This window comes from Castor canadensis, chromosome 1, assembly GCF_047511655.1.
Source record: "Castor canadensis chromosome 1, mCasCan1.hap1v2, whole genome shotgun sequence".
NCBI lineage: Eukaryota > Metazoa > Chordata > Mammalia > Rodentia > Castoridae > Castor > Castor canadensis.
Window position 1 is genome coordinate 141,268,348 of NC_133386.1, and position 104,831 is coordinate 141,373,178.

Below are 104,831 nucleotides of genomic sequence, written 5' to 3' on the forward strand. Positions count from 1 at the left end.
TTCCTAACATTCAGTGTACATTGGATTTTCTTCATTTATTTATCACTCAAGATTTGTGGATCTTAGAAAAATTCTGCAATATTTAAGCTAATTTTAAATTTTTATTAAAAATCTTAGAGTACTTTTATTAGTTACTTATTTAAGCAATAGACTATAAAAATGGCAGTTAAAATAATCTTTGCTTAATAAATTTGTTTACTATTTAAAAAAAGTTTTCCCTTAAATATGTATTTAGAGGTCCCTATACAGCTATCTAAGTGCTAGGTTTTTGGTATACAGATATAAATAAGAGTATTTCTTCACTTTCAAGGGCTCACTGAATAGAACTTAGATTAAAACAGCAGATTGTTAACAATTTCCTCTAATTTTATATAAATTCTCCTCTAAAGAAAACAAATATGTAGGAGAAACATTTCCCATTTCTTCTTGCCTCTCCACATTTTCAAAGTAGTTACTTCCTGACTTTTTCAGTATGCCTGAGGCAATATCTGAGTCTACTTATTTTACTTCCCTTTCAGTTCTTTTAAAATCATTGTTAGTCCCTCTGCAGTATGTGAGAAAAGAAATACCCATTACTTCTGTCTTTTTTTCAATTCTTAAACTAATTGAGGTTCTCCTGGAAAAGTAAAAAAGAAAAAAAATCCATAGCAATCATTACTTGTATTTTTTTTTTTAACCAATTGCCAAAGTTAAGCAAACTATCACAACTTTTATATATCAACTGGAAAATAGGAATGATCTCATTGCTACAACATCTATAACTTCTCCCTAAATCTTCACTGAGTTGAAAATGTAGCATTTGAGATTACATGGCAGAGTTATTTGATGAGACGTTCGGCTAACAGTTTTGTAACCTTTTGTTGTCCACAGTGAACTCTCCTTTTAATATTCAATTCTTTCTTCTTATTCCTCCATTTTTCTTGACTAAATGCACATGTTTTGAAGTCATTTTTAACACTCAATGAAGAGGTTTCACTAAAGACTTTTTTTTTTTTTTTGGTGGGACTGGTGGTTGAGTTCAGGGCTTTTAATTTGCAAAGCAGGTGCTCTACCAGTTGAGCCACACCTCTAGTTCTAAAGTCATTCTTAATGTTGCATTAGCGTACTACTTTCTATCCCTACCTCCCAATTTCAGCATCTCACTCTCTCCCCAACACCTCTCCCTCTGGATTAAAATATTTCTAAAAACCCAGCACATGTGAATCTAAAGAAAATCTCTCTGTTAACACGGACACTCTTTGGGCTTTTTGGACGTATTTTCCTGGTTTTAAATTCTAGACCAATTTTAACCTATTCCAATAAATTCTCCCATATCAGTCTTGCCTTAAAAGATTCAAATTTCAAAATACCAAATACTGATGTGAAAATATTTGCTTTGTCTGGTTTTCCAGGTAAAAATAGCAGGAGTGCTATAAGGATTTCTTTAAGATGGCATACTTCAGTAGTTCAAGAAGTCTCTTTACGAGACTTAAAATGTTCCTCATAGTGTAATGTCTTATGTGCCTTCTTCACTTTTTTCTCCCTTTAAACACCTTGACTAATTGATAAGTATGGGTCATTGGTCACTTCCATGCATCAATAAGGAAAATAAAATAGTAACATACTTATATACACCTGAGTTGCTTGTAACACAATTTTGAGATAAGTACATTTAAACCTCAGAAGCTTATCATTCAGAAATGATGACTTTAGATTAGGCATGATGGAGTGTGCCTGGGGCAGAAGGATCTCTGTAACCTGGTATTTCAAGAGCAGTCTAAGCAACACAATGAAAGCCCAACCCAAAAATAAAATCAAAGATGATTCCCCTCTTAGATGTGATTTTTAATAATCTGTTAAACTCATTTAGCAATTTAAAATAATATCACAAGGACAAAAAATAATGAAGCTGTATGTTATTGTGTTATGTAAGTTTCTGGTTAGGATTTTTAATCCAGCAATAGGCATTACTTATAATTAGAATTGTGGAGGAAGCACAAAGGAATCATGTTTCTGAGTTTCAATCTCCGTTATGTGGAAAACAGCACATTTAGGCTGATGAAGAGTGTAATGAGGAACCAACACGCTCACATGCGTGTACAAAACAGCAACAAAAACAACAGACAGATACAATATGTAACTAAATAGCAGATTTTAATACATAACAGTAGACATGTAAAAAGAAGATATGTACATAAATGCACAAAGTAAAACAACCCCTGCATGGAAAAAGTGAAATATGTGATTAAATTAGAATTTTGAGTAATAAAATTATCTTTTTTCTGAAAGTAAATTCTAGTTATAAAAGCTTTATTAAGATAAATTTCAATTATTTCAGAAAAAAGGATTTGATAACATTTCAGGTAATGATGGTAGAAGCAAAGAATGATGAATAATGTCATTTCCTCAGCCTGTTTTTCCTTACACTAAATCTCACTATCCTCCTCTCTTGAGATGTTTCCCATAATAGAAAGTTGTGCTTATATTTCAACTTCTATATATAAAAATCAAAATTAGTATATTCATATACTTATCCATAAGCACAGATGTTCAATATTTGGTAAATGCTTGTTGTGGTCAAAGAAACTTTTGATTCTTTGTTACTTTTTAAAGTAAATCTTTTTAGGTCAGAACAGGACCTGCCTGGAACTGAGAGGGGAGGGGGGAAGGGTGGGGGAGAGGGGTAGGGTGGAGAAATGACTCAAACAATGTATGCACATGTGAATAAGTGAAAAATAAATAAATAAATAAGTAATAAAAAATAAACTACAAAAATAAAGTAGACCTTTTTAGACACACTGAAATTTGTGAAGGTAATACAGAGGTTTTGCTTATGCCTAACACTCAATTTCCTCCATTGTAAACATCTTATAATCCTAACATTTTAGAATGGTTTATTTCACAAAATGAATACTGCACTTTTGATATATTAATAATAACTAAAGCCCAAATTTATTTGCATTTTCTTAGTCTGTAGCAAACCTCCTCTTTATCTTCCACCAACCCATGTAGTCTGAGTGCCATTTGCTTCACTGACACTCAATAATCTTGTCTCCTAAGGCAGCCCTAGACTTATGAGAGTTTCTTTTATTTTATATCATCCTAACAATTTTGAGGAGTATTGTAACTTACTAAAATGTTTCTTTTTTTATGTTTTTATCATGGTTCTGATGTTTTCCCTGGGGTAGTACTAGGGCCATGGGGTTTCTGATGGAAGACTACCAAGACAAAGAACATTTTATCATGTTAGGCTGATCAGGTATTAGCAAAATTTGCTTTGTTGATCTTACCCCTTCCTGATAAGCAGGATGAGATTGATTTTTTAGTATCTTTTTGTCTCTTTAAAATGTACAATTAAGTGCCATGTAACTTACCAGGAAATTGCCATTTCTGTTTTGATAATGGCACAAATGGGTAAAATGTATTTGTTTGTTTGGGTTTTTTTCCAGTACTATTATACATCACAGCAACAGAGTGAAAGCTTCCAGTATGGGTCAGCATGCACATGCAAGGAACACATTCATATCTAACCACCAGCACAAGGTTCCATTACAATGACACCCATCCTACCCATCCACTTGCCTGCTGCTGGGAATCCCAGGACTGGAAAGCATACACATCTGGATTGCATTTCCCTTTTGTGCTGTGTATTTGAGTGCACTAATAGGATGCTGCACTATCAAGTCTGTGATCCACAGTGACCATACTCTTCACCAGCCATGTTCTATTTCCTGGCTATGCTGGCTACCATTGACCTGGGATTATCCACAACTACCATTCTTAAGATGCTGGGCATATTCTGGTTCAACCTCGATGAGATCATTTTTGATGACTGGGTCACTCAGATGTTCTTCATTTACATCTTCACTGGCATGGAGTCAGTAGTCCTTCTTGCTATGGCTTATGATTGCTATGTAGTTATTTGTAACCCTCTCCATTATAGCACAATACTTACTAATAGGACAGTATTGCTACTTGGCTTAGGGGTGATTGGGGGGTCTTTTCTGTGTGCTTCCTCTTGTATTTCTCATCTTGCAACTGCTGTTCACTGCTGGGGAACAGCTATGTCATCCCCACACCCACTGTGAGCACATGCGTCTTACTTGTCTTGCCTGTGCAAGCATCAGTGTCAACACCACCTATGGCCTGGGGAACATTTCTATACTGGAGTTTGACATCATGGCTGCAACAAGCCAGTGATGTGAGTTCTTGTCTTTGCTGGACTGAGGAATAAGCTCACAAGACACGACTGTGCACCCACACATAGTTGGAGATGATGTACGACACTTTGCACCTCTGATTATCTGTGTACTAATCAGTCTGTCTCTAATTTTCTTTCTTGAATCTTATGAATTTCTTTTCTTTTCATTTGTTGCAAAGGACATTGCTTTTTTTTCATTTTTAGAATTCAAACAATTTTGTTTTAGCTGATGATTTCTATTTAGAAAGAGATTTCTCTATTTTTATATAAATTTGTAAATATTTATAATGTTAATATTCCAGAACCAAGTTGAATATTGGGCAGAAAAATTTCAATGATGACATTTTATTTTTAACTAGTATAAACAAAGAAGGAACCAAACCAGTAGGATATTTACAACCTCTACTAGTCACATTAACAATGAATTCTCTCCTGCTCGTTAAACAAGACAGGACTCCTGGTGGCTTCTTTTCTTATCCATTTACTTACCATTTGATTTTCTTATAGTCTGACATAAGTTTTTCCATTAAATGTATATTTTTGGTTGATATTTTAAACACAATCTTGGATTCCCTCAATTGTACTAGATTTTTCAATTTTTCACAAAGATTTACTTTTCCCTTCTTCCAACACAATGCACAGTGCATACCTTCCCCTAAGAGTTTATTTTCATTTATTGTTGAATGCTTAGGATGTACTAATGACTATGTCACTCTCCCTGATGAAAGAATTTATTGTGTTTTTACTTATTTTTGCAAAAGTGCCACATAGTAATGTAATAATGGATTTTGATTTAAGAAATTGCAAAGATTATTATATGAAATGTAATTTAGTTGTGCCAAATAAGTTGGAACTTTGATATGGATTAGGAAAGATGTCTAGGTAAAATAACATTCCATGAATAGGACAAAAAGATTCTGGAGTGTTAGTAAGTTTGATAAAGTTCATATATTAATGACATCTTTAGAAAAGGTTTCTTTTTTGTTAATTCATTTATTCACATGTGCATACATTGTTTGGGTCATTTCTCCACACTGTCCCCCTCCCCCACCCTCTCCCCCCCTCCCACTTCCCCCTCCCCACCTCAGTACCAGGCAGGTTCTGTTCTGCCCTTATCTCTAATTTTGTTGAAGAAAAGGCATAAGCATAATAAGGAAGACAAAGCATTTTTGCTAGCTGGGTATAGGACAGCTATACAGAGAGAGTCCTAACATTGCTTTTGTGTACCCATGTGTTACAACCCATGTTGATTCAACTCTAACTGATCTTTACACTGGTTCTTGATCCCCTGCTCATGATAACCTATTGTTTTAAGGTTTCTGTACTAGTTCCTCTGGAGTGGGGACATCAAATGCTTTCACGTTTTGGGTTTTCTCCCTATTCCTATATCTCCTGTATGTGCTCTCCCCTTGTCATGTGATCCAAGTCCAGCCACATTGCTGCATTTTCCCTAGATCTAAAGTCTACATATGAAGGAGAACATACAATTTTTGGTCTTCTGAATAAAGATAAGGAAATGGAGACAAACAGCTGTGTCACAGAAAAAAATTTTCACTTCAAATTGTGAAATAAAGTTGTAGTACATTATGGACAATCAAGCTATTTCATTTATTTAGATTTGAAATTTTCATTTCATATATGATATCAACAACAAATTCAAGCAATTGGTTTTTTAAAAATAAAATTATTACAAAACTCATTTCGTGGTACATAAGTATTTTCATTGATTGATCAAAATTCTGAGAATAGTATGCATTTTAGTGAGACATCCCTTTCTGAGCACTGCTATGTACTTCTTTAGTGTGTGTTGCAGAAGAATAATTATGAGAGGAAGTTTTATATGCATATATATGTACATGTTTCCTCATATATGCAAAAGGATTGCCTGCTTCTTTTTAGTAATATATGTTTGTATATTTAAAAATCAAAGTAAATTACTTCCTATTTCATTTGGTAAAAATTTAAAAGACAAACAAATACCCAATATTTTCTCTTGTTATACAAATTACTCTGATTTTTTAAATGTTTTAATAAAATAATAACCAGAATAATGACTCAAAACAAGTATCTTTCCTTAAGTTAAAGACTTGAATGTATGGCTTGGAAAAAATTTACAAAGCCAATGTATTACTCTGCTATCTAACTTCAAAATAAATTAGTGGAACTAGACTTTGTCTAAAGCCTTTCCTGCCCTCTTCATTAATCATACTTACCTTCCTATGCTGTCTTTCCCATTATAGTTCTTATGTGGCTTTTGAATAATTTCTCCCTCTAAAAATCCTCTCAGCAAACTCAGTTTGCCGGTTCTAGTTCAGGGGTTATTTGAAGATCTCTGGGACTGTCTCCTCTTACTTCAAGTGATCACATGTTTAGTCAGCTCTCCACACTAATTTCAACAAACTATGTCGTTCCTATCTTCACATGCATTTTCAGTCATACAGAATTTCTGTGGAAGGTAAGAAAGAAATTAATTCTTATACTGATTAACTCCTGGTACTACTGCCATATGATTAATAAGAGGTAAATTCATGTTGCTATAGGAATCTTTGATGCATCAGGCTCAGTCATACTTTGTAAGTTCAACCTGTAGGACTACTAAGTATGTATAGATAGTTATGATGTGGAGTCTGTATCTTAAGTGGAATTTACTAGTGGTAAATTAGGAAATTGGAATCTATTTTCCCACTAAAGTGAACTAGAAACCCTGAAAAAAATTGTCTTATTTGAACAAAAATATGAAGAATTTCTGGGTCATGCTATAAGAGGTTAGTCTAGAATGTGGGTCTTCTCTAGGTGAAAATCATTTATGGAAGAATTTGATGACTGAAAGGCTGAGAAAAAGTTGGACATATTTATTAGCCAGTGAAGATTAACATTCAAAATCTTCTAGCTAAGGAGATTCTGAGAAGCTGTCTAGGTGTTTCTCCTGAGCCTTAATACAATAAACCAAGGAATGAGAATGAATGAGAAATAAGCCAGGCCTTAAAGCAACTGAAGTTATTCAAGAACACTAAATCCTCTAATCTTCCATTGGAAAGCCACATTCTGAAGGAAAAAAACATTCTTCTAGGCTCAAGTGATTCTCTCTCTTTCTCTTTTTGGCAGGGGGTGTAGGGGGAAATTTGTGCTGGTGTTTGAACTCAGAGCTTTGTGCTTGCTAGGCAGTTGCTCTACCACTTGTGCCATGCCACCAAGCTTCTTTCTTTCTCTTTCTCTTTCTTTCTTTCTGATTTCTTTTTCTCTTTCTTACTTTCTTTCCTAACTTTAGTTATTTTTTTGGATAACATATGGCACTTTTTTTTTTTTTTTACCAAGGCTGGCCTTCCTCTGTGACCTTTATACTTACACCTCCTGCCCAGCTGGTTTAATAGGAATGTGCTACCATACATGGCTTGTTGATTGAGATGCTGCTTTGTTAACTTTTTATCCTGGATAACTTTGAACTTAGATCCTTCTGATCTTTGCCTTCTAATTAGCTGAAATTACAGTTGTACACTACCATGTGCAGTCATTATTTTTCATATACAATCTGCACAATTATTTATAAAACAACTGGCCAAACCAGAAGACAAAACAATTGTGATGATGGTGGTGGTGTAGGTGGTGGTGGTGGTGAAACAAACCACAAAGAGAATTTTATCCACAGGTCATATTACAAATCAAAACACAAACAGACTTTTAAACTCATATACCTAAATACATAAAGTAAGAGACAAAATTGTTGGCAGTATTGTAATACTAAAGAAAAAAGGGAACACTAGAACTTAAAGTGAACATGTCGTATAAAACACAGAAAAAAGTGTCAGTAAAGCAAAAGTAACTCAAGACAAATCTCTAAAACAGCAGTAAGAAAAGTAGGATGGGAATTTTAAAATATTGACAAGTAATAGAGATTGTAAAAGATCTACACATGAAATTGGAAATTAAACAGGAAAGAACATAATATCAAAGCAGGTACAATGTCTGATGAATAAATGAGAAATACTCATGCAAAATTACTGCATCAAGGCAAAGATTCCAAAGCAATAAACACTTAAGGAAAACACAAATACAGTTATTTCAAAGAGAAAACATTGTTGTAAACAAAGGGCATAGATCCATCACATTTAAAACACCTACAGTAAGATTCACAGTCAACATTCCAGTCAATATTTGGAAGGTAGAATGGAATAAAATAACATTTCCAATGGTCAGAAAGAAAATAAGAGCTAATTTAGAATTATATCGCTTCAAAATTACACTAAAATGAAGACGAAATGAAATTATTTTAGGCAAACAACACACAGGAAATTCATCACCAAGAAAATTACAGCAAAGGAAGTATGTAAGTTTATTATTCACATAAGTCATTATTGATGGAATTTTGGTGATGAAAGATGTGATGAATATAAAAGAAATAGGAAGCATTTGGAGAGTGTTGAATTATATTAACTGTGTAGACCAGTAACTATATGCACACAAAGTTCAAAACATATGAGAAAAAGTATATTCAGATAGTGTATAAATCAGAATATGGATAAATAGACTAAAATTCTTCTAAGATCTTTTATTAATAGAAGAGGAAACACTGCTAATTCATATTAGACTTTACTAATATGAACACCTCTATGGCAATGGCTAATGTTGCTGTAAACATAATAAAAATCAAAGCAGATGAAACATGCAGTAATAGTAATGCAATCAAAAGTAGAAAATTACTGTTGTGAAAGACCTTCAACTCAGGTTGAACTAAAAGATAATATATATAAAATAAAAGACTGAATAGAAACAATAAAATATTGTGTTGAATGTTTATGAATTTAGTGGTATACTTATACTAAAATTGATTATAAGAACAAATTTTTTTGCTATTTCAAAAGGGTAAAATGGAAATTTTAATAATATAAAAAGATTAAGAGAAAAATAATGCTATTTTCTAAGTTGAGTTTTCTGACTAATTTTAAACTGTAGATTTCACAAGGTCTGGGAAAGTGGTGCAGTCACCACAAGCATCCTGCATTTATGAAAGTGGGCACTTAGAAAATAAATGCAGTTATATTGAGAGACAAAAGAAAATCCAGAAAACACCAACTCTGTAACAACAAGGCATACATTCAAATATGATATAAAAATGACAGAAAAATGTTATTATCTATTAAAATAAAATTATAAGGAAATTGAAGAGATGGAACAAGAAATCAGTTATAGACAGTGGAAATGGTATGAAAAACAGATGGAAATTAAATTGTTTAAAATACTTGGCCATGGTAGCATCATATTGAAACATAATTTTTATGACAAGGCATTTCTCTGACTGAATTTTCATAATTGCATGTGAAACCTCATATATTAGCTTCTATTGCTTTTTCTTTCCTTGTATCTGCAATAACATTTTCTTCACACGCTCATAGATTTGCTTGGTCCTGATGCCATATATGACAGGATTGAGCATTGGTGGCACTACAACATAAAGATTGGCCAGGAGTATGTGGATATAGCGGGGCACATTGCTACCAAACCGATGTGTCATGAAGGAAAAGAATGCTGGTGTATAGAAGGCAAGGATGACACAAACGTGAGAACCACAGGTGCTGAGGGACTTCAGTCTGGCTTCCTGAGATGGGAGATGGAATACAACACGTAGTATCTGTATGTAAGACAGGGCAATAGCTATGATGTCAAACACCATATTACATATGGCACATAGGCCATAAACAATATTGATTTTGATATTGGCACAGGACAGTCGAGCAAGACCCATGTGCTCACAGTAGGTGTGGGGAATGACATGATTCCCACAGAAGGGCAATCGCAAAATTAGAAATACAAATGGAATGACAAAAATAATTGCTCTCACTAATACACCAAGACCAATCACAGAAACAATCTTGTTCGTGAGGACGGTGCTATATCGGAGTGGATTACAGATGGCAATATAGCGATCGTAAGCCATTGCCAAGAGGACTGCTGACTCCATGAGTGTGAATTTGTGAATGAAAAACATTTGGGTGAGGCAGTCTTCAAATATGATCTCTCTGAGATTAATCCAGAAGATTCCAAGCATCTTAGGGATGGTTGCTGTTGAGAGGCCCAAATCAATGGTAGCCAACATAGCCAGGAAGTAGAACATGGGCTGGTGTAGACTACTCTCAGCCTTGATTACTAACAGGATAGTGAAGTTCCCTATGAGTGCAATCATGTACACAGCACAGAAGGGAAAACCAATCCAGATGTGAAGAGTTTCTAGTCCTGGGATCCCCAGCAACAAGAAGGAAGAGGGGTGAAACTGGGTGCCATTGGAAAGGGGCATCCTGCTTGGGAGTGCATCAGTCCAGTCTTCAGAAGTATATTCTCATCCAATTTACAGGTCACCAGACAGTTTGCTGTATCTGTGGAAACCTGAAGATAATACAAGGAATATTACATTCTTGTGCACATGTTCTTCTGAAAATAATTCTATCAGTTTGAAATGCAGTGTACAGAGCACCTTAGGTAAGTGATATCTCAAATAGAAATCTCTGGAGTAAGTTTTACAGTAAGCAAAAATAAAATGTTCTGCGGGGGACTTTCAACATTACTGGCATCTTCCTCTTCGATAGATTATCAATAGCCTTATCACTAATATTATTTACCTTAATATTCTCTTCATTAGCTATCTTCTTTTATTATCACCATCATTAATAACATAACCCCCTTAAATTTTGACCAACTTGAGTTTCTGGTAGCCCCTAAGTGTAGTGCTGGAAATTTATTATGGGTGACTAAAGAACAACATTTAAGGTAACACACAGAGATTGGGTAACACCACAAACACTCAGATTTATCAAAATTTTTACAAAATATTAGTCACTTTACAAGATTAAAACTGGACTGTTTGTGGTTAGCACCATAGTTTAAACTCAGATTGGGTACAATAGTGAACTAGTAACAAAAACTATCAGTTATTGAGGTAGTGCTTCATGTTTACAAGACTTCACAGTAAACTCTGTGCAACAATCATCTCTAATTAAAAAAATTTCAAAAACATTAATTTTACATTTTTCAATGATTGATTTAAGAATCAAAGACCTTAAGAGACTTGCAGAATTTTAGGATGATTTTAATTGAAAATCTGGGAAATTAAGCTAGATAGGAAAATAGTAAATGGAATTTGAAGAACAATGGAAAGAAATAAAAAGAGCTTTTGCTTTCTATGTAACACTCATCTATCTTCATGTACCTTGCTTAACATTTTATGGGGGAGTGTGATCAAAGAATTTTTTGCAGCATTATGAATAATAACCTTATAGTAAAAATCCTCTCTAATGATCATTGCTGAATCCAAAGAGCAAAGCTATGACTTCAGTTTTGGAAAGAAAAGCCAGGGTATTGTATAGGTATTGGTATAAAGGAAACAATTCCACAAGTGTCTGTGGTAGTTTGTGTGAGGAACTGTGTGACATAGACGGTCAGCATGTGAAGGGAAGCAAAGCCAAGAGCAGGAGGCACTGTTGGCAGGAGGAGCTCTGAGAAAGCTCCAGTTGGAACTGAGGTTATTTCCATGAGGTTATGCCATTGCAATGGAAGTTGGAGTACCTTTAAAAGGTAGGCTAGTGCACAACTGTAAAAGTGGATTGACTGGAGGAAGAATTTTCTGTGAATCCTCTGAGTGCAAAGCAGCAAAAGTTTTTGTTTTTTTCCCCGAGCATACTCATATGTAGCAGTTTCTCAGCTAGTAAGGTATTTACTCTTAGTAATAGATACAGAGCTGATAAATGATCGGTAAATAAGAGACCCTTGAAATCAAGGATGGCTACGATCTTGGGTTTGTAATCACTGTGCTCTTTTCACTTCTCAGAGGCATTCTGTTCATTTGATGTTACTATAGGAACACCCTGATATTGTCTCCTTGAGCTCATACAGACTTGATCCCTTCCTTTTCTATGTTCCTATAAGTCTTATATACATACCATCTGTACTGAAGAATTATTAAAATTGTCACTCACGTTTATGTTTCTGTATCAAACTTATAGTAAGAACACTTACCAAGTGCTTATTGGCAATATAAAAATAAATAAAATATATTGACATCGTAAAAACTACATGTGAAGAGTCTACAACTGTATGCAACAACATGAAAGAATCATACAAAATAACCATAAGAGAAAAAGTCATTTAAATTAAGTTTGAAAATGAGAAAAATGAATATATGGCCTAAGAGGTGAAGACAATTGTCTTGGGTTTGACACTCAGCATTAGTAGGAATTCTGGGGTGCTTTTAGTGTCTTTTTTCTAATTTATATGCTGCATAAATGGGTGTGATCAATTTTGTAAAATTAATTGAGCTGCACATTTATGATGAGCAATTTAAGGATGGAAAATGCAATAAAATGTGCACAATATATGAGTCCTTTAGTGACAGGTGGGATATATTTATTTTTTATCCTCATTAATTAATCTATAATCAATTATTAGAACTCATTGTGTCAATTCATTAGCTAACATAAAAATTATGAATGGCTATGAAAACTTCCTAAGGCTGATATAACTTAAACTCTAATATTATTAGCAAATGTGTTCCATTTTCATCAACTACTTTCCTATTGTTAGTAACAATAGCAACTTTAAAATTGAAGCCTATATTATCATGATGATAAAATTTATATAGACCTTTATACAGTGTTTACAAACAAGGATATTCATGAGAAAAATAAAAATAAATTTATTAAATAAGCTCAGCACCAATATTTTAATTTAAACATACAATCTACTCTTAAAACTAATGAAGGGGAATTTCTCAGAATTTTGAGACACTCTGATTGATACATACAATGAAACTTCCCAATCACATGATTAAATGCCTTCCATAAATATTGACATTGTCTCATTTGCTGATACCTGTAACTACAGAGTTAGATAATTTCATTTTTTTATAGGTTTTAGAATGAATATTAGAGTATTATACTTTTCTGATTTTCTCCCTTGCTCTTTAGTTTCAGCTTTACAGTCTTCTTTAAATACATGTATTCTGCTGACCATTCATTAAAAATTGGTGATTCTCACCATTTGACTTTAGCTCCCATTTTCTTTTCCTTCTGACTTCCCCTCTCTGTCCCTTTGCAAAAAGACAATAGTATACTTTTATTGTTCAAAAGAAAACTGCCATACACAAGATTTGAGAAACTTGGGAATATGGATGAAACTTGTGAATATGGATGAAAACCCATGTGGATTTCAGGGTTATTATTCAACTTGAGGATAGTGATAAGAGTGTAAGTAATGTTATCAGCAATTACTCAATTTTTAACATTTAGCATGCTCATTGGGTACAATACATGGGCTCCTAGAAAAAATTATCTGACCATCAAATATTATTTTCAGAAAAAAATGTAATTGAGCAGACCAATTCTAAGTATCATTTTCTGAATATATGAAACCACATAAAATATTGCTAACAATTACCAGAAGACATTAAAAATGAAATTATCAGATACTCACTTCATCCGTACAAATTCTAAAATTGGACTCTGTGCAGGGATAGCATGGAAATTTATGAAATATTCCATACTTTTAAAATATGTTATGTATATAAAAACTTTCAGCCATAAAGAATGAAATCCTGTTATTTGCAGAAAAAATAACGGAACTGGACAACATAAATGCCAAATTAAATAATCCAAACAAGACAAGTATTTCATGTCTTCCTCACACATGGAAACAAGCAAACAAAAAAGACCTGAAAGTGGAATGGAAAATATTAAAAACTGAGAGTGGCCCAGGGGACTGAGGAAGATAGGGAAGTAGGAAGAGAATAAATGAGGAGTGCATGGACATGATCAATAAACAAAATATACATGTATGGAAATAAAATATCACAGTGGATCCTATTAATTGGTATAATTAATATGTGTTAATAATTATAATAAAAAGTAAGAAAATCCAGCATTATATTTTTTCTGAAAAAAAAGTGTTACCCATTTTACATGCTCTATGAAACATTCTTCATATATGAAAATCTACTCTGAATAAAATTACACTCTTAAAATCATTAAGCTAAATTCTCAGTAAAAACTACTATTTTTCTACTTTTAGGGAAAAGCTTTCCTTTCAGAATTGCCCTTGAGAAACTTATGTATATGACTTCTTCAAGCTGTGCAGGATTAGTTTCTTCTGAGTTGCTTTATTTTGAACATCAAGTTACTATCCAAAAAACCCATACTTCAACAATCAGTGCTAATTGGGCATAATTAAGGAGGTCTTCAGACAGAAATGGTTTTACATAGGAAAACTAAGAAGTGAAACATATTTACTCACTATCTTACCACATACTGTATTACGTAGTACACATTTGTGTATTATTAAACTATACACTATATTATATATACTACATATATACACACACTAGAGATAATATGTTATGTGTATATAAAATATACATATACACTAACAATTGAAAAACTTGTAATAAGATAGTATTTTTGCCAAATGGCTTTTATAGCACTGGCACTTAAACATATATGTTAGGTATTTTATAGAAGCACCATATATCAACCCATTGAAAAACTCATTTATCTATCTATATCTTTCTATCTATCTATCATCTACCTATCTATCAATCATTTATCTATCACTTACTGGTTTAACCCATCTACCTGTCTGTCTTCATTTTGCTTGTTAATAATAATTAGATATCTTGAGATTATTTCTTTTTTAACACTTTAAACCTTCATAAAGCCACAGCAAACAGTTAATAATTTATCAATTATGATGGCTTTCACTGAAGAGAATTTCTATTAAATATCCAGGAAGTAGATATCCCCAGTATTACCTTATCTTCATTATAAAATGAATTGGCTAATTATTGCAATGAGAAAACATCCATTACATGTCTTTGGTTGAGTTAGCAATACACTTTATTTTTTCTTCTATTTTCCATTTTATTTGTAGTGATTTTGCATGGCTTCTGACCCTTCCTATATTCATATAGGTCTACCATATATAAGCATATGTAAACTAGCTCTAATTTTTCTAGAAAATAGCCATTGAAAGTTTTATTTGTTACTAGTTGAATAAAAACCCTTTGGGATATAGGTTGAATAGTCAAATATCTACTTGCAAAATTCAATATATAAAATTGGTGAGTGCTGATTTCAAATATGTATAACAAAGTATATATTAATTTATAAAGCTGTCTTGTTGCATTTCTGGATTTTATGAATAAGTTTATGTAAACTCTTTATAAGCCAGCATTTACAAATATTCACTTACTTTTAGGTCTGTGGACATTTTACTTCATGTCACAGGCCCATAATTGCACCACAACAGTGCAGTCTGAATATTTCCTTATGCAGGCTCATGTTTATATTCAACATAAAATAACCACCTACTTTATTGCTTTTAGTGTAGGAAGTCTGTCTACAAAACACCACGCTTGCTGTTGTGAGTTTATTCTTTGCTTTTTCATGCAATTTAATCAACATGGACAACGATATTCACATTCACAGCATTGATAGCTATCTTTGTAACAAAATCTAAACAAATGTCTCCTTCCTCATCGTGGTAACTGAACTTCAGATTCATAGTAAAACTCCTCTTGGGTAATTACTTTCATTTTCCAAAATACTACAAATTAATTTTTAAAATTGAATTCCTAACACTGCTTCTACTATGTATCAATTCTAACTTAATCTTTCTTTTGCTGTTTTCTGCCTCTGAAACTCTGTATCTTTCTGTGATTTGGTCATGTAAAATATGAGGAAAATATTTCTGCTTTCTCTACACATTTAGAAAAATACTTTTGTTTGTTCTTTTTAAAAAATCATGTTGTTCTGGTTGTGTAGCTCAGTGGTAGAACAATTTCCCAGCATGCCCAAGACTTCTAGGTTTGCTCCTGAGTATCACACACACACACACACATGAATATGTCTCTATCTTTCCACAGGGTTATTTTGAATCATTATTTCTTGAGATGATTGTAGATAGCACTATGATTTCAAATGAATATGAGATTTGCATTGGACTGACTGTGTTAGAACTCATCTTCATGAAGGATTCACTCTGGATTTGAAGGAAGTAAATATCAACTATTATGTATCACCTGAGTGACATACTACAAATAATTTAACATTGCTATAGTCAGTTTCTTAATAGAAAACAGGGATGACAAAGGTAAACAGCCCTTAAATCTGTTACTAGTTTTAGGCAGGTAATTCTTTCAAAATATATTGAACTATTTTCCAATGACAACAAGTATCCATCATTCATTGGATATCAGGAAGACTAATATTTGTAAAAGTTATGCCAACTAGATTCAAATCCAAATGTTTTCACTAATACTATATGACCTTTATTAGCAGCAATCTTTTTTTCCTGAATTCTTTGCTCTTATTCTTCTTCCCCAAAACACATCTCCTATCTCCTCTTCTATGCTTTCTTTTTTCCTTAGTACACATGTAAGCTGGGAGACAGAGGATACTTACCAGCTGAGCACCAGGAAGAATTCTGTCTGTCTGTTTCAACAGCCTCAGTTGTTATGATGGCACAGCTGTTGACTGGGAGGAACTTTCATTAGAATATTCCCTAGAGTGTTTAAAAAACATACACTAGGCAGGTTCTAGTTCTTGATCTGGGCCTGAGTCCTGAAGAGAGCAATGCTTATTAAAAATGAATGTAGAAGAAAGTGAAGTGTCTTGATTACCTTGCCAGTATCTGTGAGCCTTCTATTAACCATGTGTATAGGAGTAGCAATAGTTGATGGGTCTAATACTGTACACATCCTGGATTATCATTTAGGGAGAAAGTGAAATTTTGTGTTCAAGAGCTGGGCTCTGTTGCCAATACTTCTGTTCAAATTATAGTCCTATAAACCTACTAAGTAAAATGATATTGGGCAGGCTATTTGACCTCTTCATTCTCTCTTTTTTTTTCTTCAGTTGCTCTATTACCTACCCCAATTTATTTCTCTTTCATAGGTAAACTCAAGGGAAAACATATACTCTTCCAATTTTTTTATTGATATTTAATGTTATAATTAAATATTCAGTAGATAAAATGATTTAATGGAAGCCTATATGTTTACGGATAAGTTTAAGTAGGTGCTAGCATTTCATCTTAATTGTTTTAAGTAAATGTATCTTATTTGGTATAAGAATTTTACTAGTACTGGTATGTTCCTACCTAGCCCTTCCCTACTTTTTTACTCCAGAAATAATAATAACCAATATATCCCAAAAGTTCAACTCAGAGAGGCTTAGTTAATGCCAAGGAATACTTTATGAATGTTTAAGTGGTCCAGTGCACAGGATCTTGCTTCCAAAGCTTGAGTTTAATTCCTAATCCTACTTTCCTGCATTTAAATAATTTTGCTTTTGAATTTGTGTTCTATAGTTGGAGTCTCAAATGAAAATGGAGCAGGTGCCAGGGATATGCAGCCTGACTAACATAATTAATACTTCTTACACATGTCACACATCCCCAGGATGATTTCTTGGCCAGTGACTTCCCTATATCTGCTCAGACACAGCTGTTGCCCTTGGCCTCACGCATGTTTCTAGTGATTCTGTTCACACCTGTGTCCATAGCACTTGTGCTCCTGGGCTTGTTTGCACACTGCAGGGTTTCCTGAGCTAAGAGTCCTTTTCTCACTGTTCTCTTATTTTACCCATAGTTCAACAGCTGGCTCTGGATATGCTCCATATCCCAGCTGCAAACTAAGGACAGCATGTCATATATATGCTGAGTACCCTTTGCCTCACCCATCATGGTTTCCCTGTTGACAGCACATTGGGACTACGTCACTGCTTAAGCAAGGGCAACAGGAATTCTGGATACAGGTGATGCTTGTGGGGCTAAGCTATGATTAACTGGAGACAGGTATATCTCATTGAATGACCACCATTTTTACCACTCTTCTCTTGTGTGATACTTAGAACAACTTTCAGAGTACTGTCCCAGGAATCAAGAAATCATTTGTACTTGTTGCAGCCATATATGTAAAGTCTCACTGTCTTATGGATAAGAAACTTTCTTCATTTCTGTAATTTAATAAAATAAAAATCACAAACAAAATTAGAAGTCCTTTACTGAGGAGACATTTTTATTTCAGTGTTAAGATATAAATTTTTTGTATATTTTTATACTGAAAAGTCATCCTTTTTTTCAGTGCTTTGTGAAATAAAGAACACAGGCTGATTCTATCTATTTAGACATGTTAAATCTTCTCTCTAAGGCCTTAACAAATTGACAACAGGGATTAGTGAATTTGAATCCTTTCTTATGGTTGGCCAGTTTCAGTTTAGAGTTGAGGAAAACAGGTAGGGGCCTCTGAAGTATTTAGGTACAAACAAGAGTCTTTGATCTATTGTACTTACTTACGTTGTGGTTCTTATTTTTGTTTGTCTTTGTATTATTAGAATCTGTAAGTAAGATGGCAAACTTAAAGTGAAGTGAAGATCTCTTCTCTTAATGCAAATACATTTGAAATTTGGACCAAGATGGAAAGTCCAGTGAGAGTCCACAAGAACTTGGTATTTAGGTCACTATGTGAAGAAATGTATAATGTGCCTAAGAAAGAGAAAAATAATCCAGATAGCGTGTACTAGTGATTAGGAAGACACTTGCCAATATGATGCCTTTAAATAAGTGTGACTTTTGGAATATGATAACTATTATAATTTCTGGGATGAAGGTAGGGAATAAGGACTGTAAAGTGTTTTGTTTTTATGTAGCAGAAAAGTGAAACAAATATAAAAACTGTTACATGCACTTAAAATTAATGTTAAGAGTGTAGGAGTTTAACTTATATTTTATCCTATCTTTGCCTGTACGATATTCCTTAAAATACAATCACATTAAAATAAATTACAAACTTGGAATAAGAAGTGACTACATTGATATGACACATGAGTGAGAAGTGGGAAACTGAGTGGGATAGGAAAACAGAGGGAGCAACTTGAGAAGAAGGTAAGAAAAAGCAAAGATGTTTTTAAGGAATTTATATAATCGGGCTTTACTGAGTTGATTGAAATACCTAAAACAGAGATATGCTGACTCAAAAATGCTTATTCTTGAATGCGAAATTGCATTTTCTTATAAATTACAGTCTGAAGTCATGAGAAAATGAATGTAACCAGTCATGGATTACTCCAATACAGTGTTTACAAAAGGTTTATGTCTATTCACAAAGTAATCAATAAACCTCATCCTTTTCCTATTTTTAGTTATATATTTTATTCTAAAACTTCATAATAATAATAACAATCATATCTGCTTCTGCAATCTCTGTCTTCCTAACTGCTACGTTGAGGTACAAAAGCTGTGCATGTTTAACGAATATAGTTTGGTGAATTTGGAGATAAGTATACAACTTGAGACTCTCACCACATTAACTGTCCATTACCTTTGAATGTTTCCTCTTAATTAATTTAGCATTTTTGTTATTTTTTTCTGATAAGAACACAACATGATGTATACACTCTTAGCAAATTTTAAGGGTATAATTTTATCTAGAGGCACTACACTGTACAGTAGCTCTTTAGGGTTTAAGCACTTCATGTAACTAAGACATTGTATATTTTTACCAGTGCCTATTTTTAACTCCTCTAACTCCTGGGAACCACAATCCTACTCTCTTTTATAGTGAGTTAGTTTCCTCAGATGAGTGGTATGTATTAAATATTCTCTGTCTGTCTCATTTCAGTTAGCAAAATGTCCTTCAGCTTTATCCATGCTGTTGCAAATAGCAGGATTTCCTTCTTTTTACGGATAAGTAATCTCTTTCTATGTATAGTCTAAGTTTTTTCTTTCTTTATTTTTCAGTCAATGGAGATCCCAGTTGATTCTATGTGTTTCCTACTGCGAATAATGCTGTTAAAGTCTAGATTTCAGAATATCTCTTTGAAATCCTGGTTTAAATACCTTTGGATATATACATAAATGTGGAATTGAGGGATCATATCAGTTTTACTATTAATGTTTTGAGGAAACATAATGTTTTCCATAGTGACTATACCAATTTCCATTCTCACTGGCAGTGTAGAAAGCATTAATTTTCCTTTGTCCTCAACAATACATAAAAGCTTGCGTGTGTGCTTGCGTGTGTGTGTGTGTGTGAATGTTAAGTTTCTCTAACTTGCTTGAATGGATATGTCATTTTTATTTTGGTTTACATTTCCCTGATGATAAGAGATATTGAGAAACTTTCACATAAAATCCTCCCTTGGCATCCATGGTGTATTAATTTCAGGACCCCTGAGGATAACAAATCCACATATATGGAAGTCATTATAAAACGCATAGCATTTGCATATAATTTACACATATTTTCCTACATACTTTAAATCATTTCTGTATTACTTATATTGTCTAATAAAACATAAATGCTGTGTACTATCTCATTTAAGGTATAATGACAAGGGAAAATGTCTTTACATGTTCAGTACAAATGTAATCTTTTCTCAATATTTTTAACTCCCAATTTGTTAAATTTGCAGGTACAGAAGCTAGAGACACTGGGATACTATTCTGTTTGTCATTTTTGTCTTTTTTGGATAAATGACTATTCAAGGTCTTTACATAGTTTTTAATCTACTCTTATAGAGTTTATTTCACCATATATTTTGATATTAACCTTTTATCAGATATATAGCTTACAGGTATCTTCTTCCATTTCATAAGTTACCTTTTTATTTTGTTGCTTGTTTCCTTTCTTTGCAGAAGATTTATAGTTTGATGTAGCTTCACCTATATTTTTACTTTTATTAGTTTTCCCATTTCTATTTGGATATCATTTATTTCCTTTTGGTGCCAAATCACTTAGCTAGGATTACCAGTTACATGTTAAAGCAAAGTGGTGAAAATAGGCATCCTCTATTTATTTCAGATGATAGAAAAAAAGCTCTATGGTTTTCACCATTGAGTATGACCTTTACGTGTATGACCTCTGTTAAGTTGTGATTAATTCCTTCTATACATAGTTTGTTGAGAACTGTTATTTTAAAGAATTCTGAATTTTGTGAAATGTACCTTCTCTGCATCAATAAAGATAATTATAGGATTTTTATCTTTCATTATGTTAATGTGGTGCTCATGGATTTTTATTTGGATATGTGAAACTAACCTTATACTCCAGGAATAAATCCTAGTTGGTCAGGGTGTATGATACATTTAATGTACTGTTGAATTATATTTGCTAATATTTTATTGAGGATTTTGTGGAACATTGACTTTCAGTTTTCTTGTATTTATGACCTTATAAAATCAGTTTGGAAGTATCCTCTATATTGTGTGAGATTTCTTGAAAGATTGGTAATAATTTTTCTTTAAATGCTTAATAGATCTTACCTATAAAGTCATCTGGTCCTGAATGTCCCTATGTTGTGAAGATTTTCATTGTGGCTTCAATTTCCTGAAGTTTTATTATCTCAATTCTTGTATCTTCTTTGATTTAGTCTTGTTAGGTAATATTTCTAATAATTTATATATGTCTTTGAGGTTTTCCAGGTTTTTGGTGCATAATTTTTCATAATAGACACCTGTGGTCCTTTTAATTTTGTGGCATTAGCTACACTGTCTCTTCTTTCATATCTAGTTTTGAGTCTTCTCAGTTTTTATTGGTTTGTCAATATACAAGTTTGTCAATTTTCTTTATCTTTTCTGAGAACTAGTTCTTTCATACATTTATTTGTATTATTTTTTCTATTTTATTTATTAATGTAATAAATTTTATTGTTCCTTCTTTCCATATCTTTAGGCTTGGTTTATTCTTTTTCAGTTCCTTGTATTGTAAAGCTAGATTATTTATTTGAGACCTTTTTTCTTTTTCAGTGTGTTTATCACTATGTGCTTCCATCTGACTGCTTTTGCTGCTTCCTGTGTTTTGTTATTTTGTGTTTAATACTCACTTTTCTCAAAATATTTTCTCATTTCTCACTTGAATGCTTTTTCACCAGATGATTGTTTTCTATGTAATGGTTGAGTGTGTTAATTGTCATGTATTTGCAACTTTCCCAAATTTCCGTTTTTGTTGACCTTTATTTTTATTCCATTATGTTTGGAAAGGGCACTTGATGTGATTTAAATCTTTTTAAATTTGTGAAGACTTGCTTGTGACCTGCCCTGTGAATCTCTGCTAAGAATGTTACACATGTGCTTGAGGACCTGGTGAATTCTACTGCAATGCTTGTGTGATCTGTGGTAATCTGCTTAGGTCTCTTTTGTCTATAGCGATGTTCATGCCCACTGTTTCCCTAGTAAATTTTCTCTGGATGAATTGTTGATTATTAAAGGCGAGGAAATTAAGACTTCTATTATCACTAGTTCCCCTCTGTTATGTCAATGTTTGCATTATATATTCATATGCTCTGCTGTTGTTTGGGTAAATATTTATAGTAGATTTATCTTCATTTTATATTAATCTTTCTGTCACTACCAAATGTCCTTCTTTGTCTCTTATAATAACTTTTTGTGTATAATTCTTCTTTCCTTATATATGTATATCTACCCTTACTCACTTTTGGTATGGAATAATTATTCTTTATCTTTCAAGTCACTGTGTCCTTCAATCTGAAGCGAGACCTTTATAAACAGAATCTAGTTGGATATATTTTATTCCAGTCTTTTACTGTATATATTTTAATTGGTTATTACATTATATTTAATGTTTTTAATGATAAATAAATACTTATAATTGCCATTTTAATTGTATATTTTCTGTTCCATAGTTATCCTCTCTTTTATATCTCTTTTTTGCTTTAAATGCTGTCTTTTGAGTTTTAGATTAGTTTGGCTTGAGGAAATAATATTTTAAAAAGCAATTCTACTTGATGATACACCTGTCTGAAGGTAATGATTGTTATGACTTTTATGTACCTTAGATAAGCTGGTTGCTAAGTTGAAATGAACATCCTTGTGAACATCATAAAGGATAAGAAAGATTCTAGGTAACATATCAAAATATTCTTTACTGTATATAATCTTTGATTTGCTGTACCTAAAATACTGAGTATATTTAAAAAAATTTGTAGATGTAAAAATAAAAAAATGAAGAGATAAGATGTATAGAGTCATGTAATTCAAATGGCCTAATTCCAATGAACTTATAAGCTCAAAAATCATTATTCTGTAATGAATAAAAAGCACATGATCAAAATCTTGTCAAAATTTCAAATTTTTACAGATACACTGGAATTCTATTATCTCTTTAAAAATTAGGACATTTTTCCTTGACATGTGAAAGATAAATAGGAAAAATTTAATTGGTCTCCACTTCCTATACCAGGGAGATTGGATGACAAAGTAAGACTGTCTCATTAAAGGAGAAGAGGGAAATAATGTAGGAATAATAATAAACTAAAAAAAAACACCAGCATCCAAAAAGATAGTGATGAAAAATTACTGAGGAAAAGTCAGTTCAAAGGGAGTTTTTTCCTCGCAACTTCCCTTTTTTCTGTTCATTTGATTTTCAAATATTATCAGACTCATGTTTTCTATAAGGACAATATTTTGGCACTTATAATAATTGTAACATTTCAATACATTGAATAAAAATCAGAGTGTTTAGATTCAAATGACTATATTTGAGGAGAATAATGACATTCTAATTTTAGAGCAATCCCACTAGTTAATTGAAAAACATTTAAGAAATGCACATGTAATCCACAGTTACATCAATTTAAAAATGCAATTATCTTTGCATAGGTTACTTCCCAAGGAAAAATTCCTAGCCATCTGCTCATTGAAATAACTCAACAAAGAAGCCACACATTCTAAGATAGATAATAGGAGCTTTTGTTCAGCTATCACTCACCAACAAAAATAAGTCAATTAAGAGATTTTGAAGACCTGAACAACTTAAGGAACCTATCTCGCATCTTCTTGGTCCTTACACCATAAATAATGGGGTTCACCATGGGAGGGATAAGAAGATAAATATTGGCCACAAATATGTGCACGTGGGGAGCCACTTGGTGCCCAAACCTGTGTGTGAGAAAAGAGAAAAAGGCTGGAGTGTAGGACACTAAAATGACACACACATGGGAACCACAGGTACCCAAGGTCTTGAGTCTGGCATCTTTGGATGGGAGGTGGAAGACAGTATGGAGTATGAGGACATAAGAACAAATGATCAATATAAAATCCACTCCTCCAGTAAGGAAGGCAACCATGAGGCTGTAGGCTCTGCGGATTCTCGTCTCAGCACAGGCAATCTTGATGAGGGCCATGAACTCACAGTAGGTGTGGGAAATTATGTTTGTTCTGCAGTAGGGAAGCCAACGTAGCAAGAAAGGGTGAGGAATGAGAAGTGCTGTGCCCCTAAGTACAACAGTTAGGCCCATTCCCCCAGTTACAGTGTGTGTCAGAATCGCTGGGTGTCTTAGTGGATTACAAATGGCTACATAACGGTCAAAAGCCAAGGCCAGGAAGAAGCCAGACTCCATGGTGGAGCAAGAGTGAATCAGGAACACTTGAGTGAGGCAGGCTTCAAAGCGAATCTCTCTGTCCTGGAACCAGAAGAGGCTGAGAAGTTTGGGAACAGCTGTAGTACACACCACAAGGTCAACCACAGCCAACATGCAGAGGAAGAGGTACATTGGCTGATGGAGGCTGGGATCTGTTTTGATGGTAAACAGAAGTGAAAAGTTCCCCAAGATGGCTAAAAAGTAGACCATTGAAAAAGGGATGGAAATCCAGACATGAGCCTCCTCCAACCCTGGAATGCCAATGAGAATGAAGGCTGATGGATGTGCATGGGTCCTGTTGTATGCTGACATAACAATGGTCACAAGTTTTAGCTTCCTCTTCATGGATGTTTCCTGCGTAGCAAATAAAACAGTTTATAAATTTTGAAATTTCTAATGAGTTAAGGAAACCAATTGAGGGAACTGTACTTCATGGAGCTATTGCAATGCCTTTTATGTGGAGATAGAAATTATTTCATTATCTAACAGAGTTTGGTATAATTACAGAGTCACTCTGCCATGAAAGGGGCTCCATCTAAATATTGATACAGATATAGCTGCTCTGAGAGGTGCAAGAAACATTTTGTTCTCCTGATTTGAGTTACATCCAAACCTGTGTATCTCCTTAACAGTGCATAGAATAACTTTATAACTTTTACTGCTATGTTTACATTGATATTTTCACTGACATGTGAATTTGAAATTTGCCATATGACTGGGGTATAGATTATAAATGAGGGAGATATTTAAGGATGCAAAACCTGATTTAAACTATGAAAATTCAGGTTCTATTGAGAAGAAAGAGAAAACTGTTTGAAATTCAAAAATAAGTGAGTCATAGGTTTGGATGAGTAATAAATAATATAGTTAAAAGCTAAGAGTGAAACAGGAGAGGTGATAGGATATTTTGAATAGAGAATTGGTGGGGGGGAATATGGAAAATGACAAAGTGTGTGTGGCTTTGAAGTATAAAAAGCAGTGCATGGGAGAATGTGTCAATTTGTGTAGAATGACGATATATTCAAAGCTTAATGAGACTCATCAAAGATCAGAAATACATTGTGCTGAGGGTAGTGTGTTAGCAAATGAACAGGCATGGCATAACCCTTTACTGGACACAAAGTTTATTTGTGTTTACTTTTTACCTGAGCAGACAGTTGTTGCAATAATTTGATTATTGAGTTGAGCTCCTATCGCTTCCTTTTAGTTATCTAGTCAAGCAACTCACTCTTGGTTAAGTTCAAGCCACATGAATTCAGCTCCATCCAAGTTTCTATTTTCATATTTTACTTATCTAAATATTTTTCTCCTGAATTGTTCGATTCCCACCCAACTTTATAGTGCACAATTTTGCATTTGTTTTATTTTTAAATACTATCCTCACTATTTTGGAAGTCATACAGGTATCCTAATAGGTAGTTTCTTCTGGTTATTCTTTTCTTTCTTTAGAAACACAATTGGCACTGTACCTGGACCACTTTCTTCACTACTATAGAAATTCAAATATTATGTAGTCCTTGTGATAATAAATATAACCCATAATCAGTGTCCAATAAAGTCAGGATTATAATATGTGTAATGGAATGGACTTTGATATTGAATGGCAATGATCTACAATATTTTAGCCTCTTTACCTGTCATATAAGTTTCACACCCAAAGATTCTGCCTACTTTCAGTATTTGACTTTCAGGGTCCCTGGGGATAGATATTTTCTTTGGAATATGGAAACAGTGGGATACATGTGTCATGAGAGTTTTTTTCAAATTAACTTGTTTAAGGTTTAACAGCTTGCCAGTGATAGACATGATTTTTAGCCAAGATATTGATCCTGAACTCTCCTGCTTAATTATATTGATAAATTACCCAAATTAGGTGACAGAGTACTGTTATTGGTATAAATAGAAAGGATGGATATTATTCTATATATGGCATTAAAAATACTTTTACCATTAATTTGATTAAGAGTGATGGTTAAAAGCTCCATTTCAAATTGCATGACTTAGCTGCTTCTAATCTGCACCTTACTCTTTCTGATTAATCCTTACCAAAAGCACTTACCTGTCTTCTACCCTTTGTCATTTTATTTTTTAAATCTCTTCACATCTTTCTCCTTAATGATATTGAATATTCTTACAGGGTAGAAATAAATAGACAAAAAAGAAAAGAAAATGAAGGTATACTTTTGGGAAATAAATTTTAATGTATATTAAATTAACCTAGTCTTAAATATCTATAAATCTTTCAGCATGAAAATATAATAATATGTAAGGAATCTCTAAGCACTATATTGCATAGTTTCCTTATTGTAATATTAAATGTTAACACATATCCATTCTCCAAAAAAACCTGAATTTTTCAGCTTTTATTTCTTCTCTGACCACATAAAGGAGAAGCTGTGGGGAAACCAAGAAAAAGAAATTATATATGCTTTGGAGGAAAAAATTAATGATTTATAATGTCTTAGGGTAAATCTTGCATCATTTCTTCATGTTGAAAATATAAAATAATATAAACTCCATGAATTTAACATCTGTTATTATACAAAGTTAGTTGCATTGCTGGCATTATGACATTTTGCTCAAGGGGAGTTTTGGGGTTGGTTATCCATTTATAACAGAGATTTTTAAAAAAAGTGAACATTTGCAACTACTTTGTCCAAAACTACTCTATGAAGTTATAAATTGCTTGGATTTGAATCCAAACTATTCCGAAATTAGTTCCTGCATTACACCTTGAAAGGTATCTACACCATTGGGTCTTGCAAATGTAAAATGACATAATGCATGTCAGACTGCTTGGGGCAGGATGAGGCGTTGCCATAGATTTCTATGGTTTGTGTCCACACCGACACATCTCACTCCCATCCTTTACTTCATGAGTCTTCCTGTGACACAGTGAAGTGCTCAGAAAAACCCATGCACAAATTGATTCTAAGAAAAGTTATGGCCTAATTCCAGCCCGTAACAGAGTAGAAATGCCATTGCTTGTAAGATAGATAACAGTCTGTGCAGGAGCCACATTACAAATGGGATCAGTTGATGGCTAAAATCTTACAGAAGTCTGATTTTCATTCCCTTGCTGTTCTGAGTGGAACCCTGAAGCCTTCCATGTGACTATTGCCCACCTAGCCCATGATACAGTGAGAGTTACCTTGCATCCCTTACCTCAATAGGGATTCTGTGTGGATCAAGATGAGCAGCCACCTGTCTTAAGCAAGACTTTTTTTCTCTTGTTTATACAACTTTTGCAAATGAACCCAATTACAGTTAACCTCCAGGCGCCTAAAACTCCCACAGGCAGGGAGTGGAGATGGCTTCCCTATAGGGTCAGGGAAAGATATGGAGAGATGGAGACTTGAAGTCAGAATTCCACTTCTACATCTTAACGACAGGAGAGTCCAGGATGCAAGGAGGATAGTGATTTCTCTTTACTATATCTGGAACTTGCTTCTCACCAGGATTGCTTGAGTCTCAAGATTGTTGGTTCTTAAAAATATCACACATATATATCAAAACAGGAAAGGTGGTGACTCTGCCCTTTGTTTTAAATAGTTTTGATATATTTTTGAATTGGCATTCATTAATAATACCAAGGGAGCTCATTGTGATAATTCCACACACACATACAATGTACTTTGAACAAGTTCACCCCCTCCATTATACTCATTACAATATACTGCAGTCCTCTTCACCTGTCAGTAGCCTTTCCTTTCTCCCTCTCCCTAAAGTTGATACCCTTCTAGACCATCCACCTTTTACATTTGTGTCCCATTATTATTATTAAATGTGTTTTTATATCTAACATAGAAAAATATATGGAAAACACTAACATCAGCAATACATTCCTACTAGGTTTGATTTCATTTTATAATTTTTATATTCATATAATTTTGAATATTTAAATCACATGAGATATTACAATTCTGTATCATAACCCAAGTTTTAGTTGTGATATATAAGTTATTCTGTTCATAATTCACCAATATATATTTCATAAAAATATATATTTAATTATATGACATAATAAAAATGAATTTTGGTGGAAGTCATGGTATATCTAAACATTATTGTGAAAACTTTGACAACTTTAATCAGGCAGTATCTCACCTTCTATGTCTGTTGCATGTTTCTGCAAGTATTTCAGAGTAATTTTAGATCTTTTTTTAAGTTTGCATAGCCTTTTAAAATTGTTTATTCATTTATTCATATGTGTATATATTGTTTGGGCCATTTCTTGCCCCTTCCCTCTGCCCCCTCCATCTCCTCCCACTCCTCTTGCTTTGAGGCAGAACCTGTTCTGCCCTCTTCTCCAATTTTGTTGAAGAGATAATAAGAAAGACATGGAATTTTTACTAGCTTGAGATAAAGATAGCTATACAGAGATTCCTAGCATTGCTTCCATGAGCATGTGTATTACAACCTGAATTAATTCATCTCTACCAGATCTCTTCACTACTTCCTGGCCACCTTCCTATAGTGGCCTCTGTCAGTTTATGATTACTTTATTAGGTCCTCTGCAGTGGGCACATCAAACACTTTCAAGTTTTAGGTTTCCTTCCCTTTCCCTATTCTTCCTGTATGCATTCTCCCCTTAGCATGTGACTCATGTCCAGTAATGTTACTGCAATTGCTTTAGGTCTAAAGTCCACATAGGAGGGGGAACAAATGATTTTTGGCCTTCTGAGCCTGGCTAACTTATCTTAAGAAGATGTTCTTCAGTTCCATCCATTTACTTGCAAATGATAAGATTTCATTATTCTTTGTAGATTAGTAAAATTCCATTGTGTATAAATACCACATTTTCTTAATCCATTCATCAGTAGTGGGGCATCTTGGTTGTTTCCATAACTTGGCTATTGTGAACAGCGCTGCAATAAACATGGGTGTGCAGGTGCCTCTGGAGTAACCTGAGTTGCATTCCTATGGGTATATCCCTAGGAGTAGGATTGCTGGATTATATGGCAGATCTATGTTTAGTTTTTTTTTCTTTTATTATTCATATGTGCATACAAGGGTCATTTCTCCCCCCTGCCTCCACCCCCCTCCCTTACCACCCACTCTGCCCCCTCCTTCTCCCCCCACCCCCTCAATACCCAGCAGAAACTATTTTGCCCTTATTTCTAATTTTGTTGTAGAGAGAGTATAAACCATAATAGGAAGGAACAAGGGTTTTTGCTGGTTGAGATAAAGATAGCTATACAGGAAGTTGACTCACATTAATTTCCTGTGCATGTGTGTTAGAAGCCTCCATTTTGTTTTCCAAAGTGGTTGTACTAGCTTACATTTGTACCAGCAATGTATGAGGGTTCCTTTTTCCTGCGTCTTTGCCAACATTTATTGTTGGGATGTTTTTGATGATAGCTATTCTAACAGGAGTGAGGTGGAATCTTAGTATGGTTTTGATTTGCATTTCTTTTATGGCCAGGGATGGTGAGCATTTTTTCATGTGTTTTTTGGCCATTTGAATTTCTTCCTTTGAAAAAGTTCTGTTTAGTTTAGTTGCCCACATCTTTATTGGTTCATTGATTTTGGGAGAGTTTAGCTTTTTAAGTTCCCTGTACATTCTGGTTATTAGTCCTTTGTCTGATGTACAGCTGGCAAAACTTTTCTCCCACCCTGTGGGTGGTCTCTTCAGTTTAGAGACCACTTTTAGTTGTGCAGAAGCTTTTAAATTTTATGTAGTTCCATTTGTCCATTTTTTTCTTTTAGTTGTTTGGCTGCTGGACTTCTACTGAGGAAGTCCTTGCCTATACCTGTAGCTTCCAGAGTATTCCCTGCTCTTTCCTGTACTAACTTCAGAGTTTTGGGTCTGATATTAAGGTCCTTGATCCATTTTGAGTTGGTCCTAGAACAGGGTGATAAACATGGATCTAGTTTCAGTTTCTTGCAAATGGATAACCACTTTTCCCAGCAACATTTGTTGAAGAGGTTGCCTTTTTCCAGAAGAAGTTTTTGCACCTCTGTCAAAAATAAGATGGACGTGGCTGTGTGGATTCATCTTTGGGTCCTCTATTCTGTTCCACTGGTTTTCATATCTGTTTTTGTGCCAGTACCATGCTGTTTTTATTGTTATGGCTCTGCAATGTAGTTTGAAGTCAGGTATTGTGATATGTCCAGCATTGCTCTTTTTGCTGAGTATTGCCTTGGCTATTTGCGGTCTCTTGTGCTTCCAAATGAACTTTAGGGTAGAGTTTTCAATCTCTGTGATGAATGTAATTGGGATTTTGATGGGAATTGTGTTGAACACATAGATTGCTTTTGGCAGTATAGCCATTTTCACTATGTTGATTCTACCAATCCATGAGCACTGGATATCTTGCCATCTTTTGTAGTCTTCCTCAATCTCTTTCTTCAAAGGTTTATTGTTCTCCTTGTAGAGGTCATTCACATCCTTTGTTAAGTTTACTCCTATGTATTTGGTTTTCTTTGAGGCTATTGTAAATGAAATTGTTTTCATATATTCTTCCTTAATTTTTTCATTGTGGGTTTATAGAAAAGCTACTGATTTTTGTAAGTTGATTTTGTATCCTGTTTCATTGCTGAAGCTGTTTATGGTGTCTAAAAGTTTTTGGGTGGAGTTTTTTGGATCTTTGAGGTATAAGATCATGTCGGCTGCAAATAAGGATATTTTGACTGTTTCTTTACCTATTTGTATTCCTTTTATTTCTTCTTCTTGCCTATTGCTCTGACTAGGAATTCCAGGACTATGTTGAATAGGAGTGGGGAGAGTGGGCACCCTTGTCTCATTCCTGATGTTAGGGGAAATGGTTTCAGTATTTCTCCATTAAGTATGATGTTAGTTATAAGTTTGTCATATATATAGTCTTTATAATGTTGAAGTACTTTCCTTCTATTCCTAGTTTTCTTAGAGCTTTTATCATGAAGTTGTGTTGAATCTTATCAAAGGCTTTTTCTGCATCTATTGAGATGATCAAGTGGTTTTTGTCTTTGCTTCTATTAATGTGTTGTATTACATTTGTAGATTTGTGTATGTTGAACCACTCCTGCATCCCTGGGATGAAACTGACTAGGTCATGGTGAATGATCTTTCTGATATGTTGTTGCCTCATGATTGCTTTGTCCTTTTGAGGTCTTGTGCTTCCACTATTAGTAACCACATGTGTTCAGTCTCTGTTAGAAGAGTTTTGAAACTTTACATTAATAGGTTATTAGTAATCACATGTGCATTCTGTTTAAAGGGTCCTGAACCTCAAGACTCTAACCAGCACTGTGACTGCAAGTTTCACAGGAAGGTATTATCTGTGCACAACTAAGCAATAATACTCTTTCTTTACTAGAGCTTTGGGCATGGGTTTCCATTAGAGCCATAGTAAAGTAGGTTAGAATACATGGGAACTACAAAGTCTCCTCCTTTGTAGACCTAAGGCACCTTTTAGTGTTGGGTCATCCTTGAAATCCTTCTGCTTAACAGCCACATAATGCTGGGAAAGTTGAAATTCAAGGAAAATCTGCAGTCTGAGATTGGGGTAAAGTAAGCTAAAAATGTTCAAGGAACAATATCTACATTTCCTCCTCATTTCAGAATACTGTTTTCAAAGCAATTAAGTCTCCATATATGTCTCCATATATGTCAAATGTGCTGATTTAGGTACTGCTAAATGTGGAAGGTTTAAAATATGTGCACGAATTCTTTTACATCCTCCTGTCAAGAAGTAGAGCTAAATTCCACTCTCTTTGAGTATGGTCTAGAGTGTGTGACTTGCTTCTAACAGTCACAATGTGTGGGAAAGACAGTGTGTTGCTTCTCAAGAAAAAGCATAGTGTCTTCCTTCTTGCTTTCACGTGGTGGAAGTCAGCTCCCACATCATGAGGAGAACCCAAGTGGCCTATGGCTGCTTCATGCAGCTAGGAGATAAGGCAGTCCTACTGTCAATCATCAGCAAAGAAATGAAGATTTTCCTGTGAACAGTCAAATGATCATGTTATGTGATCCTACAAACTCATATTCCAATCCCGGTCAGCTCTCTAGAGTTTTCAAACCTGGCTGCATGTCTTGACTAAGAAAAGAAACTAATAGAAAACGTTAAGCTGTACTTGCTCAGCTAAACTGCTCCCAAATTCCTGCCCCTCAGGAGCTCTGTGAAATAAAATGTTTCTTATTTTCTTTCTGAAAAAAACACCATAAACATTGTGTGTGTGTGTATGTGTTTGTGTGTGTGTGTGTGTGTGTGTGTGTGTGTGCAGTGTACAGACATATTTACTCATAGAAAATAATTTGAAAAGTACAGTTTGCTATGCATTGGCGACACAAAATGAACAAATAGAGGCCAATTCATCATCTTCAGTTTTTCTAACAAAAATTTCTCTTTCTCCTTTATGCCTACCAAGGCTAGGTTTTCATTTTGCTAAGAGTCTTTCTAAAACTTCATCTCTCCTAAATCTTATCTTGCTGTTATTTACACTCTTAGTTTATTTTTGTGTACTTAAACAAATTTCAGAAAATCAATTTAGTCAGTTAACATTTCACCTGATGAATTCCAAATTTTATAGATTTTAATCCCGTAAGAAACCAAGAGTCTTAACTCCCATTCTGGTTTTACTTATGGAAGTCTCAAAGTCCTTAGAAATAAAAATAACTTTAACTATTGATGTTGAAACAAGTAGGAACAATTTATAGATAATTCCACCTGCACACACACTATCTTGACTATAATCCCTCACTGTTCCATCTTTACTTGATTTCCATCCTAAATGCTTCTCCTCTCCCTAATTTCTCTCCTGACCTCATAAGCCATGCCATCCTAGCTCCCACAGCATACTCACAGTGAGTTCTATGGTGCTCTCATTACTATGTTGTCCCCATGATTCTCTCTAGGATTTTTTTCCCAGAATATCCATGGAAAGAACAACACTGGCTAATAGAAAAGGCCACTAGGACCCAGGAAGGCAAAGACACCCCAGCCTAAATCTGCCTCAAGCTCAGACACTCCATCTCATTCTACAGCTATACAGAACTTTCTCAAAATTTAAGTTGACTTTCCTAGTCTCAGGCTGAATATGAGCAAACTCACAAATATCTGCAGATAAGAATCCAGGAAAAGGGAAAAAGAAGGTAGGGGAAAGCTAGGAAATCTTGGGGAATAAATAGTCATATAGGAAAAAATACGAAAACCACTAAAGCTTGTATGGTCATGTAGGGTTATGCAATCTTTAGAATGATTAATGATATTCATTAGAAAATAACATTTCTAACATTTATTTCTGAACGCATGTTGTCTTTACTTATAGCTGATATTGATACATTTCTTAGGCATTTGCTCCAAAAAGCTAATTTGAAACCATGCCATGTTGTTTAAAATTCTTTACTACCACATGGAGAATTTTCATCTCTAGTATTCTTGAGAGGTGATTATTCAGCTTCTGCCTAAAAACTGCAACAGATACTGAGCTTTTAGTTCCACAAGGCTGTCTTTTCTGTATGAGAAAACGACTCTGTAATAGGATCCTCTCCTCTATGGAATAAAAATGTACATATTTAACTTTTTGTACTCTACATTTGCCCATATATCCAGCAACAGTTTCCCTTTAGCTCATAATGAGTCTATAAATATGGGAGAAAAAATTACCAGGATCATGAGACAGTCTCTTTATGTTGTCGGTTTAAGAATTTTCATTATCCTAGTCACAATTATTTCCAAATAAGAAATCAACAAGTCAAAGCTAACATTACATCAATCACGAATGACTGAAACTCTGTATTTAAAAGACAAGCAACAAAATTTGCATTTTAGAACACAAGATTTTTTAACCAATAATCACAGGAAAATATAGGTAGCATCCACTAATGTGATACAAAGGTGAACTTAATCCTCACTACAAGTTTTGCCTTATATACTTCATGAAAATTGTGGCCTGAGGAAATGAAATTCAAAACTATAAACAGCATTGTCAAGTCACACACAGTAAGGCGCAGATCTGAGATTTTGTCCAAGATTTGTGTGATCCCAAAGACTTCTTCATTTTCACCATGCCAAGCTCCTTTCCAGGAGACTCACCTTTAATGTAGCCAGTGTGCTTTTTATCAAATACAGATGAAATATGGAATTCTCATATCTGAATAGTACAATTTTTATGTATAAATATTGCAGTAGTATTTTAGGAGATATGAAAATATATTTTGTGCTCTCACATAGAGTGGATTAATTAGCAAAAAATTCATTCATACTTTATATAATTTAAGCTTAACTGTGTTTTTTTTGGTACTGGCATTGAACTCAGGGCCTCATGAATGCGAGGCAAACACTAAACCACTGAGCTATATTCCCCATGCTAAGCCTAATTTTGTTTTACTTCAATTTAATTTTATTTTAAAAGTTTGATTTATGGTTGAAATAAAAATGTTATATTTTGCCAGAAACCTAAAAACAACTCACTGACATTAGACATAATTTAAGAGAATAACAAATTAGGGTATGACAGTAAACTGATAAGACATAAGTAGAAAGGCTACCAATCCAAGTTAATAAAAAATAATATTAATGTTATTATCATTTTATACTTAATGTAGGTTTGTGACACATTTCTTGGCCCTTGGTATTAAGCTTTTACTAAAATTTCTCTTTCTTTGGTACCAATCCATATTGTATAGTTACAATGTTTTTACCAAGATCTGAGCCTTAAATCTAAATAGTGAAATTTAATTATAGTTATATTATTTTAAATAGTCTCACTTCTATATCCTTATATTTGTGTTATTATGTATTTGTGTGAGTTCCATTTAACCATATTATATATACTCTTTATGACGTACACTAAATGACTTATAATTTTATTTATATCTGTTCAAAATAGCTGTTTATTTAAAAATACACAACAAATACAATGAAGTCTTATTTCTATGGAAATATTTGTGACCATTGACACCCCCAACTATGTTGCCTTATTATAAAAATACAGCCAAACATTTAAACAGACAACCATTAATTATCTTTGTCTTTTACCTACTCCCAGCTAAACTTTTCTGAGTATTCTGGAAATTTAATTATAAATTATTACCTTTTTTGACATTTTTGAATCTCACATTTGTCACCCCAAACAAGTGTTATTCTGCAAGAGTAACCATCTGCTTTTCACAGAAAACACTAACATATTTGATAGATCCATTATCAAAATCAACAATTTATAGCTAAACATTACAGAGAAGAATTCAAAAGCCCAATTCCCATCCCAGAAATGAGGACCCAGATCTGATTAAACTCAGAATCTTTGTCTTGAGTGAACTCTTTGTTTTCTGCCATGTTTATACTTGTATATCTGCCTGTAATTTTGAAAGCTTTGTCCTGCCATGTCTATTTGTCTAGGAAATAATCCAGAAGTTTGAAAATGTTGAATATTAAACACAATCACAGGAACAGGATAATTATAAACTGTGAGTTCAGTAAGTCTTTATTGAAAATTTCTTGCTGAGAATGTTTCTCTCTGTTGTAGAAGTCATTGCCTTCATCCCCACCCCACGTAGCTGTAGTATTCATTTGGTCATTAATTTACACAGTAAAGTCAGGACTATCACCAAAAACCACTGTACTTAACAGCTTTTTTGTAGGTATGAAGGATGCAGCCACTATAAAATGTTCCTTTTTCTTTCTGTCTAGGAATCAGACCTTAGAGAGCTCAGATTAAGAATGTCCTCTTGCAACAACTTCATTCCTCCACCCTTGATATTCATTCTGGCTGGAATTCCTGGCATGGAGTCTTCGTATGGCTGGTTCTCTTTGCCTTTTTTCTTGATATTTGTGATTACAGTCTTAGGCAATATTACCATCTTAAGTACCATTCAGTTGGAAAAAGATTCTTCATGAGACCATGTTTCTCCTCCTGGCCATGCTGTCAGTTGTTGACCTGTGCCTGGTCAGTGTCACAGTTCCTCGCATGCTGGGAATCTTCTGGATAAATGCCAAAGAAATCAGTTTTGATGCCTGCCTCACACAGATGTTTTTCACCCCTTCCTTTTATGTCATGGAGTCTGGGATCCTGCTGTCCATGGCTTTGGACAGATTTGTGGCTATCTGGTTACCCTCTGAGGTATACAACCATCCTTAATAACAGCATGCTTGTGGGGATGGAACTTGCTATCCTGGGAAGGGCAGTGGCAGTGCTGATGCCAGCACAATTCTGGCAAAAAGACTGGGAAGCTTCAAAACCCATATCATTTCATATTCCTACTGTGCTTACATGGCTGTGTTGATGACAGCCTGTGGAGACATCTCTGGCCACATTGTCTATGGGCTCATGGTTATTGTGGCATCTGTGGGATTCTATTTATTTTTCATTACTCTCATATGGATTTATCCTTCAAAATGTCTCTCACACCATCTTGGGAAGCTCAGGGCAAGGCTCTCAGCACATGTGGCTCTCATCTTTGTGTCATTTGTCTGTTTTATTCTCCTGTTGTCTTTTCTATCCTGGCCCAGGTTTTAGGCTACCATATAGCTCCCCATCTACAGATCACCAATGACAGTCTGTACTTTCTGGTACCTCCCATGGTCAATCCCTTGATTTATGGGGCTCGGACCAAACAAATATGTGAGTGGGTTTTGCAAATTTTTCACTGTCAAAAAGACTGAGGCTGATACCTTTGATGGACAGGAAACCTAGGGATGTAGAACTCGGAAATTTGTTTAGTTAGAGATCTAGATAATTCCTGAAAGGTTTGGTGAGGAAAGGAATTATCAAAGCAAAAGATGAATTTAGTCCTGTGGGGTTGTAATCACAACCCTTTTTCTATCCTTTTTCTATGAGGATGCAGTTGTCATGGAATTCCTTTAACTAGAATCTTCCCTAAAGTAATTTGTGAGTAATAAAACAGGAGTATATTTATTATCAATTTTATTGTCAATCTAATCACACCTAATTTTGTCACAAGAATTGGAAACACTTTTCAGATGAGGTAAAAATATAATTTAGGCATATATTATGAAAGGATGGGGTAAAAATGAGTATCCAATATTTGTGCTTATTATTTTTTTCTCTTCCATATTTCTATTTTAGCTATTATGCAAACTCAAAATAACGTGTCATGGAAAATAATGTCAAAAGAAATCAATACACAAAAATATACACAAGCATATAAATAAGTTATAAGCTCACTTTCTTTGTTTATATTACTTTATGAGTTAAGCAATAATTATCATTAATACATAATAGATTTTACTTGAGAAGGAAACATCTTCCAATTGAAAACCAAGAACCTCAAAGAGCTATTTTTTTCTTCTAGCTTCATTTTGTTTCTATTCCACAAACCTGATTTCATGTATTTTTTACCAATTTAATGTACTCAAAATTTTAAATTAATAATAATGAAAATTAATATATCACAGTGCAACATTTGCATATATGCACATATCATGTCTTGAATTTGTTCAACACTTCCTTCAAGTGTGCATTTTAAACTTTGAGTTATTTCTATGCCTTAGAAAGTTAATGTAGAAGCCTTCTGAATCTCTTTTCTCATAAACCTTAAACTTAATGTTATGCTCTATCTTCAAGCTTTATTTTATCGTGGTAAAAATATTTAACATGAGATCTTCCATTTTGACTGATAGATCTGTTACATAACATTGTTCCTGGAGACAGAAATTTTGTATTTTATACAAACTAAACTCTATTTCCTTGCCAACTCTATTGGCTCTCTGCATTCCCTAATTTGTTCTTTTCACTTGAGGTAAAATTACTTAATTATTTTCAGTTCTCTCTCCTCACTCAACTGATCATCAAGATTTCTCTGCATATGTCCATTACCATGTATCTACTTCACACATTTTTCACTGTGTGTGCCTAAAAGATAAAATCCTTCTAACTCAACTTCCTACCTCTGATAGCTCTCACATTAAGGTTGTTAAAACATCACCTGGAGTTCTTTTTAAAATATTATCTCATTTTATCCACTTAAATTCATTAACACCTTGTTCCTCAAGGTCAAGACTTAACTCTATAGCATGACACACAAGTTATTGCATGACTGGAGTTTAGTCTGCCTCATCAGGTGTTCTATTCTAAATAAAAAAGAAATCACAGAATAGGAACCAATCCAACTAAAACTGATTGGTTTGTTTGTAAATACATGCACCTTCCTGACTATTTAACTATCCTTCCTGACATTTGGAAGGCATTTTCCTAACTCCTCTTCAGACTAAAGAGCCCTTTTGTTTATTGCAGGTTTTCTAAGATTCATTTGTTCATGGTATAATCTCTACCTCAGTGATTTGTCCTCAAGCTTTGCCATTGCTGTGTTCTTTCTTTGTTTCTTTTTTCTTTCCCTCTCTTTCTTCCTCCTCCCTCTCTCCTTTCTTTCTCTCCTTCCTTCCTTTCTTCTTTCCTTTCTTTCTTCTTTCCTTCCTCCCTTCCTTCCTTCTGTTAGAAACATCTTTAAGATATTGGGGTGTCATGAGAGACAGATGGCACAACTCAGAAGTCAACAGGCAAGGCAAAATTTATTTCTGCAGAAGGGTGCACCACAGACAAATAGCAAGCACACCTGGTGGCAAGTCCTCCCTGGTTTTATCTCTCACGTAATGCTGCCTCTACCCTGGATTGGGCAGATTTTGAGTTCATAGTATATACAGTTAGCTAATTGGAAAGGGGACATTGGCAAGGGGCTTTAAAGACAAAGAAGTTAAAAAGTTCAGGAAAGCAATAACTTTCAGGTTATCAGCTCCAGAATGAGGGCATCTAGCAGAATTTTGTCTGGCTGTGGATAATACCCCTCTGTTCTTATCAGAAACTTTTAAGCAGAGTTCATGCAGTAAGCATATGGGAAGCAAGTTAGTGAGACTAACTTTGTAATAGTGGTGGCTACTGATTAAATCCTTTGAGAGAAAAGACTCAACTCAGCTGACTCTCACACTTCCTTCCTTCCTTTCTTTTTTTTGGCAGTACTGAGTATTGTACTTAGGCCTCCCACTTGCTATGCAGGAGCTTTACCACTTAAGCCACTCCACCAGTCCCATTTGTGTGTGTGTGTGTGTTGGTTACTTCTGGGATAGAACCTCACTTTATACCCAGCTGCACCCTGATCTACATATTTGTGTTTCCCCATGCAGCTAGGATGATAGTATACATCACCACCTCCAGCCATTGGTTGAGATGGGGTCTCACAAGTATTTTTGCCTGACCTTGCCTTGAACAACCAACTCAAAAACCAAGGAATCTAGATTTGTAAAGTCATACCCAACCTTCCTTGTCTAATGTTTATAGTTTATATAACTTCTGGCTCACCTGAAACAAACACAGATGATATTTATCCACTCAAACTTGTAAAATATACACACTGTTCTTCACATACTTCCAATCATTTTATTCATATATGCAACTTATTTGCTCTGTTTCTCAGTCTCTCACATGCTTTTGTAGTTGTATTCATTGACATTCAGACACATGCTTGACATATACATACTTACACAAGAATATGTGTATTTACCTATATTGGACATATGTACTAAGTCACATCAATAGATCAATATATCCAGGGTTGGGAAACATATTCACTTTCCAATGGTTACATTGTAAAAGAAAATGCAGTTTGGAAGATGATTTTGACACGTTAAAATCTAATATACCATAGTCCCTCTTCTAGTTACATCAATTTATATATTTCTTATATGTTAAAATAAAATACTAAGTTAAAATGAAAGGAGATCCAAGATCTCCTTTCCTAAAATGAAAGGAGATCCTTGGATCTTGGAGATCCAAGATGGCAGTTATTGTAGGGAGTCAAAATTCCTGAGCTCCTTGACTCTAGAAATAACCCATAAGTGGAAGCTACACTTGGAAGATAGCACATCAACCAGAATCGAGCTCTGTGAATCCTGGACCCCTAACCTGTGGAAAGCCTCTTTATGCCCTGTTGCACTGAATTCAATCCCAGGAAGTGTCTTTCTTGAGAAGAGTGGCATAGCATTTCTTCCTATTGGCTGGTTTCAATATTGCCTTTGTAAACCTGCAGACATAACAGGTAAGCAACATGCACCACATGTGACTCTCCTACCCATCCTCTGGGAACATAATCCAGCACAGCCCCTTGGCAGATTGAACTCTCCTCCACAAAAAAAAAACTGAAAAGTATAAACAGTCAGTTGAAATCTAACACTTTTAGTGGGGGCTGGGTGGAATGCTGAACCTGCCCAAGAGAATGGGGCAAAGAACTGAACACTCAGTGAACTAAAGTTGGAAAAGTAAAAATGGCTGAAAGCAGGGGTGGGACTTCAAGCCAACCTACCCAAAGCAAGGTGTGGTGGATTGCTGAACTAGCCTTGTGGGACTGAAGGCAGTACTTAAAACTGAACTGTACCACTTTGCTGGGGGAGGAGCTCACCAGCCAGAGCTGCCCTGTAGGCAACACTGCTGCTGCCTGGTGATAACAACATCAGATCTAATCACCTTACATGAACTGGCAGTGAGTTACTTCAGGCCCCAATTGCAACCTGTTCCTTTGGTACAGAAGGAACCAAATACTGCTCACAAGCCAGTGGGGAGACCACTTCAGAGCTCCCACTTGCAATGGATAGCCATAAGATCAAGGAAAGCAGGAAAAAAAAGAAAAAATTCTCCAGCTATCTCCACTCCACACTGTCCAACAAGAGGGGCTCATCCTTCCCCACAAAGCCCAGTATACCAAACGCCAATACCAGGATTGAATACCAAAGGAATAAGTCCAGAACTCTTACCAGGCAGACTGAACTTTTTGTTGTTGTTGTACCTGTTTTTTTTTTCTTTTTCTGTATTATTAACTTTACCATCACTATTTTTTATCCTTGTTCTTACCCCCCCCTTCATTTTTCCTCCTTTTCTTGTGCTACAATTCATTGTTCTCCCTCCAAGTTACTCTTTCTTCTCCTTCTCACCCACTCTCTCCACCTGTCTTCACCTCCCCATCCTATCTTTTCTTAATGAGTCACCACACTACCCCTCCCTCTTACACACTCACCATACACTGACTAGTCCACTGTACCAACTGCACACAGTGCCCACCTCCTGCAATCCCTAACACAGCACCCTCCTCTACAACAGTGGAAATACACCCAAACATGCACAAGGGCCACAATACCCAGAAGTCCCCATATCTTTTCCCCCTCCCATTCTCTTCTTTCTATTCCCCCTTTTAGTGCTACCTTTACCAATTACCCAAGTTTCTATCTTGAGCCAAACAACCATTACCCTCCACCCAACTACCACTGTTTATGGATTTTAACACCAAGGGATTTTCTATATAATCATTAAACAATTGGTCTGCCATCAAACCTGTGAATTTGATATTGATAATTTACACCTCCAGGCCAGGCACAGAAATAGCACATCAACCTAGTTAACAACTAAGTCAGTCACAACACAAAAATTAAACCAAGGGAAAGAAAACAGGCAATTAAAACACAGTCAATGAAGTACGTTGTTACACAACAACAGGTGGAGTGATGGGGAGAAGAATAAAGGAAGGAAACTACACTCCTGAAAAAAAAAACCACAATTCAATAGAGGATTTAGTGGGAAATGAAGAAAATGGATACCCAGTTCCTGACCCCAAAGAAACAATGATAAATGTCACAAATGAGCTCAGTGATGCCCCCCAAAAAAACCTTAAAGAAGAAATCCTGGAATAGGTCACTGAGAATCTCATGGAGAAGATACTAGACAAAATTAACCAGAAAGTACAAGATGCACTCAAGAAGTTTTAAGACACCACAAATAGAGAACTTGAGAAGACACAGAAACAACTAAATGAACTAAGAGAGGATTTCAACAATCACCAAAGTGAAACAAAGGACAATATAAAAAAAGATATATGAAATAAGAAAGACAACAATAAATATAAAAGAACAGTCAAACAAAGATACAGAAAAACTCAGAAAAAAGAATCAAACAGAAATCTGGAACTAAAGTGTCCCTTTAGTCAGCCAGAAAGCACAGAGGAAGGCCACTCCAGCAGACTAGAGCAAATGGAAGACAGAATCTCAGAGCTCAGAGATAAAATAGAAATTAAGAAAAAAGCAGAAGAACTCTTAGTCAAACAAACCAGGAACTGTGAAAGGAATATGCAAGAACTCAGCAACTCCATCAAAGACCAAACTGTGACTCATGGGCATTGAAGAAGGAGAAGAGGTACAAGCCAAAGAGATACATAGTGTTTTCAATAAAATAGTAACAGAAAATTTCCCAAACCTCAAGAAAGATTTGCCCATTCATGTACAGGAAGTCTCAAAGGCAACAAATGGACTTGAACAAAATAGAACCTATCCTTGGCATATTATCATAAAAACCACTAGCACAGAGAACAGAGAAAAAATATTGAATGTTGTAAGAAAGAAAAAATAATAATGTATAAAGGTAAACCTATCAAAATAAAAGCAGATTTTTAAACAGAAACTTTAAAAGCAAGAAAGGCATGGAGGGAGGTATTATGGGCACTGAATGAGAATAATTTCAGCCCTATGAATTATAGAAAAACTATAATTCATATGTCCACCAAGCCACCACTAGAGAAGTCTCTACAAGGAATTCTGCACATAGTAGATGAAAGCAAGTAAATCCATGAGAGGACAAGAAGCATCAAACCACAGGAGAAGAAAAGACAAGGAATCAGAGAGTAACATTGATTCAGTTGCACACAATCAAACCCTTAAACAACAAAAACAACTAAATAGCAGGAATCACCACATACCTATCAATATAAACTGAATGTCAAAGGACTCAACTCTGCCATCAAAAGACACCTTTTGGCAAAATGGATTAAAAAGGAAGATCTGATAATCTGTTGTTTGCAAGAGACCCACTTTATTGAATAAATAAACACTGGCTTAGGGTGAAAGGCTGGAAGAAGATTCACAAAGCAAATGGCCCTGAAAACAGCAAGGAATAGCAATATTATGTCAGACAAAGTAGACTTCAAACTTACATTGATCAAACAAGAAAAGAGGGTCACTTCATACTAATAAAAGGGGCAATACATCAAAGGAAATAATAATTATCAATCAATATGCACCCAATGTTAGTGCACCCAACTTCATCAAATTACACCAAAGGACTAAAAAGCATATGTAGACTCCAACACAGTAGTAATAGAGACATTAATACGCCTCTATCACCAGCAGATAGATCATCCAGACAAAAAAATCAACAAGGAAATCCTAGACCTAAATGACACCATAGATCAAATGGACCTAACTGATATCTACAGAATATTTCATCTGACAGCAGCACTATATATATTCTTCTCAGCAGCCCATGGAACTCTCTCCAAAATAGACCATATGTTAGGGCACCAAGCAAGCCTCAACAAATATAAGAAAATTGAAATAACCCCCTGCATTCTATCTGATTACAATGCAATAAAACTAGAACTCAAGAACAAAAACAGAAAATAAGCAAACAATTGGAGGCTGAACAACACATTGCTCATGAACACTGGGTCATAGAAGAAATAAGAGAGGAAATCAAAAAGTTCCTGGAATTTAATGAAAATGAAAACACAACGTACCAGAACCTATGGGACACTGCAAAGGCAGTCCTAAGAGGAAAGTTTACAGCTATAAGTCCATATATTAAATGGACAGAAAGATCTCAAATAAATCACCTAATGCTACATCTCAAACTCTTAGAAAAACAAGAACAATCAGAAGGAGAGAAATAATAATGAGGGCCAAAATTAATGAAATAGAGACCAAAAAAATCCATACAAAGAATCGATGAAACAAAAAGCTGGTTCTTTGAAAAAACAAACAAGATTGACAAACCCTTGGCAAATCTGACTAAAATGAGGAGGAAAAATACCCAAATTAGTAAAATCAGAAATGAAAAAGGGGAGATAACAAAAAATGCCAAGGAAATCCAAGGAATCATCAGGGACTACTTTGAGAAACTATATTCAAATAAATTAGAAAATCTTGAAGAAATGGACAAATTTCTAGTTACTTATGATCATTCAAAACTGAACCAAGAGGATATTAACCACCTAAACAGATCTATAACAAGCAATGGAATTGAAGCAGCAATAGAATCTTTGAAAAAAGAAAAGTCCAGGGCATGGACTACAAGACATTTAAAGAAGAGCTAATACCAACACTCCTTAAACTTTTCCATGAAATAGAAAAAGAAAGAAAATTGTCTAACTCATTCTATGAATCCAGTATTACACTCATCCAAAAACGGACAAGGACACATCGAAAAAAAAGAGAACTACAGGCCAACCTCCTTAATGAACATTGATGCAAAAATCCTCAATAAGCTGGATGCCAGTTGCTTATGCCTGTAATTATAGTTACTCAGGAGGGAGAGATCAGGATTGCAGTTCAAAGCCAGATAGGAAAAGTAGTTCATGAGACCTGATATTGAAAACCCCATCTCAAGAAAAGGGTTGGTGGAGTGGCTCAGGGTGAAGGCCTTGAGTTCAAACCCTAGTACCACAAAAAAAATCGTCAATAAAATAATGGCAAACTGAATCCAACAACATATCAGAAAGATCATTCACCACAGCCAAGTAGACTTCATCCCAGGGATGCAGGGATGGTTCAACATGTGCAAATTATTAAATGTAATACAGCACATTAATAGAAGCAAAGACAAAAACCACTTGGTTATCTCAATAGATGGAGAAAAAGCCTTTGATAAGATTTAACACAATTTCATGACAAAAGCTCTAAGAAGACTAGGAATTGAAGGAATGTACCTCATCATTATAAAGGCTATATATGACAAACCTATAGTCAACATCATACTTAATGGAGAAAAACTGAAGCCATTTCCTCTAAAATCAGGATCTAGACAAGTGTACCCACTCTCCCCACTCCTATTCAACATAGTCCTGGAATTCCTAGCCAGAGAAATAAGGAAAGAAAAAGGAATAAAAGAATACAGATAAGTAAAGAAACAGTCAAAATATCCCTATTCGTCAATGAAATGATTGTGTACCTTGAAGATCTAAAAAACTCCATCCCAAAACTCCTAGACACCATGAATAACCTCAGCAAAGTAGCAGGACAAAAAAATCAACATACAAAAATCAATAGCCTTTCTATACACCAACAATGAACAGACTGAAAAAGAATATAGGAAAACAATTCCATTTTCAATGACCTCAACCCCACCCCCCTAAATACCTAGGAATAAACTTAACAAAATATGTAAATGACCTTACAAGGAGAACTACAAAGTACTGAAGAAAGAGATTGAAGAAGACTACAGAAGCTGGAAAGATCTCCCATGCTCATGGATTGGCAGAATCAACATAGTAAAAATGGCTATACTATCCATAGCAATCTACATGTTCAATGCAGTTCCCATCAAAATCCCAACGACATTCATCACAGAGATTGAAAAATCTATCCTAAAGTTCATTTGAAAACACAAAAGACCATGGAATAGTCAAGGTAACACTGAGCAAAAAGAGCAATACGAGATATCAAAATACCGGACTTCCAACTATTCTACAGAGTCATAGAAATAAAAAACTGCATGGTACTGGCACAAAAACAGATATGAAGACCAGTGGAACAGAATAGAGGACTTGGATATGAATTCACACAGCTATGCCCATGTCATTTTTGACAAAGATGCTAAAAACATAGGAAGGAGAAAATACAACCTCTTCAACAAATGTTGCTGGGAAAAGTGGTTATCTGCCAACAGAAATCTGAAACATGATCCATTCCTGTCACACTGTGCTAATATCAACTCAAAGTGGATTAAGAACCTTAATATCAGACCTGAAACCTGGAAATTAGTACAGGGAAGAGCAGGAAATACACTGGAAGCAGAAGGTATAGGCAAGATTTCCTCAGTAGGACTCAAGTGGTTCAGCAACTAAGAGAAAGGATTGGCAAATGAGATCACACGAAATTAAAAAGTTTCTGCACAACAAAAGAAATGGTCTCTAAATTCAAGAAACCACCCATACAATGGGAGAAAATCTTTGCTAGTATATCAGAATATACAGGGAGTTCAGAAAATTAAACTCCCCAATAATCAATGAACCAATAAAGTGGGCAACTGAACTAATCAGAATTTTTGCAAAGGAAGAAGTCCAAATGACCAAAAACACTTGCAAAAATGATCACCGTCTCTAGCCCTAAAGGAAGTGCAAACCAAAACCACACTAAGATTCCACCTCTCTCCTTTTAGAACTACTACTATCAAGAACACCACCAACAACAAATGTTGGTAAGGATGTTGGAAAAAAGGAACCCTCACACGCTGCTGGTGGGAATGTAAGCTAGTACAACTACTGTGGAAAACAATATGGAAGTTTTTTAAAAACTAAAAATAGATCTGCCATATGATCCAGGAATAAAACTCCTAGGTATATACCCAAAGGAATGGGGCACAGGTTGCTATAAAGGCACCTGCACACCCATGTTTATGCAGCACTATTCACAATAGTGAAGCTATAGAATCAACCAAGACTGCCCACTATTGAAGAATGGATTGAGAAGATGTGGTATTTATATACAATGGAATTTTATTCAACCACAAAGAAGAATGAAATTTTGTTATTTGCTGGCATTTGGGTGGAACTGGAGAACATTATCTTAAGTGAAATTAGTCAGGCTCAGAAAGCTAAAAATCACCTGTTCTTCCTCATATGCAGATTAGATCTAAAACAAATGCAGTACTGTTATTGGACATGGGTCACACACTAAGGGGAGACTGGGAATGGGAGGTATACAGACAGGAAAGGAAACCAAAAATTTGAATGTGGTTGGTGTGCTCACTCTACAGGAGCAAATATAGTTATCCTTGTCTTGCAGAGTCCAGTATGGGAAAAGGACAAGGGAGTAGTGAAGAGGTCTGGTAGATATGAACCTATTTCAGTTGTAATGCACATATTCATGGAAACAACACAAGGAATATCCCTGTATAGCTATCTTCATCTCAAACTAGGAAAAATGCAATGGTTTTCTTACTATCTTTTATGTTTTTTTCTTCAACAAAATCAGAGAATAAGAGGGTGGAACAGGTTCTGCCTGGAGGCAGCGGCAGTGGGGGGGGGCATATAATGTTTACACATGTAAGTAAATGTAAAAAAGATAAAATAAAATAAAAAAATAAAATGAAGTAAGTCAAACAAAATGAATGAGTAGGTAAATGGATAAATTGAAAATACATCTCAGCATTTAGTGGCAAGAGGATTGAATTTGGCCTTCATTAGCAGTTTGAAGAGAGCTATGTTACATTCTTTGGAAATGTAATTACTTTAGTCTACTCTTTGTGTATTTGTAGGTACTAGATGAAATTTTATTCCCACATAATTTGAAAAACAATTTCAATAAAATATATTATTCTTTGTAAAAAGTTATTTATTTATTTGCAGTACTGGGGTTTGAACTCAGGAGTTTCTGCAGGCACTCTAACCCTTGAGCCATTCCTCTAGCCCCATTTTGTTCTGGTTGTTTTGGGGATAGTGTTTTGCTTTTATTGCCCAAGTATGCCTGGACTTTGATCCTGCCATTTTATGCTTGGCTAATATGCCCAGGTTTTTTCTGTTGCAATGAAGTTTTGCAACTTTTTTGTCTGGACTGGACTAGAAGTACAATCCTCCTCAACTCAGCCTCTTGCAAATCTTGGGATAATAGGAGCACACTACTGCACGTAGCTATTGGTTGAGTTGGGGGTCTCTCAAACTGTTTACCCAAGCTGATCTTGAGCCACCATCCTACTGATCTCAGCCTCCCAAGAGGCTAGTGTTACAGGTATGATGCTGGCTATGTTGTTAAGAATTTGATTCATTATGTCTCTGTATTTCTGATGAAGACAGGAAGGATTATGAAAAATGTGATACTGTGAACACTAATCTGTCTCTCTATGAAACTAAGGTAGTCCCCTACCTTTTAGTTAAAAAGAAAAAGGAATACTATACCCAAAAGCAAATTGCCATTGAACCAACTGACCTGCAAAGTTTCTATATATTGGAAAGCTGGTATATCCCATTGCTATTCTCAACAGCTGACACTTAGATTGCTTGGCACAAATCTTAGATTTCTTAGTACCTGATATGAAAACACTACTTTTCTTTCAAAGATGATTTTATAGAAAATGAGGGTTCTTTTTAAAAACATAGCCATGATGTATCTAGCAGTATGCTGTCATTCCCTCTATAACATCGTGAAGGAACTTGGGATAACATGCCTTATTTTCTCTACATATTTTTTTACATATTTCCCTAATGAATCATTTCAGGTGCAGTTTTAAAGATTGCCATTTACTTTCTGCATGCTCTAGAATTTCCTGTAAATAGTTCCTCTTCATGCCAAAAGCTTCTTACAAATCTTTATACAAAACCTTGCTCTGGTTTGGGGAGTAAGATCTACCCATGAGTGCAATGTGTTAGATGTATTGGGAATGGGAATTCTAGAAGTTACTATCTAAGAATTAGGCGTGAGGCTCACTGGATAAATATCTTGTATTTCTAGCCCCTGACTAGGGTAATTTCAAGTTGTGTTTCTTACAGTTTATCCAAGTATCCCCAGCAAGAGAGAGCTCTGATGAGCCACAGCAGTAAATAGCTGAGCAGTACACATTTTTATTGCCTTTCTTCCCTGCATTGTCTTACTTGCTTCCTCACCCAGTAGTTTTTAATTTTCCCTGGATGAAATTGCAAATATACCATTTACACTAAAATTTCTGATTTTATTTTGTGAGAACTCTTGAAAAACATACCTTTGTTATTAATCAGTTCATAGATTGAGACCATCACAAGGTAAACACTGATCTTCTTTCCTACTTTAAATAATAGTGTAATTCATTATTTTGACTAACAAGAGGAGAGGAAAAGAACTATAGTCAGCTGAGAGAGTAGTTCAGTTAGTATTGTTAATGCTCGTGTGGTGTTTGTCATGACGGCGTACATGATCTCAGTTCACAGAGGCCCTAGCGGGGAAGGTCAGACAAGAAGGCTATGTGGATATGACCAAACTTCAATGTCTTGACTTTTCTTTATTGGCTTGTAAGTCATTTAGATTTATAGAGGTAGGAATAGGAGAAAAGTCAGTGCTACACATTATTCATCACAGTACTTGATTAGTTTAATATATTGCCTATCAAAACTCTTCAAAATATCTCCTAAATTTTTGACAAAAATAAGTTCATGCTGAGTTTTGATATTGTACATACAGAGTATGGGCTCATTCCACAGCCATCAGAAAAGATGAATTCTATGTCTACCAAATAAAACAATTATTTTATAGTTAGGTAATAACAAATATCAGATGATTGCGGTATTAATATCTGCTCCCTTACTACAGGATGGTTTGTGTATTTTGATCACTGATGAAGGGAGAGGTGAAGTTGGGTTTCCTGATTTGCATGGCCAAGGAGGTCAGATTTACACATTTCTGCCAATCTGCATGAGTTCTGATGGTAGTGATTTTTAAACTGAATTTAAATAATGATAGATACATTTTCATTGGCTGAAATAAAATTTGTTATTCAAATCTCACATTTGTCATGACTTTCTCCACCAAGTCTTCTATGATTCCTCCTAAAATCTAGACTGCTTGATTCTGACATAAGAAGCTAAATTTATTGTTTTTACATTACCATAGCCTAACTAACATTAATTAAATTTCCCATTATTATTATATCATCACTAGAGAATCACAAAAATTTTTTTTCACTGTTATGCATCTGAAGGATAACCTGTCCTTAGAATTACAGAAAGACACAGGAGATGTGTGAATAGAAATAAAGGAAAAAGAAGGCATAAGAATGGAATGAAAAAGGCAAAAGGGAAAGATGAAGGGAAAAAATGGGATAGATGGAGGAATGATAGGAATTTATGACATACCTACTTTTCATTCACATTTATCTGCTGTTCTGATGATTTTTGCCAGGGGAATATAAATTCTTTACAGAAGATCATAGTAATCTAAAAATATCACCAACATAACCACGTGTAGTACAAAAGTTTTCACTTGATCTAGGCAACTGTATATTTTTCTTCTGCCATATCACTTGTTGGATCATTGTTGGGTTTCAGGCTTTAGAATAAAAATATCAGCAACTCGTTTGCATATCTCTTTGGTCTTCACAGCATAGACAATGGGGTTCAGAGCAGGGGGCACAAGCAGATAGATGGTAAACAAGAGGATATAGGCATAGGGTGATACATGACCAAAACAGTGACTAAAAAATGGAAAAAAAGACAAAGATATAAAATTCCAGGAAGACAACAACATGAGCTATACAAGTATTGAATGCTTTGATTTGTGACTCTTTCTGAGGAAGACAAAAAACAGCTTGAAAAATCAGAATGTAGGAGATGAAGACAAAGATCATGTCAAAACCTAACATTGCAAAAGCTACAAAGAAACCATATGATTTATTAACATGAACATCTTCTGCAGCCAGCATGACTACAGCCATGTGCTCACAGTAAGAATGGACAATAACCACAAAGTGGAAAAACTACAGTTTTTTTAGTAAAATAGGTGAAATCCCAACAAGTACTATTGCCCAAATTGCCACTATCAGCACCCACTCGAAGTAGAAAGAAAGGAGTAAAGATGGATGTGTGCCTCAGAGGATCACAGATGGCAACATAGCGATTAAAGACCATGGCCAACAGGATGCCAGATTCCATTCCCTGAAAAGCCTGGATGAGGAAGAGCTGGGTGAGGCAGGCATTGAAAGCCATGGAGTATGATCCAAACCAGAAGATGGCCAACATCTTAGGAGCAATGGTTACACAGAGACCCAGGTCAGTAGCTGCCAATACTGCCAGGAAGATGGACATGGGTTGGTGTAGACTGCGATCTGTGGGGGTAATGAATAACAAGAAGATGTTCCCCAGCAGAGCCACCAGGCACAAAACAAAAAAGGGCAATCCAATCCAAAATTGAACATGTTCTAGTCCAGGGATACCAATCAGGATCACTGTCCTCTGGCTCAGGTATGATGTGTTGGTATATTCCATAGAACTAGTAAATCCTCTACTGATTATCTGACCTACTCAGAGAGAAATCATGAACAGAAGGAGCAAGAGCATTGGCTTCATATTTTTTTTCTCAGAATGTGACAAGTAAGGATGGAAATGGGACCATGTGATTTTAAATCTCTGGGCATCAATTTAGTCAGTATCAGAATTGAGTTCTTACAATTTTTAAAATTTATTTTTGATGTTTGAACTCAGGGTTTTGTGCTTGCGAAGCAGGTGCTCTGCCACTTAAGCCACACCTCCTGCCCTTTTTCTTGGTCATGTTTGGAGCTAGATTTTCACATTTTTCCCCAGTGCTGGCCTGGACCTCATCCTCCTATTTTAATCTTCCCGCCATTGCTGGAATGATAGGCACACACCACCACTCACAGCTATTTTCCATTGAGATGGGGTCTCACTAGCTAACTTTTACCTGGGCTGGCCTTAAACCATGATCCTCCTGACCTTAGCCTTCAAAGTACCTAGGATTTCAGTTGTGAACCACTAGTGCCAGACTTCTTGGGTAACTTATTTCAAAGCCAATATGGGTGACTATGGATGAGGCATATGATACACATCATCCCCTAGAAATTGCATAAAGAAAAAACATGATTCTAAGAACATCAATTCTGCTAGTCTCTGGAGTCTTCTCAGATAATGTCACAGATATCAACCTTAACTCTTTGTTCATATTCATTTCCAAACTGCACACACATTTGAGATTAGGTTAAATTTCCCTGTGAGGAAGTCATAGTTTGGATTCTTATTCATATAACCCTGTAGAATTAAATAAAAACTAAGAATCTCAGATAGCAGCACTCTTTTCCAGTCTTCCCAGATTTAATATGTAAAATATTACCCCAGCCCCCAACATAGGAATTGACCTTCAGATTGTGGGAGTGAGAACAGTTGTCATTTCAATAATATTGGCTACCTATTTGTAAGCCATACACATTATGGAGAAGTTATTCTTAGAATAGTAATGGCTGAGCATGTTTGACTTACTGAGTTAATTCTGGTTCATGAGTATAAGAAAAATGGGGTAGAAAAGATGATATAAGTACTCACAGATCTCAGATGAGACAGAAGGGTGATGCTGTAGATAAGAAATGTGAGGTGTAGATAAGAGGTTGATTAAATAAAAAGAAAGAGACAATAAACTAGGATAGGAAGCAGACCACAAAGCCTGGCCTATGGATAAATAGGGGAACTTAAATATTTTATTAAATTCATTTTCTTCAGATGCAAAAGAGCAGGAGGGCTCTGATATTTATAAGGAAGCTCCATCTGACTTATTTTATTTAATTTTTATTGCTACCAACTGGCAATGAAAATAATTTCTGACATCTTTGCTTTATTCCATTTTGTACCAACCCCAAACTCTGATATTTTTATAATTTGTTTACATTCTTTCTTTGGCAAACTACCGATTAAAGCTTAAGCCAACATTACTGTCCCATCTTTTAAATTTTTTCAATAACCATTCTATAAGTCTAAAATCATTTAAAGGTTTATTTCTTCTTGTTTATTATTGTGTCAAAGCTAAATATGCTAGCTAGATAGGCATTATCATTCTGAGGATCATGTATGCATTTTCTTTGAAAGGAACCTATAGGAGTTACTTTGGTAAAATTATAGATGGAATATAATGGCTTATAGTCAGTAGGAATACATATATGGGTACAATGTGAAACCCATAAAATAAAATATGACATATTTTAGTTATGAATGCATTAGAAGATCTTTTAGTGGCTCCTGTAGCCAAACACCATGTGGATATGGCCAATAAAATAAAGATATAAAGGTTACAATAATAAGAATTTTTGTATAAAGAAATTTCTGTTGATAACCATATGAAATGTAGTTTGGAAGAGGAAGTAGAGAATTCCATAAAATTGATTACTGATAAAAATGAATATTTCTTGTTAAGTTGAACTGAGCTGTTGAAAGCAAAGCTTCAAGGTGCTCCCAAAAGAAAACACATCTGAGATCATTATTTAAAAGCTACCTGATAAAACTAAGGATAAAAGGAAAAGGTAGCTCCCATCTCACCACAATGGATAATAAGGAGGTAGTCACATTAATTTTCTTCTACATAGCATAGTATGTAAAAATATGAACTATGAATTTAGAAATACAAAATATCATCTAAGTTGCATCTGTTGTTTACCTTACTATAAATGAGGGGATATCACTTAGCTCATTGGATTATTGGAAGGTTGTATATGAAACACTTGGCACGAACTATAGAAAAGTGTAAGTATGCAATGTCTGTAGGTGATGCTTGTCAGAACCTATGGAGAAGTGTGAAGAGGGAGAGGCACTGCAGTCTTCTTGAGGAAATGTAAAACAAATTGCACACTGAAGGCATTTTCTGAAGAAAGAATTAACAAAATCTCTATTACAAGGTAGATTTCCTGCAGCTGAGTGACTGCTCCTCTAGCTTTATAATGGACGTTCCTGTAAGTAGAATAAATGGACATGACTACAACAGAAAAATGATGTCCAATCATGTGCCTACCTTGGTGAAGTCAGTAAATTCCCACTTATTTAAACTGGTTTGGCCAATTCATCTGAGAAATAATCATATCCTTCTTAATGTGTTGGTAGTTAGGTGGGAAAAGCATGAATGAGAACATCAATTTTTCTAAAAACTTTAGAATTTGCTTTGTGACAGGAATGCATTTTCTGCATTCCTTAACTTTCTTTTGCAATCAGGTCAGACAATGTTCATTCCTGGTCTATGAATAGGGGAAAAGTAGAAAAGAATAGGACGATTTCTTAACTAAAGATGTGGCAAAATGTAGGAAAAAAAGAAACAAAAGTGTGAGATGTGAGATGTCAATGTCCCCAATATACCAGATACAGAAAAATTTGATGTCAGGTGATGGGATACAAGCTTTGTCAATCATTGTCACTGTGGCAATAAGATCAGACAAAAAAGCTATCAAAGAAAATAGGATACTCCTACCTTTGACCATTTCTCCTCAAACTACACACACACACACACACACACACACACACACACACACACACACACACACATACACACACACCTCATAGATTTTCTCTAATTTAAAAAAAATTTAATAAAACAAGCAAAGTTAGGTAAAAGTTGTTGGAATAGGATCCTGGAAGAGGATCCTGAAAACCTGTTCTCATCATTCTCTTCCTACTAATTAATGGGAGAAGGTCTATTAAGTTTTCCTGATATGCAATTAAAATGATGGTAGTAAATCATGCTTATTTCACTTCTATCTCTAAATGGCATGATTCTAATCCATCTCACATATATTTGATAAGACAAACAAACAAAAAAAAACCCACTTGTGTCAAAAGAATGAAGACCATTATGGCAAAAGAAAATTTATAACTGAGAGTTATAGGATTAAGACCATCTGATTTTCTATTTTTTTTTTTTTTTGCTTCTTCTAGTTAAAAATCCTTAGGTATATATAGGTCCCAACAAATGAAGACAAAACTCACCTAGATGAACAGCTAGCAGGAAGAGACATTTTCAGACATTGTTTGGATTTGGAAAGGTATTAAAATAGCTATGTGTCTTTCATCATCCTCCTTTATCTGTCATGTTCTTGACTTTCCTTAGAATCTGAGCTGATCCCAGGTTGATGCTACAGATCTTGTCCCTAGAGAGGTCTTTACACTTCTGAGGTTTATCCCTGCTTTGAAAATGGAAAGATACTCATTGCTTAAAGGCATGTAGCTTGAAAAACCACATGGTTACCTTATAAGAACACATTTCCATGTAAAGAGAATAGGAAAGTATCAAATCACAGATCACTTTCAGAGCATGATGGATTTGAGATCATTCAGAACCTGGGCAAATAAAATTCGCAATACAGAGAATTTTAAGAATGGAAAAACAAAAATCTGTTTTTTTTTTTCAACTGTCTGGCCCAAGACCAATTTTATAGTTCAAGAAAACAAAATAAAATATATAGGAATACAAATTTAAATCACATAACTACAAAACTACTTCTATTTCTATTACTAAAATTCTTTGAAAACATTATAGCACTTTGAAGTTTCACAGTGTTATGTGCTGGGGTGAAATGTTGTGGGTTGGTGTTTAGGGTTCTTGCTTTCACAGACCAAAGAACTGGCTCATGAGGCAGCTGATTGACTTGTGAGACAAGTTTGGTTCACAAAGTAGGATTAGAGAGAAAGGAAAGGCTATAGCTAGAGCAGTGCAGTGGAGCCCGGAAACCCGTGGCTCCCTGCTCAGGTGAAGGCTGGGGCTTTTTATGGACCTTTTAACTCTGGGTTAAGATAAGGGTTAGTTGGGTTCTTTCCATTGGCTGCGGACTCGTGTGTGTGGGCTCCCTTCGATTAGCTGGTCTGTTTTCCCCTTATGGGAGGAAACAACCTTGAGAGCATTCTGTTTATCAGCCCTGTGGCAGATTTATGAGACCCTGTATTTCCTTCTCAGGGTGCAGGGCTCATAGTGCTCTCCATGGGGGATGGGATACTGACTCACTCATTTGTCCTTTAGGCTCCCAGACCCAACAAAAGGAAAGTATAATATTTAGCTCCTCTGTAGCTTCTTGCATAGGCCAATTTGAGAATTCATCATTCTCTGCTTTGTTCTTTTTTGACACCACTTTTTACCTCCTCGCTGTAAATTGGGAACAATGTTATTTGCAAATAGAAATAATTTTATTTCATATTTACCTATTTGTCTTATATTACTAAGTAAGATTGCAACTACAATACAGGGGTTAATGTTGGAAGCAGAATTCCTTGAGCTGTTTCTGAACTTCAGGGAAAATATTCAATATTCATTACTAACAGTGAAGTAAGCCAAAGATGTTTTCCAGGAATCTGTCTTGAATCCATCCAAACTCTTTGGAATGTGTTACTGTTTTTGAATATTCTTAGATGGTTATGCATTTTCCCTTATATATCATTTAAAAATATGACTCACATTGTTAAATTGTAAAATGCTAAAAGCAATCTTTCATTTATACATCAAGTGTAGTTGAGAATGACTTATTATCAAGTTCTTTTTGTCTGCACTTGATTTGCCAACATGTTGCTAGGCGTTTTTGTGTTTATTTTCATAATGGATAGCAGTTTTGCAATATAATTAGAAGCTTTTGGAATTAGAACTATGTTCACCTCTTAAGATGAGCTGGGAGCTATTATTCCTTCTGTATTCTCTGAAGTAGTTTGAGATCGATTTTTTTTTTGGCTTAAATGTCTGATCCAATTCTCAAGTGAATGTTGGATTTATGTGAAGGTTTTGATATAAAAGATTCAGCTGCTTTACAGTGATAGATTGTATATATCTTAGTTTCTAAGTTTTGAAATTTATGTCCTTCAAGAATTATGTTCATTTTATTTACACTGTTGATTTTTCTTTGCACAGATTTATTCACAATATTCTACAATTTTTGTTTCAATGTATGTAGAATGTAGTGATTCTTTCATTATTTTTCATATTTGAGAGGTTTCTTATCATGTTTTTTACATGCATACTACATGCATGGTTCATCTTCCACACCCATTACCTGCTTGCCTCCCTAACCTCACCTATTGCTTCTTCCCTCCCACTGACTAGTCCCCATTCTGATTTCATTGCTTATTTTTAATCTAGATTTTTACATATGGGAGGAAACATAAAGTATTTGTGTTTCTGAGTCTGGCTTATTTCACTTTAACATGATTATCTCCAGTTTCACCCATCTTACTGTAAATGACACCATTTTAGTCTTCCTTAGGCTGAATAATACTCTGTTATGTGTATGTACCACAATTATTTGTCCATCCATCTTTTGGTGAGTGTGAAGGCTGATTCCATGACTTGGCTATTATGAATATTATGATGATAATCTTGGGAGGGTTGGGACCTCAATTGTATACTGATTTTAACTTCTTGAAGTGTATACCCAGGAGTGGTAGCAGGATCACACGGTAGTTGTATGCAGTGATCTCATACTCATTTCCATAGTAAATTACATTCCCACCAGCGGTGTATAAGGGGTTCTTTCTCACTACAACCTTGCCAGCTTTTTCTTTTTCTTGATAGCCAGTCTGACTGGAATGAGCTTGAATCTCAATGCAAGTTTGATTTTCATTTCTTTATGGCCAAGAATTTTGAACACTTTTCATGTATTTATTGTCACTTAGAGACCTGTCTGTTTAATTCATATAACCATTTCTTGATTGAATTATTGTTCTCTTGGTGTTTATTTTTTTCAGTTCTCTGTATATATTTGGATATATAAAAATGTATTTGTCATATGAATAGCTGGGTCATGATTTTCCCCATTCTGTAAGCTGTGTCTTCATTCTGGTAATGGTTTCTTTTGCTCTGCAAAGCTTTTTAATTTGATGCAGACTTATTTGTCAATTCTTGCTATTTTTGAGGTATTTTGAGTCCTATTCAGAAAGTACTGACCTATTCCTATATTTTAAAGTGTGTTCCCTATGTTTTCCCATAATGACATCAATTTTTTAGGCCATATATTTGGTCTTTTATCTATTTTGAATTGATTTTTTTGCAAGGTGAGATATAGTATCTAGATTTCATCTTCTACATGTGGTAATCCTCTTCTTTCAACACCATTTGTTCAAAAGGCTATTTTTTCTTCAATGTTGGTTCTTGGCAACTTGGTTGAGAATCAAATATCTACAGGTGCATAGGTTTATTTCTAGGTCCTTTATTCTATTTAATTGGGCTATACATCTGTTTTAGTGCTAATGCAATGTGGGTTTTATTACTATGACTGTGCAGGACAATTTGAATTCTGCTATTATGTTACCTCTAGCATTTTTTAGCCCAATATTGCTTTTGCTATTTGGGGACTTTTGTGCTTCCATATAAAGAAACATACCACAAAAAAGGGCATTTATCACAAATCTGTATTCAACATTGTACTAAATGGGGAAAATTGAACACATTTTCTTAAAATCACAAGGAGACAAAGATGTCTTCTCTTGCTACTCTTATTTAATATAGTACTTGAAATCTGAGGCAGAGTAATAAGGAAAGATAAATAAAAGTGAGACCAAATAGGAAAGGAAGAAGTCAAATTATCACTACTTGAAAATGATATGATCCTGGTAAAAGATTTCTACAATGAAAAGTATAAAACACTGAAGAAAGGAATTGAAGAAGACACTAGAAGATAGAAAGACCTCTTGTGTTTATGGATTGGCAGTTAATATTATGAAAATGTATATATTTTGAAAGCAATCTACAGATTTAATGCAATCTCCATCAAAATTCTAATGGTGTTTCTCACAGAAATGTAAAAAAATCCTTTTATATTACTTTATGCCAGGAAATTTCTTCTCTTTCTCTCTCTCTGTCTTTCACACTCCTGGTTTATACATTTGATCTATAAATTGATTTAAGATTAATTGATTTCCATTGTATCAATAATTTCCATGTTTTGATTTTCTTTTCTTTTAATTTCTTGTGGCATAATTGATCCTCGATAGAATCAATATACATATATGTAAACATATAATTATATGTAAAATGAAACAGAAACCAATAGTGTGCATTAACTTCATGAGTGATGACCTATATGTATACTGAACCAAAAAACAGATAACACATATAAAATATTTAAAATTATGAAAGTATTCTAGATATCAATGAAATTAAATTAGAATGAATAAAGTTTGTAAAAATCATAAAATATTTAAAAATCAAGCAATGCATGTCTCAACATCATTAATTAAAATAAAAATTACAGTGAACATTGGTCTTATTTTTAATTGAACAAAAACAAAATATAGAATAACAACATGTGTGTTATGCAGCAAAATCAATGATTAAAATAAATGCATAGAACAAAATGTATAAATTTTGAAATAATTAGTTGAAAATCTACAATAAATTTTTTAAGGAAGTAAAAAGATTTGTCAATTAAATGCAAAGAAATTAAAAATAATGAACTGAAAGTTAGGTTAGAAGTTAAATGGACCAGAGATAGGGAGATAAGTATTAACATTAGTACTCTTTATTTCAACCAAGCTATAACTTTGGATATAAATGCCTTTCTGTTCCAACATGATGATGTGAAACCCCAACAAAGAACATACCAAGTCCAAACTTTTGCCTTCTCCAGAAATTAGATGCATCATTTTATAGATCAGTGCTGGACTCCACTATTCAGAAGAAAAACTGTGTTACCTGCTTACCAATTACCCTGTTTTTTTTACATCATAGACAATAGGGTTGAGTGCAGGTGAGTAAGAAGGAGGCAAAAGGTAGACTGAGAATGTGCATTGAGGGTGGGACATGTCCAAAATGGTGACAAAGGAAAGAGAAAGAAGCAAGATTGTAAAACTCAAGGACAAACAAAAATATGAGCTGAACAAGTGTTAAATGCTTTGAGTCGTGCCTCTTTTTGGTGCAGACAAAAAACAGCCTGAAATATTAGGATATAAGATATGAAGATAAAAATCATGTCAAATCCCAGAATGCTAAAACCCACGAAAAGGCCACATGCTTTATTGACTTGGATATCTTCTGCAGCCAGTTTGACCACAGCCATGTGCTCACAGTAGAGGTGGGCAATAAGAACAGAATGGAACACATGCAGTATTTTAATCAGAATGGGTAACAGACCAACTAGCACCATAGCTCAAATAGCCACCACCACTATTATATGACCCAGGATTGAAGGTTTGAGGATGGATGTGTGCCTCAAAGGTTCACAGATGGCAATGTAGCAGTCAAAGGCCATGGCCAGCGGAATACCAGACACCATGCACCGCAAAGCATGGATGAAGAACAGCTGTGATAGGCAGGCATGAAAGGACATGGAGCAAGATCTGAACCAAAAGACGGTCAACATCTTTGGAGCAATGGCTGCACAGAGTCCTATATCAGTAGCTGCCGGCACAGTGAGGAAGATGTACATGGGGTGGTGCAAGCTATGTTCTGCAGGAATGATAATCAGCAAAATGGTATTTCCTAGAAGAGCCACTAGGCACAAGACCAAAAAAGGAAACCCAATCCAAAACTGCACATGCTCCAGTCCAAGAATGCCAATCAAAGTTACAGTTCTGAGGTCCAAATATGACATTTCATGGTTTTCATTGAAGTTAGCATTCTGTCTCCTCACCACAGATTCTGTCACCTGCAGAAAAGTATTTGATCATAATTGAAATATCATTCAACCATGTTATGCAGTCACGATCAATGAACCATTTATATATTGAGGTAGAAGTTCAGTGCTTTGGGTAGCATTTTGGCCAGAGTGCCCTGTAATTCTACAGTACATGTCATGATAGTATAAACAAAAAGTCACGGAAGGCCTTCAGTAGAGCCATGTAAGAGACAAAAATGTGAAAACATCAAGATAAACCATGACACTGAGAACACTGTTCTTTTGTACCTTCCTGGCCCTCTTGATAAGGTCTTAGAAAGTTTCCATTGGCTGTTCTTCCTTGATCAATTTCTAGAAGCCAACCTACTTTATCACACTTAGAAATCCTCCTTGGATCCTGTTGTATAAGAAATCACATTTTCTTGTCGGTGTGCATTCATACATAATCTTACAAGAGCTTTCTCTGCTAGTCACACTGTTCCTGCTACTGGGAAATGGGTTATTTGTCCTGAGTCAATGTCATATGTTCTTAAATGGAATTTGTGAGGGGAGACTTTTAGTTATCTTAGAATCACTCATCCCTTTGTCAAAATACTGAACAATCCACTACTTTTCGGAGCACTGATTGCAGTTTTTAGAAGAAATTGGAAGAGGAGAGAGTTTTATCAGGGACAGCCAGGGGAAGGTGGTTGCGTGGGTGAACTGTGACTCCTAGAGGAGATTTGTTGAATGAAATAGAAAATGTAGAATAGAGAAGCTACTTTTACCAGGGCTTAATAGTTTATAAAAGAACAACCATACAGAGGGACAGGGGTCTCAAATTCAAGAAAAATCAGCAACTTAAAATGTAAGACATGAATTATTGCATATTAAACTTTTCTTGCCCTTCCTAGTTCTGAAGTAGATGCACATATATCTATTGTCATATTCCATATATTTTGAATATTTAACTCATCTAGCTAATAATATTTTTATTCCATGTGAATCATTTGATATTTGCATCCTTATCTCTCTTTGACTACAGTTTATATTGAGTTATATCTGTACATTCTGGTGATCTGAAACCCTTAAAAGTATTCAAATATCTTGAGTGAACAACTTTTTAAAAACAGCACAGATGTAATTGCCTAATGTTCTGATGGGAACTTAACACTTTTTTTTAATATAAAGAGATTGTCGAAGCATAGAAAAAGGTGAGGACTTTTTTTTTTTACTTTTTTGTGCTATTCAACCAGCAAGTTGTTTTCTTTCAGAGTTTTCTCCTTCAAAAAATTATATTGCATTTACAAATGTTTTACAAGGTAAATGGGCAGCTGAATGGTTGGAGAGAAGCTGAGTCCACCTGTCTTCTCCCTCTGACATTTTCTAAGTAGCACATTTCCAGCTGGGTCACTCAGTCTTCAACTTAACCCTAGGTGCTACTATTCACATGACAATAATAAGTTTTCTCAATGATGAGTTCTATTTTATTTTATTTTGACTGGCCAAAAGCAAAATTAATTTGTGTTAAAATGTACACTAAACTATCCAAGGAAACAATTTAATCCAGCATGTGACTGAAGTATCTTATAAATAGAGATTTATTTTTTTGCAGACCATTTGTATCAGGGATTGTGTAATTTACAATTGGGAAGGTTGCATGTTCCAGCAAACTGTTCAAGGTCTCTCTCTCTCTCTCTCTCTCTCTCTCTCTCTCTCTCTCTCTCTTTGTCTTTAATAGCTACATTAAAACTCTAACCAAGTTAAGTTTCTTTAAGAATATTCCCTTAGAGGGACAAAGTTGGAAAGTATGACTTTTATTTTTTTTAAGGGCTTAAAGTTTCAGAAGTGATAGAAATTAAAATCACACTATCATTTGAATCTCTTCTATGCAGGTTTTTAAATGTCATTTAGGTGTCATTCATTTTATGTGTCACACGTAAGCTTGTGTTAGCTTTCTTTGTTTGTTCCAAATCAAACTGAACCATGTGTATAACACTATTTGTCTCTAAAATACTTTTTAAATAAAATATTTATATTTATATGACAGCTTGAACTGACATTGTGTAAATAGGTCATCTTGAAATATTATGTCACATTGAAAAGAAGAAAAATACATTGATCACTATAGATGGTATGAAGAAGAGTTCATTTTAGTTTTGTACTAAAAAATCAATTGAGTGAACTAGATCCATAACAGGACAGGGTAACAGCAGTTTCAGTCTTACTTTGTCTATTCAGATATTTGAGTGCTGCTGCACCCAATGGATTCATTCTGAAGTTTTCAGCTAAACTTGATTTCCTAGAAGGCAGTTAACTTTCAAAATTCCCTTTTATTGGAAAAAAGAAAATAGTGGTTTTCCCTGTGGATATATATCCATATTCCAAGTGCTGAGTTTATAATTCAGGTTTGAGCAAAGTGTAAAGAACTGAAGAAAACAACTTGCTGGCTATATGGGAAAATACTGTGGAAATGCATAGTGTACATACTTCTGGGAAGAACAAAATTGATAATTTATTCTATTAAGCACTAATCATTATAATGCAACTCTGTTTCTGTATTGTATTTATTTGCAACATATAAGCTTTGCTATTTTAATGTTTGCCCATTAATATTTTCAGTTTGTTTAACCACTTTGCTGCTAAGATTTTGCTGTCCATTCTCATTTTTTCCTTTAAAATTTAAAACTAGTTTCTTCATTAAAAACTATAGTGATGAAAAAATAAAAATAAAATAAAATAGGATAGTATGTAATCAAAAGCAAAACTGTCTAGTTTAGACATGCATGTGTGTGTGTGTGTGTGTGTGTGTGTGTGTGTGCGTGCTCCTCAAAGTGAAGGATCAATAGCTCAGTAGACTCTGCTTGGGTTAAGGTTGTGTATCCCACTTTGCATAATTGATGCCCTAGTTTTTCTTTTTAATAATTTTAAATTGTTTTGAAGGTCTCTTGAATATAATGCCCATGTTCCTTTCTAGGGGGATCCAAATGGATAAAAAAAAATAGGATAAATTAAAAAAAAGGTTTTCATTCTAATTGGTTAAAACATTTTCCCTCCCTTTAGTCACAGTGTTTTTAATTTTGTGAGATTATATCAATTTCAATTTTTTCTCCAATCACTCCAGACCTCAACGCTGATCCTAATCTGTCCCATAGAGATTTCCTCTGACCTGGTCACATCAACACTTCTTGGCAAGGGAGCCCTTTATGAGTAGCAGTCAAAAATCTCTGTCTCATTCTCTGAATAATATTTTTGTGAAAAATATTAGGTAGATGTTCATTTTCATGTGAAGTAAATTTATAGGAATAAAAAATAACTTTGGTGCACTAATTCTTATATAAAAAAACGGAGAGACAATGAGATCTCTTTGCTGGGTATCCCGCAATAATACTGATGAATGGAGCATGTTCAAGAGTCATGAATTTAGGGTAAAACTATAAATACTGGTTTGAAAAACAATTTCTTTTGGTGCTATCATGGTATATGAAGGTTCAGAATAAAAGAAATGATGAAATAGATGTACACTGTTTCTAATACTTATGAAAGTGAATTTCTAGAAATCATACAAGCTGAAACAAAAAGAGATCTTATATGCTAAAACTATCAGTATTTTTTTACTCGTCCAAAAATTGCTTAGTGGCTGGAAAGCACAAGTAGACATTGCCCTTACCCCAGCACATATGATGGTAGTGCCTATTAGATTACTTTCAAAGTCTTGAAAATCAGAATGAGGACCTGGATACTTGTGTTTGACCCCTAAACTTACCATTTATGATCTTGCTTTAGTGACTTACCTGCAGTTACAAATTAAGACAATGTTCTCCCTTACCACAGTGTTTATGACACAACTATGTAACAAATTAGTGTATGAAACAACTCAGATACACAATATATGATAGCTTATGAAAAGACTTATATTTCTCAAAGTCAAAACTGTCTGTGGAGTATCAGGAACTAAAGAAACCAAAGAGAAGTGAAAGCTTACTGATGATAGAAGTTAGGGAAACTCCATGAGAGAAGGAAAGTTCTAAAGTCTAAGAGGTTTCCTACACCATCAGCATTTCTTTCAAGTAGTCATCAAAGGGTTAGGATGGCAATAAGAGGTGACACCCTAACTAGTTTGCAGATTTTCTTTCATTAAAAATGGTCAACTTGCTTAAGAAAAAAATTGTAATACCCCTTTTTCCTGGTTTGTGAGGATGTAGGAATTAAGTGGGGGAGGTGCATTCATCTGAATTCTCTCAACCCAGTCTCTACAAAGAGACAACAGTGTATGAGTTCTGTGATCCTGAGCTTTTAAAAATAATCTAGTTGCTAATATGTAAAAGGTTATATCATCCTATTGACTACGTAGAATAAAGGAAAAAAAATGTGTGATTGATACTCTCCAAAACAGGCAAGAAGATAACAGGAAGCAGGGATTTTTTTTCTCTGAAAGTGTGAAGGCTGAGTTGCAAGGCAAATGGATCAGATACTAAGTCTATAATAATAATTCTCCTGTAATTTCCTAATTCCTACAGTACTCCAATACTTGTCACTCTTCCACAGGCACAAACAGTAGGTTGTCTTTACAGTATCCTTTTTCATTTTCAAAATATCAGGGAACATTACATTTAAATGGAATCCAATTGGCTAGAATCCAGAAGGCTTGGGCACAAAAATCCCCATTCTATTACCTTTTTTCCATTCAAATCTTTAGAAGGAGAAACTTACCTGAGAGAGCTGTGGACTGCTCTTCAATGTGAATAGGCTGTTTATATCAACTTGTTTCCAAATAAATTTTCAGCACATAAAGAATACTGATGGAAGAGTCATTGTATTTTCCTTATAGCTTGGACTGATCCTAGGGCATCATTATCCTTCTGATGCCCCTAGAGTTTCATTATCCTCATGTACCCAGGTTTTTTTTTTTTTTTTTTACCAGGAGCAAGCTGGTCTCAGCCCCAGAACACAGGACTAAGAACTATGAAATATCTGGTTTTGGGTCACAATCAGAACAAGGTGATGCTGTGCTTTTTAGGAGTGAGATCAAGTAAATTTAAGAGATAGAATTTTCTTAGGACAGAAATGAAGAGTAAATATCTTTTCTACCATCTGGCAAGACCTCTAACTGAATTAGATTAGGAGCTATTCTTACGAATTCACTAGTGCTATTTTTATTACTAAAACTACTTAGTGAATATTGCTTCTATAGCCTGCTGTGGCCAAATTTTGTAATAATTTTTGGATTAGTTTTTGTTTGTTTGCTTGGTTTGTGGTGTTGGGCCTTATATTTGCTAGGCAAGTGCTCTCCCACTGGGCTATACCTCCATCTCTTAATTTTACTTTTGAGTGAAATTTTAAAAAGTTTTTCAGGGACAAGATATTCCAGATTTCTTCTATTAATTGCGATATCAATTAATTCATGATTGTCTCCTTTGTCTTTTGATGAAAGTTTCACATAACTTCAATGCTATTTTATGCATAGTTTCTCTACTGTTTTGCTGCAAATCCCCAGCTAATAAGTTTCAGAGAATATTATCCATTATGTGTTTTTTCTCCCAGGAATTGAGAATGTTTTATATGTAGGTTGTTCTTTTAAGTTTATATTTTTAGTAATTCACTCATTTGCCACAGAATACTATTAATTCACTGTTGCAATATAATGCTAACTAACTTTCTTCCTCTAGTAGACTCATAATGACCAAAATTCATCTACTACACAAAGATCTCACAAAGATATCACTTACCATTTTTCCCTGAATGTGTCTCAACTGCCTGACAGGCTCCATTCTTGTATGAGATCATCCCTGATTGGTCTACGCTCAGCCTCTCAGTATTCTGGTCTGTCTAACCTCATAATTATTTGTCCAGTTTCATTATATATACAAACTGACTTGATTTGTAAAGAATAGAAGAAAATGTTTTCAGGTAATTTCAGTGGTCATCTTCATTTTATATTACTATTTGATGGTATTCTAAATTCTTCATGGCCAAGTGTCATCAATCTTCTTCAATTTCTTGAAGTGAGTTCCCCACTCTCATTTATTCTACATGCATAATTTAAGTATCATCAATGATATAATATTATCTCTATTTTGCCCAAAAATATTTAAAAGAGTTTTCTCATTGTACTTGGTGGATAGCTCAATTTTTGGGATAATAATTTATGTTGTTTTCTGACTGATCATATTAAAATGGTTTTAGGTTTTTGAGTCTTCTGAAAGCTTCCATAAAAAAATTGCTATACTATGTCCAAGTAATTTCACTATTTGGTATTTACTGAAGAGAAACACGCATGTAATCCCACAATATTTGTACAATAATTTTTACAATAGCTCTTGGCATAGTAGCACTGCAATGAAAACAACCTTATGAACAATAAGGTCTTAAGTATTAAATTTAGTGAGATTTCACATGTGTTACTGTTACAGGAATCTCAAACACAGACACAGGATACCAAAGCTTTTCAGGAAGCAGTATTTATTAGCGTGCTGACAGCAGCTCAGCAGTTCACATCCAAAGGCTGTGCCTCGAGAACAAAGGGGCTCATCTTATAAGCAGGTTACAGAATCAAAAAGCAAGGTTTAACCTATATATGGTGGCATGTAACTCTATTGGCTACTTCACTCCCAGTGCTATGTGACCTTCTTCATGTTTTAGATTTTTAAGTTTTATCTCCTGGCCATGCCATCTCCTTCCTCCTGTTACATTATCAGAACACAGACTTTTTTGTTTCCCTCTTGTTTTGGCCCTCCTCTCTGCTACATTGTTCCCCCTTTTGATACTCAGACCCACCTTAGGTCAAAGAGTATCATCTTGATTTAGGGGTTTGTATTTTTTATAGCATCATTACATGGGCAGCAGTTTTTCTCTCTAAAGTGGCCTTTATAATGGTCTGGTCTACTGCAATACCAGGGGAAATAGGCAGGGTAACAGCAAACGAGTTCCCAAGACAAGATCTGTCACCCCACTTTTCATGACAAATGTAGCTTGTATTGGTTTTTTTACTCTGGAATTTCCAATATCGCTTACTAGCAACCTTGCAAACTTGGGAGCATATGAGCTGATGTAACATCTGACCTGTTGGTGGGTGTATGATACAAAGTATGGCTGTATGGAGATCCCAACAATGGCTCTCTTATAACATTTAGTACATGGGGGAGACCTTGCAAGGGCTAACCCAAAAGGTTAAGAGTCCAAGTGTGTAGGGAGAGCAGGGGTGCATCCCATGTCTGAGATTCCTCCGTGTGTAGACTAGTCAGCTTTCAAAGTGACTAGAGCAGGGCCGTCATCCCACTGTTTGTGGTCCTGTTGTCTCTTAGGAAGCAGTGTCTTTCTGAGGAAGGGAGCAGGCGTTTTGGAGGATGATCTTGGATGGTGAGGCTGAATCAGGGACAAACTCCTATTTGGAAGAGGCTGGTTTTACTTGGCTATGGGAGATCTGAGGAGCTATTTTTGCCACTTTAACTGTAGTAGGGATAGACAAGACAAGAACAAAAGGGCCCCTCCAATGGGGTTTTAATGGTTGGACGTTTCATTCTTTTACCTGGACAGTATCCTTTTTTTGTTTTTTTTTCTGAGTATTACCATGGCAACAATATACTATCAGTATATATGTCTAAGAAATTGCTCTGTTTAAAAAAGTTAAAACCATCATCTTTAAGTATCAAAGGACATGTTTAATGTCCTTTGTATCAAAGAGCCAGTGAAACTAGACATTTTGTCTCTAAGTAGAAGATCATGTTTAAAAATATGAGTTAGTGTCTGGAAGGGCTTTAATGTCAGAGAGCCACACATGTATAAGAACCATTTCCTCAATGCTCTCAGCCTTGGTTATTTTTGAGAGGTCTGGCATGAGTGACTCTATTTGAACTTTGACAGCATTCCCCCTGTCTCTAAACTGCTTGTCTCTGAGAAGTCTCCTCTGAAAATCTTTTTCCCATCCAGTACTAACCAGGACTGATCCTGCTTAGCTTCTGAGACCAGACAAGATCCAGTGTACTCAGGGTGGTTTGGCTGCCAACTGAAGATCTTTTTGATTGGTCATTTTTTCCCTTCATTGTGGGGATTTCTTTTTTCCTGGATTTTGTTTGTTTGGTTGGTTTTGGTTCCACGTTGAGTGGGGGAGGTAATGAGCAGATCAGGTGGGAGTCAGTGCAAACTAGACCCTTCTGGCCAAATTTAAGCAACAAAGATGCTTAGAAGGAGTGGCTCTTAAGCAGTGGACTTTTAGACAGGACAATACAAAACAAAATCCAACAAAAGCAGATGTCTAAAAAACTAACCTGGTTGAAACATAACCACTTATTAGAGTCATTTTTTATGAACTTGATTGTAAATGTCCCAGAAGGATCAGAACTGTAATGACAAAAACTTACAAGAGCCATGATTAAAATTTTGATGGACAATTTAGCAAGTAACACCAGTACATCAGTACCATTAACTTTTTATTATCATCTTTATTTAAATTTTGTATTTTAGGCTTCATATACTTGAAAAACATAAATACATTTATTATACAGGAAGAAGCAAAAGCATCACAGCTCTATAGAGGTTATATATGCATATTAGTTTAGTTGTTGTTTTTGAAGTAAAAATAGATTTTCTCATCAGTTGGGGGGGCCAGTGTCAGTGACGCCAAATAGCCTAGTCACAGACACATATAGCATTCTGACTGCATTAGAATCCTCCAAGACAACAGTACTTTAACCATGAGGTCATCTAGAAAATTTTACATAAACCAACTCTTAAATGAACATGACTCAGTTATCTTAGTAGTCAAAACCCCAACAAAAATCACCAGAGACCACAGGTAAATATTTATGGGGATTAAATGTGGAGTTAGGAAACTTAATGGCCAAGAATCATGGTTCAAATGTTGATAAGGGATCACATCCCAGATTGCTGACAATAACACATGGCTCATGACATACAGAAGGATCTCACCAACTTGTAGTCAATGGGGCCTCCCTCCCCCAAATAACAGGTCCAATCTGGCCATCCCAGGCGAAAAACTCCCTCCACCTGACATGTGGAAGGAGTAGGACTAACATCTGCACTCTGTTAACTCTAATAAAACTGGAGGTCTTGACCTCCAATGCAGTGTTCCTTTTTGAGTTTTTTTTTTTTTATTCTGTCTGGAGGGTGTACTTTGGCTTTGTATTTTTTTTTGTTTTTTTTACATAAGTAAATCTGTCTCAACCCTCATTTCAGTGCAGCAACACTCCCTGTGTTCAGCTGTGTCTTTTCTCTTTGTGTTTTATAAACTCTTGTCTTGATAAATTTGTGCATTAACTTGTAGCACCAAAAATTCCTGACAGTTATCTTGACAAAACAAAAACCATTTTTAAGACTGTTTTTTTACAAATGTTATTAACAACAATATAATATTTTAAAGATAGTCTTGTTGTTATGAGCTTAGAGAATTAAGTTTTAGTTTAACATCAGTACATTAAATTTTGACCTCATAAAACCTTTAATGTAACTGGATTTTTGTTAACTCAATCACTTACATAAGCATTTATAAGCTTCATCTTTTTATGATAACTTATTTTGTACCTTTATGACAACCTATTTTGTATCCCCTGGGGAATCTTGTATTTATTATGTTTTTTATTTGAAAGTATTTTCTTAACATTTTGTTTAAAAAACAGATCTTTAATACCTTATATATATATACATTTGTTACTTGTTGAAAATAACTCATAAAACCTTTTAACTCAGAGCCTTATATTTGTATGAAAAAGAAAAAGCAGACAGAAAACAACCTTAAAATTACAAATTCAGTTTTGCCCAATGCTTTAAACAAAATTCACACACAGACACACAGACACACACACACACACACACCGACACACACACACACACACCACACACAATTAGAGTGCACTCTCAAAAAAACCCTTTCAAATTATACCCAGAGGTATATCTGGTAGAATGATGCATCTGTCCTCTTGTGAGTTTCACTCTTTGGAACTGAAGTTTTGTTACCCATCCCTTAACCTCGGTTGTGGCTATTTCCTGGGAAAAGCTCAAAACCCCCTAATTCACAGAGGTGTCTCACACACTTTGCCCTGAACTCCCTGAACCTGAGAGACCGGGTTTCACCTTAGACAGGGTTACTTGGGGGTCACTGGGAGATGATCAGGCTCCCCCTCTGCCTCCCAAAGGCAGGTCTATTATTTTAACCCTGGTTCTTACCAGTCTGACAGGCAGGGCTCCCAGCTGGTTCCTAAGCCTTCTCTGGAATCCTTTGTGCAACCAAGACTTGCTCTCCAGTGCACTGAGAGAGAAAGTCCCTCTATTGGATGAACAGGTCTGCTGGTGCTTGGTGGGACACTCTCCCAACTAGCCAGGGAGGACAAGTTCCAGTGACAAGGAGGTGAAAACACTGTATCTTCCAAGTGCCAGATGAGTCCCCATAAATGTTATGGGAATCTTGAACAGACACAGGACACCAAAGCTTTTCATGAAGCAATATTTATTAGTGTGCAGGCAGTGGCTCAGTGGATTCATATCCAAAGGCTGAGCCCCAAGAACAAAGGGGTCTCACCTTATAAGCAGGTTACAGAATCAAAAAGCAAGGTTTAATCCATATGTGGTGGCATATAACTCTGTTGGCTACTTCACTCCCAGTGTTACCTGACCTTCCTCACATTTCACATTTTAAGTTTTGTCTCCCTGCTGTGCCATCCCCTCCCCCCTGCTACATTATCAGAACACAGAATTGGTTTTTTTTTTTTTTTTGGCCCTCCTCCCTGGTACGTTATCATTGGGTAACCATTACCCAAAATAAGATACTGAAAATTTTCAGTACCCCAGAAAGTGCTCTTATGCCCATTATAGGTCACTCTCTGATTTCTTTCTTCACTGTAGGCAGTTTGGCATTTTATTGATTTTTATGAAAAATAAGTGTGTCTTTTCTAGGATTTTATTTAATTTCAGTCCTAAAATGTGAGTTGGGGTAAACTGAATGAAAATTATAATAAAAAATTCAATCAGAAGAATGACATTAGCAAAGGAGGGAGTCATATAAACTGTTGAGATATATAACAATTTAAATGATATTACAGTTGAAATGTGATTTGGAATATTGTGGGAGATGTACTCAGAGTAGCAGGTTGGTGTCAGAATGAAACTTTGTTTCTACACACACATATGTAGTTTCAACTTCACTCTTTTTTATTATTCTACTTTCATGCACGTGTATGAGTACTTAGATCAAATTCAAACCCACATTACCCTTTTCTTTCACCCTCCCACCTACTTGTTCACACTCAACAGCTCCTTCAACTTACACTCACATCATTTTGTTTTTTAGGTCTATATTCTGTATACGTAAAGAACATGCAACAGTTCTCAGTCTGGCTTTTTTTTTTTTTTTTTTTTTACTTAAAATGGTGATCCCCAGTTCCATTCATTTTCCTACAAATGTCATAATTTCATTCATCTTTATGGATGTATAATATTCCATGGTGCATACATACCATATTTTTTCTATCCACTCATCAGTTGATAGACACTGATTCAGTAGTGTGGCTACTATGAATATCGCCACTGTAAACATGGGTATGCAGCTTACTTCTTTGGATATATGCCTAGGAATGGTTAGCAGGATCTTATGGTAATAAATATTATTTTTTATACAATAGATAATCATTGAGAAATTATTGGTTTTAGCAGAGAGTTGATGTAGTCAGATGTGTGATTACAGTTTGAAAACATCAGTCGAAAGTTGGTTGATATATGAATTTTAACAGGGAAATGTAGAAAGAAAGTAAATTTAAAAGTGCTCTCATTTAGGGACCTCATAAAACTAAAAAGCTTCTGTTCATCAAAAGAAATGGTCTCTAAACTGAAGAGAACACCCACAGAGTGGGAGAAAATATTTGCCAATTATACATCAGACAAAGGACTGATAACCAGAATATACAGGGAACTTAAAAAACTAAATTCTCCCAAAACTAATGAACCAATAAAGAAACGGGCATGTGAACTAAACAGAACTTTCTCAAAAGAAGAAATTCAAATGGCCAGAAAACACATGAAAAAATGCTCACCATCTCTAGCAATAAAGGAAATGCAAATTAAAACCACACTAAGATTCCACCTCACCCCTGTTAGAATAGCCATCATCAGCAACACCACCAACAACAGGTGTTGGCGAGGATGCGGGGAAAAAGGAACCCTCTTACACTGTTGGTGGGAATGTAGACTAGTACAACCACTCTGGAAAAAAATTTGGAGGCTACTTAAAAAGCTAGACATCGATCTACCATTTGATCCAGCAATACCACTCTTGGGGATATACCCCAAAGACTGTTACTCCAGAGGCACCTGCACATCCATGTTTATTGCGGCACTATTCACAATAGCCAAGTTATGGAAACAGCCAAGATGCCCCAGCACTGACGAATGGATTAAGAAAATGTGTTATCTATACACAATGGAATTTTATGCAGCCATGAAGAAGAACGAAATGTTATCATTTGCTGGTAAATGGATGGAATTGGAGAACATCATTCTGAGTGAGGTTAGCCTGGCTCAAAAAACCAAAAATCGTATGTTCTCCCTCATATGTGGACATTAGATCAAGGGCAAACACAACAAGGGGATTGGACTATGAGCACGTGATGAAAGCGAGAGCACACAAGGGAGGGGTGAGGATAGGTAAGACACCTAAAAAACTAGCTAGCATTTGTTGCCCTTAATGCAGAGAAACTAAAGCAGATACCTTAAAGCAACTGAGGCCAATAGGAAAAGGGGAACAGGTACTAGAGGAAAGGTTAGATCAAAAAGAATTAACCTAGAAGGTAACACCCACGCACAGGAAATCAATGTGAGTCAATGCCCTGTATAGCTATCCTTATCTCAACCAGCAAAAACCCTTGTTCCTTCCTATTATTGTTTATACTCTCTCTACAACAAAATTAGAGATAAGGGCAAAATAGTTTCTGCTGGGTATTGGGGGGGGGAGCGGGAGGGGGCGGAGTGGGTGGTAAGGGAGGGGGTGGGGGCAGGGGGGAGAAATGAACCAAGCCTTGTATGCACATATGAATAATAAAAGAAAAATGAAAAAAAAAAGTGCTCTCATTTAAGCAAGAGATAATTGACACATTTTCTCAGATCAAAGGATGCACCAGAACTGCCCTCAAATTTCTTTGTCTTTGGGAATTTTGTCTTCTTTCTACTTATAAGCCATGATTAAAGTCCACTTAATGATCTCCAAAAGTCTGCCTCTATAGAAAAAGCTATTAATTGTTTTTACCACTGACATTACATGAGTCTGAACTGGTGTTACTAAAATAGAAACTTCTTTTGCATGGCAAAAAGATATGAACTATGAAGAAGTCACCATGCTCAACGGTGCATCTGAGACACAAGCAGGTACATTGTGAAGTTACACTTGCTTTCTGTTGTCAGACTGATACTCTAAGGAATGTTTAATTTTAATATTTAATTCTTAGTTCCATTTCTTTTTACTGACTCTTTGGTAAGGACTTGTTCCAAAAATGGCAAGTTGCAGCCTAGAATAATTTTAGGATGAAAACTTTCTCTCTCTCTCTCCCTCTCTCCCTCTCTGTCTCCCTCTCCTTCTCTCTCTCTCTCCCTCTCTGTTTCCTTCTCCTTCTCTCTCTCTCTTTCTCTTTCTTTCTCTCTATCTATCTCACACACACACACACATACATACACAAACACACATTTTCATTCAGTCTTTTACTGAATACTTTTCTTCAATTTCAGGATATGCCATACTGTAAATCACTTCTGTTTTCTTTTTATCAACGAAGTGAAATGAGTCCTAATGAAAATCCATATCAGCATTAAGGAAAATTAACAATTAAAATATGGGAAAATGAAATATTAAAACTTACATTCCAATAAAAAGGAGTTAGCTTGGCATCTCTCACAGAAAGCCTACTGAAAAAGAAGACAAGACTCTATACCAGAAATCATGTACACTTCTGATACTAATTAGTAATGAATAGTCCAGTTTCTCATTTTATGATGTGTAGGAAGAAATATCTTATAAAGATATAGAAGGGTGCAATAACTATATTGTAAAAAATAAAGTGTTTACTGTGACCAACAATTTTTGCGAAACTATAGAGTTCTAAAAAATTTGAAATTTTTATGCCTACATAGAAGGTTTCTTCTTTTAGCCAGATATCATGAAATATTTTAAAAGTTCAGTATGAACTAGAAATAATAGCCTTGGATTTAGATTCAAGTGTGTGGAAAAGGTAGTTTATTAGAAAGTCAATCTCAGGCATTAATATGAAGAAGTTGGGAATGAAACAAAAAAGAACAAAGTCAATAATCAATTCATTGGTGTGATAAACATTTTCTGAAATTGAATTTGGATGACTGTTACAAAACTCTGTAAGTAAAATAAATGTAAAGAAAGGTATCAGTTTTTTATTTATGTATAATGTGATAAAAATATTCTAAAATTATATTTGGACTATGGTTACAAACTTTGTAAATACAATAAATGTGCAAAAAACTATTAGTTTTTTATTTATGTTGATTCCGTGTTTGAGGTATTTCTCCTGTCTCTCAGTTTTTTGAAATTTTGGCAGGGATTGATAATGAAATTGTGTTATGTTTTTCTCATATTTATTGACATGATCTTATGAGACTTTTTCTCATTATTTTGGCAAAATGTATTGATTTTTAAAAATGCAATAATTGCCTTACATTTGCAGGAAATTTGTTAATTATTTTATAGCTAAGCTCATGAATGAATTTAATATCCAATTTTGCTTTCATAGAATGTCTTTCTTTGGTTTCAGTACCATTGTAGAGCTGGCAACAGATAATGAGTTTGACTGTAGAGACTAAGATGAAAGATGAATAGTATGCAGACTGCAATAACTTTGAAATTAAGGAATATCACTTAAATGATAGTAACACTGGCAGGCAGATAGTTGCAAGACAGAGTTAGAAAAATTAATTCATGGGTCAAAGCCTGAAGAAATGTATGACATGGAAATCTTCCCTTTTTTTCAAACCTATGCATTATTTTTACTAGTGACATGGTAAACATCATTGTCGCACACATTCAGTAATCTTGCTACATCTTTTACTTGGACCAAATACACTTCATCTTCTATCACTCTCACTGAGAAGAACATATATAATCTATTGAAATAAGTAGATTACCCAAGGGAAACACTGAATGTGAGTATGGGAGCTGCTAATAATGACCAAAGTAATGTCTAAGTGGCCCTTTCCTAGTGTCAATTTTGGGCACTCTGAGAAAGATACAAAGTGAAGAATTGCCTCAAAGAATTTATTAACTTTCAAATACATTTGAGTTACTTTTTCTTTACAAATATTCTCACAATTACCTCCCTAATTTGTTTTGTCCTGACTCCATAAATGACTGGATTTAAACAAGGAGGAACAACCACATACAGATTGGCCAGAAGGATGTGAATGTAGCGAGGGATATTTCTACCAAACCGGTGAGTCATGAAAGAGAAAAATGCTGGTGAGTAAAAGGCCAATATGACACAAACGTGTGAACCACATGTGCTAAGTGCTTTGAGTCTGGCATCCATGGAAGGAAGGCGGAAAACAGCTTGTAGGATCTGAACGTAAGAGAATGCAATGAGAATTAAGTCAAAGATCAGGACAGCGATGGTAAATAAGCCATAGAAGATGTTGATCCTTATGCTGGCACAGGCCAGACGAGCAATTCCCATGTGTTCACAGTAGGTATGAGGGATAATGTAGTGTCCACAGAAGGGCAGTCTTTTGAGAAGAGGGCAGAAGGGAATGACAAGGAGGACTGGTCTCCACACTACAACAGAGCCATGATGACTACCACCTTGTTTGTGAGGATAGTGGTGTATTTTAATGGGTAACAGATGGCAACAAAGCGGTCAATTGCCATGGCCAAGAGCACAACAGACTCCATACCAGTGTAGGTGTGTATAAAGAACATTTGAATGAGGCAGCCTTCAAAGCTTATCTCCCTAAGGTTGAACCAGAAGATACCCAGCATCTTGGGAATGGTAGAAGTGGAGAGACCTAGATCAATAAAAGAAAGAAGAGCAAGAAATTAGAACATGGGCTGATGAAGGCTCTGCTCCATCTTAATCACACACAGGATTGCAAAATTCCCCCCAAGTGCTATCAGATAAACAACAAAGAAAGGAAAGGCAATCCATACATGGAAAGCTTCCAGACCTGGGATGCCCAGCAAAAGGAAGGCAGAGGGATATGAAGCAGTGTCATTGACAGAGGTCATCCTTCCAAGGGCTCTTGAAAGATACTTTATTGACTTCTTCGATATTTCTGGAGAGACATAAGAATGATATATGGTGGTTGAATGTTGCTGTATATAGTAGTATGAGAAATAAACTTAAAAGAATAATACAAATAAATAATTGGGGAATTAACTATCAAAGATATTGAAATTATTCACTATCCCACTTAAAATTGTATGAGGATTATGGAAGTTAGAAACCACCTTCTCTGGTAGGTATATGTTATAATGATTCATGATCTTCTTTAGCTCATTCATTTATAAAACACTCATCTACTTAAACTACTATCAACTGAAATTTTTTCCAGTAACCAGACTTTTACACATTTTCAAGTTTCCTTGGTTACAGATTTTGCTCAGTTACTTAAGAGAAAACTCTCCCAAAATGTTTTGAGAAATAGTTAAGGAATTAGAAATAAAGGAATTTGGAGGTGATGGTCAAGAAGATATACATGTAAGAGCCCATTAGGCACTCATAGTAGCTGTTCTCCAGGTGTGACTTCTTTCTTTATTTGCGTTATCTATACAATGTTCATATCTATCACTTAATGAGACTGGATTTGTACTTTGTTTGATGAATAAAGGATTATACCTGCAATCCTAGCTAGAGATCAGGAGGATTGTGATTCAAAGCCAGTCCAGGCAAATAGTTCATGAGATCCTATCTTAGAAAAACCCACCACAAAAAAAAGGCTGGTACAGTTGTTCAACTGTAGGTCCTGGGTTCAAAACCCAGTACTACAAAAAAAAAAAAGAAAGAAAGTGAATTGAGAAGGTACATATGGGGCAGAAATATTCACAATCATAATTTCTGACAATGAAATGACATAATGAAACACCCCGTATAGCTATCTTAAACAAACAAAAATATTTATTTTACAAAAATGGTGACAGGAAGGCAAAACAGGTCCTGTCTGAAGAGCTGGCACCAGTAAGAGTGGGGAGGATTTAAGAAAAGGGTGTAGGACGATGAATATAGTGGGAATATTAGGTACACATGTATATAAATGGAAAAGTGATATCAGGAATGGGGAAAGGGAAGATAAAGGAAAAATAGGGAGGGCAGAATTCAACTATGATATATTGTAAGACCTTTTGGAAATGTCACCATGTGCCCCAGTACAACAAAAATAAAAAGCGATAAAAAATTATGCTAAAAACATAAAAATATACTTACAACTGAAGAATATGAAAGCAATGGGAAAAAGAAATAGACTTAAGCTGACACTATGTACTAATATGCATTAAAATGCTCAAATTGTTAGACATCAGGAATTGCGTACTTAACATGCAATGGCATATTACTGCACAGTCAGCAGGAATGCTAAAACTAGAAGGCATAACAATTCCAACTTTTGGTGAGGTTGTGGAGCAACGGGTTCTCCTACAGACAGTGTGAAATGAAACAAGAAAATTTTTTGGAAAAGTAGTGGCTTTTTATGAGCTTATTAATGTACGATACTCATCCTTCCACACAGTTGAGCACCAAAGTGCTTACTCAAGACAATTGAAAGTGTATGTGCACGTAAAGACTTGTGAAAGTATATTTATACCAGATTTTTTCATGGTTTCCCCCAGAGTGGAAACACAAATATCAAGAAGTGAACAAACAAATCAATCCTGTTTACATAATGGAGTAAAGATGGATTGATGACTTTTAATGAAAAGTAAAAATGACCCTAAAAGCATTATCACGAATTAATGTTTTTACCAGTGACAAAACAACACTTACTAGTTATTCTGGTTATATGAAGTTCTAGAACATGAAATGAAATTCTGTGTTCAAGTACCAGGTAAGTTATTGCTAGGAGTTGAGAGGAATCAGAATGAGTCGAAGGAGTACAAATGGATGCTTTAAGGTACTGAAAACATTGTATTCTTTATAGTGGTATAGAATATATAGGTCTATAAATTTATTGAAAATGTACAGATACAAATTTTGCACTTAAGCATATGTAAATTTTATCTTAAAAATTCAAATTCAAACCTGGAGAAAAAAGCAGAAGGTTTATGGTTGCTGAAATTGGATGGTGAGAATAGTTTCTCTATTTCATTTGTAGATGTTTCAAATTCTTCATAATAAAGTGATAAAAATATTTTAATCCAAATAAATGTCAGCATTAATGTCTGTAATCTAAAGTACAATACTATTCCATTTAACACAGTATTGAATTTTGGAGCTTATTTTAGAGATTGAAAATTTTATTTGAATAGAATAATTTATGTCACTCAATAAAGAGACCAAAAGAATTAAAATAAGATCACTACATTTCAGTGACACTAAAAAAGAATAAAATAAATAACCCATGATAAGATTTAATATTCTGTAATGATTTCTGTTTTGATGGTACTTACCTTTAATTCCTGATATTTTCTTTCTTATTTGTACTCTCTGAGCATTATTCTTTGTATCTGTGCTTCTGCCATCATGAGGGGACAGTTATCATTTCAGTATTTTCATAATAGCAACACTAATTTTAGAATAGCACATATTTGACATAAATAGCAATAATGACATCCTGTATCTAAAGTTTAAAGAATGCTTAAGCATACGTAATTAATATTTTATTGACCCTCAATAGATATAGAACCAGAACATACCACAGTACTCCTGTCATTCATTATCTATTGGTAGATGGGGTGCAGCAGATGAAACAGCTTCTACCCTGCACCTGGCCCATCCCAGTGCCTTTCCCAAAAGTTGTGTGGGTAGGGGTGTATTTAAAGGTCTAATGATTTACATGGTTTCAAATATAATATAATGTAATATGATATGATGTGATATGAAATAACAATGTGATGTGGTGTGATATAATAAATGTAATATAATAATCTTAATAGACTGGTCTTGTTAGCTGATGTCTGCTCAGTGTCTGATTCACTCATGTACTATGGCCATATTAAAACACACTTCTCGGCACTTCCTGGGCCTCTGCGCCGCGGTCCGCGGGCGGGCAGGTGGCGGGTGCGCCGCCCGCAGTCGCCGGCTCGGTCTGTCTCGGGCCGCGTGGGCCCAGGCCCCCCGGAGGCCGCCTGGCCGGGCGCCTGGTGCTTTTTGTCTGGCGCAGAGCGGCCGTTTGCATCCCTTTTCGGGTACCTCCCGCGCCTTTTCGCCCCTCCTGCCTCTCGCTCACATCTTCTCCCCGCCTCCAGCCCCGCCGCCGTCCCTCGCCGGACTGCTGACCTCCTGGACCAAAGCCAGAGGACGTCTCTGCCCGAGCGATGTCTCCGCTCCAGAAAGTTGCGGCCGGTACAGCTGCCGCCGCCGCCAGGCGGTGACACGAAGTCTGGCTGGGCTGCCTCCCGGTGTCTGAGCGCTCCCGTGCCCAGCGGCTGGACTGTGCTGCGGGGCGTGCCGCCTGCCCCCGGGCATCCCGAAACCTGCGGGACCATGGCCGAGGGCGCGGCCAGCAGGGAGGGTCTGGCGCCGCTCGATGCTGCCGGGGGCGAAGACGACCCTCGAGCGAGCCCGGACGCCTCCGGGGACTTCGGAGCGGTCGCCTCTGGGGGCCGGATGAGGGACCATTGCAGCGGGGTCGAGCTGTCGGGCGCCTCAGGGGCTCCAGCAGACAGCGAGGCCGGCCTCCTGGAGGCTGCACGGGCGACCCCCAGGCGCAGCAGCATCATCAAGGTCCACCTTGACTGCTGGGTTCAGGAGGAGAAAGAAGAGACCATGTGATGTGCATCTGTTATCTCTCTCCTTGGAAAGCTTCGCCCATAAAATGTAGTTCTGTTAACATTCTTGAACTTGCAGTTTGTTAGTAATCATTGACCATGACTAAATTTTGCAAGAAGGGGTGGCGGTAAGGGTGTCAGGGAATGAAACCTTGTTCTCCCCCTCGAGGCTGGTATAGAAGATGCAAAGTCATGTTCAGTATTTGGTGAAGTCCAGTTTGAATTATCTTGGAGTTATTGATTCTATAACATAATTAAATACTATATATTTAGAAATGCTATTAATAATTACATAGCTTTATTTTTATGTTAATATAATACATAAAACACACAGTAATGTCTTGAGGTTTTTCTACTGACAATTGTTTTTATAATAATGGCAAATGCTTTTATAATTTATACTCTGAATCTGGCATTGTTCTGAGGACTTTCTGTGTATTAATTCATTTACTCATTAAAATAACCATATGACATGAGTATTATTACTATTATCTCAATTTTTACACATGGGAAAATGTTAAGTGACTTGCCCAAGATCACAAAACCTAGTCAATGCAGAGCTAGGAAAATAGGCCCCAAACTGTAGATGTGGATGTTACTTTAATTCTTTATTCTGTATTGACTTAAACTTCATGCATGAAATTGCAGATTTTTTGTTATCTGACACATTAAGTTCAGCTGATACATCAAAAAGAAATGTTTCTGATAACTGTTTTGAAAAATTTTCTCAAGGATTATTTGAATACATTTTTTCTAGTTTCATAGCCTTTATACAAAACATCAATGATTTTGCATTAAAATTGTATCCTATTTTCTGTTGAGAAGATTGGGACTCTTGTTATGTTTTTACTCCTTGATCAAAGTTAGTATGAAGCAAGAGTTTATTATTCAATTTTGCTATAAATTATACAGGCTAAATTTGAACTATTAATCATTGCAAACTAATACGATTCGTAGCTTGATAGTTTTGTCTTCCAATATCAGTAAATCAGCAGGGAGTGTTTGAGTTTCTAATCCACAGAAATCATAAGTGTCTTGTTAAGTGGCAGTGGATATGATGCTGTATGATTGAGATTTCCTCCCATTTAGCTTTGAAGTAGGTATAGTGCCTTACCCACAGGAGGAATTCAGTAAATAGTTGTCACATTCCATCAAACTGATAGTGTCTGACTTTTTAAATTTTTTTTGAAATAAATTCCAAAGTTATTGTGTAGGAAAGTCATGTATATTATTATGTTATGAAATTACTGTCTTTGTGGTTGCTTTATTCTGTTAAAGGTAATCAGCCCATTCTGCTGTGCAGTGATAAAATGCTATGGCCAAATGGTACCCAGAAGTTTGTACCCACTTTTTGAGACACTTGTATGGCAGCTTTAATTATCCATCTGTAGTTACATTAAATTATTGAAAAGATCAATTTCTCTTCCTTTTCTTCCTCCTCCTCTTTTCTTTGTCTTCTCCTCCTCCTTCTTTCTCTTCTGTTGCAACATTTGTACAATAAAGTACTTGGTTACATTAAAAAAATAATAAAAATAAAACACACTTCTCTACTGTAGATGATTGGGTATCAGTTCACTTGTTGTTCATGGCTACTCCCTTTAGGCCCAAGGAAACCTGGATTTATGTATTCACTCTTCCAGTTACTAATAACATTATATAAACTATTCCCTAAGCTTAGTTTTATTTATCAGTGGAAGTTGATAGAACAGAATGAACAGAATAGACATCAGCCATATCACATTGCACTGATAGTAAGAAAGGATATTGCATATGAGGTACTTAATAAAATGTCTTGACACTGGGTGTTTATTAGTGCTAGAAAGAAAAATTTGTCATTATTATAACCCATGGGTATAGTTTTTGATGTTACTATCTGCCTTGTAAATAAAGCACATTGTACTAATAGTAGAGATGGCAAATTCATTATTCTAGAAGGAACCATGTGAACTGAGTCCTCATCATTCAGTCTAAATTTAAAATAAAGTCCCTCATCCAATTAGATTTGGAGCCTACGTTTCAAAGCATTTTCATAATGTTCTAAGTATACCATACATATTTAGTTAGGGAACAATTGGTAAAACATTTCCTTCACTGACACCCAGTCAGGAAAGATTTTCTTCCTGAGGCAAATTTACAAATGACTCAAATTGCATTAGAATGAACTCCATCTGAGGAAAATAGGATTCTAACTCAAATTGCCTTTTTATAACTCAAACTATGAAAAATGCACCGAATTCCATCGGAACAAAATAGGGCTCTAATCCAAATTTCCTTTATGTCACTCAAACTATGAAAACCACTGTCATCTTTATGGACTCTGATTCACGAACACAGATTAGTACACATGTAGAATAACATTGGCATTCAAGTCTTGCTGCTTAGAGTGCAAAGGTCATTCCCAAAGCCTTCCAACTATTTCCAAAGGATCACTGTTGACTACATATTGATCTGCCTAGTAAAACCCATGATTCTGGGCACTGGTGTTCACCCAGGCCCATCTTTGCAGGGACAGTGCTCCATGAATCTTCTGGGTACCCCCCCTCTATGGTGGGAGCCTGTCACATTCATCTGCTTTATATCTGTAACTAGTACTACCTGATGTGACTTCCAGAAACTCTCCTCAGTGTCCACTGCGCTGGGCTGCTCCCCCTCATCCTGAGTCTTTTTGTGGGAGACCCCACATACATATAAAATATGACCTTAAATAATGAAGGTAATGACTGCCTCGTCTCACAATATCAGGCTGGGCTTCCTGCCTGGATCCCTGTTTATGAGCCTCTCAGGTGAAACACTTTATGAAAAGCTGGTGTGTCCCCTGAGAAAGCATCCTGGGCGTCCTGGTGAGTTGTTCAGGGACTGAGAAGTTATTTTAATATATTCTAATTTTTTTTTACTAAGCTGAGAGGCAGTTTTTATAATCAATTTAAAATGCTACTTACTGGGCCAGGCATGGTGGTTCATGCTGGTAATCCCAGCTAGTTGGGAGGCATATACAGGAGGACTGCAATTCAAGGTCATGCCAGGCAAAGTTAACCAAGACCCTTATCTAAAAATGAAGAAAAAAACTAAAAGCAAAGGAATGGGAGATGGCTCAGGTGATAGAGTGCATAGTGTAAGGTTTTGAATTCAATCCCAAGTACTGAAAATAAATGCTACTTATCCTAAAACAATATTAATATTAATACATAATATTAATGTTACACTGCCAGCCCTGCTTTGGTTATTTTTGAGATAGGGCCTCATTTTATGCCCTGGATGACCTGGACTCTGATTCTCTCACTAATGCTTCCCCATGTAGCTGGTATAACAGGTGTGTTCCTTTGGGCCCAGCCATTTTGAGATGACTGGCCTTGATCCACAATCCTCCCAATCTCTACCTCCCAAGTAATTAGGATAATAGACTTGAGCTACTGTACCTGGCTTATCATTAACATTTTGTATTAGTAGGGTTATTTGTTTAAATTAATGAATTAATATTTAAATGCTATTGCTAACTAAAATTCATATATTATGCAGATTTCCTTACTTTTTTTCACCTAATATACTTTTTCTCTCAGGGGATCCCATAGAGCATTTATCGGTTATGTCACTTTAGGATTTTCCTCCAACTGCTCTTGTTTCCACAGGTTCAAGGGTGCTAGTCAGGCTAGTGACATGTTCTTACACCGAGATTAATCTGAGATAAATTATCACTGTTGATTTTGAAATGGATCACTGAGCTAAGGTAGTGCTGGTGAGGACATTGTCTTTCTCCCATTTCCATGCTCATTCGTTGTATGTAAGTTCTAATTATTCGGAAGTAGCCAATAAATAATTAACCAACAGGAGGTTATGTGTAGGTTGACAAATTACCTGGCATTTTTCTTCAAGAAAGAGTTGTGTATTCCCTCATTTACTTATATAATCATTTACTTAAATCAATTTGGACTCATGAACATTGATTTTGTACCTAGGATTATAATCCAATACTATTTTATTTTGTCAAAACATTCAACTTGAGCCATTGAAAAATCTTCCAGTTGGCTCCTGTGTTTACCCAACATCCCTCTGTGTCTGTGTGCTTCTATTCTGGTGACTTGCTGCCTTACTTTCTGATAATATAAGAAGTTTATCTTGTTTACTGCCTCCCAAATCTTAGAATTAGAGATGTCTCTAAGTATCACTGCTTCCTTTTATTTGACAATTATATTAGAAAAAAAGTTCTGGGTGCTGTGTGTTCTCATTTCTACCTGTGTGTCATTGCTTCAAGACCCTCTCAACTGCAAAAGCCAAAAATATTTATACTAACCTATCTTTATATAAATAATTATCTGTATTTATCTATTATGAATCTACCATTATCATCTTCATCATCATTATCATCATCCTCAATATAAAGCTAAACATAGTGATTCATCTAATTCTATCACATGGATTGTTATAGTATCATCCTGTGCTTATTTATAAATTCCCAGTCCAGCAAGGTAAAATCTAGTCTCCATTTGCCATTAACTTCCCTAATAGTTCAATAGCTGTCTTCATATGTAGCTCTTAGAATTGATATCCTATAAACAACTGGGAAAATGTATCCATTAGAGTACCTTAATTATGCACTATTTGTGTGGTTTCATTATTCTATTTTCATACAAGCATAAGAAGTACTTTGGTCATATTCATCCCCTCCTTCACCCTCCTGTTCTGCTGGTTGCCAACCCAAAATAGTCCCTCATTTTATATTCATGTCATTCTTTTTTTAATTTTTTAGGTCAAGCTTCCATATTTGAGAGAGACCATGTGGTATTTGTCTTTCTTAGTCTGTGTTATTTGTTTGACATGATGGTAGAATTGGAGTTCTCATTCACTCTTTATAATAATATACATAATCATTCTTGTCATGCAGAGTAATACTATGACAATCTTTGTATATTTTAGGTTCCACAGAATAGGTACAAATTTTATAAATATGAGCAAATAATTCATATATATATTTTCAGATACAATTTTAGTTATTTTAATTCTTTTTTTCACCAAGCTGATAATGCTTTCTATGAAGCTTCCTTTTGTTCTTATTATTCTTTTATAAATTGTTTCTATCCAGATAATAATTCTTTCTATCCTTATAATAATGTTTTTACAGCATTACTCTAAGTTGTACGCTTTTTATCATGTGGTACAGGTGGCTATTTAGGGTCTTTTGTGCCTATTTTAAGATTATGTTTTCTATTTCTGTAAGGAATGTCATTGGAATTTTGATGGGGATTACATTGACTCTGTAGGTAACTATTAAATCGTATGTTCTCCCTCATATGTGGACATTAGATCAAGGGCAAACACAACAATGGGATTGGACTTTGAGCACATGATAAAAGCGAGAGCACACAAGGGAGGGGTAAGGATAGGTAAGACACCAAAAAAAATTAGCTAGCATTTGTTGCCCTTAACGCAGAGAAACTAAAGCAGATACCTTAAAAGCAACTGAGGCCAATAGGAAAAGGGGACCAGGAACTAGAGAAAAGGTTAGATCAAAAAGAATTAACCTAGAAGGTAACACCCACGCACAGGAAATTAATGTGAGTCAACTCCCTGTATAGCTATCCTTATCTCAACCAGCAAAAACCCTTGTTCCTTTCTATTATTGCTTATACTCTCTCTACAACAAAATTAGAAATAAGGGCAAAATAGTTTCTGCTGGGAATTGAGGGGGTGGGGGGGGAGAGGGAGGGGGCAGAGTGGGTGGTAAGGGAGGGGGTGGGGGCAGGGAGGAGAAATGACCCAAGCCTTGTATGCACATATGAATAACGACAAAAAAAAAGTTAGACTCATCCTAGCATAAGGCATGTCCCTCAGGTGCGTGTAGGAAGTTTTATAAAAACACAGATGTCTAAACTGTACTCCATACGTAAATGGAAAAATGAAACCAGTTGAAACTATTCCAGGGATGGGGAGAAGGGGGATAAAGGAAAATGATGGAAAGGGTGGATTCAAGTATGATATATTTGATATATTGTAAGGTCTTTTGTAAATGGCACAATATACCCCCAGCACAACAATAAAAAATAAGTAAAAACAAAAAAAAATGTAGGTAACTATTTGGTAACATGGCCATTTTCACAATATTAATTCTGCTGATCCATGAAAGTACAAGATCTTTCTATCTTCCAAATTGTCTTCAACTTCTTTCTTCAGTGTTTTGTAGAGGTCTTTCACTCCCCAGTTAGGTATATTCTCAGGTATTTTTTGAGGCTATTGTGAATGGAATTGTTTTCCTGATTTCTTTATCAGCATGTTCATTGCTGATGTATAGAAAAGCTGTTTACTGTTTCTACTTCTTTCTATTTCACTGAAAGAGTTTATTGAGTCTATGAGTTTTTGGTGGAGTCTTTATTGCCTTTTAGGTATTGAATCATATCATGTGCAAATAGGAATAATTTGACATTTTCCTTTCGTATTTGGTATCTTTTTATTTCTTTTTCTGCCCAATTGCTCTGGTTAATAATTCAAGCATTGCTGGGCCATGGTGGCCCATGCCTGGGTGACAGATAAGGTTAGGGGATAGTGTTGAAAATCAGCCCAAGCAAAAAGTTAGTGTGACCTCATCTCAACCAATAGCTGTGTGTAGTGGCATGCTTCTTTCATCCCAAGCCACATGGAGACTGAGGCTGGAAGTGTCATGATTCCAGACCAGTCACAACCAAACAGTTTGTGAGACCCCATCTTAGTGTATAAAAGATGGGTGTGGTATTGTATGTCTGTCATAAGAGCAACTGTAGGAGGCTTAAAATAGGAAGATCTCAGGTCAAGCCAGCCTCAGCAAAAAGTGCGATCCTATCTCCAAAATACCCAGAGCAAAAAGGGCTGGAGTCATGGATCAAGTGGTACTTGTCCTGCAAACAAAAAACCTTGAGTTCAAACTCAAGTGCCTCTAGGAAAATAGAGAATTCAATAGTATTGAATGAGAGAAGTTTATACCCATGTTTTCTTCTAGAAATTTCATGGTTTCGGGACTTACATTATGTCTTCGTTATGCATCAAATTAATTTTTGTGAGTAACTCCTGTCTTAGCAGGAGTCCAATTTCATTATTTTGTGTGTGGATATCCAATTTTTCCAACACTATTTATTTTAAAGACTGCTATTCTCCCTTTTGGTTTTTGGATTTTTTTTTTGGATATTCCTGTCAAAATTTAGTTGAATGTTTCTGGGATTTCTATTTTGTCTGTTTTTATGCCATTTTGTCTATTTTTATACCAGTACTATACTTTCTAAACTACTACAGCTTTGAAATGTAGTGTGGCATCAGGGAGTATCATGCCTTGATGTTTTTCTAGATTGTTTTGGCTACTGGGGATTTTTTGTGTTTACATGTGACTTTTACAATATTTTTCAGCACCTATGAAAACTGGAATTGCACCAAATCTGCAGATAATTTTAGGTAATATGCACAATGTAACAACATAACAATAACAATACTGATTCTCCTCAGCAATGTAGTTTTAGCAGATATGGTGAAAACAGAACCACTATATAAGTCTGATTGCAGGACTTGGCTTGACTTTTTCCTTCCTATGATTTTTTCATTTGAACAACATAATTCAGCTATTTCTCCTATAGCCGGTACTCTAGAATGAAACACACAGACGTCTGAACCTACTTTCTGAAATGGATCTGATCTTAGTAATACAATCTTTATGTAATCAACTCTCTTATTCTACACCACTGTATTGTGGATAATTAGTTTATGTGGTTGTTTAGAAAATCCTGGTGAAGAAACTGCTCATCCAATTAAGTATGATAACAAACTAATGAAATAATCAATATAAATAAGTGCTCAGAACAATGCTAAGAACATAGAAAATCTTTCTTAGTAGCAATTACTAAGCTTCCTACTTATCAGAAAGTATGATAACATCTTTTCAGTTTTTCATGGTGTGTGTGTGTGTGTGTGTGTTTGCCTGTATAATCATGAGGACAAGAGAGACTTAAAATTTTTCTGCATGAGAAGAGAGTGCGTCTAGAAGAAAGGTAACATTGTTCACAACCAAATAAACTGATTTTGGTTATGATCTACTGCTTGACAATAAGAAAGTAATCAGAGTGGCACAAGACAACAGATGTTGACTTCATCTGAACAAAGCATCCCTCATAGGCAACTTCAAGACAAAGTATGCCTCATCTATCTTGGTCTACAGTTTAAAGCTTCAAAAGTAAGTCAACAAAAGTGTCTCTGTCACATTTTCCAAGATTCTGTGGTTATCTTATTTTCCTATTGTAGTTAGTTTTTGCTTCTGGAGTTTCCATGCATCTTATACAACCTAACTGCAATATCTTCCATGAAATCTTCCCTAATGAACCTAACGCAAAGTGATCTCTCACTTCCATAATGACAACATTCCACAAATAGGTAAGGAAGAAGTCAGACTATCCCCATTCACAGATCACATTATCTTATACCTAAAATACCTCCCCTAAGAAAAAACTCCACCAAAAAACAACTTCAGCAAAGCATCAGGATACAAAATCAATTTACAAAAGTCAGTAGCCTTTCCATACATCTACAATGAACAAATTGAGAAAGAACCTAGGAAAACAATTCCATATACAATAGCCTCAAAAAAATCAAATACCTTGGAAAAAACTTATCCATGGATGTGAATGACCTGTACAAGGAAAACTACAAAAGAAACTGTAGTCACAGAAGATGGAAAATCTCCTGTGCTCATGTATTTGTAGAATCAACATAGTGAAAATTGCATATTACCAAGAGCAATCTACATGCTCAATGCAATTCCCATTAAAATGCCAATACTCACATAAAAGATTTTACTACTTTCTTTCCTATTTGGAAATTTTTGGTTCCTTTTTGCTCTTGTTGTATTGGCTAAGGTCCCAATATGATGCTGAATCAGAGTGGTTAAAGAGGACATCTTTATATTGTTCATGATCTTTGGGAAGAAGTTTGAGTTTCTCTCTAGTGTTCATGATGACAGATATAGATATATGGCAAATGTCTTTTATTAAGTTGAGGAAAGTTCCCTATATTCTATTTTGCTATTAATTTTTATAATGGATATGTCTTGGATTTTGTCAGATTATTTTTCTATATCAACTGATAGTGTCATATATTGTTTCCTCTTTAACCTATTGATGTGCTGCAGAACATTAAGGGTTTTTCAAATGTTGAACCAAACTTTCATATAATGCATTAGTCCTCCAACATCTGCAGTTTCACTTTTCATGGTTTTAGTTATCCAAAGTCAACTGACTTCTGACAGGTTTTTTTGACTCATTATTTATGGATGTGTTATTTAACATGGACAAATTTCTAAGCTTCTCAAATTGCTTTTTACCGTTGTTTTCTGTCTTATCTCATTGAAGTCTAACAACATACTTTGAATTGTTTGTAAATGTATTGATGTCTTTTTAGTATCTAACATATGTTCTCTTCTGGAGAAATATCTCCTATTCATAGGTGTCTATACCTTTTTCAAGATTTGGGAAATTTCTGCCATAATTTCATTGAATAGGTCTTCTATGCTTTTAGTTTGTGTTTTAGCTCCTTCTTCTTTCCTGTGGATTCTTAGATTTGGTCTTTGATCATATCCTAGAGTTCTTGAAGGTTGTGGTTATAGTTGTTCATTTTTCTTTATTCCTATGTAAGTGCAATGTTTCCTCAGTCTTATACTTTTATTCTTTCTTTTGCTTGATCTTGTCTGCTGATCATATTGTCTATTATGTTGTCTATTTGATTTATTGAGCTTTTCCTTTCTAGCTTTTCTGCTTGTTTGTTTTTCACAATTTTAGTTTCTTTACTGAATTTCTCACCCATGTTGGTGACTTTATTGTCTAGGTCTGCAATTGATCTCCTAACTTCATTTAGTGATATGTTTGAGTCCTCTTTGAAGTCATTGATCATTTTTAGAAGCTTGCTTTAAATTCTTTATGTGATATTTTATCAATTCAGTACCTTTAGGTTCAGTTATTGAGTTGTTGTGAGACTTTGGAGGGGTGATATTTCCTTGCCTTTTCATACTGTTTGTATTTCTCAGTTATTATTTGCACATCTCAGATGAGAAAGAGCTGACTGCAGTAACATGGTCAAGAGTTCAACAATAAATCAAATATTCAAGTGTAGTAAGAAATAACTGGAGAAATCTACTACCTCCCTAGTAACATTGTAGAGGAATGGAACTCAGGTTAAGGTATAAACTGAGACCTAAACCATAATTAGACACATAGTAATGTAAATATTATATAATATAAGGAATGAGGTGGTGAAAGAAAGAGAAGGAAGTAGAGAAATAGGAAGAAGATACAGGAAATAATAGTATGAGAACTATTTATTTGAGAGAAATACAGAATGGTTTGGGAAAGAGGGGAAAGACAATAAAATAAACAAAAACAAATACAACAAAACAGATCATATTTATAGCTGAGGAGAAATGTGCATACAGGCTGGCTTCTGTACAAGTTTCAGTCATTTTCCTCCAATCTTTGTTCCTCAGATATCCATCTGTGTCTTCCTAATGTGTTTGGTACTGATACCCTCAGAGCAGGGTTCTGCAGCAGCTCCCGTCTAGGTGTAGCTTGGGGATGTGGATTGACTGTAGATGCTATAGCAACAGTTTCAGGGGGTGTGGTTGGTAGGTTGGTAGGTGAGTGTGACCACCCCCTACAGGACAGAGCTCCCTTGGGAACATGGATCCAAGCAGGTGGTGTTTCCCAGATCCACAAGTCTTCTGGTAGGCAGGGAGTCTTAACTCTAGCAACAAGTTTGCTTGGGGAGATGCACTGTGGTGCTTCTCAGTCAGGCAGATTTTCTCAGTTTAGCAGCTTTTTCAGTGGATGGGAACTCCTAACTATATGGGTGGGGCTGCTTAAGTATGCACAAGCCCAGGCAGACTTCTTGTGAGGCTGTGGCTTTTTCTATGTTGGTTGGTATGTTTAGTGTAATGGGTGTGGTTATTTCCAGTGAATGCATACACGTCACATACTTTGGCTGATGTTCATGCCACAGAAAGCTTTCCCTCAAACAAGCCCTTCAGTCCCCCATGCAGCACGAAGCCCTTTCCCTCCACTCAAGCAATTCGGTATCTGTGAAGTAGACTAAACCCCCACCAATTTTCTGAATCTCAGTTGTACCTTTTCTTGGTTAGTGGAGTGGGGGAGGTTTTTGGCAGTTGGAGGTAGAAAACAAAATCAAAACAAAAAACAAACACCAAAAAAACCAACCAAACAAAAAATACAAAGGCAAACTCTGCAATTTCCAAATGGAGGCTTGTCTTTAAAATTTCAGTTAGGTAGACTCCCTTCTCTGTCACCAGATGAGTGAGCTGAGGATGCACCTGAGCTCCTCCTCTGGCTTCTGATTGCTGAGAAGATTTGCTGTCAAAAACTTTATTTATGCAGAGTGCTGCACATTGGAGCAGTGTCCATCTTACCAAATCCATGCACTGGATTTAAGGCTTGCAGGAGGGAGACATGGGCTGATTTTTCAGCTGGAAAAATTCAGGTCTGTCTCCAGAGCCTTTGGCTTACCTTGTGCTCACATCTTCAGCTCTCCTCCCCCTCCTGAGTTGAAGTCTGGCTTGGAAAAGTTTGCTGTTTTTCTCTACTGCATTTGTTTCTCCATGGTTTTCTACTATCTTGTTATCTCTTTCATGATTCCTGAAGCTCTTCCTTGCTTTCCTCTCTTCAAAAGATAGTCTCTCCTAATTCGTCTGAGTTTTTCCTTCACAGAGTCAAAACAGTGGATTCTTCTAGTCTGGCATATTGTTCTCGCCAATCAAATTTCCTTTGAATTGATGAAGAGTATTCTATAGTGGAATATCCATTTCAGTGACTTCTATTACACAATGATGCTATAACAAGTGATCTTTGAGGTGTATGCTGTTGTTTTGACCTTTCGTTAAGGTATAGTTTCAATTCTACTGTGACTGCTGTTCCCCTCTACCAACTCATATAAACGATGATTTCTCAGGTCTCTAGTTCAGTTCTAGTCTTTTCTATATAATTGGTGAAAGTGCAGGGAGAAAACCCAGATTGATAATTCCCATTTGGGTACTTCACATGATTCAGTTAGTCCATATTCTTACATAGGTACACATTTCTTTTCGGGACTTTGTTTTAAGTCTTACCAGATCATTTTAATTAACTTGTACAGAATCTAGTCTCTTTTCCCGATAAAAAGTGATCGTATCTTACATTTTCCTAAAGCTGCCTGTCTTCACATAGATCTTGGGGTAGTTGTGATTTTATGTATAGATGTGATCAAGAAAATTATGAGTTTTTTGATTATCAAGATATTTTGGTATAACTTCTTGACTGATGCTCTTCCAAATTTCTGTATTCTATATGAAAATCATGTGACCTGGTAAGAATGTTAAGAATGCTATAGCATAAGGCTAGATAAAAGAAATCTATTGGCATGATCCATTGCTGAAAGTTGTGTTTCTCCAAGGATGGAATATGTGCCATTGAATTCATGTATGGAAGATAAATAGAGAAAATTAAATTTTTTCTTCAATTCATAAATCATAAAGAATGGATTCCCTCAAAGAAGAGAAAGGGTACAAAATGTAGGAATAAACAGGAAAATAATCACAGTATTCTAGAAAGAGATATAAAGATTTGTCACAATGGATGAGGAAAAGAAGATTCAAAGTCAGATTTTCTCATAGCTTTCTGCATTTCTCTAAACTTTATTTCCTAACATGTTCAGATTCTTATTTTCTACAGTGACAACATTCAGACATTTGTGCTGGTTATACTTTTAAATATGCTGCATTATAGTCATAGTGATTAGATTCAAATCACTGTTTTTTTCAGGACTAGGAATGACCCCATGATTTCATGCACTCAAGGCAAGTGCTCTCTACAACTTGTACCATGCCCCAATTCCTCTTTTTGAATTTTATGTTTTCTTTTTCTTTCTTTCTTTTGATATAGGTTCTTACAATTAACATTGCTTAGGCTGGACTCAAATTCACAATCTACCTGCCTCTGTCCCATGAGTAGCTAGGATTAGAGATTTGCACAAATCATCAGTGCCTAAAAGATTGGTTTTGAAGAGAATGAGATGCTCATTTTACAGAAATCTTACAGTTTATTTGGGAAACATTTATGAAATGCACAGATAATCTGAAGTTATACCTGTGTAAAAATACAGTTACCTTTGGATAAGTTCCTTTTGAGTAAAAATCCTTAACCATCTGATCATTAAAACAGGGCCTTAATGAAGAAAGCTGATGTTCTAAAATAGATGATAAAATGGTTTGTTAAGCTATCAGTCACCAAAGAAATAATTTAATGCAGAGGCTTTGAAAACCTGAACAATTTAAGAACTCTGTCTCGTATCTTCTTGGTCCTTACACCGTAAATAATGGGGTTCAACATGGGTGGGACAAGAAGATAGATGTTAGCCACAAATATGTGTACATGGGGAGCCACTTTGTGTCCAAACCTGTGTGTGAAAAAAGAGAAGAAGGCTGGGGTATAGGTCACTAAGATCACACAAACATGCGAACCACAAGTGCCCAAGGACTTAAGTCTGGCGTCTTTGGTTGGGAGATGGAAGACAGTGTAGAGAATTCTCACATAAGAACAAATGATCAATATAAAGTCCACTCCTCCAGTAAGGAAGGCAACCATGAGGCTGTAGGCTCTGCGGATTCTCGTCTCAGCACAGGCAATCTTGATGAGGGCCATGAACTCACAGTAGGTGTGGGAAATTATGTTTGTTCTGCAGTAGGGAAGCCAACGTAGCAGGAAAGGGTGAGGAGTGAGAAGTGTTGTGCCCCTAATTACAATAACTAGCCCCATTCCCCCAGTTACAGTGTGTGTCAGAATCGCTGAGTGTCTTAGTGGATTACAAATGGCTACATAACGGTCAAAAGCCATGGCCAGGAAGAAGCCAGACTCCATGGTGGAGCAAGAGTGAATCAGGAACACTTGAGTGAGGCAGGCTTCAAAGCGAATCTCTCTGTCCTGGAACCAGAAGAGGCTGAGAAGTTTGGGAACAGCTGTAGTACACACCACAAGGTCAGCCACAGCCAGCATGCAGAGAAAGAGGTACATTGGCTGATGGAGGCTGGGATCTGTCTTGATGGTAAACAGAAGTGAACAGTTTCCCAAGAGGGCCAAAAGGTAGACCAAGCAAAAGGGAATGGAGATCCATATGTGGGAAGCCTCCAACCCAGGAATGCCAATGAGAATGAATGTTGATGGATGGAAATCTGTCCTATTGTATGCCGACATACCAATGGTCAGGTATTTTAGCTTCCTCTTCATGGACATTTCTTTTAAAGCAAACCAAAAACAATTTGTAAATTTTGAATTCTCTAATGAGTTAATTAAAAAAAGCAATTCCAGAAACTAGTTCATGAGGTAATTACAATGCCTTTAAATGTGTAGGTACAAATTATTTCATCAACTCACAAAGTCAGATATAATTATAGATTTACTCTGAATTGAAAAGAGCTCCATCTAAATATTGCTACAATTGTACCCACACTGAGAGCTGCAAGAAATGTCTGGTTGAGCTTTTTGAGATACACTCAACTCTGTGAATTTCCTTAACAATGCACAGAATATCTCTAACAACTTTCACCACATGTTTACATTGATATTTTCACTGATTTAGGAATTTAAAATTTTTAATATGTATGTGTAAATATATATATTATAAATAAGGTCAGTATCTAAGGGCCAAAATCCAGATTTAAATTATGAAAATCCCATCAACTTCCATTAAGAAGAAAGTGAAATCATTTGAAATTTAAAGAATGTGTATAATTCATGAGTTTGAGAATAAAAAAATCAGTGCAGTTAAAAAGCTTGGAGAGAGTCTGGGTGTTGGTAGCTCATGGCTGTAATATGGTTGGGAAACTGAAGTCAGAAGGACAGGTTTCGTGGTCAGCCTAAGGGCAGCTCATGTGACCCCCGTCTCTATCAATAGCTGGGCATGCTGGTATGTGCTTGTTATCCCAAGCTATACATGAGGCTGAAATCAGGAGGATCATGATTCCAGGCCAGACTGAGCAAAAAAATTTCATGAAACCCCATCTAAGGTAAAAAAGCTAGATATGGTAACATGTGCCTGTCATTCCGGCTACAATGGGAAGCATAAATTAGGAGGTTCATGCTCCAGGCCAGCAAGACCTTACCTCCAAAATAACCAGAGAAGAAATAGCTGGAGGCATGACTCAAGTGGCTGGGCACCTGCCTTGCAAGTTTGAAGCCCTGTACAGAAACAAAAAAAAAAGAAAAGAAAAAGGTAAAAACTAACCAAGAAACCAGAGGGATACTAAGAGGTTTGCAATAGAATATTAATTCTTTTTTAAGGAGGAATACAAAGTGACAGGGCTTGCACAGCTTTTGTAGAAAAAGCCATACAAACGAGAATATGTCTAAGATGAGGAAGAGATTTATTAAAGTAATTATGAGTTATTAAAAATCATAATTACAGTGGATGAAGATAGTGTGTTATGGAATGAACAAGGCATGGCACTACTCATGGCCCTTTATTGGCCACAGAATTTGTGTTTACTCCTTACCTGAGCAGACAATAGTTGCAATAATTTGATTATCACCTGTAATCCCAGTTCCCATCACTTCTTTTCGTTTATGTAATTAGTCAAACATCTTGCTCTTGATTAACTTCATCCTACAGGCAGTCGGTTTGAGGTTTCAGTTCATGATTTTCCTTTGCTCTGCATTCTTCTGCACTGATCAGTCCCCACAACACCTTCATACTGATGTTTGTTGATTACACTTGTTTTGTTTTTTAAACACCATTAGAACACCATTTTGAAAGCCATGCAGTTCCCTTAATGGTTTCTATTGATTTTCCTTTTTAAAACGCAATTCACACTGTTCCTGAGACACTATTATTATAAATATTCATATATCATGAAGTCCTTGTGATAATGAATATAACTCTTAGTTTCTTAAGTCAGTGTCTAATGAAATAAGGGTTGGAAAATGTATAGCATACTGCAATCCTTATTGAACTGCAGTTATCTACTATAGTTCAGCTTCTATGTGTTGTACGTTTCATACCTAGAGGTCTTTCTTACTTTACTATTTGTCTTTCAGGGTCCCTGAGTATGGGAATCCTAGTGGCCTAGAAACAGCTGAATACATGTGTAAAGAAAGCCTTGGGAAGTTTGAGAATGTCATTTCTCAATCATGTCATATATTGAGCAGTGCAATGCCACGGGTGGGTATCAGTAGCAGTTGAGAGGAAATAAGGAGAATGAATATGGTGGATGTATTTTGTATTCATTTATGAAAATAGAACAATGAAACCTGTTGGAATTGTTCTAAGAAGTGGGGAGGGGAAGAGAGATGAGGGAGAATGATGGAGGGGGTGAATCTATGATGTAGATGTTACATATGTGGATGTCACAGTGTATCCTCCCTGTACAACTATTATAAAATATTATAAAAAGAATACAGGAAAACCAAATTATTGAATAGTTCTGCAATAATGCAATAGGATAGCTAACATTTCTAACTTTTCTGTGACTGACGAGTCAATTGTATTCCTCACAACATATAAAGTGTTAACCAAAAATTCAACCCCATTTTTGCTAAGTACAGTTGAGGTAATTTATATAAAGTTTAACAGCTGGTAAGTGATAGACTTAGTTTCTAGCACAGACATTGTGCTTAATTATACGATGCTTATTTAGAACCCCTCATGCTTAATTATACCGATAAATGTAGTTATATGACAGACTATTTGCATTGATGTAAGTAGAAAAGATGGATGTTACTCTGTATGCAACATTAAAATACCTTCACTATTAATTTGATTATGAGTAATGGTTAGAAACCCAATTCTGAAAGTCAATGAAGTAGCTGTCCCTAATCTAAGAGTTACTCTTTTGGAAGAATCCTTCCCCAAAGCCCTTCCTCAATAAGGAGCACTTTCTTGGGAGGGAAAAATTAACCTTACCAGTCTCTTTTGATCTTACTCTGTTCTACAATTTGGTTTATGTATATATTCCTTTTTTAGTCCCCAAAAGGACCCTCAGATCCCTTTATCTTTATGCGTGGTTATTTTTCATTCTCCTATTTACCATGCTCTTTGGTCTCTCTTTTTGTTTAACTTTTTTTTTCACACGTTGGAAACACATTTTTCAGTAGAAAACAAGAGGCAAATTGTGTGGAGAAAAATTTCATGAAGTAAAAGCAGAAGTTCAATCATTTAAACTACGTTTTATCCCTACTTCTATCAAAAAATTAAGATGAAAAATATTAATCATAATATAGATTTAAAACCAATAGAATATCAAGATTAATGATAATGGTTAGTGAGGCTCTAGTATTAAAGACCAGTTTTTATGGAAAATTAGTAGGTCTGTTAATTGACACATTTCCAGAAGGAAGTTATATATTAAATGATAGTAAAGTAATATTCTGGTAGAAAAATTTAACTGCTGCTCATGCTACATCTATAAGCTCACATATAGACATGAAAATATGTACAGTGATTTATAAATATATTGGCAAGTATAAAACTGTCTATATACATTAAAAGTGAATAATTCAAAAAGTAATGGTTAAGTTAAAAAATGTGACTTTTATATTTTGATGTATTCAGTATATATCAAATATAAATTAATATCAAAGATAGTCATAGAAAAATGAAAATTATTTGGATTTTCCACTATAATTATACAAATAAAAGTTAAGCACATATGTACATATATATATCATATATACATATATGATATATATATATATAATATGTAAGCATATTTATACTGAAAACTTAAACACACAAATCAACATAGGCTGATACACACCCAAAGCAGGAAGAGTCTAAGATGGGTGATGTATGGAGGTTGTATAGAGTATAATTTACCTTTATCATAATGGTTTGACTTTTTAAACAGTTACAATATGTTCACTGTATTCATGAGTTATTTGCAGTGTTTAAGGTAAGTAAATAAATAATACTGAGCTGTAATTGTATTCATTACAAGAGTTGCAAACTAAACCATGGCAAATAAAACATGACATACTACATCTTGCAAAAATTTTGCAATATTTATAACAACTTGAAATACATTTCTCCAAATCTCTGTCCATAGAAAATTGGTCAGTTTCTCATTCTAGGAAAGGATTAATCCTGTCTCATTCTGTGACATAATTCAAAATATGTAATGAATTTGACTAGAATTAAAGACTGCATCAAATTTCTTTCTTTTCTAAAGGTTTTTAAATTATACAATATATTAAGTCTGTGTTATTTTTCTAGCTACACTGAATTATTGACACCCTCCTAGTGTTACTACAGTGAGAACACTAACCTGTCTTCTATCTTTTATCATATTGTATTTTGTATTTCTTCATGTCTGTCTCCATCATACTGTAGAATCTTACAGGATAAAAATGATCTCTTTTGACATATTTGCTTGTTGTAACAATGAATGAATGGAGAAAAAGGAAAAGAAGAAGATGAGGGAGTATTTCTATTTTTTCTGGTAAATAATTTTCATTATACATTTAACAAACATCTTAAATCACTTTAAATGTATCAGTATAAATATAGTATGGTGTGAATAAGTCCTTAAATCCCACATGACACTGACAGTATTCTTATTATAATACAAATCTTGAGACATTTCCAGGGATCATTTTCCAACAAAATTGAATTCTGACAGCATTTATTTTTTGCTGACCACATGATAGAGAAACTGAAGGAACTGAGGAGAAGCTTTACATATGCTTCTGGAGATGAAAACATAGTTGATCTCTATATAATGTCTTTGGGAGTAAGTTTGCATGACTTCTCCGTATTTTTATAAACATAAAATGATAAAACCCAGCAAGCATTGATTATGTATTAGATACAATGTTACCTGCAATGTTTTCATTATCCAATTTTGTTCTCAAAGGAGTTTGGGTGTTGAAATTCCACTTACGACACAGATAAAACATGTCAAAACTTTACAGCTACATTCCCTGAAGATATTCTACTATGAAGATGTATATCTGGGATTTGAATCCAAAAAATCATGTAATTTTAGTTTTTATATTACATCTTATGAGATGTATATTCAAAGGATAATATAGTTGTGAAATGACATAATGCATGTCAGACTGTTTTGAGCAGGATGAAACATTGATCAAATGCTTTCTAGCCATAGATTTTTATGGTTGGCTTAGCATGCACACTAATACATCTCATTCCTATCCTTTCCTTCATCAGCCTTCCTCTGACATAGTAAAGTGCTCAGAAAATCCCTTGTATCAACGGATTCTTAAGGAAAGTTGTAGCCTAGTCCCATCCCATAGCAAAGTAGAGATGGCATTGCTTGTAAGATTGATGCGGTCTGAGCAGAAGTCAAATATCCAACTGGGATCAAGTGTCCCCAGAAATCGTACACTTGTCTGACCTTCAGTCCCTTTTTATTCTGAGTAGGATCCTAAGTCTTCCATGCTTCCCTAGTTCATGATGTAATGAGAGTTACTATGCACTCCTTACCTCATTAGGGATTCTTTATGGCTCACAATGAGCAACTACCTGGCTTGAGAAAGTCTTCCTTTCTCATATGTTTATAGCTTTTCCAAATGAACTCATTTATAGGCAATTTCCAGATACCTAAGGCTCCCATGAGCTGGGAGTAGGGATGGCTTCCCCTTGGGGTAAGGGGAAGATATATTTGGGAGATGAGAATTTGAGGTCAGAACTCAACTTCTACATCTAATAACAGGGGTTCCAGGATGGATGGTGGGAGGGGAGTGATTTTTTTCCTTTACTGTGTCTGGAAACTGTCCCTCAGCAGGAGATATTGGTTCTCAAAAATATCATACATATGCATCAAAACAGGAAAGGTGGCGACTCTACTCTTTGTCGTAAATGTGTTTTAATGAAGTTTTGAATTAGCATATTTTAATAATATGAGGGAGTTGATTGTGATAACTCCATATGTGCCTACAGTGTACTTTGAACAGGTTTACCTCTCCATTATGTTCATTATAGGTGACTTCAATCCTCTTCACTCCTCAGTATCCTTTCCTTTCCCCCTCACCCTCAAGTTGTTTCCTCTTCCACACCATCCTCCATTACTATTATTATGAAATGTGTTTTTATTTCTGTGATAGAAAAAGAATACACTAATATTAGTAATATATTCTTGATATTAGATTTAATTTTATTTTCTAGCAATTACATTCATATGATTTTGAATATTTAAATCATAATTAGACTTTAAATTTTAAATAACTCAAGTTTTATGCTGTGATATATATCTTATTCTTTTCATAATTCATCAGAATAAATTTCATAGAAAATTATTTAAATACATGAAGTAATGAAAATGGATTTTTGATGAGAATGGTATTCTATCTAACCATTAACAAATAACCATGTCTGTTGCTTGCAAAAGCAAGTGTTTCAGACTACTTTTAGAACATTATATAATATTTTAAAAATATTTTAGTGTCAATTCCACCAATTTTGTTCATTGTAAAATTTAGAATTTTATAATTTCATTGTTACCCTAGTGCCACACTTTTGTCCCCCTCACTCTTTGTTTTTTCTTAATGATCCCAGGTTTAAAATGGCCTGCAAGTGTCCTGCTGAAATTATGTGATGTTCTTAAGTGCCAGAAGTTTGTTATACCCATTATAGAGGAAAAAATTTTGTTAGATAGGCTTTATCCAGAAGGAGTTGTGGTGCTGTTGACATGAGTTCAAGGTTGATGAATCAATACGGTTTCTCCATTCAATATCAGAGAAATTTTGCCTATCTGTATATGAGGTTTGTTGTGAAAGTGCTAAAGTAACATCTACACTATGAGATAAGGTGTGGAAACTGTAAATTAAATAAAATTTAGGGAGATTTTGTTTTGGCCTGAGCTTCTGCATTAGTCCCCAACATACCCAACCTATCCAGGATGAACTCTCTTGCTCTGTCAGGTAATCAAAGAGAAACTCTAGGAAGGCAAAACCATGTTAAGATTTTACCTCCCTCTTGTTAGAATGGCTATCAGCAAGAACACAAACAACAAATGTAGGGCTGGTGGAGTGGCTCAAGTGGTAGAGCACTAGCCTAGCAAGTGTGAGATCTTGAGTTCAAATCCCAGTACTTCTAAAAAAGAGAAAAAGTTAGTGAGGATGTGAGGAAAAAGGAACCCTCATATTGGTGGTGGGAATGTAAATTAGTACAAACTCTATGGAAAAATGCTATGGAGACTCTTCAAAAAACTAAATGTAGAACTGCCATATGATCCAGCAATACCACATAAGATACACCTGAAGGAATGTAAGTCAGGCTGCAATAAAGACATCTGCATATCCATGTTTGTCGCAGCATTATTCACAAAAGCCAAGCTATGGAAATGGCCATGATGCCCCACAACTAGTGAATGGATTAAGAAAATAAGGTATTTATTTACAACGGGATTTTATTCATGCATAAAGAAGAATGAAAATTTATAGTTTGAAGGTAAATGGATGGAACTGGAGAGCATCATCTTTTTTCTCCTTCATTTATTTATTTTTATCATTGTTGTACTGAAAGCACATTGTGACATTTGCAAAAGTTCTTATAAAATATCATAGTTGAACTCCCTCCCTCCATCATTCTCTATTCCCCTCCCTTCATTCCTGGAATAGTTTCAACAGGTCTCATTTTTCCATTTATATACATGTGTGTATAATATTCCACCATATTCACCCTCCTATACCCTTTCCTTATATACTCCCCCTTCCCACTGGTACCAACCCAGCAGATAGGAGAGAACAATCATCTTAAGTGAAGTTAACCACTTTCAGAAAGTCAAAGGTCACATGTTATCTCTCATATGTAGAATATAGACCCATTAAAAATATAATCAATATCATATATACATAGAAGTACATAGAAATATATACAGAATATGTCTCCAGAAGGGCTGGTAGAGGGGACCAAGGAAGAAGGTAAAGAAGGAAGAAAGATAGTAAATAATAATGAGGACCATCACATCTGTATAAGAACAAGACATAAAGAAGTACGTTGAAAACTGTTAAACAACACAAGGTAAGGGGAAAAGAACAAGGAAGTGTAATTGACAGGGGCTTCATTGACTTAGGCACAATGTATGTACAAGTGTAATACCAAGGCAAAAATTCCACTGAATTATGAACAGACACCTAAACAACAAAGAACAAGAATAAAAAACAAGTTATGCTAAAGCAGTGGTCACTAACAGGATATGGAGGGTAAAAGAAGGGAGAAAAGAAGGTGATTATGGTTGATGTACAAGAACGAATGAAGAATGAATGATTATACAAGAATGAATATAGAATTTTTAAACCTGTTGAAATCATCACAAGAAGGGGACTAAGGTAGAAAGGAGAAATGCACTATGTATAGCAATGGAAAATGAGACCTGTTAAAACTATTCCAGGAATGGGGTTGGGGAAGGGATAAAGGAGAATGATGGAGGGGGTGAATTTAGCTAAAATATATTGTAAACACTTTTGTAAATGTCACAATAAAGAAGTAAAAATTAAAAAGCAATGACAAAAAAACCTCAAAAAAGTAAAAAAAAAAATGAAGTTCTAATAGGAAAATCCCCAAACACTCCAGTTTCTCCTTAAAATATGAGATTCACAGTAATCAATCAGAAACAGAAAGGGCCCACTCAACCTGAGCAAGAATGATACAGAAGACAGCTTTGCTTGAGCCCTCATAAGAAAATGAAATCATCTGATAACATCCCATTCAATTTTTGTGTTGTTCTGTTTCCTTGTGTCTGCTCAGTCTGTGCTACAAACAACCAGCTATTCTGTATGTCCGTGGAAATCCCTGTATTCCCTGTTATTGTTGTTGTTATTATTATTGCTGTTGTTATTATTATTACTTGTATTTTAAAATTACAATGGAGTTGCATTGTGAAAATTTCCACTCAAAAACTCCTAGATTTGATAAACACTTTCAGCAGTTTAGCAGAACCTTAAATCAGCATACATATACAAATCAGTAGATTTTCTATACAACAACTATGAACAAGGTAAGAATAAAATAAGGAAAACAATTCCATTTATCCCTGTAGTTTGATGATATCTATTTGGTTCATAAATAATTGGTAAGATCTAATTAGATTTTTAAACTAAATTTGGTGAAAATATACATCTTACCAGATGAAAAACACTCTACATGTGTGTATTCATGAGTTGTCAACCAAAAACTCCAATGCAGAGGATGGCATTTTTGTAAAACTGAAAGACAAGGAAATTTACATTCTAGTTATCCAGGGTAAGGGAAATGTCCACCTTTTCTTGACTCATGCTCTCTGGTCACGTCAAATGGCAATATGGGATGATGAGTGTTACCCTTAGAACCTATGCAAATTCTGCATAGCTGGAAGCTGCAGAAGCAATTTAAATGCTTATTAAGAATTAATTGTCAAATCATTTCATGAAAGAGCAAGTTTTCAGTGTTGATGAGACAAACTAATTATATACAAATGTTGGCAAAGGAACTTATATAATATAAATGGTACAAAAGCATCTGGTGTCAAATCATCAAGAATCAGTGCAATTTCTTTGTAAGACCTACATATTTGATAAGATTTCTTTAATCAAAAACAACCATAAAACAAGGCTATCTATTGTTGCTTGAAGAAAATAGTGTGACCAGAAGATTGTAAGAAGCTAATCCTGTGTTTTCTGTAGGAGTATTGAGTTGTTCCATATTTATTAACCTAGTGTTCACACCAAATTTTAGAATATAATAAATGATGATGATAAGAATTGATGAGTATGTGTAAATCGTTACAGGGTTTGCTACCTTGTATAATTGACAAATTTGTGTCTATTTATGGTATAAATAACATGATGTGTTAAAGTAGGCATCTACTTTATAATGGCTAAATTAAACTATTTAAAATGAGCCAATAACAAATTATCTCATATTTATTGTTTTGGGGAGGTAAAAACATTTAAAATCAACTGTCAGCAATTTTCCTCTTTACAATACAAAATGTATGTTCTGTCTGTACACCAACAATGAACAAATTGAGAAAGCATATAGAAAACAATTCCATTCACAATAGCCTCAAAAAAATCAAATACCTAGGAATGAACTTGACAGGGATGTAGATTACTTCTACAAGGAGAACTACAAACCATTGAAGAAAGAGATTCAAGAAGACTACAGAAGGTGGAAAGATCTCCCATGCTCATGGATTGGCAGAATCAACATAGTAAAAACGGCTATCCTACCAAAAGCAATCTACATGTTCCACACAATTCGCATCAAAATCCCAGTGACATTCATCTCAGAGATTGAAAAATCTACCCTAAAGTTCATTTGGAAACACAAAAAACTGTGAATAGCCAAGGCA

The 104,831-nt window shown here is 35.3% G+C and overlaps 4 protein-coding genes and 3 pseudogenes across 4 annotated transcripts; 1 reads left to right on the plus strand and 6 right to left on the minus strand.

The window, feature by feature from the left end:
* Positions 1-9,515: 9,515 nt before the first annotated feature.
* On the minus strand, positions 9,516-10,475 carry LOC109702448 (olfactory receptor 52E2). Its single transcript, XM_020187787.2, has one exon. It carries the CDS (start codon positions 10,467-10,469, stop codon positions 9,516-9,518), a length of 954 nt encoding a protein of 317 aa, XP_020043376.2. The 5' UTR covers positions 10,470-10,475.
* A 13,480-nt stretch (positions 10,476-23,955) lies between these two features.
* LOC109702451 (olfactory receptor 52D1-like) lies at positions 23,956-24,939 on the minus strand. The gene has a single exon (XM_020187790.2). The coding sequence runs from the start codon at positions 24,937-24,939 to the stop codon at positions 23,956-23,958; it is 984 nt and encodes a 327-aa protein (XP_020043379.2).
* An 11,297-nt stretch (positions 24,940-36,236) lies between these two features.
* On the plus strand, positions 36,237-37,178 carry LOC109702445 (olfactory receptor 52J3-like; annotated as a pseudogene).
* A 13,377-nt stretch (positions 37,179-50,555) lies between these two features.
* LOC109702452 (olfactory receptor 52A5-like) lies at positions 50,556-51,508 on the minus strand (annotated as a pseudogene).
* Positions 51,509-59,654: 8,146 nt separating this feature from the next.
* On the minus strand, positions 59,655-60,599 carry LOC109702461 (olfactory receptor 52A5-like; annotated as a pseudogene).
* A 15,279-nt stretch (positions 60,600-75,878) lies between these two features.
* LOC109702447 (olfactory receptor 52E4-like) lies at positions 75,879-76,816 on the minus strand. The gene is given in 2 exon segments (XM_074066822.1): positions 75,879-76,378; positions 76,381-76,816. Coding segments are annotated over 2 exon segments (936 nt in total).
* A 16,973-nt stretch (positions 76,817-93,789) lies between these two features.
* On the minus strand, positions 93,790-94,773 carry LOC109702453 (olfactory receptor 52D1-like). The gene has a single exon (XM_020187791.2). It carries the CDS (start codon positions 94,771-94,773, stop codon positions 93,790-93,792), a length of 984 nt encoding a protein of 327 aa, XP_020043380.2.
* Positions 94,774-104,831: the final 10,058 nt, after the last annotated feature.

What these genes read in the sequence shown, in the direction of transcription:
- LOC109702451 (XM_020187790.2), bottom strand. Translation starts at nt 24,939, where the DNA reads ATGAAGAGGAAGCTAAAACTTGTGACCATTGTTATGTCAGCATACAAC.
- LOC109702453 (XM_020187791.2), bottom strand. Translation starts at nt 94,773, where the DNA reads ATGAAGAGGAAGCTAAAATACCTGACCATTGGTATGTCGGCATACAAT.
- LOC109702448 (XM_020187787.2), bottom strand. Translation starts at nt 10,469, where the DNA reads ATGCCCCTTTCCAATGGCACCCAGTTTCACCCCTCTTCCTTCTTGTTG.